The sequence below is a fragment of the Manis javanica genome, chromosome 6 (genome assembly GCF_040802235.1).
Source record: "Manis javanica isolate MJ-LG chromosome 6, MJ_LKY, whole genome shotgun sequence".
Classification (NCBI taxonomy): Eukaryota; Metazoa; Chordata; class Mammalia; order Pholidota; family Manidae; genus Manis; species Manis javanica.
In genome coordinates, this window is record NC_133161.1 from 41,382,341 (window position 1) to 41,495,773 (window position 113,433).

The 113,433-nt window shown below is 36.1% G+C and overlaps 1 protein-coding gene and 1 pseudogene across 1 annotated transcript; one reads left to right on the top strand and one right to left on the bottom strand.

The window, feature by feature from the left end:
- The first annotated feature begins 1,173 nt into the window (after positions 1-1,173).
- LOC108392843 (probable C-mannosyltransferase DPY19L2) lies at positions 1,174-112,555 on the top strand. Its single transcript, XM_036990540.2, is given in 23 exon segments — positions 1,174-1,388; positions 1,390-1,732; positions 5,701-5,725; positions 13,117-13,204; positions 15,523-15,660; positions 33,638-33,758; positions 36,406-36,499; positions 40,892-40,949; positions 48,849-48,940; positions 51,035-51,134; positions 61,869-61,946; positions 62,652-62,738; positions 74,706-74,765; positions 78,258-78,338; positions 81,048-81,149; positions 82,223-82,294; positions 84,735-84,781; positions 85,710-85,734; positions 92,454-92,573; positions 93,517-93,691; positions 102,566-102,665; positions 103,944-104,069; positions 107,634-112,555. Coding segments are annotated over 23 exon segments (2,310 nt in total). The 5' UTR covers positions 1,174-1,361; the 3' UTR covers positions 107,785-112,555.
- Positions 26,701-27,193, bottom strand: LOC108397069 (large ribosomal subunit protein eL32-like; annotated as a pseudogene).
- Positions 112,556-113,433: the final 878 nt, after the last annotated feature.

The following is a 113,433-nucleotide window of genomic DNA, read 5'->3' on the forward strand; positions in this document are numbered from 1 at the left end:
TTTGAGTAGTGTTGAATCAAGAAAATTACTCTGGTCACAGTGAGCCACAGATTAGACAGGGAAGAAGGATATTAGGGAGTTCAGTCTAACCCATCATAAAATAGATGGGAGGTGAAGCAGTGCGGGCCCCAACAGTATGGTCTGTGACGGAAGACATGGAAAATTCCATCTTTGCCCACCACTGCGACATCATGTATGACTATGTACTGACTGGGGAGCTAAGAGTTCCCTTCTCAAATGGTCCCGGGTGGTGCCTGATTTAGACAGGTGAGAGTGCTCAGCACAGTGGTTCTAGGGCTGAGGAATTGTGAGTAACCTTGCTGGGACACAATTCTTGTGAAAATAAACGGAAAACTCATATTAAATGGAGCAGGGAGGCCAGAAGGGGGAGCATTTACACCATACGACTTGAGGTCAATTATAGACCCCAACAGAAAAGAATCATTAATTACAGATTCCAACAGGGAAAGATATACATTGCGTCTCTTACAAGAAATTGACTTACCCCAGCCAATGAGAACCCATCAACCTGAACTCTTGCTTTTCTCTAACAGACTTTCATTCAAAACATGACCTCCGAACATCCTCCTTTTCCATAAAACAATGCTTTTCTTCTTTGTTTGTGGGATTTGCCTATGGCTTTGCAATAGCTTACATGTCATAAATTACAATGCTCTGTTATTCCCAAATGAACTCAATTTTACTGGTAAAATAACCTTTTATTTTCAAGGTCAACATACTTTAAGATTGGATTAGTAAATGCTGTCTTCAAAAGGATAACCTCGGTGTTACTGAACTGTCAACTTGGGGCTCGGGGTTAGACTCACTGAGATCACAGGCCTTGCCACATGTTGCCTCCCCGGAGCTGACGGGACACTGAATGCCCAGTGCTACCTGTTTCTAGGTGAGGAGACATGCTCCTAAAGGGCCCGGGACACCACAGGCGCTTACTTCCGTCGGTTATTTTCTTCAGCTAAGAGCTTCTGCTTTAACATCCTCCAGACATGCAAACTTTTGGTAAAAAGAACAAAACTGAACTGCAAGAAAGGAACGCAAGCGCGGGGAGCTCGGGCTTGGCTGCCCTCAACATTGGCTGCAGGCGCGGCGAACAGGCTGGGGGCGGTGCGCCGGGGAGGACGAGCACGTGGGCTGCGCGCGGCGGCGGCGCGCGAGCCAGGGGGCCGCGTCCTTACGCCCCCCTTCCGGGTTTCGCGGTCTCCTTGACGACCCAGCGGCCAGCAACGGCGGCGGGGACCAGTCGTTGAGCCTGTGAGCGGAGCCGGTCCTCTAAGGACCTCGCCCAACTGGGCCTGGCCAGCGCCGGAGAGACTCGGCTCCGTACGCGCAGGGACTATGAGAAAATGGTCGGGGAAAAGAGGAAAAAGCTCAAAAGAGGCGGCTCCAGAGCCGTTACACTCTCTCCGCTCCAGGCAGTCTGGGCGCCGTCGCAAGGCCACCGGAGCCCGGGAGCCCGAGACGGAGGAGGAGCCGCAGGGGAAGATGGAAAAGCCCAAGAAAACTTTGCCCGTAGGCAGGGGCAGCCTGCCCCGGGGCGCCCGGCAGTGCTCTCCGCGGAGGTCCCAAAACCTGAAGGCGCAGAATGTGCGACCGGAAGTGGTCACGAGGACCCTGCTCGGCCGCTTCCACTTCTTCAGCAGTTTACTGGATCACCTCCGCGACAAGGTGCATCTATTGAGACATCAGTTCTTGAGCAGGACCTACTTCACCATAGGTGAGCGGAATAGACCGGGAGAGGCCCTGACAAGGCCGGATGCCCATCTGCCAGGTCCCCCGGGGTCTAGGCTTCGACCAACGGGCCGGCTGAGCCTCGGGTTTGAAGTGGTTTTGGTGAGTCAGTTCTGAAGATCATTTTGACAAGTTAGTCTAGCAACAATGACAAGGTCCAAGCTCTGGAAAATCGCTGACAAGAATTCCCAGCTCCCTTTGTTCTTGTTTTAAAACCTTTTCCAGGGTTTTCAGGCACAGTGATAACCCCCTGGCACCAATGAAATGTCATTTTATAATCAGGGCAGCCATTTGTTACAGGTTGTAAAATGATAGGCTAGCTCTTGGGGAGCAGATCTTTGTTCCAATGGATTTAAATTTTAAAAAAGTGCTGGTTTTTAAAATTGCTTGAGAACCTGTAGTAGTGGAAATAGGAATAGGATCAAATTATACAATATAATTGCTCCATGTTGGTACCCATTTGCTTTCATCCTGCTGTGGAGCTTCAATGCCCTAATTTGGGGAATTTTCTTTTTCTACAAGAGGAAAGATTTTTCTTTACATTCCGTATTTTCTATAGCTTAAGAGGTAACTTAAATCTTGCTGTTTCAATAAAATAAATTTGAGCCCAGTTCTTGGTCAGACTGATTATGGATTTAAGTTGAAACACAGATAAATGTTCCCTATCGTAAGTTGTGATTTCTTTTCTACCATAAATTGACTGCTGATGTTGAAAGTAGAATGGCCTCCATATTTGGGGTGTTAACAATACTTGGGGGATAATAGATGAGACTTCATAGAGCTTATGTCTAATTATGGCAATAGATATATCCCACATCCAGAATCAACTTCGTCTGGGTTTGCTGCCCCAAACAAGCTCCTGTACACCCCTGGCTGAGACACTGAAAGAATTCGAATTGGATGAAATAATGATTGAATATATTATGTGCTCTAAGAGTTGGGAAGAGTGAGCTAATTCTGTTGGGACCAGCCACGGAGAGTCTAGATCAAGACTAGGTTTAAGGCATTTGAACTGAATTCTTTGGGAGGGCACTGACTGATTCTTTTACTTTAAGAAAGGAAATATTTAATGAGGTGAAATGCACATAACAAAATTAAGCATTTTAAAGGGAACAATTCTGTGGCATTTAGTCTATTCACAATGTTGGCAATGAATAATTTTTAAATAGAAGGTGACATGACCAAGTGTGCTTCAGAGGTATTAATTTGACAGCAGTGTCTAAAATGGACTGGAGATGAACTGAGAAAAGAAGCTGAAAAAATAATTGAAATACCAGAATCCAGGCAGTGGTGGTCTTGGGGAGGGAAGTAACAGCAGGAATGGAAAAGAGAGGATGGAAGTAACAGTCAATTGAAGCACGGAGAACACTGGGCAGAGGGGGCAGAGGGAGAGAGAAAGTTCAAGAATGAGGAATATAGATTTGAGAATTACCCATGTAGGAGTGAGCTGAAGCTTTAAGATTGAGATTAAGTGAGATTGCCATGTAAGAAAAGAGGGCCAAGCACAGTGAGTTGGGAAACCCCTTATACTTAGTTTCAAAGATGAGAGGAAAAGGAAAAGGCAAGCATATAAAAACAGAGTGGTCAGAAAAGTAGAACTGGGAGAGTTGGTGTGAGGGACAATAACAGGAAGAAATCTAAGAATCTGGACAAATGCTACAGAAAGGCCGAAAAGCATAAGAATTGAAGGAGGCCACAGATATTGATAAGTAAGAGTTGCAAGAATTCAGAAGCAAGAAGTTGGCCAAGAATCTTCTCAGTGATTAGGAGGAGAAGTGGGGGGAAGAACATTTCATAGTGTGAAAGGCTGTGAGAACAAGAAGGGAAGTGTTTTAAGGCCTAGGATAATTGAAGACTGAAGGGAAGGATCAAGGGAGAGAGTATGAGATGGTGATTCTAAGAGAAGGAATAGCCAATGGAACAAAGTCTTGGAATGTATTTGCCAAGGGTGAAATTAAAGGCACACATCTAAGCAGCTAACGATGGAAGACAGTAGAGATAGTCATCTTCTGAGATGATAGGATTCTTGCTTCTGAGAAGCAAGGATTGCTATGTAGAGAAACATTAAGTACGTTAAGTGGATATAAGAGAAGTTGGGAATGCTTATGTCAGATAATCTTTGTTTCAGTAAAGTATAAGGCTGGGTCACTTTAAGAGGTGAGACTGGTGGACACAGAATATAGGGGCCCAGAAGACATTATTGCATTTTAGAATATTGGCATCATTACACCTTAATCATTTTATCAAGTGTGGAATGTGGGGTGAGAGGAACACAAGTGAGAAACACAAGAATATTCTGAGGAATTTTGGAAAAGTAGATGGATTTAGTAGGCTATTTGATCTTTTCCTTTTCCTTAAGTATCATTGTTAAGAGCTTTTGCTAGTATATATAATTGGAGAATAAGAAAGAGGATACAAATATAGTTGAATAGGGCAGTTTCTGTATCTCAGAAAGTTAATGAAGCCATATCAGAGGGGTATCAGTGTCAAGAAGAGATAGAAAGAATAGGTTTAATTTCACAGTAGTTCAGAGAATATTATATATTAGATAGAGTTAACATGTGTAGCAAATATATACCTTTTTTAAAAGAGCCAGGTAGTAAATATTTTAAGCTTCATAGGCCATGTACTGTCTCCCTTGTCTGTTCTCCCTCACTTTCCTTTTAAAAAAGTAATAATCATGTTTAGCTTGTGGACTGTACAAAAAAAAAGACCACTACCCATAGTTTGCTGATCATGGTATAAAACTAGTAAATCTGAGAGGTATTAAAGAGTGGTAGGAATGAGCCCAAGATGTTAGGAATATAGGAAAAAAAGCTGGGGAAGCATGATTGGGAGTTTTCAACATTGCAGTTTTTTTCAAATTAATTTTTTATGGATTAATTTGCATTTATTTGATAGCCAAGTTAAGTTTCTGAATTTTCAGGAGGTTGATTTTGGCAGGTTGTAAATTGACTTGCCAAGTATATTTGGGACAACCATGAGAAATAACATTATAAAATGTTGGAAGGGAGACAGGACATTAGGAATAGCTAGTAAATTCACACCATTGACAGTAGCAAAAATCCTTGGAAAATGATCAGAGTTTTCTAAAACTTTGCAAATTCACCAAAGGTTAACAACCTAAAGAGCATTTATTGAAGAAAAACTACAGTACTGAAGCTGCAAGAACAGCATGGTTATTGCATTTTCACTTGGCCTCCTCACATTCCCTCTCCTCAACTACATGGTGCCCTTGAAAACAAGCAGTGTCCCAGCCACCAAAAGGGACAGGAAGTGTTTGGAGCTTCTCGAAAAGCTCCAGACCCACAGCAGTAGCGCTGTTTCATGTGTCTGGCAGCCCCCATAAAGCCTCATTCACAGGGCAACCCTGGCGCTCCAGATGAGTCTCCCAGGCTAGTAGTGTTGGAGCTCTCACAGCTCTATAAAGGTTTTAATTACCCACAGGGATATTCAGATGTGCTGCTGAGGAAGTAACTTCCTACATTGAACCACCCTGTGATGAGCATGAGGGCAACGGTCTAAGTGGCTCCTGTTGCCTACAGTCACTTCTGAAAGGACGGAACTGAAAATAGTGTATATATGTGCTTCTTTTAAAAATACTTTATAAAAGAGAATAGGAAAGATAGTGAATAATACTGAAAATCATAAAAAAGGTCTAAGTCACTGACAATTTCTTCACTCTTCTGTAAATGGCATAAATGAGACAGAGTCTTCCATGTCTCTCCCTTTGCTCCTCAAATCCCCTCTACAACAATACCTACTATACACAATTTGTTGTATGTCCTTTTGGAATTTTCCTTCTGCTATATAGACAGAATTAGGTAGCCATTCTGCTTGTGTGTGCTCTCTCTCTAGACATAGAAGGAAATGCACTTGAAATAGTTGCTTTAAAGGAATATCATCATAAAGCAACTCTTAATGACATTTTCTTTCTTTTTTCTTTTTTTCCAGCTGCCTTTTGGGGAATTTTGCACTGGTAAGATTAGTTTCAGTTTGAAATTTTAAAAAATGTGGATTAGAAATTGCCATTGCTGTTTGCAGACAACTAGAATGATAGCTTGCTATGTGAACAGAATATCTGTATGTGTACAGTTTACATATAATATATGACTACTTAAAAAAACCCTTATATTTGAAGCAGCACTTATAAAATAGTTATATTAAGGGAATAGTGACCAATGAATTAAAACATTTTTATCAAAGGATTCTTAAATTCTTAAAACTATATTTCTTAAATATCTGGCTTTTCTAGTGTGCTTTGCATATTTATTTCAGCTTGAAAGTTCCCTTATGTTATAATTGTGTGTTGTTTGTGACATAAACTTGGAGATAAAGTTTTAATAACACCTGTCAATTGGAAATCAGATAGAGAAGAATATAAAGACTGCATTGGTAATGCAGAATATATTGAACCTTTCAGTGTGCATGCATTTGCACCTGATTTTACACAAGTGATCTATTTGTGAAAATCATATGTAAGGCAATAATACTTTTCCTCTGATGCATTTTCATTTCTACCTGGGCTCAGGGATTTCTACTCTTAGGAAGAACAGGATCTGCCTCAATTCCTGTTGGGACAGTGCTGTTCTGGCTGTTTAGTCTGCAGGGAGATTTTTTTTTTTTGGTATCATTAATCTACAGTTACATGAAGAACATTATGTTTAGTAAGCTCCCGCCTTCACCAAGTCCCCCCCACATACCCCTTCACAGTTACTGTCCGTCAGCATAGTAAGATGCTGTAAAATCACTACTTGTCTTCTTTGTGTTGTAGAGCCTGCTCCATACCCTCCCCCCCCACATTATACATGCTAATCATAATGCCCCCTTTCTTTTTCCTGCCCTTATCCCTCCCTTCCCACCCATCCTCCCCAGTCCCTTTCCCTTTGTTAACTGTTAGTCCATTCCTGGGTTCTGTGATTCTGCTGCTGTTTTGTTCCTTCAGTTTTTCTTTGCTCTTATACTCCACATATGAGTGAAATCATTTGGTACGTGTCTTTCTCCGCCTAGCTTATTTCACTGAGCATAATACACTCTAGCTCCATCCATGTTGTTGCAAATGGTAGGATTTGTTTTCTTCTTATGGCTGAATAATATTCCATTGTGTATATGTACCACATCTTCTTTATCCATTCATCTACTGATGGACACATAGGTTGCTTCCATTTCTTGGCTATTGTAAATAGTGCTGTGATAAACATAGGGGTGCATCTGTCTTTTTCAAACTGGGCTGCTGCATTCTTAGGGTAAATTCCTAGAAATGAAATTCCTCGGTCAAATGATATTTCTATTTTGAGCATTTTGAGGAAGCTCCATACTGCTTTCCACAATGGTTGAACTAATTTACATTCCCACCAGCAGTGTAGGAGGGTTCCCCTTTCTCCATAACCTCACCAACATTTGTTGTTTTCTTTTGGATGGTGGCAATCCTTACTGGTGTGAGGTGATATCTCATTGTGGTTTTAATTTGCATTTCTCTGATGACAAGTGATGTGGAGCATCTTTTCATGTGTCTGTTGGCCATCTGAATTTCTTCTTTAGAGAACTGTCTGTGCAGCTCCTCTGCCCATTTTTTAATTGGATTATTTGTTTTTTGTTTGTTGAGGTGTGTGAGTGAGCTCTTTATATATTTTGGATGTCAACCCTTTATCGGATCTGTCATTTATGAATATATTCTCCCATACTGTAGGATACCTTTTAGTTCTATTGATGGTGTCCTTTGCAGTACAGAAGCTTTTCAGCTTGATATAGGCCCACCTGTTCATTTTTGCTCTTGTTTCCCTTGCCCAGGGAGATATGTTCATGAAGAAGACACTCATGTTTATGTCCAAGAGATTTTTGCCTATGTTTTTTTCTAAGAGTTTTATGGTTCATGACTTACATTCAGATCTTGGATCCATTTCTAATTTACTTTTGTCTATGGAGTTAGACAGTGATCCAGTTTCATTCTCTTACATGTAGCTGTCCAGTTTTGCCAGCACCATCTGTTGAAGAGACTGTCATTTCCCCATTGTATGTCCATGGCTCCTTTATCGCATATTAATTGACCATATATGTTTGGGTTAATGTTTGGAGTCTCTATTCTGTTGCACTGATCTGTGGCTCTGTTCTTGTGCCAGTACCAAATTGTTTTGATTACTATGGCTTTGTAGTAGAGCTTGAAGTTGGGGAGCGAGTTTCCCCCCACTTTATTCTTCCTTCTCAGGATTGCTTTGGCTATTCAGGGTCTTTGGTGTTTCCATATGAATTTCTAAACTATTTGTTCCAGTTCATTGAAGAATGCTGTTGGTAATTTGATAGGGATTGCATCGAATCTGTATATTGCTTTGGGCAGGATGGCCATTTTTACGATATTAATTCTTCCTAGCCAGGAACATGGGATGAGTTTCCATTTGTTAGTGTCCTCTTTAATTTCTCTTAAGAGTATCTTGTAGTTTTCAGGGTATAGGTCTTTCACTTCCTTGGTTAGGTTTATTCCTAGGTATTTTATTCTTTTTGATGCAATTGTGAATGGAATTGTTTTCCTGAATTCTCTTTCTATTAGTTCATTGTTAGTGTATAGGAAAGCGACAGATTTTTGTGTGTTAATTTTGTATCCTGCAACTTTGCTGAATTCCAATATTAGTTCTAGTAGTTTTGGAGTGGAGTCTTTAGGGTTTTTTACATACAATATCATGTCATCTGCAAATAGTGACAGTTTGACTTCTTCTTCACCAATTTGGATTCCTTTTATATCTTTGTTTTGTCTAATTGCCATGGCTAGGACCTCCAGTACTCTGTTGAATAACAGTGGGGAGAGTGGGCATCCCTGTCTTGTTCCCAATCTCAGAAGAAAAGCTTTCAGCCTCTCGCTGTTCAGTATGGTGTTAGCTGTGGGTTTATCATATATGTCCTTTATTATGTTGAGGTACTTTCCCTCTATGCCCATTTTGTTGAGAGTTTTTATCATGAATGGATGTTGAATTTTGTCAAATGCTTTTTCAGCATATATGAGATGATGATAATGTGGTTTTTGTCCTTCTTTTTGTTTATGTGGTGGATGATGTTGATGGATTTTTGAATGTTGTACCATCCTTGCATCTCTGGGATGAATCCCACTTGGTCATGGTGTATGATCCTTTTGATGTATTTTTGAATTCTGTTTGCTAATATTTTGTTGAGTATTTTTGCATCTACGTTCATCAGGGATATTGGTCTGTAGTTTTCTTTTTTGGTGGGGTCTTTTCCTGGTTTTGGTATTAGGGTGATGTTGGCTTCATAGAATGAGTTTGGGAGTACTACCTCCTCTTCTATTTTTTTGAAAACTTTAAGGAGAATGGGTGTTATGTCTTCTCTGTATGTCTGGTAAAATTCCGAGGTAAATCCATCTGGCCTGGGGGTTTTGTTCTTGGGTAGTTTTTTGTTTACTGCTCCAATTTCATTGCTGGTAATTGGTCTGTTACATTTTCTGTTTCTTTCTGGGTCAGTCTTGGAAGGTTGTATTTTTCTAGGAAGTTTCCATTTCTACTAGGTTTTCCAGCTTGTTAGCATATAAGTTTTCATAGTATTCTCTAATAATTCTTTGTATTTCTGTGGGGTCCGTCGTGATGTTTCCTTTCTCGTTTCTGATTCCGTTGATGTGTGTTGATTCTCTTTTTCTCTTAATAAGTCTGGCTAGAGGCTTATCTATTTTGTTTTATTTTCTTGAAGAACCAGCTCTTGGTTTCATTGACTTTTTCCTATTGTTTTATTCTTCTCAATTTCATTTATTTCTTCTCTGATCTTTATTATGTCCCTCCTTCTGCTGACCTTAGGCCTCATTTGTTCTTCTTTTCTCAATTTTGATAATTGTGACATTAGACTATTCATTTGGGATTGTTTTTCCTTCTTTAAATATGCCTGGATTGCTATATACTTATCTCTTAAGACTGCTTTCGCTCCATCCCACAGAAGTTGGGGCTTTGTGTTGTTGTTGTCATTTGTTTCCATATATTGCTGGATCTCCATTTTAATTTGGTCATTGATCCATTGATTATTTAGGAGCATGTTGTTAAGCCTCCATGTGTTTGTGAGCCTTTTTGCTTTCTTTGTGCAATTTATTTCTAGTTTTATACCTTTGTGGTCTGAAAAGTTGGTTGGTAGGATTTCAGTCTTTTGGAATTTACTGAGGCTCTTTTTGTGGCCTAGTATGTGGTCTATTCTTAAGAATGTTCCATGTGCACTTGAGAATAATGTGTATCCTGTTGCTTTTGGTTGTAGAGTTCTATAGGTGTCTGTTAGGTCCATCTGTTCTAGTGTGTTGTTCAGTGCCTCTGTGTCCTTACTTATTTTCTGTCTGATGGATCTGTCCTTTGGAGTGAGTGGTGTGTTGAAGTCTCCCAAAATGAATGCATTGCATTCTATATCCTCCTTTAATTCTGTTAGTATTTGTTTCACATATGCTGGTGCTCCTGTATTGGGTGCATATATGTTTATAATGGTTATATCCTCTTGTTGGACTGAGCCCTTTATCATTATGTAATGTCCTTCTTTATCTCTTGTTACTTTCTTGTTTTGAAGTCGATTTTGTCTGATACAAGTACTGCAACACCTGCTTTTTTCTCTCTGTTGTTTGCATGAAATATCCTTTTCCATCCCTTTACTTTTAATCTGTACATGTCTTTGCATTTGAGGTGAGTCTCTTGTAAGCAGCATATAGATTGGTCTTGCTTTTTTATCCATTCTATTACTCTGTGTCTTTTGATTGGTGCATTTAGTCCATTTACATTTAGGGTGAGTATTGAAAGATATGTACTTATTGCCATTGCAGGCTTTAAGTTTGTTGTTACCAAAGGTTCAAGGTTAGCTTCTCTACTACCTTACTGTCTAACTTAAGTTGCTTATTGAGCTATTTTAAACACAGTCTGATGATTCTTTATTTCTCTCCTTTCTTATTCCTCCTCCTCCATTCTTCATATGTTGGGTGTTTTGTTCTGCGCTCTTTTTAGGAGTGCTCCCATCTAGTGCAGTCCCTCTAAAATACCCTTTAGAGGTGGTTTGTGGTAGGCAAATACCCTCAACTTTTGCTTGTCTGGGAATTGTTTCATCCCTCCTTCATATTTAAATGATAATCGTGCTGGATACAGTATCCTTGTTTCAAGACCCTTATGTTTCATTCCATTAAATACATCATGCCATTCTCTTCTGGCCTGTAAGGTTTCTGTTGAGAAGTCTGATGATAGCCTAATGTGTTTTCCTTTGTAGGTGGCCTTTTTTCTCTCTCTGGCTGCCTTTAATACTCTGTTCTTGTCCTTGATCTTTGTCATTTTAATTATTATGTGTCTTGGTGCTCTCCTCTTTGGGTCCCTTCTGTTGGGAGTTCTGTGTGCTTCCATGGTCTGAGCAACTATTTCCTCCCTCAGTTTGGGGAAGTTCTCAGCAATTATTTCTTCAAAGACACTTTCTATCCCTTTTTCTCTCTCTTCTTCTTCTGGTTCCCCTATAATCCGAATATTGTTCCTTTTGGATTGGTCACACAGTTCTCTTAATATTGTTTCATTCCTGGAGATCCTATTGCCTCTCTCTGCATCAGCTTCTCTGCATTCCTGTTCTCTGGTTTCTAGTCTATTAATGGCCTCTTGCATCCCGTCCATTCTGCTTTTAAGTCCTTCCAGAGATCATTTTATTTCTGTAGTCTCCCTCTGTACTTGCTCCTTTAGCTCTTGCATATTTTTCTGCAGATCCATCAGCATGTTTATGATTTTTATTTTGAATTCTTTTTCAGGGAGATTGGTTAGGTCTGTCTCTGCAGCTCCTCTCTCATGGGTTGTCTGAACTATTTTGGGCTGGACTATATTTTTCTGCCTTTTCGTGGTGATAGCAGAGGCTATAGGCAGGTTGCGGGTGTGTCAGCTGGGAGAAGAAAGTCCTTTCCTGCTTGCTGGAAGCCTTGCCCTTCTCCGCTGCCTGTGTCAGTTACCCACACTCCTGGAGCAGCCACTGGGTTAATCCCCTAAACTGCTGTTGGCGGGGTCTCCGTCACAGCAGTGCAGAGCCCTGCGGGGAGTGGCAGGCATGCCAGGTGCACTCCTCTGCGATAGCGGCGCCCCTGCCAGGCAGCTGTGTGCCGGCAGCTGCCTTTATGTCTGTCCCGGGTGGCTGTGCATCAGACTAGCATTCCATTCGGCTGCTGTGAGTGTGGCTGCTCCCTGTGGCACTGCTGCAGGTGTGCGCAGGCCTCTCCTGTGCCCCTCTGGTGCTGCCGCTGCTGGCACGTGTGGGCCACTCAGTCACTGCTGCTGCAGGCTTGTGTGGACCTCTCCCAGGCCTCTCTGGTGCTGCCTATGCATGTGGGCCACTCTTGGTCTCCTCTGGTGCCGCTGCCCCCGGCACGCACTGCCACTATTCCACTACTGGGCCAGTGTGTCGGGGTCCGTGCCTGTTGGGGGAACGACTGGCAGGCTGCTTAGTTCTGTGAGGGGCCTCAGAGCTGCCCTGCTGCCCATGGGGTTAGGGCACCTAAAGTTCCCTGGTATTCCTAGCTGCTGGCTAAGTGTGTCAGGATGACTTTGTCCAGCTGTGGGGTCCCTGTCTCTTTAAGACTTGCAAAAAGCACTCGCTTTTCTTTTGTCTCCAGGGCATCTGTTGCAGGGACCCGCCCACAGGTTTTGCTTTTCCGTTTCTCTAATATCCAGCACCCCATGCACCTTGTGTCTGCGCTCCAGGTGCAGATTTCTAGAGCTGGTTGTTTAGCAGTCCTGGGCTTTCACTCCCTCCCCGTTCCAACTCCTTTCTTCCCGCCAGTTTCTGAGGTGGGAGGGCATTCAGGTCCCTCCTGGCTGCGGCTCGTATCTTACTCCCTTCGTGTGATGTTGAGTTCTCTCAGATGTAGATGTATCCTGGCTGTTGTACTGTATCCACTGGTGTCTCTTTTAGGAATAGTTGTATTTATTGTATTTTCATAAATATATATGTTTTGGGGAGGAGATTTCCACTGAAGTACTCATGCTGCCATCTTGGCTTCGCCCCCGTGCAGGGAGATTTTGATGTTAGAACTAGGGCTGTAATAGTAAGGAACATTTCCTAGAGCTACTGATAGCCTGGCATATGTCCTTTATGTAAATGAAGGTGAGTTGAAGATGGAGTTGACGTATAGAATTTTGCTCTATTTTCTACTTCATTGGAAAGCATCTACTATGCAAATTAAGGATGGTATAGCTGTTGAATTAAGGAATTTCAGCTGTTTATACGTGCCTAAAAATATATTGCTAAACAATTATAAAATTATGTCAATATTTATTACATTTATTTTTTGCCCTTTTTCAGTTTTTGTACTTTATAACTTAGTTATTTTAGCACTGGATTTGAAATATGTTCTTATTCTTACAGTATGGTACTTCATTTTTTTTCTAGGAAACATTTAATTACACTTTGTGAAAAAGATCGTCATTTTTCTCACCTCTCATCTTTGGAACGGGAGATGACTTTTCGCTCTGAAATGGTTAGGTTCTTCTTTCAATTAATTTGTAGTTTAAGAACAGTAAGAGTATAAAGTGGAAATTTGTTAGGAACTGAAAGGAATTTTGGTGGGCTGCACTGTTTCTCAAGCTATAACCTAGTTTCATTATTTAAGTAGAAAATATTTAAGTGTTTTTCTTCTACTTATCTTGTTATCTCTTTTCCTTTCCTGATGTAGTCTTCTTTCTAAGATAATAAAGATTAATTATATAGCTGAGAAAGAAGGAGAGCAAAGACAACATTTAAGAAGTGATATAGGGGCATCAAATTATCAGAAATTGCTCTTTGGCTAGTGTGGGGAGACCTCAAGTTTTACCTGGTTCTTTTTTTCCTAAGCTCTCTAGATTTCAAAGTAATCTCTTTCTAAGAGACAATTTTTGATATGGTTTCCTTAATAATTTTTATGTTCTTTTAATATCTAATATATAAAATGGAGATAATACCATTTGCCATACATATTTCACATAATTACTGTTTTTGTACTTTATAACTTAGTTATTTTAGCACTGGATTAAATGGGTAATGATTGCCAGAATCAATCCATGCAGCATTTTACAGTTGAGACCAGGATTGTCCTCCAGGTCAGCTAGTTGGAAAACTGAAAATTGCTCTCCTGACTCTGTAGCCACTGATTTTTTGGGTTGTTTTTAATTGTGGCTAAATTAAAATTAAACATTTATATTTAAAAAAGCAAAGTTTACCATTTCAGCTATTTTTAAGTGTACCATCCTTTGGCATTTACTACACTCATATTGTTGTATAGCCATTGCCATGACTTTTCATCCAGAACTTTTTCATTACCCCAGACAGAAACTGCACCTATTAAACACTAATTCCCTACTCTTCTCTCCCTCTGCCTCTCCTAACCTCTGTTTTATTTTTTGTCTCCATCAATCTGTCCATTCTAGGTACCTCAGCCACTGCTTTTGAGATCTTACTCTTCTAGCCCCCTTAAAGCTTTGAAGAATTGGATACTTTAGCATTTGTATGGTATTTGTATTTTTAATAGTTTATAGTTTATTTTTCCTAAGAAAAGATGAAATACTGTTAAATAAAATGTAGTTATGGTGAAGTCTGAACTCTAATGACAGATCACTGGATTCAGATAGCAGTTCTGTGCTTCATTGTATGACGGCTAGTCAGTTAACCTCTCTGATTCTCAATAATCTCATCTGTTAACTAGAAACAATGCCAGTCTTACAGGGTTTTATTGAAAATGAAAAGAGATAATGAAGGAAGCATGTAGCACAGTACCCCACACAAAAAAATAAGTTGTTATTAATAAAAACTTATTTATATAATTTCTATTTCTCTAAATATAGACTTATGCATATTAGATATCCTTTCATTTTAGTATTGCCTCATTGCCCTCATAAGCAGAAAGGAAAAATTCTTATATATGCTCAAATTTTACCCATCAAAACTATGAATAAATGCTCTTTCAGACATCAGCTAAAACAGATCTTCAATTTAGTAGCCAGCAGTGTTGCTTAACATATCAAAATAAAGTAGTTGTATAAGGCATGTATGAGTGTTGAGTTGAAGATAATTTTTAATGTTTGTTGAGAGTTTGTTACAGTGTCTCCCTTTATTTGCTTTTATATTTTAGGAAGGAAAGCAGGATTTGATGAAGGAAGTAATGTGAAGCAATGTGCTTTTGTTAATCTTTGAATTTTAACTAAGCAGTACTTTTACTAGCCTAATAAATCATTATTTTTCACATGCTGGAATAATTCATTAAGATAATCCCCTTTTCAGGACACTTCATTAGTGTCATGAACAATAGTCATTTCACATTTGGTTAGCTTTCACTTTGTGCAGAGCTGTTAGATGGAGCTGGAAAGTAAGTTGAAAGTATAAAGTTTTGTGTCGTGATACTTACAATCATTGTGTTATTTCTTAAGAGGTGTAAAGAAAAGAATTAATTTCCTATGAATTCTTTATACCCGAATTCATCAGATCTCAACCTCTAGGCATCTCATAATTTGGGGGTAAAATTAGACTTGGTAAAATTAAAAATGTATACATATTGTAATGTGTGGCTAGAAAAACTCCTTAACATTTGACTATCCCTCCCAACTCCTTTTCAAGCCTACAAAAAATATGAAAGAATACTTTGGTGATAATGTATGCTGCAAATGTTTGTTTTTTTGAACCCAAGAATGCAGTAGTAAGGAGAAATTAGGAAGTCTTGTAATTGATGTTTTCCTTTTTTTCCAGAAGAAATTGTTGTAAAAGGCATTATAAAAATAGACATTTTCAAATTTTACTTAGACCAACAATTTGTGCCTTTTTTTAAAGGGACTTTATTATTCCCATTTCAAGACCATTATTGAAGCACCTTCATTTTTGGAAGGAGTGTGGATGATTATGCATGACAGGCTCACAGAATATCCCCTTGTAATTAATACAGTGAAACGCTTCCATCTTTATCCAGAGGTGAGTAATATTTGAGACAACTATTTGCAGAGTGATTCTTTTTTATGAAATTAAAAACAGTAAACAAAATGATGTTACAAAAAGGAGGGGATCTTTAAGGCTTATTGATTGTATGTGTCCTCATAGTTGAACAGAGTATCAAAAGTGCCTCTCGTCAATTTAAAGACCCCAGAAACTAAGCTCACATGAACTCAAAGAATAGAACTTCAGTATGTAAGTGATGACTAGGATAGTACACACAATGGGAAGGATCCAGGAAGGATTCTCAATGGGGATGGTCTTTTGGCTTTGGAGACCAAATGTATTGGGCATATATACTGATCACATGAAGGAACGGTGAAAGTGGTAAGTAGATCAGTGACCTTGGAGTTACATTAATAATGCAAGTCATATAGCCAGAAGTTTATGAATATCTTCCAATGCTTAGTCTAAATGTAAATTTTATGTAGTCTGCAAATTCTAGAAACAAGAAGAAAAAACTGGTGAAATCAATTTGTGATCTCTCAAGACAAATGCTAATTTCATGTCATAGTAGCACTATTTTTTAGTTTATCAGAATACAGCAGATTAATTAAAAATTATTGTTTTGTAGTCCTTCATACTTTATAGTCTTTAAAAATATTATTTTGACTTCTTTAAAAATATTACTTTGAAATGTTTTAAATTACAGAAACTGAAAATATGCAAATATATGATCAAACACCTATAATAAATAAATGCTAACCTTTTGTTTTTTCTATTCTCCATCTATGTTTATTAAATTGTTTCCAGTTTTTAAATTACAAGCAGTTCTAAAATGTGTATCTTTTTCTTTCTTTTTTTTAATTTTGTTATCATTAATCTACAATTACATGCAGAACATTTTCTTTACTAGGCTGCCCTCTTCACCAAGTCCCCCCCAACACCCTATTACAGTCACTGTCCATCAGCGTAGTAAGATGCTGTAGAATCACTACTTATCTTCTCTGTGTTGTACAGCCTTCCCCATGCCCCCCCACATTATACATGCTAATCATAATGCCCCCTTTCTTTTTTCCTGCCCTTATCCCTCCCTTCCCTTCCCACCCATCCTCCCCAGTCCCTTTCCCTTTGGTAACTGTTAGTGCATTCCTGCGTTCTGTGATTCTGCTGCTGTTTTGTTCCTTCAGTTTTTCTTTGCTCTTATACTCCACATATGAGTGAAATCATTTGGTACTTGTCTTTCTCCGCCTAGCTTATTTCACTGAGCATAATACACTCTAGCTCCATCCATGTTGTTGCAAATGGTAGGATTTGTTTTCTTCTTATGGCTGAATAATATTCCATTGTGTATATGTACCACATCTTCTTTATCCATTCATCTACTGATGGACACATAGGTTGCTTCCATTTCTTGGCTATTGTAAATAGTGCTGTGATAAACATAGGGGTGCATCTGTCTTTTTCAAACTGGGCTGCTGCATTCTTAGGGTAAATTCCTAGAAATGAAATTCCTCGGTCAAATGGTATTTCTATTTTGAGCTTTTTGAGGAAGCTCCATACTGCTTTCCACAATGGTTGAACTAATTTACATTCCCACCAGCAGTGTAGGAGGGTTCCCCTTTCTCCATAACCTCACCAACATTTGTTGTTGTTTGTCTTTTAGATGGTGGCAATGCTTACTGGTGTGAGGTGATATCTCATTGTGGCTCTAATTTGCATTTCTCTGATGACCAGCAATGTGGAGCATCTTTTCATATGTCTGTTGGCCATCTGAATTTCTTCTTTGGAGAACTGTCTGTGCAACTCCTCTGACCATTTTTTGATTGGATTATTTGCTTTTTGTTTGTTGAGGTGTGTGAGCTCTTTATATATTTTGGATGTCAACCCTTTAATGGATCTGTCATTTATGAATATATTCTCCCATGCTGTAGGATACCTTTTTGTTCTATTGGTGGTGTCCTTTGCTGTACAGAAGCTTTTCAGCTTGATATAGTCCCACTTGTTCATTTTTGCTTTTGTTTCCCTTGCCTGGAGAGATATGTTCATGAAGAAGTCGCTCTTTTTTATGTCCAAGAGATTTTTGCCTATGTTTTTTTCTAAGAGTTTTATGGTTCATGACTTACATTCAGGTCTTGGATTCATTTCGAATTTACTTTTGTGTATGGGGTTAGACAGTGATCCAGTTTTATTCTCTCACATGTAGCTGTCCAGTTTTACCAGCACCATCTGTTGAAGAGACTGTCATTTCCCCATTGTATGTCCATGGCTCCTTTATCGTATATTAATTGACCATGTATGTTTGGGTTAATGTGTGGAGTCTTATTCTGTTTCACTGGTCTGTGGCTCTGTTCTTGTGCCAGTACCAAATTATCTTGATTACTGTGGCTTTGTAGTAGAGCTTGAAGTTGGGGAGTGAGATCCCTCCCACTTTATTCTTCCTTCTCAGGATTGCTTTGGCTAATCGGGGTCTTTGGTTTTTTCATATGAATTTTTGAACTATTTGTTCTAGTTCATTGAAGAATGCTGTTGGTAATTTGATAGGGATTGCATCGAATCTCTATATTGCTTTGGGCAGGATGGCCATTTTTACAATATTAATTCTTCCTAGCCAAGAGCATGGGATGAGTTTCCAATTGTTAGTGTCCTCTTTAATTTCTCTTAAGAGTGTCTTATAGTTTTCAGGGTATAGGTCTTTCACTTCCTTGGTTAGGTTTATTCCTAGGTATTTTATTCTTTTTGATGCAATTGTAAATGGAATTATTTTCCTGATTTCTCTTTCTATTAGTTCATTGTTAGTGTATAGGAAAGCCACAGATTTCTGTGTGTTAATTTTGTATCCTGCAACTTTGCTGTATTCCAATATCAGTTCTAGTAGTTTTGGAGTGGAGTCTTTAAGATTTTTTATGTACAATAAATATCATGTCATCTGCAAATAGTGACAGTTTAACTTCTTCTTTACCAATTTGGATTCCTTTTATATCTTTGTTTTGTCTAATTGCCATGGCTAGGGCCTCCAGTACTCTGTTGAATAACAGTGGGGAGAGTGGGCATCCCTGTCTTGTTCCCAATCTCAGAGGAAAAGCTTTCAGCTTCTCGCTGTTCAGTATGATGTTGGCTGTGGGTTTATCATATATGGCCTTTATTATGTTGAGGTACTTGCACTCTATACCCATTTTGTTGAGAATTTTTATCATGAATGGATGTTGAATTTTATCGAATGCTTCTTCAGCATCTATGGTGATGATCATGTGATTTTGTCTTTCTTTTTGTTTATGTGGTGGATGATGTTGATGGATTTTCGAATGTTGTACCATCCTTGCATGTCTGGAATGAATCCCACTTGGTCATGATGTATAGTCCTTTTGATGTATTTTTGAATTCTGTTTGCTAATATTTTGTTGAGCATTTTTGCATTTACATTCATCAGGGATATTGGTCTGTAATTTTCTTTTTTGGTGGGGTCTTTGCCTGGTTTTGGTATTAGGGCGATGTTGGCTTTATAGAATAGGGAGTATTCCCTCCTCTTCTTTTTTTTGGAAAACTTTAAGGAGAATAGGTATTACGTCTTCTCTGTATGTCTGATAAAATTCCAAGGTAAATCCATCTGTCCCGGGGATTTTGTTCCTGGGTAATTTTTTGATTACTGCTTCAATTTCTTTGCTGGTAATTGGTTTGTTTAGATTTTGTGTTTCTTCCTTGGTCATTCTTGGAAGGTTGTATTTTTCTAGGAAGTTGTCCATTTCTTCTAGGTTTTCCAGCTTGTTAGCATATAGGTTTTCATAGTATTCTCTAATAATTCTTTGTATTTCTGTGGGATCTGTTGTGATTTATTCCTTTCTCATTTCTGATTCTGTTGATGTGTGTTGATTCTCATTTTCTCTTAATAAGTCTGGCTAGAGGCTTATCTATTTTGTTTATTTTCTCAAAGAACCAGCTCTTCGTTTCATTGACTTTTTCTATTGTTTTATTCTTCTCAATTTCATTTATTTCTTCTCTGATCTTTATTATGTCCTTCCTTCTGCTGACTTTAGGCCTCATTTGTTCTTCTTTTTCCAACTTCCATGATTGTGACGTTAGACTATTCTTTTGGGATTGTTCTTCCTTCTTTAATTTTGCCTGGATTGCAATATACTTTCCTCTTAAGACAGCTTTCACTGCATCCCACAGAAGTTGGGGTTTTGTGTTGTTGTTGTCATTTGTTTCCATATATTGCTTAATCTCTATTTCGATTTGGTCGTTGATCAATTGATTATTTAGGGGCATGTTGTTAAGCCTCCATTTGTTTGTGGGCCTTTTTGCTTTCTTTGTACTATTTACTTCTAGTTTTATACCTTTGTGGTCTGAAAAGTTGGCTGGTAGGATTTCAATCTTTTGGAATTTACGGAGGCTCTTTTTGTGGCCTAGTATGTGGTCTATTCTTGAGAATGTTCCATGTGCACTTGAGAAGAATGTGTATCCTGTTGCTTTTGGATGTAGAGTTCTATAGGTGTCTGTTAGATCCATCTGTTTTAGTGTGTTGTTCAGTGCCTCTGTGTCCCTTACTTATTTTCTGTCTGATGGATCTGTCCTTTGGAGTGAGTGGTGTGTTGAAGTCTCCTAAAATGAATGCATTGCATTCTATTTCCTCCTTGAATTATGTTAGTATTTGTTTCACATATGCTGGTGCTCCTGTATTGGGTGCATATATATTTATAATGGTTATATCCTCTTGTTGGACTGAGCCCTTTACATTATTTAATGTCCTTCTTTATCTCATTACTTTCTTTGTTTTGAAGTCTATTTTGTCTGATACTAGTACTGCAACACCTGCTTTTTTCTCCCTGTCGTTTGCATGAAATATTTTTTTCCATCCCTTGACTTTTAGTCTGTGCATGTCTTTGGGTTTGAGGTGAGTCTCTTGTAAACAGCATATGGATGGATCTTGCTTTTTTATCCATTCTATTACTCTGTGTCTTTTGATTGGTGCATTTAGTCCATTTACATTTAGGATGATTATTTGAAAGATATGTACTTATTGTCATTGCAGGCTTTAGATTTGTGGTTACTGAAGTTTCATGGTTAGCTTCTTTAGTATCTTACTGTCTAATTTAACTCGCTTATTGAACTATTAAAAACACTATATGGTGATTCTTTATTTCTCTCCCTTCTTATTCCTCCTCCTCCATTCTTTATATGTTGGGTGTTTTATTCTGTGCTCTTTTGTGTTTTTGTTTAACTGCTTTTGTGGGTAGTCGGTTTTATTTTTTGCCTTTAGTTAGTGTTTGGTTGGTATGCTTTCTTTGCTGTGATTTTATTTTCTCTGGTGACATCTGTTGGGCCTTAGGAGTGCTCCCATCTAGAGCAGTCCCTCTAAAATGCCCTGTAGAGATTGTTTTTGGGTGGCAAATTCCCTCAACTTTTGCTTGTCTGGGAATTGTTTAATCCCTCCTTCATATTTAAATGATGATTGTGCTGGATATAGTATTCTTGGTTCAAGGCCCTTCTGTTTCATTGCATTAAATATATTATGCCATTCTCTTCTGGCCTGAAGGTTTCTGTTGAGAAGTCTGATGATAGTCTGATGGGTTTTCCTTTGTAGATGACCTTTTTCCTCTCTCTAGCTGCCTTTAAAACTCTGTCCTTGTCCTTGATCTTTGCCATTTTAATTATTGTGTGTCTTGGTGTTGTCCTCCTTGGGTCCCTTCTGTTGGGAGTTCTGTGTACTTCCGTGGTCTGAGAAATTATTTCCTCCTCCAGTTTGGGGAAGTTTTCAGCAATTATTTCTTCAAATACACTTTCTATCCCTTTTCCTCTTCTTCTTCTGGTACCCCTCTAATGCTGATATTGTTCCTTTTGGATTGGTCACACAGTTCTCTTAATATTGTTTCATTCCTGGAGATCCTTTTATCTCTCTTGGCATCAGCTTCTATGCGTTCCTGTTCTCTGGTTTCTGTTCCATCAATGGCCTCTTGCATCTCATCCATTCTGCTTTTAAATCCTTCCAGACTGTTTTATTTCTGTAGTCTCCCTCCCTACTTTGTCCGTTAGGTCTTGTATTTTTCTCTGCAGCTCCATCAGCATGGTTGTGACCTTTATTTTGAATTCTTTTTCATGTAGATTGGTTAGACCTATCCCTCCAAGCTCTTTCTCAGAGGTTGTCTCTGTGATTTTGGTCTGGATCAAATTCTTCTGCCTTTTCAGGGTGATAGAGGTAGTTGTGGGGAGCTGGCGTGTGTGTCGGCTGGGAGAACATCCGTTCTTGCTATTGTGGCCTTTCTGTCCTGGGAAAACAGCTACTCCTAGTGACTCATGCTGGGTAGCTGCATGCAGACTGGATCTCTGATTCTTGCCCATCCTCTGTGAAAGAAGCTCTGCCCTGTTGCTGTGGGCGTGGCCTGCCTCATGCTGCTGCTCTGCTATGGTGGAGCCGTGCAGGAGGGGGAATGGGTGGGAGGAGGCTGTGTATGGCTGTGAGGGGCCTCAGAGCTGCACTGCCACCCAGGGGGGTTAGGGTGCCCAGAATTCTCCGGGATTCCCAGCTTGTGGGCTGAGTGTGCAGGGGCCGTTCTGTCCAGCTGTGTGGTCCCTGTACCTTTAAGACTTTCAAAGGGCACTCACTTTTCTTTTGTCCCAGGGGCGCCGGCTGTGGGGACCCGCTCACAGATTTTACTGTTCCACTTCCCTAGTATCCTGCACCCCATACACTGTGGGTCTGCGCTCCCGGTGCAGGTGGCTGGGGCTGGGTGTTCAGCAGTCCTGGGCTCCCTCTCCCTCCCCGCTCCGACTCCTCTCCTCCCGCTGGGAACTGGGGTGAGGGACGCACCCCAGGCTGCGGCTTGTATCTGATCCCCTTCGCGAGGTGCTAGGTTCTCACAGGTGTAGATGTAGTCTGGCTGTTGTCCTGTGTCTTCTGATCTCTCTTTTAGGAATAGTTGTATTTGTTGTATTTTCAAAATATACATGGTTTTGGGAGGAGATTTCTGCTGCTCTACTCATGCCTGCATCTTGGCTCCTCCTAATTTAAATTTAATGTTGCCAAAGAACATGTTCTTTAAAATTTCAATTCTTTTAAACTTACTCAGTCTTGTTTTCTGACCCCCTTTATGATCTATCTTGGTGAATACTCTATGTGAATCTGAAAAAAATGCGTTCTGCTGTACGTGGTAGAGCATTTTGGAGATATCAGATCAAGTTAGTTGATAGAATTGTTTAAATCTTTGTCCTGATTTACTGATATATCAATTAATGAAAGAAGAATCTTGAAATTTCTATTTATAATTGGATTTATATGTTTCTCTTTTCATCTTTGCCAGTTTTTCTTCTTGTATTATGAAGCCTTGTTATTGATGTGTGCACATAGAGGATTGTATTTCTTCTTGATGTGTTGGTCGTTTTATTATTATGATCTGGTCCCTTTTGTCCCTGGTAATATTCCTTGTCTTAAAGTTATCTGGTATTAATATAGCCACTCTGATTTTCTTATGATTATTGTTTTCATAGTAGATGTTTTCAGTCCTTTTGCTTTTATTCCATCATTATCTTTTTATTAAAAGTATCTTTCTTATAAATAGCATATAGTTGGTTATAGCTTTTTTATCTAGGCTGATAGCCTCTCCATTTTAATTATAATGTTTGGACAATTTATGATTATTGATATAGTTAGGCTGAAATATTTTAGGGGTATTTATTCAAACTGCAGTGCAAATAATCGAAATCATCAGCCTTTAGTTGTCAGTCAATGAGTAGAGGATTGTAGCATTGTAGCTCTCCTGGCGAACTTGAAATCACAAGTTGATTCCACCAGCAGATAAGGCTGGACCTGCCTGTCTTCTTTGATTCTACATAACCAGCTATGGTCTACTTGAGCATGGGACAGGGGTAGGAATCTAGTCACCCATCTATCTGTGATAAATTTTGTATCTGTTATTTAATCTTAATGACAATCTTGAAAACTAGGTATTACGTCCCACTGGTTTGATTGCAAAGAAAGAATGACTCCATAGTACCCTCTCGAGGCCCAAATGTATGAATGCTATTTATTTTCTACCTTGAAGCTTCACTATCATAGTAAAGGCTGGGAATGTGCTCTGGGTCAGTGAGCATATAGGATCAGAGTTGTCATACTCATTGGGTAGTTTGTACCCTGCATAAGGGCCACAGGCCAAGGAGCAAATAGGAACAGAAAGCCAGGCAGTTTCATTGACAAGCCCTATGCCCTGACTGGGGAGATATGTTGGTACAGAGGAAGTGATGCCTTTCTGTTATTCATCCAGATAATAAAGGAAACTGGTTTATAATTTGTTCACACAAAGGGATTACCTTTTAAACTTTATGTAAAAGAATTTGTATAGAGAATTCTATGTACGTTATGTGCCCCATTTATGTTAATCTTCTTCATAGTTTCTCAAGAAACCAATATTGATAATAAAGTGAACTTGGAAAGAATTGAGTAAGGAAGTGATGAATGCATCCTTAATCAACTGGGGGGGAAATTATACATGAAGAGCTGTGAAACTGAGCATTCTTTATGCCTTAGAATTACAGAAGGCTCCATGACTCTTACATCTATAATTCCTTGACGAATCTAGCTCATGTAGCAGTAATAAAAGCATTTGAGCACTTACTTTGTTTCCAATTCTGTACTTTGCATGTTTTACCTAAATTATCACAGCAGCCTAAGAGATAAATACTAATACCTTTCCCACTTTAGAAATAACAAATATGAGGCATAGGAAAATTGAGTAACTTAGAAATCGAAAAAGTGGCAGAGCCATGATTCAGAGCCAGTAGTTTGACCCCTGGATCCCTGCTACTAGTAAGTGCCTTTATCAACCACTACGCTGTTGTCTCTCTCATAGTATGCTTTAGGCCTCTGATAAATTCAAATTCAAAACTTTCCCTCTTCAAAACTCATCATTAAGGAAATGAAAAGAGAAGCAATACACTAGGAGAAAATACTTGCAAATCATTTATCTGATAAAAGACTTGAATCCAGAATAGATAAGGAACTCTGAAAGTTCAACAATAAGAAACAATTCAGTTTTCCAAAATTAGTGACAGATAATAAACCTCAATCCACGAATCTCAGAGAACACCAAGCAAGGTAAGTATCAGACAAACACACACACATGAATGAATGAATGAATGAATGAATGAATGAATGAATGAATGAATAAAAACATACATATACCTAGAGATTAATATAAACAGACAAAGGAGAATATGAGACAGAGACTGTGTGAGTCTTGCAAAGCCTAAAGTGTTTACTGGCTGCCGCTTTATAGTAAAAGCTTGCTGACCTCTGATCACAATGCAGAATTAATTAGGGGCATAAAGTGGGTCTCCTTGGTAGCACTGAGGGCTTCGTCTGAAGTCACTGGTCTTGAAATTGGAACAAGACCAGCCAGTAGTATTTCTCCAGATATGATCAGTTTCCCAAGTATGAACCCTGAGAAGGTGGAGTGCTGGATTTAATCACATTGGGTCAGCTTTCCCTTGAATGTAGAAAGCCAGAAAGACCATTGCCGGCAGCCTATGAGCAACAACAGCAAAAGCAGGACAGTCTGCAAAGTCACAACTTTTCCTGAAGCCATCAGAGAACTGAGGTTTCAGGACAGTCAGCTAACCCAAAATCAAGGCAAAGAAGGGATCTACAAGGAGAACAGGAACATGAGTATTTGCTTACATTAGTCAGATGCCACTTGACACTATATAAAGAATTCAGCTCAAATTGTTCACCAGGTGGTAAATGCCTAGTGTGGCTCAGCAAGAAAATGCATAACCTCTAGGACTGCAGATATAAGGAAATTTGTCTTCGCTTGCAGGCTTTTTCCTTGGATTTCCTTGGCACTGATTATTAAGATTATCAAGAGTCCTGAGAAGTGTCCCTCATGGGAAAGCCTGGGAGAATAGCAGCAGCCTCTTAGGAAAGGCATGACTTTCCACCTACATCCTTCTCCCTTGTCCTCCTTACATGAAGAACTTCTTTACAGAGTCCTTCAAGTATTCTCTGTCTGAAAAAATATTTCTCCTTCACTTTTTTTTTGTTGTTCATGGCAACTTTATTCATAATAGCCAAAAATTAAAAACAAACCAGATGTCCTTCCACAAGTGAATGACTAACCAAACTATGATACATCCATACCATGGAACACCACTCAGCAATAAAAAGGAACAAACTAATTAATATGCAATGACTTGGATGAATCTCCAGGAAATTATGTTGTGTGAAAAAAGTCAGTCCATCCAAAATTATATATTGCATGATTCCATTATATAAAATTCTTGAAGTGACAAAATAATGGAAACGGAGAAAACAATTAGAGATTGCCAGAGGCTAGGGAGGGGAAGAGAGAGGTGAATGTGGTTACAGAAAGGCAAAAGAGGTCTGTGTGCTGATGGGACTGTTCTGTGTCTTGACTGTGTCAGTGTCAGTATCCTGGTTGTGATATTGTACTATACTTTTATGAAGGGTTATCATTGGGGAGAATTGGATAAAGGGAACTCTGTATTAGTTCTTACAACTGTATGTGAATCTAGAATTATCTCAAAATAAAAAGTTTAATTGAACAATGCTGCATATGAATGTTTATAATAGATTTATTCATAATCATCAGAAACTGGAAACAGCCCAAATGTCCATCAACTGTCAAATAAATAAATAAATTGTGGTACACTTAACAATGTACTACTACTCAGAAATGAAAAAGAATAAACTATTTACAGGTAACCACATGAATGAATCTCAAAAGCATTATGCTCAGTGAAGGAAACCAGATTTAAGACTACATGTTGTATGATTCAGTTTATATGAAATCATAGGTAAAAAACCATAGTAATAAAAATCAGATGTACAGTTGCCCGAGGCCACGGGGTGAGGGTGTAGAACAAGTGTAATTCAATACCATAATTGTGGTGGTGGATATATGACAGTATGCTTTGGTTAAAACTCATCTAATTATGCACTTAATTTGATGAATTATATTGTATTTAAATTATATCTCAGTAACATTGACTATGGGGCTAAAAATCTAGACTAATTTGTAATTTGCTTTTTTCACTTAATTACACATTATGGACTTCTAGCTTTTCCTCCTCCACTTTTTTTTTTTTTTTGCAGTTTTACAGTTTTATTAACACAAATACAATGTGCACACAAGCTGTCTATTCATTTTCTTCGCTGCGCAGCCTGGCATTAGGATTGGTAACTCTGATGGCCAGCTGGGCTGCTCTTTCCACAATGGTTTTGTGGTTCTTGGAGGAGACATTGTGAGCAATCTCAGCACAGTAAGATTTTGTTGCACATCAGCAGTACTTCAAGCTCCTTGACGTTGTGCACCAAGAACTTCCGGAAGCCACTGGGCAGCATGTGCTTTGTTTTCTTGTAGCTCCCATAACCAATGTTGGGCATCAAAATCTGGCCCTTGAATCTTCTGCGCACCCTGTTGTCAATACCTCTGGGTTTCCGCCAGTTACGCTTAATTTTGACATATCGGTCTGACTGGTGCCAGATAAACTTCTTGGTTCTCTTTGACGATCTTAGGTTTCACGAGGGGTCTGAGGGCAGCCATGATGCCAAGTAGGAGATGGCTACCACCTCCATAGGCAGCGCCGAGGAAGGGCTCCTCCTTCACTTTTAAAGGATGATTTCACAATGCAGAATTCTTTAGTTGGCTTTTCTCTCTCAGCACTTTAAATATTTCACCCTACTTCTTGCTTGAACATTCCTGAGAAGTCAGATGTAATTCTTATCTTTACTCTTTTATCAGTAAGTTGTTATTTTTCCCTCCGGCTTCCTTCAGGATTTGTCTTTATCTTGATTTTTTTGTGGTTTGAATAAAGAAACATCTAGGTGTGGTGTTTGGCATTCATCATGCTTGGTGTTCTCTGAGCTTCCTGGATCTGTAGTGGTTTGTTGTCTGACATTAATTTGAGGAAATTCTGAGTCATTGTTTCAGGTATCTCTTCTGCTCCATTCTCTTCTCCTTCTGGTATTCCTGGTATGTATATGATACAACTTTTGTTGTCATCCTACAATTCTTGGATATTCTGTTTTATTTTGTTTTGTTTGTCCTTTTTATTTTTGCATCTTAGTTTTTCTGATGGTTTCTATTGAGATATAATCAAGCACAGGGATTTTTTTCCTCAGCTATGTCCACCCAGTCTACTAATAAGCCCATCAAAGGCATTCATGAATTCTGTTGCAGAGTTTTTGATCTCTAGCAATTCTTTTTGGTTCTTTCTTTGAATTTTTCTCTGCTTACCTTGCCTGTCTGTTCTTGCATGCTATTTACTTCATCCATCAGAGCCTTTAGCATATTAATCACAGTTGTTCTAAATTCCTGATCTGACAATTTCAACCATATCTAATCTGGTTCTGATGATCACTCTATTTCTTCAGACTGTGATTTTGGCTTTTAGCATGCCTTGCAATTTTTTCTTAATAGCACAATGTATATTGGGTAAAAAAAACTGCTGTAAATAGGCCTTCAGTAGTGTGGTGGTAAGGTATGTGGGTAGGGGAAGCATTCCATAATCCTGTGAGTGGTTCGCAGTCTTTTATTAACCTGTGGCTCTGGACTATGAACTTCACAAGTGCTTCTCAGTCTTTTTCTTACCACTTAGGTGTAACAGGATGGGTAGAGGGGGCTGGAGTTGTTAATTCCTTTCCCTCACATGAAGGGTTAGAGGGGACTGGAGTTGGCTATTTTCCTGCATCTGTGTAGGTAAGGCTCTCAAAAAACCCTAGCAGGTTTAAGCTCTAGTAGAATGCTTCTCCTGAGAGTAGGCCTTGTAAAGAACAGAGTGCTCTGGTGTATTTCAAAATGGTTGCTTTTCCACTCCCCCTACCAAAAGCAGGAGAGTGTTTTTCTTTGATATCCACTGTAGGAATCTGGTGCATTCCTGTCCTAGAGATAAAACTCATAAACCCCTGCCCATGCCTGGGTCTCCCTGAAGTTTTTGACTCTGAGACTTGCCTGTGTTGCACTTCCTGCAATTGAATTAGAAAAGTTTAGGTTTTTCTACTCTCCACAGCTAGTTCCCATGGAGAGTTTTGTTCATGGGTTTACACCCCAGTTAGTTGTGATTCTCTGTTTCCCTGTCAATCTCTCCAATTTGGGGAGCAACAGTTTGCCCTGTGACCTTACTTATGTTATGGATCTAAGAAGAGTTGTAGATTTTTCAGTTTGTTCAGCTTTTTACTTGCTGGGATGGAATGGTAACTTAAGAGCTTCTTATATGCTGTACTTGGAAACCTGGTGTTTCATTTTTATTTAATTCATGTGTATTTTTAATTGAGACATCCTATTTGATCCACATTTTTATTTTTAAGTGAGTTTTTTAGTTTCCAATTTTTTGGAGTTTTTTATCTTTCTATGGTTAGTTTGTAGCTTAAATTCATTGTGCTTAGAGAACACACTTTGTATCATTTTAATTCTTTTAAATTTGTTGAGGATTGTTTTTATGGTCCAGAATATGGCCCATCTTGAAACATATTCTGTGGGCATTTGAGAAGCATGTGTATTGTGCTGTTATGGGGTGAAGTATTTTATAAATGTTGAGTAGATCCTGTTGCATAATGGTGGTGGTGATATTTTCTTAATGTTTGCTGATTTTCTTTCTAGTTCATGAATTAATTGTTAAGAGAGAGAAGCTGAAGTCTCTAACTATAACTGTGGATTTGTTCACTTCTCCTTTTAGGTCTGTCATGTTTTCTTCACATATTTCATAGCTGTGTGTTTAGTACATTTGCATCTAGGATTGCTATGTCTTCCTGTTGAATATTTATCATTACTTAATAACTCTCCCCCTTCACTTATGGTTTTATTTGCTCTGAAGTCTGTTTTCTAATATTAACAAAATTACTTTTCTCTTTTTGATTGTTTACATGATACATCTTTTCTATTATACTTTCAGTTCTTCTTTATCATTATATTTGAAGTGAGTTTTTTGCAGACAGTTGAGTCATGTTTTTTACTCCAATCTGTCAATCTCTGTTGTCTAAGTGGTGCATTTACCACTTATATTTAATGTAATTATTAATATATTGGAGCTTAAGTCTTATTTTTTGTTTTCTGCTTATTCTTGGTTTTTCTTTATTTTCTTTGTCCTGTCTTCCTGTGAATTAGTTGAACATTTTTATAGAACTCTATTTTGATTTATCTGTCATCTTGGAATATACTCTTTATGTAGCTTTTTTAGTGGTTGTTGTACATATTACATTATAGATATAACTTATTACACTCTACTGCTATTATCATTTTACTAGTGCAAATGAGGTATGGAAACTTTACCTTTTTCTATATCCCTCTACCCATCCCCTTATAGCATAACCATCTTAAATATTTACTCTAAATACATTTAAAAACCATGTCAGGCTGTGCTATGATGTTTATTTCAGCCATCAAACTTTTTTAAAAAAAATTCAAGAGAAGGAAAGTATATTTTATCCATTTAAAAAAATGTCTTCCTTCCTGATGTTCCAAGATGCCTTCTTTCATCATTTCATTTCTGATTAGAGAATTTTTTTTAGTCATTCTTTTAGAGTAGGTTTGCTGGCAATATGTTCTCTGAGTTTGTCTTCATCCTTCATATTGAATTCCCTTTACTTCCTGAAGGCTGTTTTTGCTCGATATAGGATTCTTTGGTTGACACATTTTTCTTTCAGCATTTGACACATGTGCTACTTTTCTGATGTGAATTCATTATTTCTGATGAGAAATCTACTGCTAGTTGAATTTTTTTTTCTTTTCGGTGTTTTTTTTTTTCCTTTGTTGCTTTTAATATTTTTCTTTTTAAGTTTTCACAAGTATTCAAAAGTATGAGGTTAAAAGATTTCAAATGTGTGATATATCTCAGTATGGATTTCTTTTGCCATGCTCAGCTTAGCTTTCCCGTTTCTCCTCTCCTTTCAGGACTCTGATGACACAAATGCTAAATCTTTTGTTTCAGTCTCAGAGGTCCCTAGGGAACTCATTTTTTTCAGTTTGTCCCCTCTCTGTTGCTCAGACTGAGTAATTTTTATTGTTCCATCTGCCAGTTCACTTATTGTTTTCCTCTGTCCCTTTCATTCTGCTCTTAAGCTCATCCATTGAGTTCTTATTTTGGTTATTGTTTTTTTTAGTTCTGAAATTTTTATTTCTTTCTTCCATATATCTTGTATTTCTTTCCTAAGATTTTGTGTTTTTTTTTATTTGTTTTAAGCATATTCATAATTGTTCATTGAAGCAATAATTCTAATTATTGTTGGTATCTGTTGTTTTTTTTAATTGAGTTTGAGATCTTTATGGTTCTTTATATGATAAATGATTTCCAGTTGAAATCTGGACATTGAAACATCATTTTACACAGCTGAATCTTATTTAAATATTTGTTTTAGCTGGCTTCCTCTGGCACCACTCCAGCAAAGGAATGAGAGGGTGCCTGCCATCTTGTCACTGTCAGATGTGTATAGAAGTCCAGGTTTCCTTTTTGGCCTCAGTTGACCCCAAGGTAATGGTGCTTCTCATTACTGCTGGATAGAATGAGAGTTCACACTTACCACGTAGTCTTTCTGACACAACAGTGGGGATGGCCTTGTTACTAGTGGATGTTGTTGAAAGTCCTGTCTCTTTTCTAGACCTCTTCTGGTATTACCACACTAGGAAAGGAAGAGATGACTCTGCTGGTTTGGGTTGAAGTCTAGCCTCCCCTGTGGTCTCTACTGACACCTTGTGGGTAGAGGGCTCCCTACTTGGCCTTTTCTTACACCATCCGAGTGGGTGGGTTGAGGTGGCTCATTAAAGCCTAGAGAAGGTTGAAGTCTAGGTTCCTCATCTGACCCTTGTTGGTGAGGGTGAAAACACAGTATTTTTTTCTGTGGTGTTGGTTGATGCACAGGCATTATTGTGTATAAGTTCTCTGTATTACTAGGTTGCCCCTGGTCCTTTGGTTAGGGAAAGCAGGCTTTTGTTGGTCCTTTTTGTGTCTGCACCTGTTAGTGTTTCTGGTTGCCAGGGTCTTTAGCCCAAATTTGAGAAAATTATCAAAAGGAAAGTCCAGGAACTCATCACCATGTCATACCTTGGGTATAAGAGCTCTAGCTAGTTCGCTTTCTTCCTCCATTCAGGGACTTGTGTTTTATTTATATAATTCCCAGGAGGTTTAGTTGCACTTGGAGAAATGGGAAAAGTACACCTACTCCAACTTCCCAGAAGCAGTTTTCTGTATCAGAATTCTTTATATTCCAGCTTACTCTTTAGAGGCACTTTTCTGTTCTTATTTTCTCTGAAGGTTATCTCTGTAACTCAAATGTAAATGCAAAAACCAAGATGACAAAGATCCTATTTCTTAAATCTTCAGCTTTAACGTTGACTTACTCATGTTTGTAGGGTGAGGATTTAGCTTATTACACTAGTCCCATGTGTTACAATGTTTTATAATTATTATAAATAGTTTTTTTGTTATTTTATAATTTTATGTAGTGAAGACTTTCTTGTTTCATTTCTAACAGTATGGTCTCAGACATTAGCTAATTTTTTTCTTTTTACTTATTCAAAAATATTTATTGAATAATTAGCACAGTTTTTGGTTTCCTTGATGAAAGTAATCATTATAATGTAATTCAATTGTTTTTAAAACTTGATAGCATTATAGAGCACAAGGCAACAAGGAAACAGCCCATTTTCGCATTGCATAGATGTAACAGGGAGAAGATCTAGATTTGCTTGTAACCTGATGTAGCACTTCATTGTTGACATGAGTGTCCATACTTTTTTCTCTTCAAGATTAATTTCTCATCTAAAGCTAAAACTTTAACTTTGGAACAATATGTTTTAAAGGCAAAAGCATTTAATGTTTACTGTCTGCCAGCATTTATATTTATACACACACACACACACACACACACACACACACACACACACACACATATAAGCTGTAAACTCCTATCACTCTTGCAAGGTGGTTGTTATTAACCTCATTTTAGAGATGAGGTGGCTGAGGTTGAAGGATTACTTCATGTTATGGAAAACAGAACCTGCAGAGTCATAATTTGAGTTCAGTTCTGACTTCAAAGCTATGCTTTCCTACTGTATCAAGCTACATCCCAGAAAGGAGTCTAAGCCTTGATTGAGCACATGTTTAAGGTGGTGATTTTATTACTTGTATGATAAATACACAAGAATATAAATTATGTTATTTAGTAGAATGTTAGTTTTGTAAAATTAAGTGATAAAATAGTAAATTTATACTCTTTGGATATGGAAAGATGCTTATGATGTTTAGTGATATATATTACAATACATCTCATAATACATAATATTATATGATAATGAGTAACTCTAACTACATGTCTTCATATGCCTAGGGAAGGATGATCACCAATATTTTAAAAGTAGTTAGCTCTAAGTGATTTTTAGTTTTACTTCAAATTCTTCTTTTTTTAATTTTTTTCCTAATCTTGCATTATTTTTCCCCAACCTATAAAATTATTTTTTTTAAATCTCCCAGGCATAAGCATTTTGTTTATAATTTTATTTGTTCTTTTTCTCCCCTTTAAACTGAATTGCAGATTGGGAAGAATTGGTTAATTAAATCTGCTTGGTCAAAGTTTTAATGGGCATGAGAGCTATTATTCCATATAAAGCTGGTTTTGCATTTTTTAGGCTATGAGGAAAATAAATTGAAGGACTTAAGTAAAATGTTATGAAATATTTCTGTAAGTCTGTATTTGCTATTAATTACCATACTTAAATTATATACTATTATACTTGATTTTACAGCTACTATTTATATTGCAGAGTTGATTACAAGAGTACAGAGATGTTGAGCGCAACATAAATTTTTATAGATGTGCATTACTCAGTAATACACAACTTTATAGTATTTGTGTATGTTTATAAGTGTAAAATGACTATTCCCCATGTGAAATTATTTAAATAAATATGTCAAAGTTTGTAATATTAATGGCAATCATCATAAGTGGTATTTTGGAACAATTATTGCTATTATGATAATGTATCTTTCTCCATTCTCTCTCTGTTTTTTTCTTTTGTAGGTGATTATAGCCTTCTGGTATCGTGCATTTGTGGGAATAATGGATTTACTTGGACTAGAAACTAAAACGTGCTGGAATGTCACCAGAGTAGAACCTCTAAATGAAATTCAAAGCTGTGAAGGCAAGTTTCTTCCTAAAATGCTGCTGTGCTGTCATTTATGTTTACATAAACATTTTGTAATGTTATGACTCACTTTAAGAACTATTGTAAACTACTGTGATTACTTTTTCTTTAAAACACTCTGGAACTGATTCATCTAAAAGAGTATTTACCTTCTAAAATAATTTTCTGAGGGGGCTATGTTTACTAATATTGTGTATTAATTTGGAATTTGAGTATTAATATACTTCAATATAAGGCAATTCTGAACAGAAGTCATTTTTCCACATCAGAATAAGAATATAAAAAAAGAAGGCTTGGGGTACCTTGAGTTATAGATTACACAAAGATCTACCTGTAATAGTTAACATAAAATTTAGTTATATCCACATATTTAAAAATCAGATAAATAATAATAGATTGATTTAGATAGAGGCTTTTTTGTACTCTCCCAGTCCATGAATAGTTCCAATTGTACTCTTCATATACATCTTCTACATTGGTACCTGTCAGAGACCCCCTTTTGGAATCATCTAACAGTTTCCCAGGATCTGTGACTGTCACTTCTGTTTAAGATGTTTGCAATTTAGCAGTTTATAATCTGAAGATAATTCTGTCCCTTAGAACTCTTGTTTGAAGTCATATATATATATGTACTTGCATAACATTTACACAGTTGTTTTTATTTCTTCATATTCTCCACATGACTACTTACTATATTTTAAAATATGTTTTTATAGACTTTTTTATAATAACATGAACTCTCAGAATATATACCAGATCTGTATTTCTGTATTTCCCTACCTTCCGTGATTGCCTCAGGTACTCTTTTATAACATCGAAATAGCATTGATAGAGGTTATTTGAGGAGCAGTTAGACTGTTTTTCTTTTTTTGTACAAAGCAAAGGAATTGAGAAAATGTCTCATAAAATGAGAGACTGTAATGACAGTCGGCTTAGAAGGCATAACCTATTCTGAGGGATGGAAAAAATTATCTATATATGTTCTATATATGTTACATATATGGCATTTCTTAAGTTGCCACTAAGTGATAGGTCAGTGTTGGCACTTGGGACCCCAGAATGAACCAGGTGGGCATGGTGGGCCTTACCCTCATAGAATTTACATATTAAAGGAATGTTAGCGGTTACAACTGTGATGGATATTATAAACAAGGAAATCAGGTTGCTGAGATTGGGAGTAAGGAAGAATTGTTTCAAGAATAGGGACCACAATATTCAAAGTCCTGAGGCAGTAGAGAAAGAAGGGCAGACCTGGAGCAGAAAGAGAGAGAAGATTAAAAATGGTGTGAAGTGATGCTGGGAATGTAAGTAAGCATCAGATAATGAAGGGCCACTTACTGGTTAAGGACTTTGTGCTTTATTCATTGAAGCATTTTAACAGATTTGTATTTTAAAAACATTATTTTTGTAGTTATATGGAAAAGATAGTAAAGGAAAAAAGTGAGTTCAGTGAGGCCAGGTAGGAGACTACGGTGCTCTCAGCAAGTGATTGCAGGAAAGATAATTGAGTAATGCATGGATTTGGGAGATGTTTCGGTAGCAGAATTGACAAGATTTGGTAGTTGTTTTATGGGAGAGGGGAAAGAAAGTGAAGTCCTATAACACTGTTTGGTTTCTGGTTTAAGTGACAGTCACTTTGAATGGTAAAAGACATTCTTAAAGTAGCAGACTTGAATTGCTACATTAGTTTGATGAACCTGAGAGACCTCAAAGTGGAGATGTCAAGCAGCTTCCTACATATATACATACAAGAATAAGAAGAAAATTATGGTCTCAATGTTGACTTGGAGTCATCTGTACATAAATGGTAATTGGAGCCATGGAAGTAGAAGCATTTCCTCAAGCAGTAAATGCAGACTGAGAAAGGAGGGCATGTAACAGAGCCTAAGGTGGTCCATCATTAAAGTGGGGAGGGTGAAAAGGAAGAGAACTTATTAGGACAGGCTGAAAACAAATGGTCAGAGAAGAAGAAAGAATCAGAAAGGCCATCCTTCAGATCTTGTCTCCACAAGTTACAGATAAACAACTTAGCAACTTACTTAAGCTTTCTGTGTTCTATGGTCATTAAAAAAAGTATTTTCATGCCAACTGACCTCACAGATTTGATTTAAGAATTATGTGAATGATTGTAAACGACCTAGTAGACTCATGTTAATATATTACACATATGCACACACAGACACACATGGTCTTATAAATGGGTGTCAAGGTTCTGGCTATACATAATAATGGGTGAAATAACCAGGTTATCTCATAAAGACTAAAATGTTGCCCCTTGAGGTCAGGGGCCATATCTTACTCATCCTAGAGCTTAGCAAAGGACAAAAGTAATGCCATGGATTTTCTCCTGTAATTCATCAGTGACTCTACAGATAGTTCTAGATACTGAACAGATATGGGTATCACCTAAATAAAGTGAAGTACCAACTATAATCATCACAGTATAATAATATACCTCATTAGGGGCAAGTATAAATGTAACTGGTAATACCTCAGGTAAGGGGAAAGTATACTAAAATAACTGAAAAGCAAATGCTTTCTGCAAATTCTTGACCTCTTGATTACAAAGCACTGAGATAATTATGCCCAATTGCTATATCATCATTTATTCACTAAATACTGAATAATCTGTGTCTTTTAAAAGGATTGGGAGACCCTGCTTGTTTTTATGTTGATGTGGTTTTTATTTTAAATGGAGCAATGATGGGATTGTTCTTCATCTATGGTGCATACCTGAGGTAAGACTACTATATTAAAAGAACTTTCAGTGGACTTCCAATGACTCACTAACATTTGTTGATTAAATGAAAAGGATAATGAGATTAGTAGTAGGAAATTGATTAGTAGTAAGAAAGTTTGCAGCTTTGTTTTTTCAGAAGCTTAGCCAATATCATGCAACCAAAAACTAAAGCTGTCACTAAAATAGTATCTTAATCTCACTTATCCTTATGGGGATCTTGTTTTTTATCTGATTAAGAGTCCTTAAAGATTTTAATGAACACATCTCTTGATCTTGTTAACAATGTAAAATTAACAATGTTAGAGGAGACCTTTGGTTAATATTAGTAGCAGATTATTTCTAACTTGCTCTGTATATATGAAATAAGAAATCAAGAAAAGAAAATGTATGTCATTTGTGGCAGACACATGTTTGACAGCCTATCTTTTTCTTGTAAAGGTACCACAATTTTGTTAGGGATAGCAGTGTGCCCAGTCTCAGGTGATAGGTTGAAATTAACTACAACAATCATGTTTTGTTTCCCACTCTCCATTGCACCTTGGGATAGCCATTAAACTGGCTTTTCCAGTGAAAAATAAGATGAAATAAGCCTTGGTTATACCTAGGAAAGCATTTGTCTTTCTCACAAAGGGATAGATTCAACTGCCCCCTCTCTGTTTCTTTTTACTTTTACTTGGATGTGATGCCTGGAGCTGCTGCAGTCATCTTGCAAACATGAGGGAAAGTACATAAAAATATCACATATGTCTGCCCTAACATCCTTGTGTTGCTGAACCAATGCTAATAGACAATATCTTTCATTTTCTTGTTGAATGATATAATAAACATCCATATTATTAGCCACTTTTGTGAGGCATTTCTGTTTTTTTTTACAGCAGGATACATGCCTAACTGAACCACCAGCTTTCATTAGTATAATTCGTGTATGCACAACATTTAAACACCAGATCTAATCTTTCAAAGATACTGAGTTTTCATAGGGTCTATGTCTATACAGAGACCAATATGTGTGTGTATATATATATATACAGGAAGTTTTTGTTTTGGAAGGTTTTCAGCATAAAATACTATCAGAATTAATGAAAAATTAGGACACATTCAACATTGTACCAGTTGTTTTATCCCATAATCAAGAAAAAGTAGTAGCAAATATAAGGATTGGAAAAATTGAAAAAAAGAACCAAGTGTACTTAGAAGCAGATCTCATGATTTTAAGTAGAAAATTTGAAAAATCTATTGGTAAAGTATTAATAAGAAAATTTATAATGCTACTGGATACAAAAATTACACATTATAAATCATTATGTTAACATCAAACAAAAAATGAAATGTTAAAAGGATGCCATTTAAAATACCATTGAAAACATGAAATTCTTAAGAATAAGCCTCACAAGAAATAAATATGACCTCCATGAGAAAATTGGAGAACTTTAGTGAGAGACATTTAGGAAGACCTAAATAAATGGAGTACAGTACCGTGTTCATGAATTAGAAGACTCAATAATAAAAAGATGAGCGTTATCCTTACTAATTTATAGATTCAGTGTACTACCAATTTTGTTGGCCTTGATAAACTGATTTTAAAATTATTCAGAAGTGAAAAGAGCCTAAAATAGTCAAGACATTCTTGAAGAAGGTAGGACTTGCTTGTTAAATATTTTTGTATTATGAGGCTAATATAAATATGACGATTTTGACATGGCAATAAACAAATAGATCATTGAAATAAAGTAGATGCAGAAGCAGAAATGTACATCTAAAGACTATTGGTATATGACAGAGCAGATACTGTAAATCAATGGGTAATGATAAGCTTGTCAATAAATAGTGCTGGAATAATTGGGAGATCAGATGGAACAAAAAGAAGCTGGAACTATATGAAAAACAAATCCCAATTGGGTTAAAAACTCAAGTATGAAAGACAATTATTTATAGGAGAATATCATTATTACTTGGTATAAAAAAGGATTTCTTAAAGTGCAGAAGTCCAGCCATGAAGAAAAAAGATGATAAATTTGGTGAAAGGAATTTAAATTTCTCAAGACATTATAGAATGAAATAATAATCCAAAAACTGGGAAAAGTTATTGTGAAGCATATAACTGACGTAGTAACCAAGCATATATTCATTAATTTGACAAATACTGATTGAATGCCTCCTGTGATCTAGAGCTAACAAAACGATCTCTCATGGAATTGATATTCTAGGAGGTAGACAGAAACAGACAAACAACCCAGTAGAAAAATGCACAAAATATTAATGAATAAGTAATTCCCAGAAGAATTCCAAGTTACCAATAAACATGTAAAGTGTTTATTTTGGTGAACTACTATCACTACTTATCAAGAAAATAAGCCACAATGAATACTATTTCACATTCACTAGATTGGCAAAAGGAATTTTTTTCCATGGCAAGTGGACATATAAATTAGTACAACTATTTTGGAAAACCAGCATAAATTATCTAGTAGTTAAAGATGTAGATACTTTATGATTCAGCAATTCCAGTTTAAAAGTATGTACACTTATGAAACTCTTGCACAAATATACCAGAAAGTGTATACTAGAGTATAGCAGTATTTTTTGTAATAGCTCCAAAGTGGAAACAACTCAGATGTCAATCAACAGAGAAATGTACACATTATAGTTTATTAATTTGGAGGAATACTATACAATGAGAATGAATGAGCTATAGCTACACACAACATGGATAGATCTTACAAATGTAATGTTGAATGAATAAAGACAGGCACAAAATGAAAAACGTACTGCTTACTTCCATTTGTATAAAGTCTAAAAACGTAAAATGCTAGTATGATATATATATATATATATATATAGGAGTGGTTAATATTGGTAATCACAAAAGTCAGGATAGTGGCTATTTCAAGGGGTGGCGGGTGGGGACAAAAGTTGTGATCAATTTTCTGTGTCAATGACATGGTGGTAACAAGGATATTCACTTTATAATTGTTCTATAAATATCTAGAAAATTTTACACACTTTTCTACATGTATGCCATATAGGAAAAATATATAAGCTCATCAGAATACTTTGAGGGAAAAGGATCACTTCAAGTTTATGTTGGCAGGCTTTTAACATGTTCTGTTTTTGAAAGTAGTTTGTATTTCTTATGCTTTTTTTAGTATGGAAAACATTACAAGAGACTAACGCTTCTTAAGATTAATATTTTCCACTGGGAGAACTACCCAAGAGGTGATGGTCTTCTCTGAATTGGTTATGCAGTTGTGGACCAATACAGGATTAGGCTCCAGTTTTTAAGAAGGATAAGTAGCTACAACAAATGTTGGCTCTAAATGTGTCACTAAAACCGAGGAGACTGGAAACGGTGGCATATGAAAAGCAAAGGAAATTGGATTTGGGGCGAAATTTTGTAATTTTTACCCTGGCCACCCTCCCCCACGGGTGCTTAACAAAATGTTAAACATACATAACTTGGTCCAGTCTAAAATTAATTGGTATTACTCCTCTTTTGCTAATCAATACAAGAAATTTTAGAACACTTTGCTTCAAACAGCCCCCTCATCTTACAGTGATCACTGTGGTTTAGTGCCCATATTACCCCTCCCTAGAAGTCATTACTGTTTATGTTGCCAAATCTTGCTTAGCTTGATCTTCATGTTCCTAGTTTCTATATGCAGCATTTGTTCTTGCTTCTCACATCTTTCAATTTCCTCTTTTTCCAAAGTGAATCCTTTGGATTCCCTTTAGTGAAATCTGTTAATAGTAAGTCACTTTCTGTTAACTTTCCTCTTCCTTTGTTTTTGAACTTATTCCTTCATTCAATCATTCAAGCGATATTTATTGTCTTTCATATCTGAAGCTGTGGATACAGTAATGAGCACCATACAAAGAAAAGGCAACTTTACAAAATGGTTCTTAATCTTTGATCATTGGCCATTCTTGATCTGATTTTTGTATTCTACATTGTTTCTTTGGGAGCCAACAAAAGAATATTTACAGTAGCTTAGACAGTTCAAAATTACTGCTAAATGAAAATGCTGGACTCCTGCCTTCATCTCTTAGTCACTGAAATCTAATTTCAAAAGACAAAAAATGCCTCTATTTAGAATATTCAAAGAATTCAGTACACACTCTGAAGTGCTAGCGTGCTTATTAAAAATTATTTTATGTTTGTTACATATTTTATTTAGAAATATAAATATAAATATGTTATAAAATTCAGATTACTTTATATGCTTACCCATTCAAGACTGAAATATCAATTACATGAGGGTATTTTTGAAATTTTTTACTATTCAATATAGTTTAGTACTGTTATACTTTAAATCTGATTATAAATTTTAGGAGATAATTTTGTGAAAAATTCACTGTAATGGAATTAATTATGATTGTATGTTTTTTACAGTGGGACTCAACTTGGAGGTCTAATTACAGTAGTTTGCTACTTTTTCAACCATGGAGAGGTTTGTTTTCTAGAAAACAATTTTTAAGACATAAAAGGGATGTATAGGAACAAGGAAATATATTCAACAAAACAATATATAATTGCATATTCCTTAGGACTTCTCAATATTTTAAAGAACCTTATGTTGTAAGCTGATATTTCAATCCATGTTGATCTATATTTTAACATAATTGGAATTTATGACATGAAATATCTTGCCTGGTTTTACATACCTATATGTACATTATATATAATTTGTAGAAAAAGGAAATGATGTACTTGTTTACTTCAGGTATTTTATATATGTTTTACTTGTACCAAACTTTATTGGGAGATGGTTGTTTTCCTCACAATAGAAGACACAAAATTGGAATTTGGAGATTTTATTATTTATCCAAGATTCCACATTCACCACATGATGAAGCTGGGTTTCCCAATCTACCTCTGTCTGGTTCTAAAACCTTGCTTCATGCTGCCTTTTCAAGTACACAGAATGCTGAGTTCAAAATAGAAATTAACTCACTAATTCAGCCAAAAAGGATATGATCCAGACCATCTAAAAGCAGCTCATAAAAAAGTTATTTAGAATATGCTAGATTCTTTCAACAAAAATATTGTGTATAGCATGTGCCAGACTCCATCTTAGATGCTGAGGATATGGCAATGGAAAGAGAGAAACTTACTGCTAGCTTTTGGAAGCAAAATATGTATGTAAAGTTTTTGTCCATTTCTATTGGGAAAGGCAGATAATTGGAAAGTTTTAAAAAATCAGCTAGACAAAGAAATGTAAAAATTATACAGATATACCTCAAATATTTTAACTTAAAGCAAAAAAATGCCCTATCAGTCACCAATATATTAATGTAAGTGCAAGACCTTTTCTTGGAGAATGTGAGACAGTTGGGTCTGAGTTGACTTTCTTATGCATACTATAATTCATTTTCCAAGGTTTATAATTCTGGCGTATTGAAAGAGGAGCAATAACTTTTAGGACTCTTGGCAAGGTTATGAGTTTAGGTTCTTTCTAGAATTTAAAATTCTGGATATAAAACTTTTATAATAATCTCAGTTATATGTCTTAGAAATAGTTTTAAGCTATACAAAAATTAATACTTTCATTATATGCATCACATTAGTGATTTCCAAATACTTCTAGCTCTTAGAAATTTATAATCACCTCTTTTTTTTATTAAGGTATTATTGATACACTCTTATGAAGGTTTCACATGAAAAACAATCTGCTTACTACATTCACCCATATTATCGAGTCCCCCCATACCTCATTGCAGTCACTGTCCATCAGCATAGTAAGATGCCACAGAGTTACTATTTGTCTTTTCTGTGCTACACTGTCTTCCCCATAATCCCCCCCAGACCATGTGTATTAATCATAATACCCTTCAATCCCCTTCTCCCTCCCTCCCTAACCACCTCCCTCACCCCTCCCTTTGGTAACCACTAGTCCCTTCTTGAAGTTAGTGAGTCTGCTGCTGTTTTGTTCTTTCAGTTTTGCTTTGTTTTTATACTCCACAAATGAGGGAAATCATTTGGTACTTGTCTTTCTCTGCCTGGCTTATTTCACTGAGCATAATACCCTCCTGCTCTGTCCATGTTGTTGCAAATGGTAGGATTTGTTTCTTTCTTATGGCTGAATAGTATTCCATTGTGTATATGTATCCCCTCTTCTTTATCCATTCTTCTACCGATGGACACTTAGGTTGCTTCCATATCTTGGCTATTGTAAATAGTGCTGCAGTAAACATAGGGATGCATATGTCTTTTTGAATCTGAGAACTTGTATTCTTTGGGTAAATTCCTAGGAGTGGAATTCCCAGGTTCAAATGGTATTGCTATTTTTAGTTTCTTGAGGAACCTCCATATTGCTTTCCACAATGGTTGAACTCATTTACATTCCCACCAACAGTGTAGTAGGGTTCCCCTTTCTCTGCATCCTCGCTAGCATTTGTTGTTCTTAGTTTTCCATGCTGGCCATCCTAACTGGTAATACCTCATTGTGGTTTTAATTTGCATTTCCCTGATAATTAGCAATGTGGAACATCTTTTCATGTGCCTGTTGGCTATCTGAATTTCTTCTTTGGAGAATTGTCTGTTCATATCTTCCACCCATTTTTTAATTGGGTTATTTGCTTTTTGGTTGTTGAGGCATGTGATTTCTTTATGTATTTTGGATGTTAACCCCTTGTCGGATATGTTGTTTATAAATATATTCTCCCATACTGTAAGATGCCTTTTTGTTCTGTTAATGGTGTCCTTTGCTGTACAGAAGCTTTTTAGCTTGATGTAGTCCCATGTGTTCATTTTTGCTTTTATTTCTCATGCCCGAGGAGATGTGCTCAGGAAACGGTTGCTCATGTTTATATTCAGGAGATTTTTGCCTATGTTGTTTTCTAAGAGTTTTATGGTTTCATGACTTACATTCAGGTCTTTGATCCATTTCAAGTTTACTTTTGTGTATGGGGTTAAACAGTAATCCAGTTTCATTCTCTTACATGTAGCTGTCCAGTTTTGTCAACACCATTTGTTGAAGAGGCTGTCATTTCTCCATTGTATGTCCATGGCTCCTTTGCCTTATATTAATTGACCATATGTGCTTCGGTTTGTATCTGGGCTCTCTAGTCTGTTCCACTGGTCTATGGGTCTGTTCTTGTGCCAGTACTAAATTGTCTTGATTAACTGTGACTTTGTACTAGAGTTTGAAGTCAGGAGTGTAATCCCCTCAACTTTATTCTTCCTTCTCAGTATTGCTTTGGCTATTTAATATCTTTTCTGGTTCCATATGAATTTTAGAACTATTTGCTCAGTTCATCAAAGAATGCTGCTGATAGGGATTGCATTGAATCTGTAGGTTGCTTTAGGCAGGATGGCTATTTTGACAAAATTAATTCTTCCTATCACTGAGCACAGTATTAATTTTCATTTATTCATATCTTCTTTAATTTCTCTCATTAGTGTCTTGTACTTTTCAGGGTATAGATCTTTCACTTCCTTTGTTAGGTTTCCCAGGTATTTTATTCTTTTTGATGGAATTGTTTTCCTGATTTCTCTTTCTGTTAGTTCATCATTACTGTAAAGGAATGCAACAGATTTCTGTGTATTAATTTTGTATCCTGCAACTTTGCTGAATTCAGATATTAGATCTAGTAGCTTTGGAGTGGATTCTTTAGGGTTTTTATATACAATATCAAGTCATCTGCAGACAGTGACAGTTTAACTTCTTTCTTACCAATCTGGATGCCTTTTATGTCTTGTGTTGTCTGACTGCCATGGCTAGGACCTCCAGAACAATATTGAATAAAAGTGGGGAGAGTGGGCATCCTTGTCTTGTTCCTGATCTTAAAGGAAAAGCTTTCAGCTTCTCGCTGTTAAATATGATCTTGGCTGTGGGTTTGTCATGTATAGCCTTTATTATTTTGAGGTACTTGCCTTCTATACTCATTTTGTTTAGAGTTTTTATTGTGAATGAATTTTTATTTTGTTGATGCTTTTTCAGCATATATGGAGGTGATCATGTGGTTTTTGTCCTTCTTTTCCTTGATGTGGTGGATGATGTTGATGGATTTTCAAATATTGCACCATCCTTGCATCCCTTGAATAAATCCTACTTGATCATGATGGATGATCTTTTTGATGTTTTTTTGAATTCGGTTTGCTAATACTTTGTTGAGTATTTTTGCATCTATGTTCATCAGGGATATTGGTCTGTAATTTTCTTTTTTGTGTTGTCTTTGCCTGGTTTTGGTATTAGGGTGATGTTGGCCTCATAGAATGAGTTTGGAAGTATTCCTTCCTCTTCTGTTTTTTGGAAAACTTTAAGGAGGATGGGTAGTAGGTCTTCACTAAATGTTTGATAAAATTCAACAGTGAATCTGTCTGTTCCAGGAATTTTGTTTTTAGTTAGTTTTTTGATTACTGCTTCAATTTCATTGCTGGTAATTGGTCTGTTCAGATTTTCTGTTTCTTCCTGGGTCACCTTGGAAGGTTGTATTCTTCTAGAAAGTTGTGCATTTCTTCTAGGTTATCCAGTTTGTTAGCATATAATTTTTCACAGTATTCTCTCATAATTCTTTGTATTTCTGTGGTGTTCGTAGTAAATTTTCTGTTCTCATTTCTTATTCTGTTTATGTATGTAGACTCTCTTTTTTTCTTGATAAGTCTGGCTAGGGGTTTATTTGTATTGTTTATTTTCTCAAAGAAACAGTCCCTGCTTTCATTGATTCTTTCTATTGTTTTTTTCTTCTGCATTTTATTTATTGCTGCTCTAATATTTATTATGTCCCTCCTTCTACTGACTTTGGGCCTCATTTGTTCTTCTTTTTCTATTTTTGTTAATTATGAGTTTAGCCATTCATATGGGATTGTGAGTTTAGCCGTTCATATGGGATTGTTCTTCTTTCCTGAGGTAGGCCTGTATTGCAATATACTTCTCTCTTAGTACAGCCTTTGCTACATCCCACAGATTTTGCAGTGTTGAATTATTGTTGTCATTTGTCTCCATATAGTGCTAGATCTTTGTTTTTATTTGGTCACTGATCCATTGGTTGTTTATGAGCATGTTGTTAAGCCTCCATGTGTTTGTGGGCTTTTTTGTTTTCTTTGTGTAATTTCTAGTTTCATATCTTTGTGATCTGAGAAGCTGGTTGGCATAATTTCAATCTTTTTTAATTTACTGAGGCTCTTTTTATGGCCTATTAAATGATCTGTTCTTGAAAATGTTCCATGTGCACTTCAGAAGAATGTGTACCCTGCTGCTTTTGGGTAGAGATTTCTTTAGATGTCTGTTAGGTCCATCTATTCTAATGTGTTGTTCAGTGCCTCTGTCTGATTTATTTTCTGTCTGGTTGATCTGTCTTTTGGAGTGAGTGGAGTGTTGAAGTTACCTAAAATGAATGCATTGCATTCTATTTCCCCCTTCAATTCTGTTAGTATTTGTTTCACGTATGTAGGTGCTCCTGTGTTGGGTGCATAGATAATTATAATGCTTATATCCTCTTGTTGGATTGACCCCTTTATCATTATGTAATGTCCTTATTTGTCTCTTATGACTTTCTTTGTTTTAAAGTCAATTTTGTCTGATACAAGTACTGCAACTCCTACTTTTTTCTCCTTATTAGTTGCATGAAATATCTTTTTCCATCCCTTCACTTTTAGTCTGTGTATGTCTTAGGGTTTGAAGTGAGTCTCTTGTAGGCAGCATATAGATGGGGTCTAATTTTTTTATCCATTCAGTGACTCTGTGTCTTTCGATTGGTGCATTCAGACCATTTACATTTAGGGTGATTATCAATAGGTATGTACTTATTGCCATTGCAAGATTTAGATTCATTGTTACCAAAGGTTCAAGGGCTTTCTTACTATCTAAGAGTCTAACTTAATTCAGTTAGTATGCTATTACAAACACAATCTGAAGGTTTTTTTCCTCCTTTTTCTTCTTCCTCCATTCTTTATATATTAGGTATTGTATTCCGTACTCTTTGTCTGTCCCTTGGATGACTTTGGGAGTAGTTGATTTAATTTTACATCTGCTCAGTAATTAATTCTTCTACTTTCTTTACTGTGCTTTTATTTCCTCTAGAGACAGCTATTTAGCCTTAGGAACACTTCCATCTATAGCAGTCCCTCCAAAATACACCGTAGAAGGTAAGTTCTCTCAGCTTTTGCTTATCTGGAAATTTTTAAATCCCTCCTTCAAATGTAAATGATAATCTTGCCAGATGTATTCTTGGTCTGAGGCCCATCTGCTTCATGGCATTAAATATATCATGCCATTCCCTTCTGGCCTGTGAGGTTATTATTGAGAAGTCTGATGATAGCCTGATGGGTTTTCCTTTGCATGTGATCTTTTTTCTCTCTCTGGCTGTTTTTAATAGTCTGTCCTTATCCTTGCTCTTTGTCATTTTAATTATTATATGTCTTGGTGTTGTCCTCCTTGGGTCCCTTGTATTGGGAGAACTGTGCACCTCCATGGCTTAAGAGACTGTCTCCTTCCTCAAATTGGGGAATTTTTCAGCAATTATCTCCTCAAAGACGATTTCTATCCCTTTTCTCCCTCTTTTTCTGGTACCGCTATAATATGAATATTGTTCCATTTGGTTGGTTACACAGTTCTCTCAATATTCTTTCATTCTTAGAGATCCCTTTTTCTCTCTGAGCCTCCACTTCTTTGTATTCCTCTTCTCTAGTTTGTGTTCTATTTACCGTCTCCTCCACTATATCTAATCTGCTTTTAAATCCCTCATTGTATGTTTCATCAGATGCTGTATTCCATAATGATTGAATCTCCAACCAGAATTCTTCTCTGAGTTTTTGGATATTCTTCTATACCTCCATGAGCATGTTAATGATTTTTATTTTGAAATCTCTTTCAGGACAATTAATGAGTTTAGTTTCACTTGATCCTTTTTCTGTTGTTTGTGGGATTTTGGTTTGAACCAGGTTCCTTTGACCTTTCATATTTGTATGTGGCGCCCTCTAGTGCCCAGAAGCTCTACTCTCTGGAGCAGCTCAGCTCCTGATGCAATGTCGAGGGTCACAGAGGAGCAGTGCTGGTGCCTGGGGGGAAGAAAGAGATGTTTCCTGCTTCCTGACTGCTGTGCCTGTCTCTGCTACCAGAACAAGCGGGCCATACACACAGGTGTAAGCCTCTGTGCTTTGCATTTGTAGCTGCCGTAGTCAGGCCTTCGCTCTGGCTGGCCTGATGCCAGGACAGAGGCTGCCAGGTTCGAGCCAGGTTTGTGCTGACTGGGAGGAAGGTGCAGCAGGCTGCGTATCATGGTGGGGGCCTTGGAGCTGTGTAGCCAGCCAGCGGGATGGAGTGCCTGTAGCTCCTGAAAGTTCCCAACCTGCTTGGCACAGTGTGCCCAGACAATTTTTTCCACCTGTCCTTTCACCTTAGCAGTAAGCTCTATGCAATCCTTCCCTCTTTAGCAGCCCTCTCGCTGTTAGGAAGTCTCTCAAATGGCCCACCTTTCTTTTGTCCTGGAGCGGCTGGATGTGGATCCTTGTTTTCCACAAGTGGCTGGAATCCTAGTTTCTCCAGGTATTCCGCCTGGCTTAGCTTTCCAACCCCACTCATCTTTAGTGCTCCATGCAATGTAGGTTTGTGCTCCCATAGCAGATCTCCAGGGCTGGGTGTTCAGCAGTCCTAGGCCTCCACTCCCTTCCTGCTCCTTTTTTCTTCCTCCTGCCAGTGAGCTGGGGTGGGGGAAGGGCTTGGGTCCCACCAGGTCACAGCTTTGGTATGTTACCCTGTTCCATGAGGTCTGTTCTTTTTTTCCAGGTGTATGCAGTCTGGAGCAGCCTTCTTTCTTTGCTCTTTCAGGATTAGTTGTATTAATTATATTTTCGTATTATATGTGGCTTTGGGAAGAGGCCTCTCTCACCTCTCATGTTGCCATCTTTACTACAATCACCTCTTTTAAAGGTTCTATTTCACAAATTCCGAGTTAGTCGTAATTACTTATAATGTATGTCTATACTCATTAAACTTGTTACGCATAAACCTTGATGTTTTTGAATGCCCTGGGTGACATTGGTTTACCTACCTTTTAGAGCATGTATACATCCCAGGGCCCTGGGATGCCAGAGCTAGAATGTGAAACTAGATTTTCATTCCCAGAATCCCCACTGCTTCTATACCTACCATATTGTTGTTTTTTGGGTTTCCTTATGCTTGGCTTCATACATCTTTCACTTGTTACTGGACTTGCTGGTTAATGCTCTCTACCTAATGGCTGTGTACCCATTAGAAGAGCTCCAAAAACTGAGAAGCTACACCAGAAATTCAGAAGTGAATCAGCCTAGTATTAAAATTGTTAAAATCAGCCCACCCATGATTTTTAGATTAATAATGTTTATTGGAATGGAACATAAAGTGAAGTTAGCATTTTATTGATTTCAGGCTACTCGTGTGATGTGGACACCACTTCTCCGGGAGAGTTTTTCATATCCATTTCTTGTAATTCAGATGTATGTTTTAACTTTTATTCTCAGGTAATTTTTATTTATAAAACAAATCTAAATAAATTTTAAGTTAAGTTTCTTAAAATATACCTCAACCTATTGAGTTATAGTTACCAAATTAGTTACTTTAAAAATAGAGTATCCAGTTAAGAAAAATAATCTAAAATTTCTGTGAAAATTGCTTTCCACTGAAGAGTCTAGGCTACAGGTTTTAGATATCAGATACTAGAATGTATATGTCCATATATGTTTAGTAAAGATTCAAAGGTTTTTGAGAAACTATTACTATTTTTCCCTTCGAAACTTGTGCACTCTCTTTGTTTTCCAATCTGTGGTTTTGATGGGGCAATAATGTATGTTCCATTAAAGAAGTGTTCTATGCACAAATGAATTTGGGAAATCCTCTGTTAGATAAATAAGGAGTATATATATATATATTCATATATTAATGCAAATTTCTGAACTACTGATGTTTCTAGCAGTTCAACCAGAGTTTCATCTCAACTGTTTTTCTTAGTTTTTTCTTAGATTAACTTTTTTTTGCTGGGATTAATTTTATAAGCATTTCAGAAATTAAAGAAGTATTAGAAATAGCAACAAAAACCTAAATAGCAGAATAGTATAAGTAATTTTATCATAGAAATACATTTCATAGAATGGTAGTGAGATCTCTGACTGAATGAAGTGGTGATTATTATCTCCTCCAAACACCCAGGGAGCCTAGTACTTCATTTACTGGTACCTATCAGGTTCTGCCTATAGTAAAATCATTTGTATACATATTTTCTTTCTTCATTAAAACTTTAAATTTGTTAATCAAGCACATGTATACAAATGCCTGCATACACACTTAATGTATTAAAATACCACTGGAAGGAGGGGCCATGCCATATTTATCTTTTTAACCATGGATCACTTAGCATGTTGCTATGCAGATACGTAAGGCTCTTGTATGTCAGTTTAAAGAAGGTAAATAGTAGCATACTGGGGTGACCAAGAAACTCCTGATTTATTACCTACATGACAAGCTTTTTCTTTGGACTGAACTTGGATTCAGGAATCTGCTTCCCACTCAGATTTCTATGTCTTTGGTCTGTACATTACCTCTCTCAGAGATTATGGTAGAGGAAGCTGCCCATTTATCCCCACTCTTTCCCCATTAAATTACTAAAATTATGGTTTATTTTCCATTTTTTTATTTTTTGAAGTGATATTAGTTTCATGGAATGGTTTCATGAAATGAAATATGTTAATTAGAACATTTAGGATTATATCCTTGATACTTTGTACCTTAGCAAAAGTAGTTTTTCTTTGGTAAATATAAAGTGACTGAGTACTTAATGAAGATATTTTGTGATAATATTACTGAACAATACGTACATTTAAAATTTTGTTTCTAAAAATTTATATTCCATAGTACAAATAATTTATCAAAATACAATACAAATTTTATTTTTAAAAGTGAGTTTTATTATTTACAGAAAATGTTTGCATTTCTTTTTCAAATGGTAAAAAATTCCAAAGCTTTCTGTGTAGAAGGTGTTGTTTATTGATATATATTATAATTGTAGAATGGATAATTTAACGTTTAATTTGCAGTAATTTAACTGTATTCCAAAGATATCTTTTTAAATCATCATTTTAATTTTTTTGTCTTTAAATTGTTCTCATAGTTGTTAACTTATTACTTCAATGCTTACACTCTTCTTCATTGCTTTGTGGAACATAAAAGTCGTGGTATATAAAATCTATTGCTGCTCATATAGGGTAAATACCTTAATGTATGCACAAATCAGTTTCACATTCTATTTTCTTTCCTTGTTGAAGTACTAATTTCTAATATCATGCACAGTAAGAGGAGAATAATCTTTTGTGTTTAAAATACTTTACTGATAAACTAGATACAATATTTTGTTTAAAGCTTTCATTTTGATTGTTTCATGCTAAGCATTTTTATAATCCAAATATTTTAAGTTCTTTTTAATGAGCTTTTAAAAGTTACCTGTATTTTGTTGTTTCTTATATTTCTAAGGTAAGGAATCATTAGATTTTTATCATTTGCAAGTAGTCTTTCTGTTTGGTAATAGGCTACTAAACTTACTGGTATTAATTCTCTCCATTAAGGACCTCAGACAATAGTAGAAGGCCTTTCATAGCCCTCTGTATTTCCAATGTTGCTTTTATGCTTCCCTGGCAATTTGCTCAGTTCATACTTTTTACACAGGTAAGATAATTTTAAATTAATTTAATAGTTGAATGCAAGATGTACTTGATTCTGTAGAAGTTTTAAAATGTGATTATACTTACGCTGTAATAGATTTTCAAAATATGGAGTAATTATAAAGCTTATATACATGTGTAATCTTTTGAAAAATCATATACTTCAGCATTCCATTAAAGTACTGATTAGTTAGGCAGATATTAATGATCAACATGCAAAATACTTTTTCCTGTTATTTTAGTTCACAATTTTTCTCATTGGTATTTGAGATAATCTCTAGAAATCTGTCTGTAGATTTTCCTTTTGCCTTAGGAGTCATTTTAGTTGCCATCCTACTATAAAGGCCAATACTGCTTTTCATGGAGAAGTTTCTACTTCAGTCCAGCTAAATGTTGGCTGTTTGGTCTGAAGAGCAGAATATTACTGGGCACTATTTCTCAGAGCATTAGTAATGATATTAGTTGAGTGGACTGAGACCACATTCTTTCACTTCAAACAACTAAGTACCTAATGGCAAGAAACTGAGCTGGGGAAGCAGGAAGTAAAAAATCAGTTTTGATGAAATTTCATGATGCTAAAATTTTCCATTAGAGCTCCTCTCTACCTAATAATAAACAGTGATAATAATAATGTTCTTTGTTGGCAGTGAGAAATTTCTGCCAAGAAGCCTGTGCTACCAGTTATCTACAAAGAATGAAATTATAACCTCTACTTAATTGGTGCTGCATTTTAAAGCATAAGCATATTTAATATATTCTCTCTGCTTTCTTATAGTTGTCCCTTTCCGATTATATAATGGAAATTCTATCATTTTCATTATTTGCGCATGTCAACATTGTAGAATAGATTTCTAATGTGCATTACTTTCTTGCAAGCAAATTTATTAATCCAGTGGTGCTGATGAAACTATTTAAGTAGCTCTTTGGGTGATTTTGATATTGTCTTAAAAGATTTTCAGTCTGCTCAAAAGATGCACTAGGCTTTTAGTTTTTTTTAGTTGAGATATAATTGACATTTTATAAATTTAAGGTGTACAATGTGTTGATTTGGTACATTATTGTATTGCAAAATTATTACCCCATAGTGTTAGCTAACACCTCTATCAAGTCACATAATTATTATTTCTTTTCTGTGGTGAGAACATTTAAGATTTAGTCTATTAGCAACTTTGAAGTATTTGATACAGTATTGAATATAATTACTATGCTGTGCATTAGAACTCCAGAACCTATGCATCTTCTAGTTGCAAGTTTACCCTTTTCCAACATCTCTTATTTCTGCACCCCCAATACCTGGTAACCACAATTCAATTCTCTGTTTCTACAAGTTTGGCCTTTTTCGATTCCATATATAAGTGACAGCATACAGTGTTTGTCTTTTCTCTGTCTGACTTATTTCACTTAGCATAATTGCCTCAAAGTTATCTATTTTGTCACAAATGACAGGATTTCCTTCATTCTCATGGCTGAATAATATTCCATTGTGTATGTGTGTGTGTATACATATATATATTCATTGTGTGTGTATATACGTATGTATACATGTGCTCCACATGTATCTTCTTATCCATTTGTCCATTGACAGATACTTAGGTTATTTCTGCATCTTTGCTATTGTGACTTAATGCTGCTGTAAACATGGAAGTGCAGTACCTCTTTGATGTTCTGTTTTGATTTCATTTGGAGATATATGCAGGGGTGGAACTTCTAAATCATATAGTAGTTCTTTTTTAAGTTTTTGAGAAACCTCCATATACTTTTTCCATAGTGGCTGCACCAATTTATATTCTTACCAAAGTGGCCTCAGGGTTCCCTTTTTCCTACATCCTCAACACTTGTTATTTCTTGTCTCTCTGATAATAGCCATTCTGACTAGTGTGAGGTGATACCTCTTTGTGAATTTCACTTCCATTTCCCTGATAATTAGTGATGTGGAGCATCTTTTCATGTGCCTGTTGGCCATATGCATGTTTTCTTTGAAAAAATAACTATTCAGATCCTCTACTCCTTTTTTAATGAGGTTTTTTTATTAAGTTCTTTGTGGTCTTTGTATATTTTAGATATTAATATCTGCTATATGGTCTGCAAATATTTTCTCTCATTCCATAGGTCCTTTTCATTTTGTTGATTATTTCTTATGCTGTGCCAAAGCTTTTTAGTTTGATTTAGCTCTACTTACTGAGTTTTCTGTTCTTGTTGTGCTTTTGGTGTTTAATGGTTCACAAGCTTCTTGGGTGCTTCCCAGGTCTAATCTGAAACTGGCCTTCATACATGGAGGTCAGGGAGAGACTGAAGAAAGAGGTGGGCCACTCGAGACTGGTATCAGGTTTAATAAGTAAGGGAATTTACAAGGATTATCGGGCAGTGACAAGATGAGTAGATCTCACTGCTCATCTGCCAAACCAGGTTTAGTCATGTATACCATCCAGTTGGTCTCAATGCACAATCACTATTTTAAGTCTGTGTCCTTGGGACAGCTTCTGGGAGTGGGAAAGGCAAGCACAACTGACATTCCAAGGACAGGGTTGCGGGGTGGGGTGAGAAGTCCCAGACTGTCCAACTTATGGCTCAACCGGTGGTTGTATCTTTTTGATGACCTTACCCAACTGTGTCACAATCTGAAAAATCATTACTAAGAGCAGTGTTAGGGAACTTATTCCCTATGTTTTCTTCTAGGAGTTCTACAGTATCAGGTCTTGTGTTTAAGTCTCTAATCCATTTCGAGTTAATTTTTTGTGAGTGGTGTAAGGAGTTCAGTTTCATACAAATATCTAGTTTTCCTAACCCATTTATTGAAGAGACTATCCTTTCTCTACCGAGTATTTTTGGTTTCCTTGTGAAATATTAGTTGACCATATATGCATACATTTATTTCTGGGCACTTGATTCTTTTTTGTTATATGAGTTAGTCTTTATGCCAGTCCATACTGTTTTGATTACTATAGCTGGTAGCCTAATAGGGGTTCCTTATAGGTTATAATCTTTTTTCTCTTCCTGCATTTAGTATTCTCCCTGTCTTTGATTTTTGACAATTTCCCTATAGAATGTGTTAAAGAAGGTTATTTTCTATTGCAACAGTGGGGTGATATTATTAGTTTTGTGAACTTGGATGTCCAGTTCTCTCCCCAGGTTTGGGAAGTTCTCATTTTACATCTTTAAGTAAATTTTCTGCCTCCTGCCTCTCTTCTAGAACTCCAGTGATTTGTTATTTGATCATTTGTTGGCATTATATAGATCAGGTAGGCTTCTCTCACTCGTTTTCATTGTTTTTGTTCTCCTCTGACAGGTTATTTCAGAGTTCCTATCCTCTAACTCACCTTTCTGTCTTCTGTTTGATCTGTTTGAATGTTGATATTCTTTATTGCATTTTTCATTTCATTGATTGAATTCTTAAGGTCCAGAATTTCTATTTGTTTCTTTTTAATGATTTCTCTCTTTGTTAAACTTCTGATTTTGTTCGTGTATTATTATCCTGATTTCATTGAATTGCCCTTCTGATTTTTCTTGTATCTTGTTGACTTTCCTCAAAACAGCACTTTTGTCTATTGGGTGACTCATACGATTCTGTGTCTTTTAGTTCAGTTAGTAGAGGATTATTGAGGTTTTTTTTTAATGTCATGTTTTCTTGTTTCTTCCTATTCCTTAGAGTTTTGTGTTGCTGTTTTTTGCACTTGAGGTAACAGTCATGTCTTCCAGTCTTTAGTAATTGCCTTCGGGTGGGAGGTATTCTTTGTTGGTTCTACTTATATCTGGGGCTTTCTCTGACCTTGGATACACCTCCATGGATACACTTATTCCATGCTTCTTGCTCCCTCTTTGTGGCAAAACTATTAAGCGTGTATGCCTTCTAGACTTTACAACTCACTTGGCTGCCTGCTGGAGATCTTTTCTGTTTTCCAGAAGGTGGTACTACACCTCCAGTTTGTGGTTTCTCCCTTGCCCACAGACCCTGGCCTGTTTTCTGTGTGAACAGCTTGTCTGCTAGAGCTTGTTCACCAGGCTACCTAAAGGAGCATGCACAAAGAGCTGGCTGCAAGGTTGGGGAGATGTGGGTTTAATTAACACTCGGGGGGGGGGAATGTCAGGGGGCCTGTGGGCCAGGTAGGGATCCTTGAGTGAGTTTTTCCCAGCAGTTGTTGGGCTGGTTCCTACTGGAGTCCTTGAACACAGTCAGAAGGAACCACACCCTCTTAGTACTCTCTGATGTTTGTCTCTCTTCAATTTTTTCCTTCTCCCAAGTCATGGAGATCTCACCTCACTACTCTGGGTGCTATGGGAGAGAAATGTTTTTACCCAAAAGTGTTCTGAACATTTGTGGAAGACAAGCCCTCACTCACCATTCTCCCTTTCTCTTGTGGGAGAGGTTGCTTTGGCCAGTTCAGCCTCTCACTGTGCCACATCTAGAGAGGGGCAGTGCTGGCAAAGTTCCTCTTATTTTCTCCAGGGCATTCAGACTTACGTATATATTTGCTTCAGTGGAGTGCTGGAGGATCTCCTTGGGAAGCCTAGAGTTCTACAAAGGCTCTGTCTTCTGTGGGTATCTGCCTGAGTCACCACTCTCCAGGTGTTCCCCAGCGTAGGCCTAGAGAGGGTCTGGGACCAGTTCACTCACTCCTACTGGTTCCACAGCCTGTACTGAGGTCTGTCTGCTCTCACCCAATGCATAGTTGGGCAGGACAACTCCTAGGACCCTTGGCATATGATGGTGAATCTCACAACTTCCACAGAGGCTCTTTTATCTGTAGATGGATACCAAATTTTAGTTATTAAAAGTAGGGGTGAAAAGGAGACATCTTATGCAGCCATGATTGAAAGGAAAGGAGCGACACATAGCAGCAATTCACCGGAGAGTTCCGCTTTATTAGGGAAAGGTGCTGGGTTATATAGGAAGGGGCATGAATTGATTGAGGTGTCACTTCTACGGGGCTGGTGGCTGTTGGCTAGGTGCTGGGATTGGGAGGGGAGCGAGAGGTGTTTGGGCTTCAGGTGGCGCCGGCGGGAACCGAGGACCCCGAAGAGAAGCCAGAAGTTTGCCATCTTACTGGTGGGGGCCCTTCAATGATGCTGACATCACTCCTGGCTTTTAGTTTTCTTAACTAATATATAGTTTTGTATGTGTATTTGTTTTTTCATGCTAACAGAAGGATAATTTATCCTGCAATTCAAATAACAATATTTCAGCAACTAAGTCGAATTTTCACCCATGAAGTGTTTTTCTTATTCAAAGCTTCATTGTAATATTTAGGGAAGATGGCCTAGATTTACATATCTTAATGATATTTGTCTATGGGAGAAAGGAAAGGGAGATTAACATATACCAAACTTCAGGAGTCAGGTCAGATGGGTATTATTACTTTACTCTTAATGATGAGACACTGAGGCTCAAAGATAAAGTTAAAATCAAGTCTCCCCAACTGTAAAGCACCAACAATTTCCAGTTAATTTTGTTTTATCTCTAGTATCTTTGAATACTTCTCTGTTGAAGATTTGTCTGTGTTATCTTATTTCCTTGCTAAAATGCCTTCAGCTTTCATGCAGCATTAATAAAAGAAATATGCATTTGAAGATTACTTCTGTACCCTTCGTAAAACTATAATTAATTGAGTTTACTCTATTACCTAATTGCTTTCCCATGCATTTTTCATAATTGATGTTAGGATTAATTTTCCTCACAAGGAGAATTTATGAAGTTTCTTTTAACAACTGTAACTATTTTATTAAATGAACTGGTCTGAATAGGAGACAAACAGAAAGCAGCTATTTTCTTTCTCCTACTGCCTCTTAAAACCTGTGTTCCAGGCTTATTCCTTCCCAAATTCAGATGAAATCTCAAGAGGTCCTATATGTATTCCTTTCCTTTTCAGTTTGAAGCATGATTTCAGTAAATAAAAAAATTTGGAGTTCTTTAAAATATTGTGTCTTCTGGCCAAAGAACATGATATATATCCACTTATTCTGTTCTTGTTTAATTTTCTCAATAATATATAGATTTTGAGAGGTCTTACAAATCTTTCATTAGATTTGTTTCTAGGTATTTTCTATTTCTGATGCATTTTTGAAGTTTGGGTATTTATATTTTTTAGGTATAAAGTTCTACATATGTTGGCTAGGCCAAGTTTATAATTGTGTTACTCAAATCTTTTAGCTCTTTCCTATTTTTGTGTGCTTGTTTTAGTTACTAGAGGAGGACTGTGTTAAATTCTTCCACTATAACAAAACACTTGTCTATATCTGCTTATAGTTCTGTGAATTCATATTTTTAAACATTTTGAGGCAATACTATGTACATTTTACATAGTAGTTGTTATATATCCTTTTATTTTATGTGAAGTACCTTTAAAAAAATTTAAATGCATTTTTATGTGTGTGATAAGAACACAACATGAAATATAACCTTTTCATAGATTCTTATGTGTGCAAAACAGTATTGTTATCTATAGGCATATTAGCACAATAGTTGTAAAGCATGTCTCTAGAACATACTGATCTTGCATAACTCAATTTTTAAAATTAGGGTATCAATGATACACAATCTTATGAAGGTTTTACATAACTCAAATTTTATATTTGTTCATTTCCAACTTCCCATTTCTTCCTCCTCACAACCCCTAACAATCACTATTCTATTCTTTGTGTCTATGAGTTTGACTATTCTAGATTCCTTACATAAGTGAAATCATGCAGTATTTGTTCTTCTCTGACTGGCTTATTTCACTTAGCATAATGTCCTCATCGATATTGTTGAATATTACAAAGCTTCCTCTTTTTTTAAGGCTAATAATATGCCTTTGTATGTGTTTAACATATTTTTAAAATCTGTTTATCCATTGATTGTCATTTAGGTTATTACCATATCTTGGATATTATGAATAGCGCTGCAGTGATGAGAATGTTAATATCTCTTCAAGATCCTGTTTTCAATTGTTTTGGATAACTATCTAGATATAAGGATGCTAAATTATAAAATAGTTCTATTTGCAGTTTTTTTTGAGGAACCTTTATATTGCTTTCCATAGTAGCTACACAGTTTTGCATTCTCAACAGTGTAAAAGGGGTCCCTTTTTTCTGCATCCTAATACTTGTCTTTTGTTTTTTGATAATAGCCATCCTAACAGGTGTGAGGTAATGTATCATTGTGGTTTTGATATTCACTTCACTGATGATTACTGACACTGAGTTATTTTTTTCACATGTCTAATAACCACTTGTGTATCTTCTTTGGATAAATATCCAAGTTTAAATCGTTCAGGTTCTTTGTCCATATTTTAATTGAGTTACTCATTTTTTGTTAGAGAATTGTAAGTTGTTTACATGTTTTGAATATTAACCTCTTGTCAAATATATGGTCTGAAAGTGTTTTCTCCCATTCTATAGGTTGCCTTTTACTCTACTGATTGTTTCCTACTGTGCAGAAGGTTTTTAGTTTGGTTTGATCTTACTTGTTTATATGTCTGATAAGGAGTTAATATTGTCATGAAGACAAGAGATAAATGTTAGCAAGGATATAGAGAAAAGGGAATCCTTGTGCACTGTTGCTGGGAATTTAAATTGGCTTAGCCACTATGGAAAACAGTATGGAGGTTTCTCAAAAAATTTAAAATACAACACTAAGTTGAAACCACTCTATATCTGCCTCATCCATTTTTAGTGAGGAGACAGGTTGTGAGGTATTTATGCTAGAATAAAAAGAAATAACAAGGGTTTGAGAGTAAGATATTAGTACAAAACTCCCAAATTCTAAATAGTTAACCAATAAGATGAACTGGTAACAGTTAATGTGCTTTGACTCTGAGATTCTCCTGTGCTTGTTTCATGAGGCTCTTCATGATGTGCTGAAAAGGTCTGCTGAGCATTTTGTGTCCTTCCTTTCTGTCCACACAACCAGCACGTAAATTCCTTTAGGGCAGAGATAACATTTGCTCTCTAGTGTCTATGAATGGACCTGAATTTATAGCAGTGTTTCTAAGAAAACTGTATTTTAAGCCCCAAACAACAAAGTTATAAGCAAAAGTTTTGGGAATAAAATATTCAGGTAAATGGGTTATTACTTGAAGGTATTACCATTGTCAGCAGATATCTCTTTAAATCTCTTTTGGATTTTTGAATTAATTATCCAATGTTATTGTACTTACGAATTTTTAAAAATTGTACAGTAAACTCATAACCTGGTTACTCCTGAATATTAAATTGCATGGGATTTATATTTCAAAGGCCCAAACAAAAGAATTCTTGGGCCTAGTCATAATAATTATTGTGAATACAATCCTCTAAAATACAAGAAATATTAATGCTGTAATTCATAGTAGAGCTCTGCATTTTTTTAATGTAATAAAATACAACCAAAATACAATGTCGCATAGTTGGAATCATGGAGCAAACCACTTTTTCAGACTGGCTTCTTTCTTATTAGTAATGCATTTGAGGTTCCTTCATATCTTTTTATGAAGCTCACATTTTCATTGCTGAATAATATTCCATTGTATAAATGGGTGACAGTTTATCCATTCACCTCTTGAAGGACATCATAGTTGTTTCCAGTCTTTGGTGATTCTATAAACATTTGTATGCAGGTTTTGAGTGGACATAAGATTTTATCTCGATGGGTAAACCCAGGAGTGTGATTGGTGGATTATATGGCAGGACTGTTTAGTTTTGTGAGAAATTGCCAATTTTACTAGGTTTTTGAATTTTAGTTACTCTAATACATGTGAGCAGTATTTTGTTTTAATTTACAATTCTCTAATGGAGTATTATGGTTAACATCTTTCCATGAGCTTATGGACTCATCTGTATATCTACTTTGGTAACGCATTTGTTCAAATTTTTTGCCCATTTTAAAATTGGTTTGTTTTTTTATTTCCGAGTTTTAAGAGTTCTTAGTATATTTTGCATACCAGACCTTTATCAGATATAGGTTTTTCAAAGATTTTCTCACAGTCTTTGGCTTATCTTTTAATTTTTTAAATAGTATTTTGCAGAGCTGAGGTATTTAATTTTAAGGAAGCCCAATTTATCAATTTTTTCATTCATGGATCATGCTTTTGATGTATCTAAAAACTCATCCTTTAGCAAGGTCACCTAGTTTTTCTCCTATTTTATCTTTCAGAATATAGTTTATGTTTATATATTTTGGTCTAAGATCCATTTTGAGTTTTTTTTTTTGAAAGGTGTAAGGTATAGGCATATCCATTTTTTTGTGCATATATTTCCAAGTTTTCTAGCACTATTTGTTGAGAAGACTCATTTGTCCATTGAATAACCTTTGATCCTTTGTCAAAGTTCAGTTGCCTATAATTACATGGATCTATTTCTGGGCTTCCCATTTTATTTCATTCATTTTTCTTTGCCTTTTGTTTTAAACAGTTTTTAGTATGATATATGTAAGTGGGGTCAGGTTTTGTTTATTTTAATTTACCTCTTGTTGAAGGTTTGTAATACTTAGCAATCAATGCTTGATTACTTCTATAAATTTTGGGAACTTCTGAGGTATAATCTCTTAAATATGGCTTTTATTATTTCCTTAATCCCTTTCTGAGATGTAAAGTATGATATATTAGATCTTTACACTTTATGCTCTACCTCTTGTATGTTCCATCTATATTTTTCATCCCTTTGTCGTTTTATGCTTTTCTAGATGTTTTCTTCTTCACTATCTTTCAGTTTCTTTGTTTGACTGTGTTTAAACTGCTTTTAAAACCCGTCTTTAGCCTCTTGTTTTTGATTGCTGTACATTCTAGCTGCACATTCTCAGTTTTTTTATGGCTTCTAGTACTCTCCTGGAATTTTCAATCCTATCTATTATTTCCTTGCATGTATCAAACTTAGTTTGTGTCTGATGATGCCAAACGTGTTTTGGTTTGCAAGCTAAGAGTTGTTTTATTCATTCTTAAAGTGTTGTTTAAAAAAAACTAGGAAAAGAAAAATACATAATAGAGACTGTATGTGGCTCACATAAGTGTAACATATTTACTCTCTGGATTTTTATATAAAAAGTTTGCTGACCTTTGAACTAGCTTCTTTATGGATCTCTTTCTGTTGTCTTAGTGGTAATGTCTTATCTCCTATATCTGGTTAGTTTTAATGTGGTGTTTGGACTTTGAGCAAGTCCAAACTTGCTCAAATTTGAGCCGGATGGATATTAACTTCTTCCAGGGAAGAGTAAATTGCTTCTAGAAGGCAAATAAAGGCACTAACATTCTTGAATCACTCTGATGCAGTTGGAGAGTAAGATAATTAAAGGTGAACTTAGTCTTTATGAAGACTACTTGATTTCTGGTTCTCTCACAGTGCAGCCCTTTGAAGCTCCAAGCCAAAGCCTGGTGATTGAGCAGGGATCCCAGTCTTGGTGTGCCCTGACTGCTGAGTCTGTAGAAATCTTTCAGCTTTCTCTTAACTGACCAGTATATACTTCTTCTGGAATTGGCAGATGCCTCTGGGAGAAAAGTAACCCAAAATACCATGCTCATCACTATAGATTTCCATCTTTTCTCTGATCTTAACTTACTAATTCTTTTTTTTTTTTTTTTGCCCTGTTAGTAGTCTGTGTCTTTTCATACAGGTAGTTTTTAAATGTTTTTCCTAGCTATTGTAGTTCTCACTGAGAAGGTTGGTTTATTAGAAAGTATGACTATCATTATTGAAAATACAACTCTTCAGGTGTATTTGCTTTGCTTATAAATAGTAAAGTGTGTTTTTCTACATTATTTTTCACTTTAACATTTTTATATTTTTATTTCAGATAGCCTCACTGTTTCCCATGTATGTTGTGGGGTACATTGAGCCAAACAAATTTCAGAAGATCATTTATATGAATATGGTAACATTTTTAATATTTGTAAGTCAAATATTAAAATAAGACTCAGGGTTTTTAAAACAGAACTGATTCTGTTTATGGATATCCTCTTTCAAGTAATATTTAATATATATGATGTTGATAATATTCAGAAGGAAAGATTATATATATTTATATCTATAATATTCAGATAGATTATACTCTATCAACTATAGATATTGTGTACTTTGAAATGTTAAAAAAGTTTTGTTTGATATAATGAAAGTTTCATGTTCTTGTATTTTTGGTTTTATATTAGTTTCCAAACACAGCTCCCTTAAGAACATAAAAATAAATGTTTTTTACATGAGAAATTAAAGCTTCATTATTGATGGAAATTCTCGAGTAATTCGACAAAAATAAGATTAGAAAAGTAATACTCACAACCAAGTTTTCTTTATTATATCACTCCATTATTAAATTAATAGAAATAAGAGGGTTTTTTCCCTGTTTTCTTTGTACCAAGTAGCACTAGGAAAGAAAACTAATTCTGCTGTATAGAATTTATGGTGTTGAAAATACTTAGAACCTATCAGTATCTTGAAATTATATTATCATTAGCCAAGATCTATTTATTAATCTTCTTTATGCAAATAGTTTGCAATAAAAATGGCTCTATGCTTATAGACAAAGTATGCATTATGCTATATAGCTAATAACTATAAAATATCTGTTTCTTTGATTTTTCAGATATCAGTTCTCCTTTGTTTTGTGTTGATGTTTGGAAATCCAATGTATCTATCTTCTTACTATTCTTCATCTTTGTTAATGACATGGGTAAGTGTTAAGCTCATGAAGATTTCTTTTTAACCTATCAAATATAGCAGATTTACCCATCTAATACATGTTTAGGAGAGTAAATAGGGCCCTTTACTGATTAATACTCACATGAAAAGGCATGAAAAGGTTTTCCCCAAAATAACAGCATTTCTCTACCTCATCCTTGAAAAGTAATATAGTACAAAGTTTGCCTTTTTAGGGCAATGCCCAGACAAATATTTCAAAGTTCATAAGACTTACTTTTAAAATATTCCATAATTTATTATGAAAACTAGTTTCCTTCTCAGTCACTTCAGTAGGGTAAATACTTATTGCAATGACATTGTTATTGTCCAAAATATTTTTGGAACTCCTTTGAATTGCCTTCACAGATTATAGCACATTCTTTTGAATATCCTCAATGGTGGCAAATCTTTGTCTTTCAAGCTGGATTTTATTTTTTGGAAATGGCCCAAGTCATGTGAATAAGGTGGGTCATTGGGCTGGGTAACATAGATCTTGATCAAAATATGTGTGACAATAAAGTGATAAGACCAATTTGCTTGCATCCATAATAAAATTATCTCTGAAGGCGTTTTAGAAAGAGGAGTTCCAAACCATTTTGAGCTAATGACAACATAATTAGAATAAGTATAGAATTTCCTCATGTGACTTACTTGCATGGAATAACATTCATTTAGATATGAATTTGGAATGCTGGTTCAGTAAATCAGTTTTACTACTTTATAGTCACACTTCTGATATGCAAAGGCCAGAATCTGGAATGTTCTTCTCCACTTTAATATTCCTGGAATGTTCCCTTTCCATAGTGAACATAAAGGTTACCAATCACAGAAACACCAAAATACAACACTTTTTCATGTGGGATGCAATGATGAAATCTTTTGGGATTGCCTTTGTGTTTTAACATTTTTGCTCCCCATGTCTTTTTTGCCTCACAGTAAGTGATCCACCCTCTTTTTCTCTCCCCCAAAGCATAGACTCTTTCTTTCCAACATTTTGTCAAACTTTGCCAGCATTAATAGTGTGTTCATCCACCTTTATGAAATATGAAAACTTCTATAAATTTTATGAAAACTATTTTGAAATACAGCACAGATACAGAAAACTACAAAACAAATGTTTTATGTACTGACTTATTACTGATAAGTACTGATTAGTGAACTATTGTTTGACAAACATTCTCAAAGTACTATCAAGTCAAAATCAGAACTTTTCCAACCATTCTAGAAGCCCTTCATGTGACCTGCCTCAATTATAATTCCCTTGCACTGCTCTAAAACATTAATGACTATCTTGACTATGGTAATCACTCTTGACATTCCTTTTTACTTTTATCACTTAAGTTTCTATTTTTATCTACATGTTTCCAATATATATCCCTGTTTTTCATTAGGACATTTATTTGTTTAATCAGTTTAAGGGACACTAAACATGTGGATGGCTCTATGATCAAGATATTGCTCTTGGACTCCTCACAGTGCATCTTTCTGTCTTCTACTGTCTCTGTATTTATAACATATTAATAATTGGATTTAAAACTTAGGTTCAGGTTGATTCCTTTGGCACATCTATAGTACTCTTCTTTCATCAGGAGATACCTCTCTTTTTATTCTAGCGGTCCTAACACTTAGTACCAGATCCATTAATTCAGTAGGGATTGCAAAATGGTATTATTCCATGCCCCATTTACAGTTAATATAGGCAAAGTAAAATCCATGTCTAAATGAGGGAAGTTGGGAGGAGGTAGAAAAAATTATTTGAAGAAATAATGGCCAACATTTTTCCATCAAATTTGATGAAAATTATAAACTCAGAGATGAAGAATTTTTATAAATTTCAAATACAAGAAACATAAAGAAAGCTATAGTATGGCACATTATAATCAAATAGCTCAAAATCAGTGATAAAGAGAAAATCATAATAGCCAAAGAAATACGATGTGTTAAATATAGAAGAACAGAGTGTAAACATGTCAGCAGATTTTTCATAAGTAAAAATGCAATAACAGTACAGTCAATAAACATCTTTTAAGTATTTAAAGAAAAAAGTATTGTCAATCTATAATTTTATACCCAGGAAACATACCTTTAAAAATGAAGGCAAAATAAAGACTTTAGGTTTACACTAAAAGAAATGTTAAAGGAGGTCCTTCAGATTGAAGGAATATTAGATATCAGCCTGGCTCTACACAAATGAAATGGAAATGGCAGCTCAAAGTAAATATAAAAGATTTTCCTAAAATTGGTGCCACCATGGCTAGACATTGAGGGCATTATGCTACAAGAAATAAGTCAGAGAAAGACAAATACTGTCTTTCCATTTGTATCTTTAATGTTTTTCAGCAATGTTTTGTAGTTTTCAGTGTATAAGTCTTTTACATCTTTGGTTAAATTTATTCTTAATACTTATTCTTTCTGAGGCTATTATAAATAGAATTCTTAATTTCCTTTTCAAATATTTCATTGTTAATATATAGCAGTGCAACGTGTTTTTGTATGTTGATTTTCTATCCTATTTTGCATAATTTGTTTATTTTAATTGTGTGTGTGTGTTTGTGCACATGTAACCTTTAGTATTTTCTACATATAAGTCATCATCTGCAAGCAGATATAATTTTACACCTTCCTTTCCAATTTTTATGCCTTTTATTTCTTTTTCTTGCTTAATTACTCTAGCTTAATGGTGAAACGTGGCATCTTTGCCTTGTTCTTGATCTTAGAGGAAAGCTTTGAGTTTTTCACCATTGAATATGATGTTAGCTGTGGAATTTTCAAATATGGCCTTTATAATGTTGAGATAATTTCCCTCTATTCATATTTTGTTGAGAGTTTTTATAATGAAATAGTGTTGAATGTTATCAAATGCTTTTCTGCATCTGTTGAGGGGATCAAGTGATTTTTATCCCTTATTTTGTTAATGTAGTATGTCACATTAATTGATTTGCCAATGTTGATTCACCCTGGCATTGCAAGATAAATCTCATTGGATCATACTGTGGGATCCTTTTAAGGTGCAGTTAGAATTGGTTTTCTAGTATTCTGTTGAGGATTTTTGCATCCATGTTCACAGGGATATTGGTGTGCAGTTTAGTTTTCTTGCAACGTCTTTGTCTGGCTTTGGTATCAGGGTCATGCTGGCTTCATGAGATAATGTTTGGAAGTGTTCCCTCTTATATTTTGTGTAAAAGTTTGAGAAGGATTGACATTAATTTTTTTCTAAATGGTAGTATTCACCACTGAAGCCATCTGGTTCTGGTCTATTCTTTGTTGGGAGGTTTTTCATTACTGGTTCAATCTTACTACTAGTTATGGATGTGTTCAGAGTTTCTATTTCTTCATGAGTTTGTCTTGGTAGATTGTATGCTTCTAGAAATGTATCCATTTCGTCTATGTTTTCCAATTTGTTGGCATCTAATTGTTCATAGTAGTCTCTTATAATTGCTTTTGCTTGAGTTTAGTTGTTTCAGATGGGAAAGTAAATGTGGTTGTTGTTATACCAACTGAAGGATCCCCAACAGTAAGATGGCGAACTTCCGGCTTCTCTTCGGGGTCCTCGGTTCCCGCTGGCGCCACCTGAAGCCCAATCACCTCTCGCCCCCCTCCCAATCCCAGCACCTAGCCAATAGCCACCAGCCCCATAGAATAACACCACAATCACCCCATGCCCCTTCCTATATAACCCAGCACCTTTCCCTAATAAAGCGGAATTCTCCAGTGAATTGCTACTATGTGTCGCTCCTTTCCTTTCATTGGTGCCGAAACCCGGGAGACGGGACACTCCAACTGGGCCCCGTCTTCCCCCCGACACCAGCAGCAGCTTGCCCTCGTCCTCTTTTTCCGGCGCTGGCTCATCACACTCACCACTCCTCCCTGGCCTTTAGGTAAGTTTTCCCCCGGAGTGGGCCACTCCTTCCCGAGCTATCGCAGTGCCATTGACCGTGATCGTCCGGCAAGGCTCTGACACTCGGGGACGAGGAGGGAACTCTCCCAGCCTCCGGCCTTCACAGCTGCAGCAGACCGTCAGGCCCCCCTCCAACAGCCATAAATTGCCACCTCCGGCCTTCACGGCTGAAGCAGACCCTCAGGCCCCCCTCCAACAGCCATAAATCGCCGCCTCCGGCCTTCACGGCTGCTGCAGACCCTCAGGCCCCCCTCCAACAGCCATAAATCGCCGCCTCTGGCCTTCACAGCTGCTGCAGACCCTCAGGGCCCCCCTCCAACAGCCATAAACCCCGCCTCAGGCCTTCACAGCTGTGACAGGCCCTCAGGCCCCTCCTCCAACAGCCATAAATGAGGTGACTCCTTTGTGGATGAGAACGCTCCCTTTTCCCCCTTCGTCCTTCCATTCCGTTTTGTCTGCCAAAATCCATTCCATCAGCCGAAAATTCCTAGTACTAGGTACCTCGTGACTCCGGCACTCTGCCTTCTTAGGGAAGTCTGGGTGACGACCCACACTTCCTAAGAAATTCCGACTCATATACGAGTTTCCGCAGACCACCAGGGATCATCGGGGACGCCCTTTGTCTCCTTGCGGTCTGCCTCCAGTCCAAGGATTTCTGTTCATCTTCCCCTGTTTGTCTCCTTCTCTGTCCTTTAGCCATGGGAGCCTCCTCATCCCTCCCTGAAAGTTCAGCTCTTGAATGCCTGCTTAAGCATCTGGCTACCCTCTCCCTGACACCTGATATACAACCAAAACTTCTCCATAAATACTGCTCCCAAAATTGGCCGACATACCCCCTAGACAATAACAACCAATGGCCTGCAGGGGGAACTCTTGATCCTAACATCACTCACGATCTCTTTAACTACTGCCAGCGCCTGAAAAAATGGAAGGAGATTCCCTATATTGAAGCTTTCCACCTCCTCCTCCCCCTGCCTACCCCCAAGTTCTCCTAGCCTGCAAGCCATCTCCCCCGCAGAAGCCTCCCGTTCACTCCCTTCCCCTTCTTCTCCTACAACAGCCTTTCTCCCTTCCTCCCCCACCATCTACTCCCCCATCTCACCTCCTCCACCTTCGTCCCCCGTAGATTAAGCCTGAGCCTTTCAGCCCCCCTTTAACTAGGTCCCAGGGGCCTCCTCCGTCTTTGCCCTCATCACCTGTTTCTCCCCTGTTGGGGACCGCCTTTGTCTTCTCACATGTTTGTAGGGAGAATGGGAAAGTACCTTTCCCGAATGCAGCATGAGAAAGCACAAGCTTGAGAACAACTGGTGCAGTCCTTGGAAGTTATCTGTCCACAAAAACATATCTTGTCTTCAAAGACGAGCCAAGACTCCTCACTCTGAAAATAGGGAGACCTTGAAGATGTGTAGAAACACCGCCCCTGCTTCTAGCTATGCCCTTCTCCTACTCGCCGATGTAGCAAGAATTGAAAACAAAGAACATTCTGTTTATGCATTCCAAAAGCAACTAACAGGAGCCCTGCTGTAGCTCAGTTGGCAGAGCATGTGACTCTTAACCTCAGAGTTGTGAGTTTAAGCCCAACTGGAGCGGCAGAGGTAAGCAGCTGGGCTGCTGGCTGGCGACGCATGGGAGCATCAGCCCTCCCAGTTCTTTCTATCTTTATTTTCTTCGCCCCCCTTCTGCACTTCAAAACCTGCTCAACTAGGTGCAGCTGGACCACGTCACTCCCCCACAGACTGAGCCAGAACCCTTCAGTCCCCGTCAGACTCGGTCCCAAGGGCCTCCCAAAATTATCGCCCCCGTCCGGGATGTAGCTTAGACAGACTCACTCAAGCCCTACTACAGTATACCAGCCTTGACCCAGAAACGCCTGATAAAAGACATGTCCTTATGACATACTTCCTAGCTCAAACCTACCCCGACATTAAAGCTAAACTCAAAAAGTTAGAACAGGGCCCCGCTACCCCACAGACTGAGATCCTAACAGTGGCCTTTAAAGTCTTCCATAACTGGGAGGAGGAGAAAGAATGCCGTAGACAAAAGGCTGATCAGGCCAATTTCCAAATGTTCGCTCAGCTGATAAAACCACAACTTGGGCGCCCCTCTACAAACAGGCCCCCCCTAAGAGCTTGTTTCAAGTGTGGAAAAGAAGGGCATTGGTCAAGGGCATGCCCCTCCCCCAGATCTCCTACCACCCCATGCCCCAGATGCCACAAAAAGGGCCACTGAGGGTCTGATTGCCCAGCCACCCGAAGGGGAGGCTGGACGAACAACCCCCATCCTAAGCCCGCCGTAGTGGGGCTGGCAGAAGAAGACTGACGGGGCCCGGGGGCTTCTCGCCCGACCATTTCCATCACCAAACAGGAGCCCAGTGTTACTTTAATAGTAGATGGTCGCCCCATCTCCTTCCTCCTAGATACAGGAGCCACCTTCTCAGTCTTGCGAGAATACCGGGGCCCTACCATGCCTGCCATTACTCCTGTAGTCGGGGTAGGAAGTAAACAGATTTTCCCATTAACCCCCCCCCCGCCTTTTATTCACAATCCAAGACAATCCCATACCTTTCTCCCACTCCTTCCTAGTTATGCCCCAATGTCCCATCCCTTTATTAAGACAGGACATCCTTTCCCTCCTCCACATTTCCTTAACTATATCCACTCCCACAGCCCCCAGTACTCCCTTTCTGATAGCCCTCATAGCCGACAACCCCCCTCCACCCAATGAAAGCTCCGGTTCCGCCTTCATACACCCTGTAAATCCCAAAGTTTGGGACATTACAAGCCCCTCCGTGGCTCTATGTCCTCCTGCCTTTATCAAATTACGTGACCCCTCTCAGTATATCTGTCAGGCCCAATATGCCCTAACCACTTCAGCCCTCATAAGCCTCCAACCCATTATTCAAGATCTCTTAAACAAAAATTACCTCAGACCCACTCACTCCCCGTTTAATACCCCCATATTAGCTGTTAAAAAAACCAACGGATCTTTCCGCCTCATCCAAGACCTTCGCCTCATCAACATGGCCGTTGTCCCTATCCACCCCTTAGTTCCAAATCCATACACCCTTTTATCACAGATCCCTGCCTCAGCATCCCACTTCCCAGTCCTAAATCTCAAAGACGCATTTTTCTATCCCTCTAGACCCCTCCTCCCAAGATTTTTTCATCTTCACCTGGACGGACCCATACACAAAACATTCTGAACAACTCACTTGGACAGTTTTGCCACAAGGCTTCCAAGATAGTCCCCATATTTTTAGACAGGTCCTAGTTCAGGACCTCAAACAGTTTAATCATGATCACTCCGAGTCCACCTTATTACAATACGTGGACGATCTTCTACTCTGCAGTCCCTCGTGAGAACAGTCTCATCTTGACACTGCCTCTCTACTTAACCTTTTAGCTTCCAGAGGTTACCGAGTATCCCCTGTCAAAGCTCAAATCTCTTCCCCTTCTGTCACTTACCTCAGATTCCTCCTATTTCAACAAAGAAAGTCCATTACCTTAGACAGAAAATGGCTCCTCTCTGACCTGCCCATTCCCAAAACCAAGACAGAAATCCTTTCCTTCCTAAGCCTGTCTGGGTATTTTAGAGCGTGGATCCCTAACCTCTCCCTGTTAGCAAGACCCCTATGCGACCTCAGCAAGGGCCCCCCTGAAGAACCATTATCCTCCTCACCCCAACACTCATTCATTAAGCTCCATCAAGACCTTGTAGAAGCCCCAGCTCTCCATCTCCCTGATTTGTCGAAACCCTTCTCATTATACATTCATGAGAGGTCCAGTCAAGCTCTAGGAGTCCTAGGCCAATATTATGGCCCATCCTTTGCCCCAGTAGTTTATCTCTCCAAGCAATTAGACCCCACAGTTCGGGGATGGGCCCCCTGCCTACGGGCATTAGCCGCTAGACAGCTCTTGCAGAAAGAAGCTCATAAACTGACATTCAGGGCACCCCTTACCATTCTGTCCCCACATCACCTAAAAGATCTCTTAACCTACAAAAGTTTACAGACTCTCCCTCCCTCCAGACTCCTGACCTTACTGTCCTCTTTCCTCCAAAATCCCATTCACCCCCTTTGCCATCCATACCTGAATCATGACTTTTTCCTCCTTTACTGCTCTCTCGCTTTTTTTCCTCATTCCTATTGTCTTCCCCACCACCCCAGCCTCCTTTATATGGTGATTCAAAGTCAGACAGACTGACACACAGCATCAAACAAAAGTTACTGCCCTCATTGCCACATCAGACTGCCCTCTGAAAGGCTGCTCTGAGCCTTTATACCTCCACTTTCCTCCCTCCACCGAAGTGTTCACTAGCAGCTACCCTTATTCTCCCTACCTCTGCTTCCTCTATGACCAAAAACAAGCCTATTGCAGGCGATGGCCAGACACCTACGGGAGATGTCCCTACTGGTCTTGCGCCGTTCACTACATGGGTAACTCCTGGTACCCACAGTATTACTCCTCCAACCGTTTCATGAAATATCCCAACGGCTCATTCTCCTTATCAATCCCAGATCCCTGGGACTCTCGATGGGCTGCTGGAGTCACAGCCTCAGTTTTACTATGGGGGGTCCTCGACCCCCCACGGTACCCTTCATATCTCTCGAAAGTATGTTCCCTCTCACTCCCAGATCTCTCAAGTTGCATCACATATCAGACATTCCGAAAGTCATTATCCAAACTCTTGACAGCACCTCTTCATCTTCTTATTCCTCCTACTCTTAGTTACAGCTTATTCAAGACACCACCATCTTTCTCAACCACACCCTCAACACCGCCAATTGTTTCTTGTGCGCATCACTACAGCGCCCACTGCTGGCCGCCGTGCCCCTTAATATTTCCAACTACTCCTTCCATGCAGAAGGACAACCCCTCCGCCCCCTGGCAGACATACCCCTATGGGAACCAGAATACGCAGATAATCTCACCATCCACCACTGTGTAGGCCCTACTCCACCCCCCTCCAGTGTACTTCACTGCCTCTCTATCTACACCCCTACCTCCAGCTCTAAGACTTTTACGCAACCGGGACACTTCTTTTGGTGTAATGGCAGTCTTTTCAACTCACTGCCTCCCAACTCCAATACACTCTGCATTCTCGTCACCCTAATCTGACAGCTTACACTTTACAGCATGGCAGAATTTCTTGAGCTCCAACCTCCCTTGCCCTCGTGCACAAAAAGGGCTGCTTTCCTTCCCATCATGGTCGGTATCTCTTTGACCACCGCAGCCATTGGGGCAGGGTTTTCAGGAGGAGCCTTGAGTCACTCTCTATGGGCAATTAAAGATCTCAACGCCAAACTTGAGGGAGCCCTGACATCCACTGCCGATTCCCTGGCCTCTCTCCAAAGACAGGTCACTTTGCTAGCTAAGGTCACCCTTCAAAACCGGCGGGCCTTAGATCTGCTTACAGCCGAGAAGGGCGGCACCTGCGTCTTCCTTCGAGAAGAGTGCTGCTATTACATCAACGAATCCGGCATTGTAGAAACTGACATTACCAAACTCACCGACCTTGCCTCCAGCCTCCACTCTGCTTCCAATTCCAACCCTTTCTCTTCAATACTAACAAACCCCCTCCTTACCTGGCTCTGGCCCATTGCAGGCCCCATAATAATCATTCTTCTCGCTTGTCTCTTCTTACCCTATGTAATAAAGTTCATCAAATCCCAAGTCGGAAAAATCTCTAATCAAACTTTCAACCAGCTTTTACTCAGGAACTATCAGCTTCTGGCCACAGAAGATCCCTCACCCTCACGTAACCTCCTCACCACACGCTGAGATAGACCCCTCTCTCCCCTGGAAACTGCTCCTAGAAACAATGGCCACAGACACCTGGCTCCTGGCACCCGTATCCTCTTAGCACCATTGGAATCAACAAGTCCTTGACCTATGGTTACAGGGAACCTTCATTGATTTCCAACCTGAAGAAGTCCACATCTACTCGTCATTACTGTGGGGAGTCCTATCAACCCTTTCCTCCCAATCCTCAAGCCCTCTCTCCCTTCTCCGCCCCCGTTCAGCAGGAAGCAGTCAGAGAGAAAGCAACGTCCACAACCCCATAGAGGAGAAAGGGGGGAATGAAGGACCCCCACCAGTAAGATGGCGAACTTCCAGCTTCTCTTCCAGGTCCTCAGTTCCCGACGGCGCCAACTGAAGCCCAATCACCTCTTGCCCCCCTCCCAATCCCAGCACCTAGCCAATAGCCACCAGCCCCGTAGAAGTAACACCACAATCACCCCATGCCCCTTCCTATATTACCCAGCACCTTTCCCTAATAAAGCAGAATTCTCCGGTGAATTGCTGCTGTGTGTCACTCCTTTCCTTTCACCAACTTGACCAGAGCAGAAATTCCATCCTGGTTGATTTTAATTACTTAATTTATTTTTTGGGTGAAATATTACCGGGTTTCTAAGAATAAGAAATATACAAAAAGTTATACTCAGAAATTGTCACAACCCCTTATTCCTTCCACCCCATTCACTCCACCTTTCTCTAGGTAGATTTGGTCCTACCTATTTATTCTAAGATATCTCATTGGTTTTCTGTTTTACCCATTTAGTTGTTTTTTTCTCTTTTATACAAATAAATATTACAATACATTTTGTTATATCCCCTCTTAATTACATCAAAGGTAGCATACTATAGTCTTTTGCACTTTGATTTGTCAGCCTATTCTGGATATCACTTAATGACCTATCTTGCGTATCGCTCCATATCAACTCCTAGAGATCTTGCTCATTCTCCACTGTGCATGCATGTACTACTGTCTCATCTGAACATAGAGGTTGTTTCCTATATTTTGCATTTGTGTACAGTGTTGCAATGTATAATCCATACATTTGTATTTTCCTGTTGTTGGATGTTTACGAATACTGGCTCACCTTGGGCTAACTAAATGATGCAGAATCCTACTCCACATCTAAATAATACACAAGCCTAAGATTTCAGTTTCTGAGGAGAAGCTTTTTTTTTCACCCCAAACTTGAGAATAAACAAATACCTTATCAGTTTGTAGAGATGATAGAAATATGCCTGGTCAGTGAGTGTCTTTGTTAATTGACACTGATATAAAAAAATAATGCAGACTGGGTAGCTTACAAAAAAATTTATCACAGTTCTAAAGGCTGGGAAGTCCAAGATCAAGGTTTTAGCCAATTTGGTTCTTGGTGAGGGCTTTCTTCTTGGTTTTATGGACAAATGATTTCACCAAATTCTCACATGGTGGAGAGACAGATGATCTCTTTGATGTCTTTCTTATAAGGGCACTGATCCCATTCATGAGGTCTCTACCCTTATGATCAAATTACCTTCCAAAGGCTCCACCTCCAAATACATCACATTGGGGATGAGGGTTTTAACATATGAATTTGGTGTAGTTCTTGACCATTCAGTTGATAGCACTGAGGATTTGGTATTTTGGACCCCAGCTTTATGTATGAGTTTGCATTCCAGTTTCTTACCTTTCATAGTTCCAAACCCTCTTCTGCTACCTTTCTTTTTAATGCAAACCTATAGTTGTAACCTCATTCCACAGCCCTCCTTAAAGACTGCCGTAAGTTAATTAATTAACTTTATCTGTATTAATTATCTGTTAATCATTTAGTTTTTAAAAATTTCCTTCTTTGGCACATGGAAATTTACTTTTCTGTCTTATAAGTTTGGCATATTTTACACATTTTGAACTTTTTATTTGGGAGTTTGGGGAAGCATTTTCATGTTAATTTAGACCACTAATTTTTCTGGGTAATTTACATATGCACTTGCATGGGCATATCTCCTATACCATCTACCTCCTCAGAATTTTCCTGAGTAAAATTCCCAAGTAACTCAGTGAGAAATTAATTTAATTCTAGAGGTAACTTTTTGGTGCACAAAACATTTATTTAGCTCTCCCTCCAAGGAAATTTGCCATGTCCAAATTTTGAAAGATCAACACTTAAGAAGGAACATGGCTGGAGATAGCTAAGGTGGAAGGGGAAGGGTGGTTATGTAATTTTTGAAATGTATCATTCATGTAAAATACAAATGTTAATTTAATTTAATTTTACATACATTTTAGGTGATAATTCTAGAGAGATATAAAATTCAAAGATTGAGAGTATCTGAACTGAACTTTTGGGTAAGTTTCAACATTTTCAACACAGTTTCTTCAAACTCTTATTTCCATGACTTGAACACAAATAATGTACTTAAAAAATTTAATGACTTATAGTTAATACATCTTATACATAGCTACATACATCAGGTGAGAAATAGTCCTTAGCAACATCTGCAAGTCACTATCAAGAACTTAATTTATTTCAGCACTATCCTCAGGATTTCTGTACTTTTCATTCTGCTATACCATTACTACCTTGATTTTTAAATCTCTATTTGCCTTGAGTTTCTCTTTTTAAATTTACTAACCTTTCATTCAAAATAATTCAGCATGTAGTTCTGACCCACTTTCCTTTTTTCTTTTCTCTACGTCTATCTATCCATCATCTATCTTTCCTTCTGCTTCCAACTTCAAACTTATTTTTGCCCCTGTAACATTTCCTAGTATTCCACTCCTTTTTATTATCTCAACTTACTCACTACCTAACCTTTGTTTGACTTCTTCCCAAATATAACATGGTGGCTCATGATATCTTGTTCATGTGTTTTGTTCCCAAGTAAAATATATTTTATTAAGTAGGCACTGAAACAGCTAATTCTTGTACTATCAAATAGATGACATTCATTCTTTTTCTCTGGATCTTGGATGTACTCCTATTAAAAAAGTAAAACCTGCCATATTGAGGAACTATGTGATTACATAGAATATATTGATGGAGTAAAACTGGAAAAGTTACGGTAAGAAAAGAACGTAATTTTCTACTCTGAATACAAAAGAACAAGATAGAGTGAGCTGCCAGTTTCTCATTGCTAGAGGCATTCTCCTATCCCTTATGATGAAACTGTAGAAATATCTGTGCATTTAAGTGATTGCACTTTATAGGTTTCTTCAATACAAGCAAATTGTGCTTTATGGGAGACTCCTATTTTTGGTTGCAAGGTAATTACTGAACAGAGCTCATGATGAAATTTACTCAGAAACACTAAGGGGCACTCTGTGTATTTCATAAGAGATTGAGAATTCCTACAAGAAAGGAAACAGAACTCACTGGTAAACTATAGTTTGATACTAAGACCAGGCAAGGACATTATATTCTTACTCATGAACATAGATTTTAATTTTCACCTAGATAAAAATACTCAATCGATAAAAATACAAAAGAAAAAGAAAATTACAAGAACAGCCCTATCTATCTCTTATATATAAAAGAGAATCCATTCTGATTAAATTGAGTTCATCCCAGGAATACAAAGATGTTTCAATTATTGCCAGTTTGAAACTGTTTTTCTATAATCTTTATACCTGACAGATTTGCTGGATGTAAAGTCCTTGTTTCCCACTGTCTTGAATTTTTTAAAAATGGTCTACTCTTGTCTTGCTTTTATTTTTATATGTTTTAAGTCTGATACTAGCTAAATTCTCTTGGCCTAATAAGTTATGTGACCTTTGTGCCTGAAGGTGTTGAGGAATTTTTCTTCATTTTTAATTGTTTTACTAGGATGTGTCTTGATGTAGTTTGTCTTACCAGGCCAATTTTCCCAGTACCTAATGGATGCTTTCCAAATGTAGATTCAGATCCTCTTTAATTTCTAAAAGTTTCCTTGAATTATAGTTTAAATGCTAGTTTTAAACCATTGTTTGGTTTTTCTTTTTCAGGGACTCAAATGTTGTTACCTGTCTTCCATTTCTACCACTTTGATTTTTTTTACTTCCTTAATCTCTTTTTTTACTGCCTTTACTTCAGTTCCCTTATTAAATTTTTATTTGAATCTCTTCTCCTTTCATTATCTTGAGAATGTCTTTACTTTTTGATGATTTTTCTCCTTTTCTTCCATTTCTGTTCTATAAGTTTAATCAACTCTCTTTTCACTTCTGTTTTTTTCGTAGTTTTTGAAATTTTTATTTAAGGTTTTTTATATTTATGAATGTTTATTTAAGGATACTTAATTCATCTTTTAATTCTACACTGTAGTTTTCTGCTTTGTGAGATTTTTGTTAAACACCCTGGGATGGGGATCATCAGCTAAAATGTTTGAACCTCATTTTTGTCATTTTTTTATAGGAGTTTTGTATAAATAATATAGGCATGTCTAATCTAATTATTTTGTGGACAGAGCTGGCATTTTTTTGTCCAAGTGCAGCCTCTTTTGTCAATGTAGCAAAATGTGCTTTTATCAGTTTCTTTTTCTTCCCTCCTTTCCTCCATCCCTCCTTTCTCTCTCTTTCTTTCTCTCTCTCTTTCTCTCTCTCTCTTTCTTTCTCTCTCTCTTTCTCTCTCTCTCTCTTTCTTTCTCTCTCTCTTTCTCTCTCTCTTTCTTTCTTTCTTTCTTTCTTTTTCTTTCTTTCTTTCTTTCTTTCTTTCTTTCTTTCTTTCTTTCTCTTTCTTTCTTTCTTTCTTTCTTTCTTTCTTTCTTTCTTTCTTTCTTTCTTTCTTTCTGTCTGTCTGTCTTTCTTTCTTTCTTTCTTTCTGTCTTTCTTTCTCTCTCTCTCTCTCTCTCTCTTTCTTTTTCTCTGTCTCTCTCGCCCTCGCTCCCTCCCTCCTCCTCCTTCCTTCCTTCCTTCCTCTTTTCCTTTTTTCTTCCTTTCCATAAGTAATGCCTTTCAGACATCAGTACTTGTTTTATCCTACACCCTTCTAAGTCCCTGCTCTGTATTCATTCTCCAATCTACTGGGGCTCTTTTCACACACTTAAGGTGGGCTTTCTCTTTCTGAGGTTATTTTAGTTCAATTTTGGGCCCCTCACTTCCCACTTCCCACTTCCACATAGTTTGGAAACTGCCCTCATTCTCTGCAAAGGCTAAGATCAAGACCTTGAGCTATACCTTTGCTGTATTTCCGTTTAAAGGTAATTTGAAATTTGTCTGTTATCTTTTTTCTGTATGTGTGGTTGTATTGTTCTACTTGTGTGGAGAGAGTTGGATTTAGGCTGCTGTAATTTTGCTCAGGCTACCGAGAAGCCCACATCAGCGCTCTTTCTAATCAAGGCTAGCCAAGAAATAAAGAACAAACAGAAACGCTCATGTAATTTTTAGTTCATATTTCTGTCTTTAAAATGAAAACATAAGTTTTCACATTTCAAATTTTCCTTTCTTGAAGATGGACTGATATAACTATTTCCAAAAGAGTGGTAGAAGAATTTCTAATAATTTAATCCTACTTTCATAAAAGGATTTTCAGCTGGAAAATAATCCTGTTTTTAAAAAAGGGTTTTCAGCTTGTAAAACAAACATATAACCCTTTTCTTAGCAGAAATTGAAAATAAATTACTTAAAAAAATCCCTTTAGATTTAGGGTATGTAGAACTCTTGTGTTGTTACATGTTTTATAGCAGTGTCATCAGTTTTCTTTCCCTTTACATGAAATTTTCTAAAGAAACATCGTTTTTTAGACCTCATCACTAATACCTCATGTGATTAAAATTTTCCTATGCCACTTATGATGTAATTGAATATTTTAATGGGTAATTTATAATTTTTAATAGCTGACTTCTATCTCTTTTATTTATTTTCTAGTTGATTCAAGGCTCTGCTTGGTTGTGTGGAACAATCATTTTGAAATTTCTGACATCTAAAATGTTAGGTGTTTCAGACAATGTAAGTACTTTCTAGTAAAAACATCAAAAATTCCTATAAATATGTAACTGGATGAAAACTTTGAAACAATCTATTTTAACCTCTTTATTTACAGAGGTTTAGTGCCTTCTTCAAGGTCCTCAACCTAGTTAGTTATTGGCAGAGTCAGTACTGAAACCCTGCATGCAGTTCAATGATCTTTTCAACTCTCTAAGAAAAAATTATAACAGTGAATGCTAACGTAGACTTCTAGGAAAAAAATTAATTGTATCTTAATATTTCTTATCTTTTATATCTTAATATAAAAGTTATCTTCTTTTATATTGTATATCTTATCTTAATATTTATATTATATATCTTCTTATCTTAATAATTATATATTTATATTTCAGTTAAAATACAAATAATCATTTGTTTAAAAAATTCATTTATTGCAAAGTTAACATGTGAGCAATCTGTGCTCAGCTTTGAAATATAGAACTTTTAACATCTCAATATAGTTTATAATTATGGGCTAAAATTAAGAGTGATTTGATATTTTTAAAGCTTTCCTTTTAATGTAAAAAGAGAATGTTAAAAGTTTTCTGTATTTCCTTCTTCTAGAAAATATGTATCCCTCCTGTGTTGTGTTTCTGTTTGTTTTAAGGCTAATGTGCTAAATAATGCTCTTTTTCAAAGTCCCTACCTAAATTAGGGAATAGAAAACAATGCGTGTATTTGATTTTGATTTTTAGCATTTTCTGTTTGGATAGGAGCATACATGACTGTGTCATACAATAATCTACTCTGAAATTTACCTTGTCTAATGCTATCCATTTATGACCCTGTGTAATGCTGAGTACTTCAATTTAACAAGGGATTACAGTACTTATTTTCTAAAAGATCAAGAGCTATCACTATCCAATGGAATTGAGCTTGCATACCTGCTCGTGTTAAATACATTTTCAAAATGTAAGGGTTTATTTGCCTTTTATTGCTAGCTCTGCATAGTGGTTTATGAGGTTTTATTTGTTGCTGTTTTTCTCTGGTATGTCTGACAAATTTTCTTTTTGTCTGTCACTTTTTATTGTTCTTAACTTTTTATTCTGTAGGGGTATGTATTTCATCGTAAACTTTATTTAGGCCTCTTAAGCTATTCATTTGTTAAGTTGGTTTGTGATTTTCTTTCTTGCCTTGCTCCATGTTGTCACCCAACTCTTTACAAATCTTAAACCCACATAGGCACGTCCTTGGTACTCTTAAGTGACTTTCTCTGTATAACAGTTGTGAGAAAGATGTGAAACTGAAGTGAATTGGTTGAATTATTATTGGTCACCAGGCCTACTCTACATTAGAAAAGTAAAGTCAACTCTAAATTATCCTCGGTACTGGAAGAAAAGGGGAACTACAAATAAATAGAAATCACAGATAATCATCAAATGATATAAAATAATTTGAATTAAAGTTTACATAACAAATATTTTCCTTTTTCTGGCCTTCTGGGAATGTAGTGAAAAAATAGTTGTGTCACTGACAGCAGGTAATAATCAGTAAAACAGGATGTCTGCCTTGGGCTTGGTTGGTGGTATTTATTTTAAAGGCCTTGGATATTAAGTAACTAAATCAAAGTAGTATATATAGTTGTAATTCTTTTTGAAACATAGCTCTCATATTTGATAGCTTGAATGTATGTGTTGCTCCAGGAGGAGGGGGTCCCAGGCCCAGGGCAAGTTCTCTGTGAATTTGGTGAGACTGAATAAAGGCAAGAGTAAGAAGTTGGGGCCTTAAAGGGGGTTTTATTCTCATGGCAGTAGGTCTCAAGTCTCTTTTCTGCTCTGGCTTCCCTCTGACAGCCTCTGTTCTGTCCTAGTTCTCCTGCCAGGCTTTCCTCCTTTGATCAAGCTCCCTACTCCCATGCTTGAGCTTAATCCTCCAGGAGAACCAGGGCTCCAGGTTCTCTCTAGGCTCTCCTGGTGACCCTCCCCTTCCCCACCTCTAGGACCCAGAAGAACTCTGTGGGCAGATCCCTGGTGACTGGCAGATGCCCAACCAATTACATACCAGGAGCCACAGGGCAAGGAGAGGAGACAATGGGTGTTCCCTCTCTATCCCTCCCCAGGGCCAGTACTCCAGTGACTGACTAGCAGCTCTGTTGCATGCAGGTAAACAACCTGCTGCTCTCGTATGCATGCAAAGCAGGCTCTTACATATACATAGACAGTGCTATCAAGACCGGGCAGGAATCCTGGTCAGAAATTTCCATTTTTCTCCACAGTAAATCTGAAAAAATTTAATGAGCACTAGAAATTATAATCAGTATGTCAAGTTTTGTGAAAATGACAGTGCATAGAAAATTTGGTCATGATTTACAATGTGTGGTGAAAGGAATTAATGTGAAATTATGGGTTTTTTTAATAAATGATCTCTTTATAAAATCTCATGATTAACTGCATGGTGATTTCTGCCCAGAAAATGTTTTTACCTCACTCTTTACATTAATATCTTCTCTGCTTATTTTTTCTGACCTCTCTACTTTTTACTTCTCTTGATATTTCTCTTTGTTTTCAGATTTTTTTATAATCAGTGCCTAGCACATATGGTTTACTGTATCTTTTTGTTCTCTTTGAGGAGCAATCTGTGTACTTTTAGGTTTATCCACTCTGTAGACATTATTACTATTATATCAAATCAGTTATTATTGACTATAATTATTTGTGCAAATTCAATTTGTTTTACTTTATTTTTTTCCAGATTCGCATGACTGACCTTATAATAGCCAAAATCTTAAAATATACAGATTTTGATACCTTAATTTATACCTGTGCTCCTGAATTTGACTTCATGGAAAAAGCGGTATGAATGTTTCTTTGTTTCAAATTCCTCTACAGGTATGATAGCTTTTGCTTATAAGTTTTCCTTTTAATCTGAAGCTCAAAATTTTTATTCAGAACACCTAACTTACTGTATCATTTCTTCACTATAACTTTTGCTAAGCATATAGCCTTCCTCATCTCTTGTCTTATATGTAAAATCACTTAACAGTAGCCCCTGTCTTAAAGAATTATTGATGATGGTCAAATGAGAAAATCCAGAAAGAGTACTGAACATGCAATATGATCCATAGTTAAGTATTACTATTACATTTCAATTAATTTTAATAATCTAAGTCATTTGGCATTGTAGGACTACTCAGAAAATATAAATCCAGATTCTTACATTTGTTTTTAAAATAATCAATTTTTCTTAATTTAATGCTCCAAATATTACAAAATTTTTTAACTAGAAATTGTAAGAAAGGCATACTACTGATTTTACATTATTCTCTTAACCATCCAGCCAGTTCTACATTCACTCAGAAACTATTATTGACCTCTGATTACATATGAGGGATTTTGCTATAGGACTACAAAGTGGAAAATGACTCAGTTCCTGACTTAAGGAAGTCTACAGTTTAGTTACATGGTGAATCACTCCCTTTTACAATAATAAGTTATGAAAATTATTTAGCTGCTGATATTATTTCAGCACTTATTTATATTTGCAGTAATTATTTAGGCTAACTTTATTCCTTATTAGTTTAGTTTTATGAATGAAAATAATAGAACTTTGTGCCTCAGGAAATAATGTAGGGCCGAGGGATCAGTAAATACATATTTTAAAACTATATATTATGTACATTAAGGAAAGATAAAACCAAAAGTAAGAATAAGCACAGCTAATTTTTTATTTAATAGTTTTTATTATTAAAATTTTTGAAATTTTTTATAATTTTGATTCTTATATTAGAACAGGCTGACAAATACATGTTAATGAAAAGATATTTTTACCTTTAAGAAATTTCATTATGAGACTCAACTTGACATAGATTTTTACTCATTTAATGTAAAATTTAATAAGTGACTTTCGCATTGTTTGCTTTATTTCAGACTCCACTTAGATATACAAAGACATTATTGCTTCCAGTTGTCATGGTGATTACTTATTTTATCTTTAAAAAGGTATTTAAAAAAATTTTATCACGTGCTTTTGGGTTCAAGATCACAACTATAACAGATTAATGCTAATAGCTCAGAATTCCATCTAATTTTTAGGGTGAACTTTTCCTCTCCCTAAAAATTTTTTTTCATTCAGATCTTTCCTTTATCTAGTACTACATGGGTTTTTTAGAGAGCCATATTAGAAAAGATATTTATTCTTTCAAAAGAAATTTATCATTTGGCCAGTGTTTACCAAGAACTATGTCAACACTGTAGGCACACTGAGACTAGAAAGACAGACCCGCTCCTCCTCTCTTGGACGTTACCATCTGTTGGGGTGGGTGGGAGGGATGGTAAGTTAAGAGTCATGACTAGTAAATGACTAAACAATTACAATTGCTATAGGTTCTGTGAAAAATAAGTATGATGACAACTTTAGGATCTTTCAAATAAAAAGCGCATGCAAAAGTAGTCTTGATCCTTTTTGAGATATGTTCAGGAGAAATTTGTATAGCCATTAAAAAAAATCATTCTCCGTATGTTCACTGTTTTCACAACAAAAGAAAATATTATCATATTAGAAGAACTACTATTTAAAATACCACTGGCAAATTTTCTTGTTCTGGGAGTTGTTTATCTGAAAGCCTGGTTTGAAGACAGTGGGTCCTTAGTTTTTAGCAATTTTCAAGTTGTCTTTATATTGTTTCAAGTTGTCTTTAAGTCAGTATGCACTTATTTTATACTTTTAAGCAGATAGCAATAATATGATTTCTCTACCACCATACCATGTGTGGTCCTGTTGAAACTAGTTTTCCATATTTAAAGTCAAATTATGTATCTTCTCTACATAGTTCCAGTTGCCACTTATCTCATTCCTTTGTTTTCTCACAGAATATGGATACTTTATGAGTGAGAAAGGGATTTCCCTTGACATCTCTGTTATTTCACCCTTGATCCAGTTCTCTAGGGACTGCTTGTGAAGAGTCAGGATAGTGGTAATGATGATGAATGGGCAAACTATGCCCAAGTTGGCTGTTCTCCATCCCCTCGGCCCTACTGAGCTCATGTCGCACATTTTCTCTACTAGCCTGTTTCTATTCCATCATGGCAAATGTTGATATTCTTACAAGGCTTCACTTGGAGGGGCTAATGCCAGGAATTAACTACTCAGAGGGGAGATATCCAGCATTAGAGAAAATAATAGCTTAATCTACTATTACTATTTTTAAAAAAATTAAGATCCCAGACTCATAAACACAATACTAGCCCCCAAATGCACCACAGCTCAAACCATGCTTGTACACTGGCAGGTACACACACACGCATAAGCCCATCCCAGCAATCATTGACGCTTAACTCCTTTCTGCTTCCATAAACCCCTCAGGCTCTCTTGGTCCTATTGTGACTAATTTTTCACCTCGAGGATACTTCTAATGTTCATTTAAATTTACACTTGTGTGAAATCACTTCTGGGAAGGCAAGAAGATTTTCCTGTGGCACTGTTAAATCTTATACTCTTATAAATGCATATATCCTATATCCTACTAACTGTATCCTCAAATAGGCTTTTGCTTGCCTACATGTTTAGAATATCACTTATGTCACTTGAAAGATATTTCTTGCAGAATGTTCTCAAATCAATGAAAAGTTAAAAATTCTAGACATACATTTCGAATTAGAGTTCAAATTTCACTATGTATTTCTTAAACATTTATCTATGAGTTGCAAAACACATATCATATGGAGTACAAAATTTTAAGTTTCCCATAAATTATTTGTCTTACTGTTTAAATTTCATATGATTGCAGCTAAAGTCTCTTTGGCCAAATTTAGCCTCCACATTCCCCTTCAGTTCTCTCTCTCTCCCACCTTTACCACCATCTGGCACATTTTGATATGTGCTTTTAAGCATTTTCAGCAGTCTCTTCAGGCTGACATAGATTGGGGAAGCAGGTATGCCAAAGCTAATCTGTTAATAATCAGAGAGGAATACAGACTGTGTAGGTAGGTAGATAGATTAGAGGGAGGGAGAGAAGAAGGCAGAGAAGTAGGTACTCCTAATTTGCTTGGGAGGGTAAGATAAAATGCTCTCTGAAAGTACCTGGGGGAAGCTGACTCCTTTAGGGAAACCAATCCCTTACTTTTCAGCTTACCCCCTACCCAATCAAATATAAACTTAAACTGTAGTAGGGAGTTACCTACAGATAAAAGCTTAGAATTTTAAAGCTGAAATGGTCCCTCAAGATTTACTCCAAACACCTGTTTTTTTTTTAATTGAAGAGGAAATTATAACTTGAAGAAATTATGTGCCTGGAGCAGAGCTGGGACTGAACTGCTCCTGAGAACTCACGTTAACAATAAAATATGTCTTTCTAGTGGGGGCATTTATGTTAATGAATCAGGACATTTTAAATGTCACATAATTCCTTAAAAAGTTTCATTGATTTGATTCTATTTACAGACTTTTCGTGATATTTTATGTGTCTTATCTGCAAATACTTATCAAAGGTAATTATATCATAGTTGTTTTGATTATTAAATTGCTTATTGTAATACAGTTTTTCAAATGAATGTACATTAAACTTCAGTGTTATGGTTAAGAAAGGAGACATGAGCCAAACAGATATTTTTCTTTTAAAAAAAGACTGAATGTTTTATTATTATGGATCTCTTACGTATTTGGACTTAACTTCTCTCTCAAACCCCAAATCCATATTAGAAGGCCTCTGTATCCTGCATAAAGTCTTTATAAAACTGAAATACCCAGTCTTTCAGTGGAACAATAAAATAGTCTCATACCTCTATATGAATCTAACATAAACTCTAAGAGGATAAGAGTGTTGTCTATATTATCCATGCTGTGTTCACTGCACAGTGCCTAGAACATAGTAGGTGTGCCATAAAAATTTAGTAAATTTTTAGACATAAATATTTAGTTTGACAGTTTTCTAGAACTAAAAATATTTATATGCTTTACACAATTTATCTTTTCTTCTATAAAATTATCCTAAGGAAATAGTCAGGAATGCTCACAGATGTACAAGGATGTTCATTTATAGTTATGAAAAATGAAATCATCTCAAAAGTTTGGCAGTGCTTATCTAAAGCATTGTAGGTGCTGCACATAGTTGGATATTTAATTGAAATTCTTTTTATTCGTTTATTCTTCCAGAGGTATAATCTCCAGCAATCAGTAAAACCTGTTTTATCTTCACAAAAAAAAGTCTTTTTGGTAAATCTTAAATAGGGTGACTATAAATCATGCCTTTCAAATTTCTGTAATTTTTAGTGATGTTATCTAATATTTTTATTTTTATTTAAACTAAGTAGTTTAGAGAGAATTAAATTTTTTAAATCTAAGAGCAAATAAATGAAGTTTATGTAATCATAGTAAATGGACATTCAGTAAATAGAGAATGCTTTTGTTTTATTCCAGAAAACAGCTCCTTGAACATGGTGAGGTAAAGCTTTCATTTTAGTCTGTGCTTGATTTGTATATGAAATTCTAGTTCAAGGATAATTCAAAAAGGTATTTCCTTGCTGCTTATGCGCCATCTAGTAGTGCTTGTGTGGTTCAGCATGAGTAATAAATTTCTCTTGATCCTTCCCACCTTTTAATTTGCTCTCAGTTTTGAACAGTACTAAGGATTTGAAAGCCACAAGACTGATGTATGACCATGGAGTATAATTAAATTACCTTCATTTATTCAGCAATAACAAGAATTAGTTCCTAGCCTGCTGAGTTAATCACTACAGCCCATCAGGGCAGGTACTCATGGTCTTCTGCCACACACAGACTTGGCGGTCAATGAGTTACAAGCTTAGCATAAAATACGGTATAGCAGTGTTCCTGCCTTCAAATATGTATAATTTTTCAACAGAGACAATAAGACAGCATTTTATATGGTGCTAAATTATTCTGTGGCATACAAAGGGAAAAATCAGCATGGGCTGGAAATAAAACTTCCTAAGTAACAGAACTTTGTTCTAAAGGGAAAGGTCAAATTTACAAGAGAGGCCAACTAAATTTGAACTTAAGAATAGCTTATGATGATGACTAGTATTTGAATGGTTACTATGTGCCATGTACTGTGCTGTTTAATTCTCATAATAATAGTATTCCCATTTTTCAAATTAAAAAGTTATGTTAATTGGATTATACTAGCTGTTGGAAACACTAAAATTTCAATGATTTAACTCAGTAGAAGTTTAATTCTTTGCTTACATAAAGTTAAAACCAGGAATTCCTGATTAGCAGGTAGCTCTCCAATAAGTAGTGACTGAGGGACTGAGACCCCTGTCTATGGCTCTGCCATCTTCAAAATGTGACTTCCAGGGGTGGTGATATGCTTGTCTGCATCAAGCCAGCCATGGAGATGAACATGGGAGATCATGCACTGGATGTTCTGCACAGTCTAGGCCAGGAAAAGGTGTGCATCATTTCCTGCCCACAGCTAGAACTTGGCACATGGCTACACCTGGCTGCCAGGGAGGCTGGGAAACCATGTCTAGTGGTATGTCTAGGAAGAAGAGCAAAGGGGTGTCTGCCAAGAAATAGAAACGTAGAGAAATTAAGTAGTTTACCTGAGGTCTCACAGCTGAATTTGTAATAAAGCTTGCTTTTTGAGCACTCACTAGGAGTTCATTTCCAGTGCTTGCAAGGTAACAGCACTTACTGCTTCCTGTGTGCAAGGCATTTTTTGGGAAGTGATTTACATATATTAATAATTTCATTCTCACAACAACCCATTGATTTAAGCACTATTATTACTTATATTTTACAGATGAAAAAACTGTGGCATAGAGAGGTTAGCTAACTCCTGAGGTCACAAAGCTAAAGTGACCTTAGCTTTGTGAAGCCAGGGGACTATGAACCCAGGCAATGTAGCTGCAGAATTCATGCTGTTATCATTCATTTTACTGCCATCTAATGTCAACTGCTTTTATGTAAATCAGCCTTTTACTGATTCGTTTTACTGTTTAGTATGTATTCATCATTTATATTTAATCATACTGTATTTAAATCCCACCTCTTTTTACAAACATAACATTCCTTAATTTTCTACCCTCCTTTCTCACATTATCTTGCTGCTTTTTCATTATCTTTCACTTCTCCATTTATCCTTATTTTTCCCATTTTGCTGTTTTTCTACTAATTCTGTATATTTATCAGTTCAGTCTTTATTTCACACCTACTGTAGACCAGGTCCCTTCTTTTAGGGAATTTAACATACAGTAGAGGAAGACAAAATTTGAACAGATAATTATATGTGCAGTAACAAAGGTAGATGCAAAAGTAATGCAAAAGAAGTGATTAAATCTCTGCAGAGGGGACTCATGGGTAGATGGGAAAAGATTTTTTCAAATAACCTTAGTGGGAGAGGTAACCAAGGTCAAAGGATGTGCATGGACAAAGAAGGCAAAAGTTGTAAATTATGTTCAGAGCTGCAGAAAAATCAGTATTGCCGGTACATAAAAAAGTCAAGAAGTAGCAGAAAAAAAGATGGGAAAAGTAAACAGGGTTCAGACTATGGTGGCTTCTGAAGCAAAGAAGCTGGACTTTATTCTGGACGTTGTGGTTAGCGGGAGATGGTATCATGAACTTTGGGTATTTTAGGTCTGTTGGGAGTAAAGAGAGAGTGTTTTAAAAGGCAATTAGAAATCAAGAAGACTAATAGGAAGAGAGTGATAGGAAATATCTTTATCTTTTTCAACTATAGAGAGAATGCTGAACTCCTGATGTTATCAGCACTTTAAAGATTTAAATTTCTAAAAACAGTAGATCTTATGGAAGGAAATGCCAGCATGAAGTCCTATATCTGGCTGGCTCCTCATCCTACTCCCAATTGTGGCTCACACTTGATAAATCTCTCTCATAAGTTTTGGGATACAGGGACTCTTCACTTAGGGTTTGGAAGGCACAAACCCTGGGATGAGTACAAGTGGACTCACTCTTAGTGTGATAGCAAAAGCTTGTTTCAAGATTAGGTGAAAATTCCTTAGGATAATTTTATCACCAGGAGTGAGTTCTAAATTCCTTGCTTTGTACCAAACCTCTGAATCAGGGACAACTTGCATCCCTTAGCTCACTAAATAAACCCCTGGGTTACTTCTCTACTGTCATGATATTATTAAAGTTTGTTAGATTAAAGGATTCTGTTGTGATTTTTTTCCTCATAATTTAATATATTAATGTATTCCATCAAATTGGTTTAACCAATTTTATTTTATGTGCTTAGAAATTAGTAAAGGAGTACCTAGTTTTCAGGAAATTCACAGGAAAGAAAAGGGAAGAGAGTTAAGAACAATATTTATTGCCAGAATGTCATAGTGCCTGTGAGGAGCTAGTGTGAGGATAGCTAGGGGGAGCTAACAGTGAGAGTGTTCACTCCTAAATATTTGTGTGGCCTGCTCGTACCTCAATTTGTCCATGATCGTCATTCTTACAACAGCCTTCATTTTTTCCCCCTAATCCCTATTCTCTCATATAATTAGTTTATATTTGATCCTTTATATTTTAAGTCAGTTTGAGTTTCTGTTTTCCATTATAAACAATGTTTTTCTGTTACTTACCTTTGAAGAGTTTTCTGTGACATACAGCTGAAGGCATTTGAACCAGTTCTAGAGGCATTCTGTTGAAAGAGTGAAGCAATACAAAATTCGGGGGAAGAAATGCAGTTGACGCTTGAACAACATGGGTTTGAACTGAGAATGTTCACTTGTACCCAGATTTTTTTCAATATGGGTCGGAAAATTTTTTGGAAATTTGCAACAATTTGAAAAAAACGTTTCTCTCCTCTAGCTTTATTGTGAGAATACAGTACATAGTATATACAACATACAAAATATGTGTTAACCAACTGTTTATATTATCAGTGAGGCTTCCTGTCAACAGAAGGCTATTAGTAATTAAGCTTTTGGGAAGTCAAAAATTACCAAATTTTTAACTGCACAGAGGCATTTTGTACCATGTCCAGAACAGGTGCACCTAGCCCCTATGTCGTTCAAGGGTGAACTGTACTCCTTTTGAGAAACTGATTGTTATGTATATGCTGGGGGTTTGTACATTTCTGTGTCCACAGACTAATGCATGTATGTTGTTGAGTAAAAGACAATAGACCATTGTGTTCAATAGCTGATTGTTTGCAGAGGAAGCATAGGGTAGTGGTTAAAGAAATAGACTCAGCAGCTGGCCTGGACTCAGTCCTTGTTCTACCTCTTACTGTGTTATCTTGACTAAGTTACTTTACATCTTTTTGGGAACAATAGAAACAATTGTTACGATTTATGTGCCTCCTGGACCAAGACTTCAGGAGGCTCCAACTAATATTCTGGCCCCTGTTAACTGTGCTGGTGAGGGGCATCTCTAGCATGTTCTCAAGACATCATCACACTGTCATAGGAGATAGTTTTGACAGGAATAACCTACCGTTTGGACTGGCCTTAGACACTTAGTCCTTGTGTTCTCTCTGCTTAGTAGCTGCTGTTTCATTCTTTACCCAGTTAGGCTCATTTATTCCAAAGATGGGTAGTGAACAGTTTCCTGAGCTTCTTTTCCTTCCCTGCTTCTGGCTTCTAAAAAATATTATTAGGATTTTCCTAGTAATTTTTATGAGGAAAGAAGTACTAGTATTTTGACAATAAGGTAAATACAGTAGTGAATTTTGGACTGTAACCTTTAGTCCTCCATTTGGTGGTTAAAAAGAAAGCTATTTGATAGATTTAGGGGAGAAAATAGCTGTGGCAAGAGAGTTCCATGGCAAGGCAGGAGCCTGGGAGTAGAAGAATGGTTAGAGCATTTGAGTGAAAATAGAAAATAAACGTAAGTGGTGCCATTTGGAAGAACTATTCTATGTTACCCAGCCACAAAAAACATCATGCAGGGAAGGTCAAAATGGTGGGGATTTCCCAAACCTCCACATGAAAATAGAGCCTTATCTTTCAGCCTTTAGATGATAGAGGAAAGTCAAAAAGACTTATTACTTTGGATTTAATTTTGTTCATGTGAGAATTGTTAAAGTACAAGTGATGGGAATTAGGAGAAAAAATGGTACTATCATGTTTGTGCCTAAAAATAACCAAAGGAAGAAATACTGGGAGAAGTCAGATGTCTACTTATATTGATTAGACCTTATCTGTCATAGTCTATTTCTAAATGCCACATTTTAAGAAAAACATGGACAATTTGTAGCACTTTCTGACCATGGCAACCAGAATTGTGACAACACAGAACCCAGTGATTGAAGTTTCCTGAATATTTAGCCTAAAAAAAAGAAAGTTTTCTATGGGTAAAGGTGGATATAGTGCAAATCATAATTGTAGTATGTAAATAATAAAGAACAATCATAAACAGGTATATACTAATTTTGTGCAGTTCCAGAGGTGTGAAAGTTAGAGGGAAACATTGGTTCAGCTTTAGAAAAGATTTCCTAGCATTTACAGCTATCCATCATTATAATAGGCCCTCCTATGGCAACAATAAATATATATTCATAGATATATAGAAGAGATCCCTGTTTTGAATAGAAGATTAAAGTAGATGGCCTGTGTAATCTACTAATCTGTGATTTGTTGTACTAAATAAAAGGAATTATATAGGTATGAAATATGTTGGTGTCTTTTGTTCCCTCCACAACATGTTTGTGGTTTTGTCCAAAGACGAGTTTGACTAGAAAAAGAAATGAAGAATTGATTTTGAAATAAATGTTCCATATTCCAACTTTGGATCCAAGAATTATGTAAAAACTAATTCCATTTTTAAACATCTTTACTTAAAAAAGAGAAAAAAACAGTTTTTGGTACAGTTTTTATCATTCTGTTTTGAATATAAATAATATATTTATGATTATAAAAACAACACATTTAAAAATATTTGGAAAATGCAGAAATTCCCATTCATAAATAACCTCTTAACTTTTTAGGTATAGTTTCTTACAATCTTTTTCCTGCCATGCACATATATATACATATAGATGATTTTCACAGAATTAATATCATTCTGTATATATAGTTTTATACTCAGAAAACTTTTCCATGCCATTAAATGATTTTCTAATATGTAATCTTTTAATGGCTGTATATATGTGGAAATGAAGTAATTTACTTATTCTTCTTAGTATCTTAGGTTGTTCCTATTTTTGCTGCTAAAAATTCATCTCAGTGATCCTCTTTGTAGAAGCCTTTTTCTGTTTTGATTTTTCCTTTAAGTTAAATTTCTAGAATGGTAATTTAAGTCAAAGAGGTTGCCTCTTTTCTAGGATCTTGATAAATATTGCTAAATTACCAATTAATCGCTAAATGTACCAATTAATTATTTCAGTGTTTTTGGCATCCTAACACTATAGATTTAATATTTGTCAATGTATACCTTAAGAAATGAAAATTTCTTATTATCTTTAATATTTAATGTGTTGGAATTAGAATATGAATATATAGTTGCCCCCTTACTTTTGGTTGGATTAATTCTTTGTCTATTTTTCTAGTGAGAAGTTGGTTGATAGTTTATAAATATGGCTGTTTGAGACCTTTACTCAGTGGAACCCCATCTTAATCAAAATGGAGTATCCTACTAAGTGATACAGATATTTTTATAATTCCACTACTTTTAAGATGATTAGATTATTTTGCTACAGTATTTTGCTGACTAAATGACATGCAAATTTGTGAAGGCTTCCCTCCTTTCCTGTGTCTGTAGTTTACTTCCTTATCTGGTGTAGGTCCTTGCACAAACACCACCTTTTCAGTGAGGGCCACCCTGATGATCCTGCTTTACAATTAGAATGATCCCACCTCTGGCCCTAAACCCCACCCTGCACTTCCATCTCCCTCTCTGCTCCATTCTCTTTTCCATTGCACTTACACTTTCTAATAGGCTATATAATGGATTTACTAGCTATGTCTGTTTTCTGTCTCTCCTTACTAATGTATTGAAATAAAATGTAAGCCTCACAAGGCAGAAATTGCTCATTGTTGTTTCATTCATTGCTGTATCTAGAGCACCTGGAACAGTAACTGGCATATAGTAGGCATTCACAGTTGAATGAATGAATGAATATTACTGGACTTATACTAACTGAAAAGACCCTTGTTGTAATGAATAATAATAATTTTAATATACTTTAAATTTATTAATTAAAAAATATATGAAATGAAAATGTCATTTTGTTTTGTGTTTTTGTAGCTAATTTTTCACACTTTGCAGTTGTTAGCATTTACTGCCCTTGCCATTTTAATTATGAGGCTGAAGCTGTTTTTGACACCTCACATGTGTGTTATGGCTTCCTTGATATGTTCTCAACGGGTAAAGTATTCATTCTTGTATACTTACACTATAACTATAGCCACAGCAGTGTAGTAACTTTGCTGAGTTATCCAAAATATAAAAACGTTTAGGTGTTTTTATCCTAAATGATTTAAAATGTCAGTTCATGATTCACCATAGAATAAGAAAAGCAACTTCAAATAGCTTTGGAAATTATTCCTAGATTTTAACTGGTATTTCTGTGACAAGTGATAAGGGACTGTTAGTCCCCTCTGTTAATATCCTATCCACATACAGTTTTTTGGAATTCAGGCCTCTGTAAGAGTTTCTTAGCTCATCAAAAATATCTCAAGTACTCTTCTAATACTAGAGTAGGTACTGGGTAATTGCTTTGGTGTATTGTCCTATTTTGCTTAGACACTCCAGATGAAAAGTTGACAATTCTGGGGTTCTGTTACTGTATCTTATATATAAAAGAGCCAGACAAAATAGCTAGAATATTGGGACCAGGGTACTTCTAGAAATACTTTATTTAGTTTTGATTATGAGTCTTATCTTAGAATATCATGCTTATTTTCCTGAGAGGATTACATGTGTCAGTATTAATGGGGTTTCCCTTCTTATTCAAGATATCCATCAAAGGCAGCCAGATGTTACAATATTTAATTCTAGAATGTTTCAAAATTGTGATCTGCTAATCTTAATAATCCCTGGTAGTAAATAGTACTAGAAGGATCAAGTGTTTCTTCCTTAATTCTTTCAAGGGAAAAGAAATTTCCATTTTTAATTGAGCCCTGTAATTTGCTGTTTTGGAACAATAAGTGATGAGTATTCTGTATATTATTAGTATACTGATAGTATCAAATGGTAATCCACCTTAGTTTAATACCATGGAAGGCTTAATACCATGGTTAGAATTTATTATTGACCCTATAGCACTCTTCATATAAGAATTATAAATAAACGGTTTCTTTCTTTTCAGCTCTTTGGCTGGCTTTTTTGCAGAGTCCGTTTTGAGACTGTTATCTTTGCCATTCTAACATTGATGTCAATACAAGGTTTTTCAAACCTCCATAATCAATGGAGCATAACAGGAGAATTTAATAATTTGCCTCAGGAAGAACTGCTACAATGGATCAAATATAATACCAGACCAGGTAAGTAGCTGTATCTTATGTATATACACGTTTTGAAAAATATTCACACACACATTCACACCCTCACAGATTTAGAGCATGATAATTGCAATTAAACCAAATTGAATCTTTTCAGAAAACAATTTTGTGCCTTCTTTAAATCCTTCCTAGGTAACTGTTAAAAAGAATTTTAATAGTCTACAGGCACACACCTGATCATCTACATTTGCTCTCTTACAACACTAAACTATGTTTTCTACCTTTATCTTGTATCTACCTACCACTTCAGCATTTTATTAAAAATAATAATAATAAAGAGAGAAATGTGGTATCCACATATAAATCAAGTATAAAAATCAAATGAATATTCATATTTGAACTGACTGTTTATAGTTCATAATGCATGAGCAAAACCGAAAGCTTCTGTGATGACTGCCCTTGTAATGTTCACTATGTAACTTATTCACTATGTAAGAATTTGTACTCCATGTAAGAACTTGTTCGTTATGCTTCAGAAGATTAGAAACTGACGAAAATTAGGCTTGGGGTGGATTAAGGATTGTGCATTGAGCATTGACCCTCCTATACAGAATTTTATTGTTGTTAACAACCATTTGATCAATAAATATGAGAGATGCCCTCACACACACACACACAAAATATATATATATATATTATATATATATACACACTTCCAATTGTAAAATAAATAAGTAACCGGGATGTAACGTATAGCATAAGGAATATAGTCAAAATATTGTAACAACTTGGTATGGTGATAGCTGGTACCTAGAATTATCATGTATATAAATGTTCAATCACTTGTGTTGTACACCTGAAACTAATGTAATACTGTGTGTCTACTACCCTTCAATAAAAATAATTATCTAAAAAAAAAAGAATTTTAATTAACATCAGGAGTTAACCACTGTTCACAGTTATGTGCTGTCACTCTGAAATCATTATTGTATTTTAATTCTAACAATGGCAAATCAAAGAAATCTTTAATAACAAAATTTCACACCTTGTGAAAGACCACTGGAGAAGATAATTTTGACCATGGAGTGGTCAAGATCACTCCTATAACTTAAGTTTGTGCTTTCTGCTCCAACTCTGTAAAACCAGTCGCACACAGAAGAGTTAAAATCTTGGATATTTTGTTTTCTTCACTAAATCATTTCAAAGAGATGAGGATACATCCTACTTTAAATACTGCAAAAAAATACTATTTTTAGCTTACCTTTTTTGCTTCCTATTGTTACCCAAAACCACTTCAAGTAGGTATTTCAACTATAAATACTTTTCCAGAGAATAAGCATATTCTACAGGATTTTTTGTAAGTAATCTATAATCTTGTCCAAGACTATTTTGGTATTTAGTAATTTTATCTGGCACAAGCTCTTCCCCATGGTTAATTTAAATTTATCCTACAGTGGCATGAAATATTTAATGTATTGAAACAAAAGGACCTTAAACCAAGAATATTCTATCCAGGAAGGTTATCATTCAAAATTGAAGGAGAGATTAAAAGTTTCCAGATAAACAAAATTTAAGAGTTCATCACCACTAAACCAGCCTTACAGGATATGTTAAAGGGACTTCTGTTGATGGAAATGTTCTTAAGCCTAAATGTTTTTCACCTGTGACACTAAACTCACAGTAAAGGTAATAGACCACTTACCAAGAAAGTATAAAGCTAAAAACAAAGCAAAAGTAATAAAATCAACTATACATAACACCCAAGGATACACAAAAAAATGCAGATTATGACACCTGATAGATAAAGTGTGGAGAAGGAAGAAGAATAAAAAAGAAGTACTTTGAGATTGTGTTTGGAATAGAGTCACCATCAACTTAGTATAGCCTTGTATATATTCGGGTAAACATGAATCTTATGGTGTCCACAAACCTAAAGCCTGTAATAGATACACAAAAATTTTTTAAGAAGATCGAATCACAACACTAAAGGAAACAATCAAATAATAAGAGAAGAGCATAAGAGAGGAAGAAAGGAACAGAGAGGAACTACAACAATCAGGAAACAATTAATAAAATGGCAGTAACTACTTACCTATCAATAACTACCTTAAATGTAAATGGACTGAATGCAGCAAACAAAAGACATAGGGTGGCAGATGGACAAAGAAACAAGACCCATCTATATGCTGCCTACAAGAGACTCATCTCAGGTCCAAAGACATAACACAGACTAAAAGTGAAGGGATGAAAAATGTATTTCATGCAAATAATAGAAAAAAGCAGAAGTAACAGTACTTATCAGATAAATTAGACTTCAAAACAAAGAAAGTAACAGAAAAAGGACATGATAAAGGGGATCAGTCCGACAAGAGGATATAACCATTGTAAATGTCTGTGCACCCAACATAGGAGCAACTAAGTATGTAAAAAAAGTACTAACATAACTAAAAGGGGAAAATAGACTGCAATTCATTCATTTTAGGAAAGTTTAACACACCACTCATGTGAATAGACAGATCAACCAGACAGAAAATAAATAAGGAAACAAAGGTGCCGAACACACACATTAGATCAAGATTTAACAGATATCTATAGACCATTCTAATCAAAAGCATCAGGATACACATTTTTTTCTCAAGTGTACATGGAATGTTCTCCAGAACAGATCACATACTGGGCCATAAAAAGAGCCTCAATAAATTCACAGAGATTGAAATTGTATCAAGCAACTTCTCAGACCACAAGGGTATGAAACTAGAAATAAACTAAATATAGAAAACAACAACAAAAAACCCACCAACACATGGAGGTTAAACATGCTTCTAAATAATAAATGGATCAATGAACAAATAGACATCAAGCAATGCATGGAGACAAATGTGAACAAAAATACAATAGTTCAAGATTTGAGGGATACTGAAAAGTATTTCTGAGGGAAGTGCATAGCAGTACAGGCTTACCTCAAGAAACAAGCACAATCCCAAATAAACAGTCTAAACTCACAACTAAAGACACTAGAAAAAGAAGAACAAATGAAACCCAAAGTTAATAGAGGGAGGGACATAATAAGATCAGAAATAAAATAGAAAATAAAACAATAGAAAAAAAATCAATGAAATCAAGACTCGTTATTTGAGAAGATAAATAAAATAGACAAACTCCTAGCCAGACTTCTCAAGAAAATAAAGAGTACACAAAAAAACAAAATCAGAAATAAAAGGAATAGTTATAGCTGACACCACAGAAATACAAAGAATTATTAGAGAATTCTGTGAAAAACTAAATGTCAACAAATGGGAAAACCCAGAAGTGGACAAGCTCCTACAAAAGGACAACCTTCTAACATTGACCCAGGAAGAAGCAGAAAATCTAAACAGACCAACTACCAATAATGAAATTGAACTGGTAGTCAAAAACTCCCAACAAACAGAATTCCAGGGATAGGTGTTTTCACAGCTGAATTCTGCCAAACATTTAAAGAAGAGCTAATATCCATCCTTCTCAAAGCATTCCAAAAAGTAGAGGAAGGAATATTCCCAAACTCATTCTATGAAGCAAATATAATTGTAATACCAAAATCAGACAAAGATGCTACAAAAAGAAAATTACAGACCAATATCCCTGATGAACAAAGATGTAAAAATCCTCAACAGAATTATTAGCAAACCAAATTAAAAAATGCACCAAAAGGATTGTCCATCATGACCAAGTGGGATTTGTTCCAGGGATGCATGGATGGTACAATATTCATAAATCAGTCTTCATTATATACCACATTAACAAAAAGAAGGATAAAAACCACATGATCATCTGAATAAATGCTGAAAAAACTTTTTGACAAAATTCATCATCCATTCATGATAGAAACTCTCAACTAAATAGGTATAGAGGGAACATACTTCAACATAATAAAGGCCATATATAACAAACCCACAGCTAATATCATACCCAATGGCAAAAAAAACTGAAAGCTTTTCCTCCAAGATTAGGAGCAAGACAACGATGTCCATTCTCAGCACTTTTATTCAACATAGTACTAGAAATCCTAGCCATGGCACTTAGGCAAGATAAAGAGATCTTTATCTTGCCTAAGATAAAAGGCATCTGAATTGTCAAGGTAGAAATAAAACTGTCACTATTTCCAGATGACATGATAATATATATAGAAAACCCTGCAGACTCCACCAAAAAACTATTAGAACTAATAACTGGATTCAGCAAAGTTGCAGGATACAAAACTAATACACAGAAATCTGTTGCTTTCCTGTATACTAATAATGAATGCAGAAAGAGAAATTAGGAAAACAATTCATTTACAAATTACATCAAAAAGAATAAAATACCTAGGAATAAATCTACCTGAGGAGGTAAAAGACCTATATTCTGAAAACTATAGGACACTCATGAGAGAAATAAAGACACAAATAAATGGAAAGATATCCTGTGCTCATGGATAAAAAGAATGAATATTGTCAAAATGGCCATCATGCCCAAAGCAATTTACAGATTCAATGCAATCCCTATCAAAATACCAACAGCATTTTTCAATGAGCTAAAACAAATAGTTCTAAAATTCATATGGAACCACAAAGGACCCTGAATAGCCAAAGCAATCTTGAGAAAAAAGAGCAAATCTGGGGGACTACACTCCTTGATTTCAAGTTATACTACAAAGCTACAGTAATCAAAACAGTATGGTACTGGCATAAGAACAGACCCATAGATTGATGGAACAGAGTAGAGAGCCCAGATGTAAACCCATACATATATGGTCAATTAATATATGGCAAAGGAACCATGAATAAACAATGGGGAAAAGACAACCTCTTCAATAACTGCAGTTGGGAAAACTGGAGAGCTACATGCAAGAGAATGAAACTGGATTACTATCTAGATTATTATCTAACTCCATACACAAAAGTAAACTTGAAATGGATCAAAGACCTAAATGTAAAACATGAGACCATTAAACTCTTAGAAGAAAACATGTCAGCCTCCTCCCTATCTCCGACCTGCAGATTAAGGAGGCGACGCGATGAGATATCGAAGACCTGAATGGACCAGCCAGGGGACTCAAGGCATAACAGCTCAAGAGCAATGCTGAGAAGGCACTCCTCATATTTATTGAGCAAGTGAATATCTGAACAATTCTGAGTAGGGGTTTTAGCACATGATCATCATCTATCTTTGAGTCCCACCCAAGGGCGGGACACTCCTTAAGGATACCGAAACCATGTGAGGGCAGTCACGAGCTGTAGGAACTTTCTATGGCTTTAATCACTCTATCCTTGACCAAACATCAGAGGTCATAGGAGAGACAATCAAGTCACAAATCTTCATACATTTGATTTCTATGTTACTTGATTTATATATTAAGCCCATTAATCCCACAAAAACATAGGCAAAAATCTCTTGAACATAAGCATGAGTAATTTGTTCCTGGACACATCTCCTTGGTCAAGGAAAACAAAATAAAAAATGGGGAAGTAGGACTGTGTCAAACTAAAAAGTTTCTGTAAAGCAAAGGATACCATCAGAATGAAATGGCATCCTACAGTATTAGAGAATATATTCATAAATTATTTATCCAATAAGGAGTTATTTATCCAATATATATTATTTATCCAATAAGGAGTTAACATCCAAAATATATAAAGAACGCATATGCCTCAACACCAAAAAAAACAAATAATCAGATTGAAAAATGGTTGGAGGACCTAAACAAACGTTTCTTCAAAGAAGTACAGGTGACCAACAGGCACATGAAAATATGCTGAATATCGCTAACCATCAAGGGAAATGCTAATCAAAACCACAATGAGATATCACCTCACACCAGTTAAAATGGCTACTATCCAAAAGACAAGAAATAACAAGTATTGGCAAGGATGTGGAGAAAAGGGAACTCCTCTTGTGCACTGTTGGTGGGAATGACGATTGGTGCAGCCACTATGGAAAGCAGTATGGAGGTTCCTCAAAAAGTTAAAGAAATACCATACATTGCAGTATAATACTACTACTAGGAGTTTACCCAAAGAAAACAAAATTCCTGATTTGAAAATATATATGCACTCCTATGTTTATCACTGCATTATTTACAGTAGCCAAGATATGAATGCAACCAAAGTGTCCACTGATAGATGAATGGATAAAGAAGAGGTGGTACGTATGCACAATAGAATATTATTCAACCATAGAAAAGAAAGAAATCCTGCCATTTGCAGCATCATGGATGGGCCCAGACAGTATTATGCTAAATAAAATAGGCCATGCAGAGAATGGCAAATACCATACAATTTCACTTATTTGTGGAATCTAAAAACAAAACCAAACAAAATGAACAAAATAGCGGTAGACTCATAAATACTCAGAAGTGACGTGTGGTTGCTCATGGTGGAGAGGTTGGGGTCGGGGTGGGTGGGGAACATGAGGGGGATGAAGGAGCACAAAAATTCTTATATGTAAGTTTGTCACAGGGATGTTAATATAGCATGGAGAATATAGCCAATGATTCTGTAACATCTTTGTATCTTGACAGATAGTAACTGTATTGACTCGGGTGAGGATTTAATAGCCACAGTGTTGTATACTTGAAACCAATATAAGACTGTATATCAACTATACCTCAATAAAAAAAGAAAGAAATTTCTCCTATGATTCCTTGAATCAGTTTTCTCTTATCTCTTATTTGAAAGTCACTATTTTACTATTTAGCCATCATTAAGGTAAACTTATATAAGCTTCAACTCAGATATTTGGTCTGTGACTTTCAGAGGTGACAGTGCCTCATCACTTAGAACTGCCAGGCCAGTTTAATCAAAAGGTTTTAGTTAAGCTTATACTGAATTTCTTCCTGTAGGAAAGACTACAAGGTAGGCACTCCCTTTACTCTCACTTGCCCCTCCCCAGTTACAGCTGTTTAACCCAAGCTTTAAAATCTTCTTTTGTGCCTTTCTTCATACCAGTGTTTATCTTGATTCCTGGCAGAGATTGCCTATGTTTGGTTACTTGTCCTTCTAAGATAACTCCTACCTCATTCTTAGGCACCTCTTTGATCTAATAAATCTTTTTCATCCCTGTATTATGAGTTATCTCATGATTACCACATGTTTATTAAAAGCATGAAGTTCTGTAGTATGGGTGGGCTTAATGCTTATGTTCAGGTCCACCATGTAGGGTTGTTAGTTTGTGTACTGCACAAAGGTTCTCAATTGACAAGACAAGTGGGAACTGAAATCCAGCCTATGAACCACTCATCAAGTCATACATTACTGAAGCTTTGTCAGCTAGGAAGGGCTGCTTTTTTCCAACACATGCAGTGGAGTGCATGTGGAGACTTCAGTAGAGACTTAGTGGAGACTTCAGTATATTTATAGGAAAATATCTTATTTTTTCCTGATGTGTTCATATTTACCTCACTGACAAGAGGAAAGAGAGTGAAGAGTATTCACCACCTCTTTCTGCCATAGATGGTTTCTCTTCAGTGGTTCCAGCTCTTTCTGGACAGGCCTACCTACTTCCTTCTTGATGACCATGGCACTGGGCTTTGGGTTTCTTAACCTTGGCAGTTTTAACATTAGGGGCTGTCCTGTGCACTGCAGAATGTTGAGCGCCATACCTGCCCACTACCACCAGGTGCCAGTAGAACCTTTCCCCACAGTGTGCCAACCAAATGTCTCCAGAAGTTGACGATATCCCTAGGAAACGAAATCACTCCTGATTGAGAACCACTGCTCTAGCCTAAGAGCTCTTCATCATTTATTATAAAATCTTGCAATAATAAATATACATTTCTTCAATTGACTTACATATTTTCAAATTTAAGGCATATAGAGAGATTTTCATTTGGAGTTATATTTAGCATGCTTAGTTATGTTTGAGAGTAAACATTCAAGTTATTTACAATAGTGTGGGTAAAATTGTAGTACTTCCAGAATATCTCACCTGGCTTTTAGTACATCTGCATATCAATAGGTGTTCAGAAGTGGAAAGAAGTATGGCTTTAGTACATTTGCATCATTCTTCAGGGGAGGAGAGAAGTTCATCTCCATATCAATGGGTAATTACCTGGGCAATAGAGGGCTTACCTGTACCTGAGAGGTGAGAGGGAAGGCCAGTTTTGCTTCTTTTGAAGCAGAGGACAGAGATGGCCCTGGACTGCAGTTTGTGAGCAATAAACAGATTTTAAACTTTATTTCTCCCTTTGACTGATTTCAGTTTTTAGAGGTATTTTGCCCCATGATTTCCTCTCCCTGGACTTATACGTAGATCTGAATAATATGCTTTGTTCTTATTAGTGATTTATTGTGTTGGTTAAAAATAATAATATCCTTCATAGTTATATAATCATTTATTACACAAAAGTGCTAGGAGGTGAGCATTTGGTCTTCTTGTCTTCCAAGAAACTACAGTTTACAACCCATAGTTTCTCAGTTCCTAGCATTTTAAATTATTGGAACAAGATGAACTTTTACAGTTCTTTCTTGCCCCATGTGTCTTTGAGTACTGTCTCTTTGCACAGTGCTTAAACGTGGCAAAAAGCTGTAGTGAAGTGGTTCAGAGGGTGGGTCTGGTTTTTCCTAGCTGTGTGGTCTTGGGCAAGTCACTAACTTTGCTGTGTCTCAACTTTCTCATCTACAAAATAATAACACAGAACCCACCTCATATAATTCTGCAAATTACATTTTTTAATCCTACTAAAAATATTTAGCACTATTCTTGTTACCAAGACAACATTTCACAAAAGTTGGCTATTTAGTGTGGTAGACAGTCAATAAATACTGAGTGAAGAAAATGAATGATGCCAATTATTATTTAAGTGTACTTCATCTTTCTTAATTTGGGTTCAAATATTATAGATAAGTAGCTTTTGGTTTTCTTTAAAACGTGATTAAGGAATATAATCTTACTTTTCAGATGCTGTTTTTGCGGGTGCTATGCCTACAATGGCAAGTATCAAGCTGTCCACTCTTCACCCTATTGTGAATCACCCACATTATGAGGATGCAGGCTTGAGGTTGGCAACTGATTGAATATTTCAACCTGACATACTTAAAATTTCTACTGATTCTTAGGACTAGGGAAAAGTTTACACACATGCACATCCAGCTCTCATCCTCATATTCATGCTGGAAATTTTAAAAATGTAATAACCATCCAGAAATTATAGTATGTATCTGTTGACTTTAAAGCAAGCCTAATAAACCTTTCAAAACTGAGTAAAAACAAAAGCCAGTTTTTCTCAAAGTGAAAAATGTGTTACATATTTATGACTAGCTTATGTGTGTGTATATATGTATGTGTTCATTCCAGTAAAACAATAAGCAATAGTAATAGGAGGTGGGATGGATTTGGCCTATGGCCATAAGTTGCCAACCCCTGCTGTAGACCTCAGAAGTCCCTCTGTCTGATTTAAGAAACCATTGTCAGTCTTCCTGGTGGTCAGTGACTAGACTTTTATAACAGAAGAAAAAGTACATGAAATTTGTTATATTACATACTCTTATGAAAATATAGGCTGTCTCTTGCTAGCTGGTTATGAGAACTCTAGTTTCCGTTGAGGTCTGAAAGTTCTGTTTTTCTAAATGACTGACTTGAAGAAATTATTTTAGTCATTCTAGTAATTGTCGGTAATTTTTTCCTTTTAATGCATATTTGACCTATTGTTAGAGGTAAAATTTTAATATTTTAAGTTTTATGTCTGGTTGTGGTGATTGGGCATTCCATTTGCTTGAAATCCTAAGAAATGTCTAATGCATGAATGGTAATTTGTTCAAGATTTCATAAAAACTCTGTTGTACCGTATTTTGGTGAACATATGTTTCTCAAGCTTCTTCTAAGATACCTTTTCTATTTGACTGCTACCCACTTTCTGAAGGTTCTATTTGCTACATTTCAGCTTCAACTCTTTCAGAGCTTCTCTAGATGAAATTATCTACTAAAATCTGTGTTTTCACTGTATTCAGCTCCTATCTGTGTTTTATGAGTGGATTATTTTATGAATTGTGCAAAGCAAATTTTACATTCCTAAGTATTATTCGGTTATCCAACTCTAAACTGGTTTGTGCACTAACAAGCAGTACATGTAGAATTCAAACTGCTCTAAGTTTTAATGCATGCAAAATATAAGTAAGTATGTGGAAACTGCTACCCCCAAAAGAATTCATGCTGGTTGGGGTCATAGATATAAATGTTCCATCTGATTGAACATTGAGATTTTAATTTACTAGTAAAATTTCTTTTAGTCCATTCTATTATCATTAGAAATGTTTTAACTTGTTGTTTGAATTTAAAGGGCCCGGACAAAAATAGTTTATTCCACATATAGTCGAAAATCCGCAAGAGAAGTGAGAGATAAACTGTTGGAGTTACATGTGAATTACTATGTTTTAGAAGAAGCATGGTGTGTTGTGAGAACTAGGTAAGTATGAGCCCTATGCTATATGATATGGTATTTATATAATACCATATTTTTAAGCACCAACTGTTTTACTTTATTATAGCAGTTCTGATTAAGAATTTATATTCTAAATAAATTCTGTTAAAATATTAAAATTACCCTGCTATTTTATTTAAAATTATTTCATGTAGGAAAGTAAAATTATGCTAACATTTAAGTAGAATCTCATTTCAAAAAATTATAGTGTATTTTAGTTTCCTGATTTAAATGTAGCTTTTTTCCATAATTTTTCAATTTTTTAAATAATTTCTTTAGATGTGTGAAATACAGATATGAACTTACAGCGTAGTGAGATATTAGCACTCTGCTATTACAGCTGAATTACGTTGGATTTTTAAGAGAAAGTTTCACATAACTCAAAGGACATAAAAAAATTAATGTTCCTAATAAAAATTTTTAATTTCTGAATTTTAAGTCTCTAAAAAATCATAAAATTCTAAGATGTTCAGTGGATATCTTGAGACTTTTTTTTGTTAACTGCTTGATTTAAGAGGTCCTTGGTTGTATTAAGTTTAACATTAAGAATTTTCAGAGTCCAGAGTGCTGACCATTGCACGACAGGAAGAATTTTCATTTCTCCTGTGGATAATTAGGCTGTAACACATTTTTGAAAAGTTTTCAGAAATTTTAGTAACTAATTTTTATATCTAATTTTAATATCTGATAAATAATAGGAAGAAATGTCATCTTCTAAAGAAAAACAGGAACATCATAATGTATATACATATCATGTTAATTTTAATCTAAAATTTAATAAGACAAAGTAGAGGACAAAACAGGGCATATTACTGCAGCTAAAGATGGACATTTTATAAAAACAAAAGGATTAATTCACCAAAAATACATAACAAGTCTAAATGTGTATATACATCTAAACAGAGCTTCAAAGTACACAAAGTAAATGTGCATACTAAAAGAAAAAACAAACAGATCTTCATAGTTGGAAATGTTAACATTCTTTTCTCTATGGAGAAAAGTAGATAAAAAGTAAGGATTTAAAAGATACTAAAAGTAAACAGTATCAAAAAACCTGACCTAATGACATTTAGAGAACAGTGAAGGAAACTACATTCTTTTAAAGAGCACCTGGAATGTTCATCAGGAGAGAGCATATTTTGAGCCATAAAAATTATCTCAATGTGTTTAAAAGGTTTGAAATCACACAGAATTATGTTAAGAATCAGTTTTAAATACAGATCTAGTAAATCCACACATATTTGGAATATAGGCAATAAATTTACAGATAGCTTATGAGTTACAGAAACAAATTACAAAATAAATTTTAAAAATAATATTTTTTACTTGAATAGAAAAGGGGTCTTTTCAACGGTGTTTTTGCTATAACTGGATATCTGTATAGAAGACCAGTTGAACCATGATCCATACTATACCATCCACAAAAACTAGCCTGACATGGATTGCAGAACTAATTGTAAAATCCAAAGTTGTAAAGATTTCTTAGAACACAGAATACCAACCATAAAAAACAAATCAATAAGTTGTATCAGTGGGAATGTAAATTAGTTCAACCATTGTGGAAAGCAGTATGGAAGTTCCTCAAAAAACTAAAAGAAATACCATTTGACCCAGGAATTCCACTCCTAGGGTAACTAAGAATGCAGGAGCCTAATTTCAAAAAGATATAATGCACCCCTATGTTTATCACAGCACTATTTATAATAGCCAAGAAATGGAAACAACCTAAGTGTCCATCAGTAGATAAATGGATAAAGAAGATGTGGCACATATACACAATGGAATATTATTCAGCCATAAGAAGAAAACAGATCCTACCATTTGCAGCAACATGGATGGAGCTAAGAGGGTATTATGCTCAGTGACATAAGCCAGGCGGAGACAGACAAGTACCAAACGATTTCACTCCTCTGTGGAGTATAGAACAAAGCAAAAACTGAAGGACTCACAGAACCCAAGAATGGACTAACAGTTACCAAAGGGAAAGGGACTGGGGAGGAAAGGTGGGAAGGGAGGGAAAAGGGGAATAAGGGTCATTACAATTAACACACATAATGTATGGGGAGGGGGGGCACAGGGAAGGCAGTATAGCACAGAGAGGACAGGTAGTGATTCTATAGCATCTTACTATGCTGATGGACAGTGACTGTGATGGGGACTTGACAATGGGGGGGAATCTAGTAACCACAGTGTTGCTCATGTAATTGTATATTAATGATATCAAAATAAATGAATTGTATCAAAACTGAAATCTTTTCCTCAAGAGATAGTGTCAAGAAAATGAAAAGGCATGCCACAGAATAGAAGAAAATATTTGCAAAGCATGTATCTGATAAAGGACTTATGTATACAGTTTATATAAAGAAATTTTAAAAATTAATAATAAAATGACAAAACTGAAAATGGGCAAAAGTCTTGGATAGAATAAAGAAAATGTGTGAATGACCAGTAAATCCATGAAAAGATGCCCAATGCTGTCAGTGTTCAGAGATATGCAAATAGAAGAAAGAAGGAAAAAAGGCAAGCCTAAATCAAGTCGTATCTGTAATTGCAAAAGTGAATGGGGACTAAACATTCCAGGCAAAAGGCATTGACAGACTGAGTACAGAAACAAAACCCAGCTATGTGCTGCTATACTATAAGAGATGGATTTTAAATATAGACATATGTATAGATTGAAGGAAAAGAATACAGTTATTACATGTGAGTAACATATGAAAGCCACAGTAGATATAAATATCTAGAATATTCTAGAAAATGCAAAACTATAGGCAGAAAAGAGATCAGTAGTCGCCTGGGCTAGTTTGGGGAGGGGATTAACTGCAAAAGAGTACAAGGGAACCTGTTTCTGTGATGGAAATTTTCTGTCTTATGATTATGGTGGTGCTTAAACACCTATACACATTTGCCCATATTTATCAAACTTTACACATAAAATGGGTGAATTATATTGTACACAAATTATACCTCATATGCTGTTACAAAAATAGAGATCAATTTTGCCTGATTTCTTCCCTTTAATGACTCTCATGCATGGTTATTCTCTAGCGAGAAATACTGTCTCACTCAGTCCACTTGTAAAGCCACCCAGCATGGGAAGGGGTTCAGGCAAACTTGGCATAAGAGCTTCCCTTCCCTGCCTTGGACTATATGTTTTCATGCTCATCCAAGTCAATTTAAGCAGAAGTATGAAATTCATCAGGAACTAGATTAGCTTTTCCTTTGTCTTATGCTAATAAGGCACCTTCCATTTGGGTGGTGACATCACTTAGAAAATTATTTCTATTTGGATTTTTAAATGTATATTAATGTGTATTGAACCTTTATTATTAGTAATTTGATTAAGTGGATCATAAAAATGCAGCATGTTTAATTTCATTTTTTATTATCTCTAATTGTTGATCTTATGTTTTTTGAAGTGATGCTTAAATTTTTTAATTTATTAAATAAATTTGTCTCTAAAAACCTAAAAGTTATTTTACAATTTATATATTTCTTCTAGATATGGATGCATTTTTAATGTGGATATGCATGTGCCTTTTTTCCCAGGCCTGGTTGTAGTATGCTTGAAATTTGGGATGCGGAAGATCCTTCCAACACAGCCCAACCTCCGTTATGCAGCATCTTGCTCAAGGATGCCAGGCCTTACTTCACCAAAGTATTTCAGAATAGTATATACAGAGTATTAAAAGTTAACTGAGAACGAGGCTGTCTATTACACTGTGATGCAAAGAAGTGAGTTAAAAACAATCATTTTGGCTTATTTTCATTAATAAAAATCACAAACTTTAATAAGGGAGCCCTAAAAGGAGATAATAAAAATGATTTACTTTTTCTCATTACTAAAAGGTAAATTATTTCATTCTTTTCTATTGAATGTCAGCTTTATTAAGCTTGTCATTTAAATGGTTAAATAATTTCATACTGCATAAACAAATGTTCATCTTAGAATTTTAAAGAAAAATATATGTAAAAGAACAATAAAATCAAGGATATGTGAGTCCTTTTGTTTCCAACTAAGTGAATTGTTTTAGATTTTCCCTGGTACCAGGATATATCAGCTCAAACTCTTTAAAGCACTTAGAATAGACTAATGCAGTTTCTGAAATGACACTTCCGTAAGATCCTGATACTGACCACACTTCTTTACCTCTGTGAGGAAATTTGTTTGTAACCATGTGTCTATTAAGGTTGTTTCTGCTTTTTTTTGTTTTTTAAGGAAAGATCTTTAATAGCTTTTAATAACTTTTTTCTTTAAGTATTTCAACTTAAGTATTTTTAAAAACAGCTTATTTTGTAATGTTTTAAATCTCTTGAAATTTATTTACCCAACCAGGTAAGTATTTTCCACTGGTTAGTTCTCAACCGAAGTTCCCAACAAGTTGTTAATCTGTCTTTGTAGTCCAGTGGTTTCTCTGTAAATATCCAGGTAAAATAAAATTGCTGTGGCATGCAACCAAATTTGAGAGTTAAACATTATCAGAAAAGAAGTTCCAGTTAAGTTTATCAAATGAGATTCTAAGATTCTGTATCTTGAATGATGCAAAGGCATATTTATCTTGATAACCCTGTAGCTCATTGAACTAGTCTTTCTTTCCTATCACCATCTTTTGTAATAATACATTTTTAAGTCCTCATTAATTTTTGGTTTTTGATGAGGAAGGTGATGTTTAATAAATCTCACTCAATATAAAACCTACCCAACAATAATACTTTGAAAAGTGGTAGTTATCTTGAAGGTACCATTGCCAAATGCAAAGATAAACACTCTCTTTGTCTACCTGATAGACATTAAATAGGTCACATCTGTAATATTTAATTTTGTATCAACTTTAATCATATTGAGAGTCTTTATAATTCCCTTATGTTCTTGCCCTCTGCATTTGAGATAACAAAATGACTTAATTCCATAAATTAGTTCACATATAGTACATAGGAGATTATACACAGGATTATAATTATTTTTCAACTTTTATATTTGTAAAATATTTTAATACAAGATACAAAACAGCTGATAAAGCATGCCACATTTCATTTATATCTGCATTTTCAAATAATTTATTTGGTGTAGGTACAGGGAAAGAAGGAAAGGAAACAACACCTAACATTCATAAAAATTAAAATATATTTTGGATGATGTTTCATAGAAAATATTTTAAAGAAGTTGATAGAATTTTTTTGAAAAGAAGAGCCGTATTAGTTAATAAAATATTCAATACAAATACATTTATAGGGATTTATATATATATATAAACCAATAAAATTATTTTCAACTTTTGTAGTTGTAAAATATTTTAATACAGGAAGGATACAAAGCATCTAAGAAAGCATGGCACATTTTAATTATTTTAGCATTTTCAAATAATTTGTTTTGGTGTGTGGGGAAAAGGAAGAAAAGAGATATAACACCTAACATTCACAAAAGTAGAGTAACACATTTTGGAGGTGTTTTCATAAGAAACATTTTTTAAAGAAGTTGGCAGAGTTCAACAACAAAAAAAAGAAGAGTTGTATTAATTAATAAAATGTTCCACAAATATAATGTATTAATGTGGATTTATGTTATTTCCATGTGCTATGGATGCTGAAAAATTAAAGAAGCTCGAAGATGCTCTGTGTGTTTTCTATCTTCCCTCATCCTTTATCAAACATACATTTTGAAATTGAATCAGTTCTGATATGAAGGTAGAAATCATAGGTTTTGGATTTATTAACCATGTTTACATTGGCAATAACCTTTCTTAGCCATTTTAAAACAATTATGCTAATCTCACACAGAAGGCACTATACAGTGATAGAAAAAGCATGGGCTTTGTAACCAGATGGGTCTAAATTTAAATGCTGGCACTTCCATTTACCATGCATTCAAAAGATATTTATTGAGCACTTATATGCTAGGCACTGTGTTAAGCTTGGTTGTGTTACTTGACTCCCATGAGCTTCAGTTTCTTCACCTGTAAATCAGAATTCACACTACCTCCTTGTAGGGTCATTATGAGGATTAGTAAAATAGTGAGTAAAAACACTTAGCATATATAGGCACTCAGCAAATGTTAGTTCCATTTGCTCCCTCTCTCCAGCCCACTTAATAACCAGTTCAGTAATATCACATTACCTGGTAGGTTATCTCACCTCAGAATTCCAAATAGTCTACCTTTTTTGTGTATCAGTAAATAGAAAGCTGGACTACAGCTTTCTTGTATGCAAATAATGCTATTGGCTTCTTGTTTGCATATATTATATTGTTTTTTCTTTTGAAATGTGAAGACTATGCATGAGCACTGTGAGTTGAGTGATGGGCAGATTTTTCCCAAGTGCAGTGAAGTGTTCTCCTTAGTTTCCTATGATCATTTTTTTGCACATTTGTTTGAAACCATGACTAGAAGTGAGTCTCACACAGGCTACAATCTGCTTCATCATCCAGTTGTCAGAAGCTAATGTACTGTTTCAGTGAATAATGTATGTCCCCCTTCGCTGCTAATAGACACGACATCAAAAAACATTGAGTACTTTTCATGTTAATTTAATTATAAAATTGTTTATATTTTATAAGTTTCTACTATAAAAGCAATACAAATTCATTCTAGAAATTTAGTTTTGAAAAAAACAGGAAATTAGAAAAATTTTCAACAGGCACTATTTATGTGTCATTGTTTTCTTCCAACCTTTAGTCATAAATATTTTGCTTGTTTTTTCTTTTAACATAGATTAAACAGTTTTATACTTTGCTCTTTATATAGTAAATCTGAAAGTATTACAAATCGACTATTTTTAATGGCTACCTATCTTTATTTTGTACATTATGTATGTACATATAGGCACATAGGTATCTGTGTATATAAACATATATCTTAACCATTGTTGAGCTATTTCCATTTTTGCAACTGTATGTAGAACACTGCAATTAATATCTTAGTGCATTAAGATTTTGTTTTAATTTTCAAATCACTTCCTTGGGATAGATTGCATAAAGTTAATTTCAGTAAAAGAAATTCAATGCAGTTTGCCTCTAATTACCTTGCAAAAGGATTGTATGCCCCATCAAAAGTTATGTATGTTGGCAATGTTCAGTTCACGAAACTCCCATTAACATTGGTTAACCTTATTAAAATTTTATTTTGTTAATTTCCAAATTATAATTTCCATTATTTTAATTTGCATTCCATGGTTTGTGAGATTGGGTACCTATTCATGTTTGTTAAATTGTTGTTAAATGGTTGCATTTCCTCATGTGTATTGCCTCTTCATATTCATCCACATTTATGTGTGTCCAGCCCAGCATTAAGATTGTCTGTGTTAAAGATACTCACTGTTGGTGAGTCTGTCTTGTCTTTCAATGTTCAGTAAAGTTGATGAAGATGTCATGTGAGTTTGTATACTCTTACTACTCTACAGGCTGAAGATTATGCTTTGGGTTTTCTAAAATAGTTTATAATTTATACTGTATTCAATATGTCATATTTAATATTAAATATCAAGTTTAAACATCTCAATGGTTCAGCTGTTTAAATAAGGAATTCAGTTATCATAATTTTATGGTTGAACACTATCAACCTTCTCAGTCATGTTAATGTATGAAATTTCTTAAGCCATTATTATTATCTAATCTGGACTGCTTTTTATAGGCTATAGAAAGCAATGTAATTAAGTTTTCAATAGTTTTTGGCCTCATATGAACTAGTGGAGCTTTATGTTCATAATTGTCCAGTAAAAACAATATATTCTTATTTAGAAAGTACATTCTTTGAAGCTCTGTTCATATCCTTTGATAAATCCATTGAGTTTCCTCAAAAAAGATAGGGTTGCAAGCCATACATAAGATTTGTGCATTTTATTGTATGTACCTCAATAAAAAAAGAAATGGGAGTTAGAGGTAAGGAAGAAGATGAATATCTTTGAAGATGATTTTTAACCATGAAAAATGAAAGTTTGAAAAGAACAAGTAGGTATGTAACTTCATGTTCAAAGATCAAGTTTAGATGGGTCAAAGACTTAAATGAAAGGCAGAAATTTAAAACAAGAAAATAGGGAAATGCAAATTAAAACCAATGTGCAATTCTGATAATAATAATTGGTGAGAACCAGGAGCAACAAGAACTCTCATGAAATTAAAGTAGGAATATAAATTAATATGGTCACCTTGGAAAATAATTTGTTATCCCTGGTAAACTTGAAAGTATTCAGTCTGTGCAACCAACAATTTCATTCTAAAAAAAAAAATGCTTGTACCGTGTCAGGGAGAATAATGACAAGAATGTTTATGGAAGCATTACTTGTACCTTGGCAGGAGGGGAGAGGTTGCTGAGAACAACCTAAAGGTCCACCAATAGAGTGAATATGATGAAGAATTTCCATCTGTAGGATATCGTAAAGGAGTGAAAATTATCTATTTATGAATCTCAAATATAGTGTTAGTAAAACACTAAGTTATCAAAAGTGGTGGGTGTGTGCACGTGTGTATGTAAATATATATGCTATTTATATGTAGCCTAAAAGCAAATAATATTAGGAGATATATGTCAGTAACAATAAATGCATATGTACAATTAACACAGAACTGAGGCTTGTGATCACTTCTAGGAGAGGGACCCTGAGTGCTTCTGTGTTCCTGTTCTAGTTCTTAAATTAGACATGAAGTACATAAGTATTCATTTTATAATTCTTTAAGATGTATACGTATACTTTATGATGTTTACAACACCCTTCACAGTAGGGCTTTGATACCACATCAATGGTTCCTGAGCCTCAGCTTCTCCTTCAGTAGCTGAAGGGTACTTAAACAAGCCTCAAGAATTGTTCTGATGACTGAGGTCCAGCTAGTCAAACATGTTTTCAGATTGTAGATTTTATTGAGCTTCCAGTTTTGCAACTGACTAATTTATTCAAATAGCCAATGATGTGACAGTTGAAAAGCACGAACAATAGAAAGAGTGACTTTTTATTTTTCTTTTTTCTCACTTTAAAATTTTTTCTGTAGAAGTATTTTATGTTCACTAATGGAAAGTTGGAAAATCCTGGATACCAGTGAAAAGAAAAGATAGAATCTTACAGGAGTAGTTCAGGTTCTTAAAAATGGTTCACAGGACTTTGAAGAAAGACGTCATTCACAGAAATTGTATTAAAATTCACAGTAATCATTTGATTCTATTTTGTTAGTAAGTGTGTGATGTAATGTGGCTGTTTTGTGGCCTTAAAATAGCCTCCATTGGATGAGAATTCTGTTTTTGCAACCCAACCTATCACTGTATTCCCATGTTCTATATATTATAGAACTTTGCATTACCTAACTTTCAGTAGTACATTGATTAGAACTTCAAATTAGTCTTCCTGTTTCTTTTGAGTTGTGTTA